Source organism: Agelaius tricolor, unplaced genomic scaffold, assembly GCF_023055355.1.
Source record: "Agelaius tricolor isolate 1412-34295 unplaced genomic scaffold, bAgeTri1.0.p SCAF_1, whole genome shotgun sequence".
NCBI lineage: Eukaryota > Metazoa > Chordata > Aves > Passeriformes > Icteridae > Agelaius > Agelaius tricolor.
The window spans coordinates 111,715,892-111,855,598 of NW_027269261.1; the positions used below are offsets into that span (position 1 = coordinate 111,715,892).

Sequence of the window (139,707 nt, forward strand, 5' to 3'; positions counted from 1 at the left end):
TCCCACCTTCTTCACCCTGGATGTTTTCCTTCCTCGTTTTGGGGGCACTGGCTCTCCCACATGCTGTGAGGTTTGTGCTGGGATGTGCTGAACCTTCACCCAGACTGCAGAGATCTTATCACAGCCACAAAGTCACATTCCTGGGCTGCCTCTCTGTGGATCCTCTCCCTGCAGAACAAGCAATCCTTCTGTTTTCCTCATAAACCCATTAAAACCCAGCGGTTCTGACAGGCTGGAGCAGCAGAACCTGCATGCACCAGCTGAGGCAGAGCCTGGAGAGGGCAAACTCTGTAACTCATAAATTAACCTGCTCCTGGGGTCACGGTGACCCTACAGCTGAACCCACCACTGTGCCTTTGGCACAGCTCCATCCAGGATCCATCAGCCTCTCCCACACATTTCCCAGGCACAGCTCAGGAGCCCTGAGCTGCTCCTGAAAGACCATTTGGGTGCAAATGCCTGTTTTTTGGAGCCCAAAGATTTTGGTGCTGGCAGCTGGCTTGTGGCCATACTGCTTTTAGCCTGGAAATCTTGTAGAAAATCATCTGCTCCTCCACACTTGCATGTCCACAGCATTGAAATCAGGGGATTACCCCCCAGTCCATGGAAGTCATCTGGTCCAGCCTCCTCACTCATTTAGGGCCACACAGAGCAGGTTGCCCAGCTCCATGTCCAGATGGATTTAAATATCTCAAAGGATGGAGGTACCTCTTGCTGGGCAACCTGTGCCAGTTCTTGGCCTCTCAGTAAAAAAACGTTTCCTGACGTTCAGAGGAATCTCCTGTGCTTCAGTGGGTGCCCATAACCCCCTGTCCTGTGATTTTTACTTTAATTGTAGAATCTTCATCTTTGAGAGTGATCTCTGGGGCTGAACCAGGTGACCTCCAAAGGTCCCTTCCCATCCCCAATCACCTTGCAGTGACTTGTAAATCCTATGAGGAGCAGCTGAGGGAGCTGGAGGGCTCAGCCTGGAGCAAAGGAGGCTCAGGAGGGACCTTGTGGCTCTGCACAACTCCCTGACAGGAGGGGACAGCCAGGGGAGGGTGGGCTCTGCTTCCAAGGAGCAGGGACAGGACAAGGGACAGAACCTCAAGCTGTGGCCAGAGGAGGTTCAGGTCGAACATGAGGCAGAACTTCTTCATGGAAGGGGTGGTCAGGCATTGCCAGGGGCTGCCCAGGAGGTGCTGGAATCTCCATCCCTGGAGGCGCCAAGGAACAGCAGGAGGGGGGCACTCAGTGCTCTGTGCTGGGGACCAGCCACAGGTTGGACTCCATGACCTCGGAGGAACGACTCTGTGAGTCTGCGACTTTACACCCCTCTCACGGATGTGTCACTGGGCTCTGCTCAGCACTCACCGCTGGGGTGACGGGATCTGGGCGGTGCCGAGCGTTTGAGCCCCGCTTTGCCCGGCCGGGCTGGGCCCGGTCCGCGGGGCCACCCCAGGGCGGGGCGCGCATGCGCAGGGCGGCCGCGGGGGCTCCCGGAGGCGGCGGTGCCGGGACTCGGCAGCGGCAGCGGGACAGGGGAGGGGAGAGCGGACACGAGGGGACACCGAGGGGACACCGAGAGCGGGCACTGAGAGCGGTGAGTGCGGGACGGGAGAGCCGACACTGAGTGCAGGGGGTGAGTGCGGCCACTGAGTGCGGGCGGTGAGCGTGGACATGGAGTGCGGGAGAGGGAGAGTGGGCACTGAGAGCGGACAGTGCGGGCGATCCCCTCCCTGCGGTCCCCTCCTCTCCCGCCGAGACACCCGAGGGTCCCCGGGGAGTTCCCGGCGCGCTCCTGCATCCCCGCCGCGCCGGGAGCATCGTTCCCTGCGGAAAGAAGCGGGATGCGGGATGGGTGCGGGGGTGGTCGGTGTGCGGTGCCTGGTGCTTGCAGACACCCCTGGGATGCGGGGGGATGCGGGATCTTTCCCTCTGTGCCGCGCACAATTGTGGTTCATCCAGCCGGGGTTGGTCCAGCGGTCAGGTGGGTGCTGGGGAAGAGCTTAAGGAGGGCAGGGATGAGCAGGGAGACGCGGATTTTGCTTTAAATTCCCCCGTTACCGCTATCTCAAGGGCTTCCTGAAGAAGAGAGGTGGGCAGCGGTTTTCCTGCGTGTTTGTTTGAAATGGCTGTGGGCGGATTTTCCTTTAACGACTTTGACACCCGGGGAGCTCTGGAGGCCATAGTTCAGCCGTGAGCTGGGAGAAGAACCAGCTCCCGGTGTTTGCCTTGGAGCTGCCGCCTGCTCCTTGCGCAGACACGAGCTGGGGCGCGTCTCCAAAGGGTCACCGAAGGATTGTTCCCTGCTGATCTTCTCCAGGACACTTCGGGGTCATGTCCCTCCCCCCTGTTTTCCTGGCTGAAAACACCACAAGCATCTCACTTTTTTTTTCTTTTTTTCTTTGTTTTTTTTTTTTTTTTTCTTTTCTTTTTTTTTTTTTCAGGAAGGGGAGGGAAATATTGTGGACAGTCTTAAAGTGTTCTGGTTTTCTTGAACACAAATATATAGATATATAAGTTCAGGTAAACATTTAACGGTTGTTTGTTTGGTGCCAGACCAATTCCTCCCTGGCATGAGCAGGGTTGGGTTTGGAGCATCCTATTAGCTGTGCCAGGGTGACACACAGGGGCACACAGGTTTTTACTGGGATGGAGAGGTGCACTTGTTGTGGGATTGTGGCTTCAGAGCTGGGAAATTATTTAAATATTGCTAGTAGGAGGATTTTTGGGTGGGATGAGGCTTGGAGCAACCTAGTCTAGTGCCTGCCCTGCCCACGGCAGGGGGTTTGGAATGAGATGAGCTTTAAGGTTCTTTCCAACCCAAAATAGTTTGGGATTCTGGGATGGTTTGCTGCAGATGAGGATGAGGAGCGTAATGCTTCCCTGGCATTGAAAAAGAGCAAAGTTACAGAAAGGTCTTGAAAAAGGATGAATCCAGCAGGTCTGAAGTCTGGTTTTGCCCTCTGCCAGGGGACAGGCAGCCATGAATTCTGAATTCTAGCAGCAGACTGTGCTCCTGCCTTGGGGTGCTGTGGTGATATGTGCTGCAAACAGTTCCTAGAAACCCACTCCAGGGCTCCTCAGGCCAAACCACACAGTTGCACATTCCCTCCCACGCAGCTGGGGAAGGTGTGGGTTAACAGCCCTGCACCCTGCAGGATTTTCTGTTTCCTGGACATTAATTGCTTTTATTTGTTTATGCTGAAGCTGCAGCCGCAGCCTGTGGCCGAGCCGAGGGCTGTGTCCCTGTGGATGCAGGGAGGGATGGCAAGGAGGGATGGCCACAAGGGAGGGATGGCCACAAGGGAGGTGCCACCACCAGGTCACGTGCATGAGCTTGCAGCTACTTGCACATCTTGAGTCAGGCACCAGCTTAATTTTTTATCTGCCAGTTTATGGGGTAACCCTTGCTCATGGGGTCAGACCAGTGGCCCTTTAAGTGCATAAACAATTAATCATTAGTAAATTTCAGATGAATAAATACCCAGGGAGGCTGCTGGAGGCTGCAGCTGTACACATGCCATACCTTATAAGCTTCATCCTTCATAGAATCATGGAATGGTTTGGGTTGGAAGGGACATTAAAGATGGTCCAGTTCCAGCTCCCTGCCATGGACTGGGACACCTTCTACTAAACCAGATTGCTCCAAGCCCTGTCCAACCTCACCTTGGACACTTCCAAGTAGTAAGGGGAAGCTTGCTCCCATCTCCTTCCCACCCTCCATGCCCCACCAAATCCTTGGGATTGGGTAGGGTTCTAAGCAAGTGAATGCAGCACAGCCTGCGTGCCTTTTGGGGAGGGAATCTGCCATCTGCCTCTTCTTTGGAGCTTTGTAGCATCACTTCTGTCACTGCAAACCTAGAACCTGGCTGGGAGAGGCCATGGGGTTAAATGGGACGAGGTCCAGGATGGGGACAAAGACTTTCAGTTCAGGGGAGAGGAGAGCTCCCAGCTCCATGGGGTTGGCTCAGGGCTGCAGTCTCTCCCTGGCAGTGCCTCCTCTGCCCGCAGCAGCCGCAGGGCTCTGCATGATTTATATACATTTTTTTCTAGTGACCAAAGCTCTAAAATCCACAGCCTAAAAAAAAAAAAGATGTTTTTTGTGCAAGAGGCTTTTGTGGATGACAGCAAAGCTGAGCAGCTTCAGCCCAGAGGTTTTTTCGGGATGATTTGAACCCACAAACAGCACATGGGCAGTTTGGTTTGGTAGCTCTGCCCGCAGATGGTTCCAGGGTTGTCCCATCAGCAGATGGATCTGAGCAGGGAGGGATTGGCTGGCTTGTTGAGGTTTCCCTGTGCTAGCAGGAGTTCCCAGTTCTGCACTGAAGGAAGATTAGTGCTAAAGGAAGTTTAGGAGGTGAAAGTGGGATGTCACTGTGACAAATCCAGGCTCCTTTTTCAGTCAGTGCAGGGGGAAAACCCCCAGGCACTTTGCTGACACAATTCCAGTTTCTGGAAAGGGTCAGTCCCAGTCCATCAGTGATCCCTGCATGGTTGAATACAGCTGGCAGGGACTGGTGGGGGTGGCAGGACCAAAACCATGCCCAGGGGTGTGCTGACAGTTGAGCAACCTGATGGTTACAGTTTGGAACTGTGTCCCAGTCTGGTTTGATTCCTGGTGTACTCATCCAGGGATTTCACAGCCACCTGAAATCCAGCCCCAAAGCATCAGGTGCTGTGTGTTGGTTGTGTGTGGGAAAAGAAAGTGCTGAGGGGATCAGGAAAGAACAAACAGCAAAGGATTAGTGAGATCAGGAAGAAAAGCTGCAGAATATTACCTTGCTCTTGAGCAAATTTTGATACAGAGGGAGTGGATTTGCCAGAGGAGGGAATCCTCAGCCAGGAGAATTTTTAAATTTTTTTTCAGGAATTATTGGCTGTGTTAGCAGCAGCATCACCGAGCTCTAAGCTGGGTTAGGCATGAGGAAACTGCAGCTGTGCTATCTCAGCAAACCAGAACTGTGCCATTCCCTAACATGGTTTGGGAGATAGCACAGTGCAGGAGTTGTTCCTGCCTGACAGTTTGTGTGTGGCCCCCCATTTGAGGGGTGCAGCAGCACAGGAATTGCCAAGCCAGCCCAGCTGATCTCTGAGAACCCAATGTTGTGAAAATCAACCCCTTCCTTGCACGTGATGCTTGGATTCTCACAATAAAGCCACCAGCCACATCCAACCATTGGTTTCCTAATTTTGGGGTTCCATTCCCCTGCTTCGCTCCCCCAAACACCACAGGCCCTCAGGGGTGCCCCCCTTGTTGGGATGCATTTGCAAGCAGCTTTGTTTTTGCTCTGTGCCCTCCGAGCACAGCGTTCCCTGTGCTGGCTCCACTGCTGTCATCCCCTGGCCCCATCCCAAAGCTCAGGCAACGCTGAGCCCATGTCAAGAGGCACTTGCTGCCCAGCAGGGCTGAGCTGGCTGCTGGCCCAGCTTGCTGCCAGGCCAGGAATTGCAGGGGAGCTGACACTGCCGTGGCTTCCGTGGGGGATCCTGCCACCTCCCACTGGCTTTCATGGCTCGTCTCCCAGCATCACGGGACGTTCGTTTCCTGAGGGATACAAGCTTGGACAAACCCTGCTTGGGCTGCACACTGTGTGTGTGTGTGTGTGTGTGTGTGTGTGTGTGTGTGGAGAAGGGGAGCATTTGAGCCATCTTCTTTTATTTGAAAGTTACCACAAGGTTATTTTCATCTTTTTTTTCCTGAAGAGGTCAGGTTGTTTTAAGTTGTGCCTTTCAGTAAATCAGATGGCACCACCTTTTACTTTCCAGAGCATCCCAACCTGTGCAGGTCCCTGTTGGAGGAGTAATTGGGCTGATGTAGATCTAACAGGGTACCTAAGTGCCTTGAGGGAAATAAAATCTTCTGTGCAATTCACTGTTAAGTAGTCCCAGCACTGCCCAGTGCATTATGAGCACGAGATCTCATTTCCACCAGGCAGATGAGGACTGATATCCCCATTTCCTAGATGGGAAAGTGTAAGCCCAGTTTAGAAAAGCCCCAAACACCTGGCCCCTCTCTGGTTGTGGGGATTTCCACTTCTTTGATGCTGGAGAGTAGATAAGTTCTTCACACCCTGCTGCCTGTCCTGGCAGGGCTGGTCCCTGGCACAAACCATCAAATCATGGAATCACAGAGTAGTTTGGGTTGGGGGGGACATTAAAGCTTACCCAGTTCAACCCCCCTGCCATGGCAGGGACACCTTCCCCTATCCCAGTTTACTCCAAGCCCTGTCCATCTTGGCCTTGGACACTTCCAGAGATCCAGGGGCAGCCACAGCTCCTTTGGGGAACCTGTGCTGGTTGTAAATCCCATGTAAATCCCAGTAACTCCCCACAGAAGGTGTCTGAGCTTTGGGTGTTCCTGCTGCAGTCTGGAGCAGTCTGGTCCCTAAATCTGTGGCAGAAGGAAGCAGGTAATACCAAGACTGCACAGGAACTGCTTCTTGAGCCAGTCCATGGTCGCTTATTTTCTCAGCTCTGGAGGAGCCTTTCCAAAACACAGGGCAAGAATAGGATGGAGGAGCTGGCACTGTGCTCCCAGGATGGTCTTTCAAAGTTTTCTCCCTCTTTAGTTTTCTCCCTCTTTAGTTTTCTCCCTCTTTCTCCCTCAAAGTTTTCTCTCTCTTTAATTAAACCAAAGAATGGTTTAATTACTGGAAGAGATGTTTATGCTCAGGGAGAACCAGCCTTCAGACAACAGGGTTTGGGATTGGGTTTATCCAGTGCCTCTGAGCTGGGTGCAGCCCTGGTGCAGCCTCTCCCAGAGCTGAACTGCTCCTTGCCATCCTGGTGCACTGGGAGCTGTGACACCAAAGTCAACCCCATGTAGGAATGGGTCACAATAAAACCCCAAAAGCTTCAAAATGACCTGGAGTCCCCCCTGGGACTTTTGCTCAACTGCCAGAAGAGAGGAATTCAGGCATTAATCACCTGCAGCTCTCCAAACCAGTCTGTTATTTTCATGCTGTCCACAACCACCACTTCTTTTTTTTTTTTCCTCTGTTTTAAATGCCATGCATTTATTAAAGACTTCCCCAAAGCAGAGTACCCCCGGTCCTCCCTGCTTTGTTTACCAGGAATTACTGCCTTTTTGGAAGCCTGTGTAAACCTCTGATGCCTGAATACCAGCCTGCAAGTAAATCTATCACATTGGTCCAGCCTCAGTCCCAGACAGTGAACTCGGGGGCCAGACTGGTGGGAAAATCGACCATACTCTGTAGGAAATTTTCTCATTCAAACCCTTCCATCAGACTGTGACCAAAAAGCAAAAGAGCTGGGAAAAAGCTCGGGTTTCCAATTACCCTCTTCAAAAGGGAGAGAAAAATTGGAACAGGATCGTTCTCCTCCTGTGCCGGGAGTTTTTATTGTGGATGTCATGATCCAGCCTGGCCATCATCCACGCCCTCCTTCTCGCCTTGCAGCTCCCTCCCTGAACAAACGATACTTGGTTGCTGTTAATTGGGAGCAGCCAAAATAACTGAATCCCCCGGAGATGGGAGTGAGGACGGAATCTCAACGAGACACCCCGCCGATGAATGTGGCTTTCAGCTGCTCCTACGCCCCCGTGAAGGGAAAAGAATAGGGGCTCTGTGAAAGTGAAACAGCCAGTGCTGACCTTGGGTTTCTGGGTTGGTGTTTTTTGTTGGTTTTTTTTCTCTTTCTCTCTCTTTTCTAACGTTAATTGCTCGTCACTTTGTCCCATCACATGATCTCTGGAAGCTGCCAACTCGTTCTCACTCACTCATATCACAAGGTTTGAAATAAGCAGGGTACCAGGTTCCTGATTTAGCATTGTTCAGTCCAGTATCAGATGTGTTTCTTGTGATTTCGGACTATTATTTTGAAAATCTCTGCCCCTCGCAGCCTGTTTAAAACTGGCATTTTCCAGCTCTGAAAGCCTGCCTGGAATAATCTGTGCTGTCAGGGAGATGTGCAGTGCCCAGGCTCTCTGAGGCGATGCTCGCTGCATGCACTGAGCTCTGGGGATGAGAGACCTTGGCAAAATCCTGGCACGAGTACGAGCGGTGCAAGCCAGAGCCAGGCTGTGCCTGGGACAGAAGCTGCCTGTCTCTCTCACACCCTTGTCAGCATGCAAAGCAGGCAGGCCATGGACTGCATCCCCATGCATTCCTATTACCAGGCTCAGCTGCCACCCTCCCATGTGTTGCCTTTGCTCTTTACATGCAGTTTTCAGCAGGTTTCTCCACAGGAGATGAGCATCTCTGCAGGTCTGTGCCCTCTTGCCCTATGCTTGCAGCTGTGCCCTCTTGGAGCTGGTTTTCAGTTCCTCTTCTGCTGGGATTCCCTCTGGCATTACTCTGTTCTCTCCAAGATGTAAGGAACTTCAGCATTGTCCTTTCTTCTTCTGCCTCACCATCCTGATCATTGAATCATAGAATCCCAGGATGGTCTGGGTTGGAAAGATCATTTTGTTCCAACTCTTCTGCTATGGGCAGGAAAAAATTCTTCCCCATGAGGGTGGTGAGGCCCTGGCACAGGTTGCCCAGAGAAGTTGTGGTTGCTCCATCCCTGGAAGTGTCCAAGTTTGAATGGGGCTTGGAGCAACCTGGGATAGGGGAAGGTGTCCCTGTCCATGGCAGGAGGTTGGAATGAGGTGATCTTTAACATCCCTTCCATCCTGAAGCACTCCACAATTCCATGATTTATGAATGAACTCCACTAGCTACAAGAAGCCAGAACAGACTGGCTGTGCATTGGAACAGGGCACAGAGTGAGTGTTGCCTCCTGTTCACACCTTGCCCTCATAGGACTGCCCCAAAGTCAAAACTTGCCTTGCCTGCCTAGATTTTGGCATGTAACTCCACAGGGATACACAACCTGCTAAATTAACTGCATGTCCAATCATAAATCAGGACCCTGCAGACCCTTAGAGAAACAAAGTCTTAACATTAACAACATTAACTGCCCAGCAAGTGTGCTCCCTTCAGCATTATACATTTGTGAAACTAAAACAGCATTTCCAGGGACCATTTTGTCTTCTGTGGCTAAGGCAGCTCCATCAAACACAGCAGACAAAGTCCCCTGTGACAAACAGAGGAAAAAACCTCCAGCCCTGAGAGATGCTAAGGGAGAAAGCCAAGGCAGTGTAGGGCAGAAAGAATTTTCTGAAAAATGAAACCTAATTATGACAGCTCCCCTCTGCTAGAATACAGAAGCAACGTGAAAATATTTTGTTTCTTATCAGACGCTTTGGGTTTCTACAGGAAGTGAGACTTGCTGCCTGCTTGAGAGTCTGCTCTGACTTTGCTCTTTGTGCTGTCTCACCCTGGGACTGCCAGGTCCCACCTCCTTGCTTTCAGAAACTCTCTCATGGTGTTTAACACTGTCCTGTCCTCTGTATCACAGCCTAGCAGGGGTCTCCCATCATGGAATCATGGACTGGTTTGGGTTGAAAGGGATCTTAAAGCTCCTCTAGTTCCAGCCCCCTGCTATGGGCAGGGACACCTTCACTAGACCAGGTACCCACACAAACTACTGGTGTCTCACCTCTGAACACAGCTGGTAGGAGAAAAATTGCAGCAGGAGAAAAATTGGCTGTTTTCCACACTCAGGCAAAATACTTATTTGGGGGGTTTTTTCTTTCTTTTTTTTTTTTTTTCTTTTTTTTTTTTTTTTTTTTTTTTGCTACCTCCATCCCGTGCAGCTCCAGTTGTGTGCATATAAGCTTAGGAGACAGATTCTGCTCCTGCAAACCTTTGTGCGTTGATTTCATAGGATTAACCACAGCCCTGCACAGTCTGGTGGTGGGGCCCCATCAGCACCAATTTCAGTTTAACATGGGCATTTGTGATGAATTCTCCTCTATTTTGTATGACACAAACACCAGCAGGGAAGAGAGCTATCTAGGTTATTGGGAAACAGGGGGTATTGGGAATTAATTTAATGCCAAGAGTTGTTCTCCACACATCAGGATCCTGCTGTGCCCTGAATCTGAATCTTGCCAGCCAGAGCTTAGCAAGTCTAGAGGTTACCAAGGAGCAGAGCAGCAGAGGAGCGCCCAGCACAGGGTTTGGCTGCTCTGAGCATCCAGGGACTTCTCTGGCAGTCCCTCAGCACTGGCTCCATGGATGCTCCCAAGGCTCTGATGCTGTACCCAAACTGCAGCCAGCTTGGATGTGAAGCCTCTCATTTCTTCAGTCCCTCTCAGTCCTAATGCTTCTTACTTGTGGAGGGATAAGGGCTGCAGATTGGGACTGTGGATTTCTCCACTTCTCCCTCTGCCATACTCACTACAGTAATCCATGGGCAAGCTCTGTGACAGGGAAGGTTGAGTTTCTTTGCAACCTCCATGATTTGTTTGGGACCCTCTTAACTCATGTGCAGACAGGCTCTTTATCCCTTAGATGAGTAATTTACATCCCAGTTTTGTCCCTGAGCATTTTGTTCTGCGGTAAGGGGTGAAAAATCACCTTCATAAATCATCAGATGCTTTCTTGCCAACTATCTGCTTCCTGCAGCCCCTTGTTGGCAGCTTGTGGCTCCTGAACACGCTCCAAGCTGAGTGCCTGAGGAAGTGGGGAGGAAGGGTAGGCTTGTGACATTGCTGTGCCCATCTGATGCAGGCTGACCTGCAGGGACAAAGCTCTGCAGTCCCCCTCTGTGCTGAATTTAGGTCAGGGAACAGATATCCCTGGGAATCTCATGCTGCCTCAGACCCTTCTCTAAGTTCCCTGGAGATCTGGTACCCCTAAATTTGACAGTATTCATAAAATCATGGAATGGTTTGGGATAGAAGGGACTTGAAAGACCATCTTGACCCAACACTCTGTCATGGGCAAGGACAGCTTCCACTATCCCAAGTTGCTCCAAGCCCCATCCAACCTGGCCTTGGACACTTCCAGAGATCCAGGGGCAGCCACAGCTTCTCTGGGCACCCCACGCCAGGGCCTCACTAACCTCACAGGGAAGAATTCCTTCCCAATATCCCATCTATCCCCACCCTCTGGCAGTGGGCAGGCATTGCCCCTTGTCCTGTCCTTCCAGGCCCTTGTCCCAAGTCCCTCTCCAGCATTCCTGGAGCCCCTTTAGGCACTGATGGGTGCTCTAATGGTTAATCCCGCCGGCCGCCGGTAAAGGCAGCATGCTGTTCTCCCCGGTGCACCACCATTAACATTTCCTTTTTCTCCCATCCCCTCAGGGCAGGAAGAGGCGTTCCCTGGTGCGGGGCTGAAGGATGACAGCCATCCTGGAGCGGCTCAGCACGCTGTCCCTGAGTGGGCAGCACCTCAGCCGGCTGCCCCGGCTGCTGGAGGACGGCCTCCCCAAGATGCCCTGCACGGTGAAGGAGTGCGAGGTGCCGCAGCTCTTCCGCGAGCCCTACATCCACAGCGGGTACCGCCCCACCGGCCAGGACTGGCGCTACTACTTCCTCAGCCTCTTCCAGAAGCACAACGAGGTGGTCAACGTGTGGACTCATCTCCTGGCGGCGCTGGCCGTGCTGCTGAGGTTCAAGACGTTTGTGGAGGCCGAGCAGTTGCTTGTGGATGCGTGGTCCTTGCCACTGCTCATCTTCGTCCTCTCTTCTGTCACCTACCTGACCTGCAGCCTCTTGGCCCACCTGCTGCAGTCCAAGTCGGAGCTGTACCACTACACCTTCTACTTTGTGGACTATGTTGGAGTCAGCATCTACCAGTATGGCAGTGCCTTGGCTCATTTCTACTACAGCTCTGACCAAGCCTGGTATGACAAGTTCTGGCTTTTCTTCCTGCCAGCAGCAGCTTTCTGCGGCTGGTTGTCCTGTGCCGGCTGCTGCTACGCCAAATACCGGTACCGACGGCCTTACCCCATCATGAGGAAGATGTGCCAGGTGATCCCAGCAGGGCTGGCTTTCATCCTGGACATCAGTCCCGTGGCTCACCGGGTGGTTGTGTGTCACCTGGGGGGCTGTGAGGAGGATGCTGCTTGGTACCACACGTACCAGATACTGTTTTTTCTTATCAGTGCTTATTTCTTTTCCTGCCCTGTCCCTGAGAAATACTTCCCTGGCTCCTGTGATATTGTTGGCCACGCCCACCAGATCTTCCACACCTTCCTGGCCATCTGCACCCTGTCACAGCTGGAGGCCATTCTTTTGGATTACAAGAACAGGCAGGAGATTTTCCTGAAGAGACACGGGCCTTTCACCGTTTATCTCTCCTGCATCTCTTTCTTTGGCTTGGTGGCCTGCAGTGCCATCACAGCTTACATCCTGCGATGCAGGATCAAGGACAGCCTGGCTAAAAAGGACTCCTGAGAGTCACGGACGTGACAGGCATGACATCACCAGAGAAAATCAAGAAAAAGGGCATAACATACTAGAGACATGACTGTCTTACTTGCCTAACACGCCGTGACTAACCAGGACCCTGGATTCAGATGGAGGGCTGGACACTTCATGCTGGATGCATTTTCACAGCAGGGATTGCCTTTTGCCATCCAGGGGGGGACATGGAGTGTTCTAAGCCAGAACAAGTCACTGAACCAAGGATGCTGAAATAGGCAGAGGTTCCTTGTTCATTCTGGTAGAGCTGTGGGTGAGACCTTGCTGAAGGTCAGGGAGGGCAGCCTGGAGGCTGTGGGACTGCAGAAGGGTGTGCCAGGGCTCACAACACCATGAGGAGCTCAGCTGGATGTGATGACCTCTCTGGGTTCGGCCGTATCTGTGTGAGAACGGTTCCTGTCAAAGGCAGTAGGAAGGTTTCAGGAAGTTTGTGTTTCTAGGGTTCGGGTATGAGGGCACATGTGGCACTGTGGCTGCTAGAATCCTTCTCCTGTTCCAGCCAGGCTCTCTCTGAGCTCCCCTTGTCAAGGGTGTCAGTGCCAGGTCACTTAGGTGGCTTTGGGAAAACATCTTTGGAGATCCTGGCTTGACCTGGGGTCCTCTGGGACAAACTGGGTCTGTGTCATCTGTCCAGGGAGTCTGACCAACCTCTAGCAATGTCCATGAAATGTGGACTAATTTGGATGGCATCTGTTTGATACAGGAAAGGCTCTGGTCCTCCAACAACACTACTGTGGTCACGGCCAAAAGGGTCTGAAGGTGAAGGAGTCTTTATTCCCCTCTTAATGGTGCTTTGTGTCCTTGATGAGCATTGTGGGAAAGCTGACTTTGGAGCTTCAGGGTTGCTGTTTTATGATAAGTGGGGCTGTGACTCTGGCAGGTTTTTATCAGTATTAGATGAAGGTAGAACAGCAAAAGTAAAGGAGAGTGATGACATTATGGTCCTGCACAACCTGGGGAAGGCTTGGCCTTGGGACTTGGTGATTCCTGTGGGGAGTAGCAAAGATAGTGGTCAGGGTCACTTAATGTCCATGGGTCACTCCTGTCCAAGGTAACAAAGGCTGGATTACCATGTCCCCCACTAGAAGAATCTATTCTGTGCTGGGCTTGGGGGAATATCAAACATGGAGCCACCAATGAGGATTAAATCCTTGCTAAAACCAAGGAATCCATGGGATCTATCCCAGCCACGGATTTGTCTCATTGAGCCCAAGGGCAGGCAAATGAATTGTGATTGCTGGTTCTGAGCAGGCAGAGTGTAGGGTTGGGGATATGGTTGGTGAGGACAAGCACTGATTTCTGCACTTCATCTGTGTTTCAGCTCTTGAGGTGTGTGTGTGTGTGTGTGCATGTTCCATGGGACTTGTTATCCAGAAGGGCTTTGCCTTGGGATTTTAAATCTGCAGAGCCTCCTAGCTGGGTTAAGATTAACCTGAAGGAAACAGTGCTGTCCTGCTGGAGGAGCAAGGTGGGCTGGACAACAGATTTGTTAATAGGTGGTGGAAAACAGACCTGTAGATTGGCACTTTGCTGGTCCTGTGTTTAGTAGGTGAATTTGGGACTCATGGCCCTACAGAAAATTAAATACAAAGGGAGAGGGAAGTAAGTTTGGTATAGGAGTATAGGAGAAGAAGTCATAGGAAAGCCTTCAGGAGGTCATCAACTCCACCCTTTCTCATCAGTCCTGGTCTGAGCTTAGAAATTAATTACTTGATTTCATAGGGTGTTTTTGATGGTACAGATGGTACAGCCATGCTGACCTAGAAGAAAATCTGCCTCAGGGGAGATGCCAAGCAGGGGTGGTCCCACTTGCACCTCGTTCAACCTCTTCCCATGCACAGAAGTTCATCTCACCACAGAGTGAGCCAGTGCCAGGAGAGGGACCTTTGGGAAACCAATCCTACTGAAAACATGTCAGTAATTTTCGGCTGGTTTTAAATCTGAGCCAACTCACTTGGACAATGCAGCTGCTGGCAGGGAAGGGCTGGATTGGAGGCCAGCAGCAGTTCCTCCTTGCATGGCAGCTGGCTGCTCAACTCGCTCAGCTGCACTGATGGACTGCTCCCTCCATGGCCTCTGGCTTTGTTTGTGGGTCTCCTCCCAGTTTGAGAAAAGGCTTCCAGTGCAAGCAGCTTTTTCTTGCAGCCTAATTTGTCTTGGTTTTGTGGTGGGTAAGGCAGCACAAGGCACTGGGTGTGGAACTGACTGGATGGTATCAGTGGGTTCCTGTGCAGAAACAAAGGTAAATCGGGCTGGTCCAGAGCTCATTTCTGAGATAAAATTAAGAAGGATTGGGCATGGCTGGTAATAGCAAACCTGCTCTGATGCTACCTGGAGTTACATTGGTACCAAAGGAAGGGATCACCCAGGTGTCCCCTTCTCTGAGGGTTTGAAAACAGATGACATGCCCTGCCCTTGTTGAAGGAGGGTGAGTACGGTAATTCTGTCTCATTCAGGGACAGGGAGAGGAGCCCCACATGGCTCTTCCAAGGTACTTCTGATCATATCTGGTACTTCTGATCATGTCTTCTCCTCCCTGGCTGAGCAGAAGTGGGCAGTGGAGCAGTGGTGTGACAGTGGAGGTGGTTTTGCACACTCCCACGTTTCCCCTCAGGTGAAGCCGAGCCCATCTCCGTGTGGCCCTGCACTCCCACCTGGAGCTGACTCCTGGTTACGATGATGGGTGGAGTGAGCTGGGATCTACAATACAGATCTGTGCTGCTGTGAGGATGTGCCCTTGTGTCACAAGGGGCTCACCAACACTGGAGCTTCCTTCATCCCTGTCTCCATCCTCTTCCTCCAGCCAGCTTCTTTCTTTCCTTCATCCTTGTGCCTTACGCACCTGGCTGCCTTCCTGGGCAGACTCCACCTGCAGTCTCAGCTGGGAAGTGGCTGTGGAAGCTTTGCCAGTGATCCAGAGGACACCAGGGCTGGATCTGGATAAATCCAAAGTGCCTCTGTGATAAATGCTCAGCTTGTCTGAGCCCCCCCAGGAGCTTCTCCTTGGGCTCACTGCTTGGAGCAGGTCTCCTCCATCCTGGTGTTCCTAAGGAGGCATGCCTGGGAAGAATGTACCAGTGGCCAGGCTTGGTGAAGAGCTGACCACCCGAGATCCCTCAGGGATCCCTGACATGACAGTCCTCTCCCTCAGGAATCTCTGGTCCTGAGGTAGTGTTCCTTCAGATCTTGCAAACCAGGACAGCTCCTTAGAATTCATCCCAATGTGCCTTGTGCTGTTTCTTTTGGGGATTAATCCTGAAGGAACCTGAGGATCAAGGGCAGCCTCTTCGCTGTCTGCTCCATGCTCCATGGTTGCTGTTAACAACAAATTCCCACTGACAGGATTTGCTCCGTGTACAGAGCAGGAGGGGAGGATGGAGACAGGTGCCTTCAATTTGTATTTATGCCTAATTTGTGTAACAAGGCAAGGACAGGTTCCTCATGTGCCTTGCAATTTACATCTTTTACTGACAAGATTATTTTTAAGCACTGTTCATTACTAAACAGAAGTACAAAAGGGTTTGTATTTTTTTCCTTTGGGAAACAGGGAAGGATATGAGTGTTCCTTATTAACCATCCCCTTCCCAACTCCCACCTGCTGACTTTGTATTGTTGAAAACATTGACAATATTTTAAGCTTTGTACTGTACTGATCTTTATTTAAAAACTTTAATGGGAAAAAAAAAATCTGTGAAAGCAAAACAATTGGTGTGGTGTGAAATTCCCAAATGCACAACTGCACAGCTACAGAAGGTTATGAGTCATTAGAAAAAAATGGGGATAATAATTACAATAATGAACAATAAGGTGTGGTTTTATATGTGCATCTCAAAGCACTTCCAAGGTTTCTTGATACCTTTTGGATTTCATTCCCTTTCCACAAGGGAAGTGCAGAACAACTGCCCTGACACTGATTAGAGAAATTTTAGTTCATCATCCACAATCACATAAGGGTTGAGTTTGGAAAAGATCTCTGGGGGCCACTTGGTCCAACCCTCAGCTCAAGCAGAGGGACTCAGAGCTGGTTGCCCAGGTCCATGTCCAGATGGATTTTGAATATCTCCAAGGATGGCAACTCCATCACCTCTCAGGACAACCTGTGCCAGTGCTCAGCCACCCTCACAGTAAAAAAGTGTTTCCTGATGTTCAGAGGAACCTCCTGTGTTCCATCCAGTGTGTGCCTGTGCCCTCTGGTCCTGGCCCTGGGGCCTGGTACAGAGCCTCGTCCTGTCCACTTTGCACCTTCCCTTCAGGGATTTATATACACCTATAAAATCCTTTAAATATTGCCTGACATGATCCTCTTCCACCAGGTACATGTTCCCTGCTCCAGCCCTTCTCCCTGCTCTCAGGGACCAGGGATTCCTGAAGGCTTATCCCATTGGTAAAGACTGAGGTGAAGAAGGCTTTTCCATGTTCTCTGTAGCCAGCTCCCACATCTTACTGAGCAATGGGCCCACAACTTTTTCCCTAGTCTCCCTTTTGTCACCCTGTAGAAACCCTTCTGGTTGTCTTTGGTATTCCCAAACAGATTCCAGTTGGACTTTGCCTTTCCTCATCTCCACACACTCAGATAGTCTCTGTATTCCTTTCTATCCACGTCCTTGCTTTCACCTTCTCTCTGCTGCTTCTGTGTTTGAGTTTTTCCAGGAGCTCCTTGTTTATCCATGCAGGCCTGCTGGCATTTTTTCCCAGCTTCCTGCTCATTAGAATGGATTGTTCTTGAGCTTGGAGATGACTCCTCCCAGGCCTCTTTATCCCAGGGGACTCTACCAAGCGGATAGGGGCCTTTGAAGAGGCCAAAATCTGAAGGCTACTGTTTGATGTTTGCCTTCCTCCCTTCCTTCAGGATACTGAGCTCCTCCAGCCAGCTCTGCTTTTGACCCTCACATTTCCAGTAAACCATGAGTCTGACGTCCAGCAAAGTACCTCTCCTTGTCAGCTCCTCCATCACTTGGAGGAGGGAGTTACCACCACTGCATTCCAGAAATCTCCTGGACTGAAAATCACAGAATCGTAGAAGGGTTTGGGTTGGAAGAGACCTTAAAGATCATCTCATTCCAACCCCTTGCCATGGCCAGAGACACCTTCTACTAGACCACGTTTCTCAGGGCTCCATCCAATTTGACCTTGAATGTTTCCATGGATAGGGCATCCACAGCTTCTCTGGACAACCAGTGCCAAGGCCTCACCAACCCCACACTAAATAATTTCTTCCTAATACCCAATCTAAATCTACTCTCTGGCTTCACTTTGAAGCCATTTCCCTTTGTCCTGTCATTACATGTTTTCTAAATGTAGTCCCTCTCCATCTTTCCTGTAGGCTCCCTTCAGGTACTGGAAGACTGCAATTAGGTTACCCCTAAGCCTTCTCTTCTCCAGGATGAACAATCCCAATTCTCTTGGCATTTCCTCTTAGGAGAGATGCTCCATCCCTCTTTTCTTGTCCTTCCAGCAGGTATCAGGGTGGCTGAAGTCCCCCATGAGGAGCAGGGCCAGTACAACATCACCCAAACTGGTTATCCCCCTTGAACCCTTCCCCTGTAAGCTGTTGGCTCATCATCCACTCGGAATTCCAGGCACTCCAGCTGCTCTCTCACTACAGGGCAGCTCCCTCTCCTCACCTTTTTGGCTTGTCTGTATCCCTCCATTGCAACACTGAGGTCGTGGGAGCCATCCTACCACATCTTCCTGATCCCAACAAGATCATGGCCCTGCAGATGCACCCACATCTCTGCCTTGTCAGTCCCCACACTGCTGGTGTTCTCTACACACACTCCAGAGACACACCCCAGCACACTGACTTCCCGGATTTAGGGATCCCAGTTTTAGGGATTTCTCCATCATGGTGTTTTGTTGATTTTCTGATCCCTTTCTGTCATATTGCTCCAGATCCTGAACTCATCAACCTTATTTGGGAGGGTTGTGTGTGATCACATGCATAATTCATCAATTTTTTTCTGAATTTCAGAACTTAAAACCTCTAGAATATAATTTATTTTTCTTTCCAATAACCAGTAATTTTAATTATTATTTCTTAATACACCATGCAGCCCAAGGCTTCTGCAGGTTGTGTTTTCACCCACCAGAGGGCGAGATACCTCCATCCCTGTCCTCCACTGCCACGAAAGCAGAGCCCGATAAAGAATTCCTTTTGCCTTTCATGAGTAGATAGCAGGGATGTGGGAAGCTAAAAAGCTCATCTTAACCTTGGCAAGTCAGACTTGTCTGTACAGAAGTTTTCAAGGATGAAGCTTAATCTATATCTTCACTTTAATTCCTCATTTCTCCTTTCTCCTGCTTTACAGTCACTATTACTAAATACCACATTCTGCTACAGCTTTTCTTCTACTTCCTCCTGTGGAATCCCAGAATGGTTTGGGTTGGAAGGGACATTAAAGATCACCTCATTCCAAACCCGTGAGCAGGGACACCTTCCATTAAACCAGGTTCCTCAACCTGGCCTTGGACACTTGGAGGGACAGTGCAGCCACAGCTTTTCTGGGCAACCTGTGCCAGGGCCTCCCCACCCTCACAGGGATGAATTCCTTCCCAATATCCCATCTAACCCTGCCCCCTGGCAGTTTAAAACCACTGCCCCTTGTCCTGTCACTGCATACCCTTGTAAATAATCCCTTTTTGGCTCTCTCAGAGCCCCTTTAGGCATTGGAAAGGACTTCCCAGAGCCTTCTTTTCTCCAGGCTGAACATGCCTAGCCTGTCATCTTTACAGGCTGTGCCACACAGCCTTGTCACAAATTTGCAGTTACTGTCCTTGTGGATGATCCTTGGCACACAGAGCTGGCTTTCCTTCTCTGAGAGAGGCCCCATTCCCTGTTAAATGCTGCCTGGATATTGCAGCTTGAAAAATCAGAGCAAGGGCTTGATCAGGGTCCTGCTCCTAAGTCTAAGTCAGCCATCACACCAGCAACTTTGCTGTCTTCCAGATTCAGCTCTTCTAGCCCTGCTTGGCCTTCAGTTCATTATTTTCCTTTGTAAGCTCATCAGCCTCATTCTTTATCTCCCACCGTCTGGCTTTTTTCTCTCTCCCACACCGTGCTCAGACAGACGGTCTGGCTGCAATTCTCCCTGCTTAACTTGTGCTTACAAAACCCTCGGATCTGCCGCCTGCCCTTGAATCACAGCCTGGCTTGCCTGGTGTAGTGGTGATAAAGAGAACAAAGCAAAGATGCACAAAAATCTTCTTTTTCATGGAGTCCTAGAAGGTTTGGGTTGGAAGGGACATTCAGGATCATCTCGTTCCAACCCTCTTGCCAAGGGCAGGGACACCTTCCACTAGACCAGGTTTCTCCCAAATCCTGTCCAACCTGGCCCTGAACGCTTCCAGGGATGAGGAATCCACATCTTTTGGGGAATCCACGACATCTATAGGCAACAAATAACTTCTGTTTTCCATGGTGATGGATTTAGCTGTTTTCTCTCTTGCAATTGGGAGTGACTTTTGCAGATCCACCTTTTCCTTCATGGTATCCTTGATGCTTCTTTTTGCCCCTTCCTCCAGAGATAAAAACCGTGTTTGAAAGAGAGGAATTATATCTGTGCTACATATGAAAAATACACTATTTCACAACTATATACATTTTTATACATGTATACATACATCATAAACCAGCACAATCACTTCTGTTAAAATATTTCAATCACTCCAGGTATGGATTTGTCCCTTCAGAGCTGCTCCTCACCCTGGGCACTGCACAGGGCAAGGAAAACTCCCCAAAAAGCAGCAGTCCAGATGCCACCACCTGTTTGGGAGGCCAAGATGTTTTAATGTAAGGGAGTTATGAGGGGCCACGAGGGAGATATGAGGGGGCTCTGAGGGGCTGTGAGGGGTGTAAAAACGCCAATAACTTGTTTTTAAAATTTTAAAAATTTAATAGTAATAAAATGGTTATAAAAATAGTAATACAATTAGAGTAATAATAATTTGGACAATTTGAATTAGGACAATATGAGACAATAAAGACAGAGTTACGGACGTCCGGGTAACTTTTTCTGGGCAGCACGATCCCGAACAAGGACACACATTAACAAAGGATTAACCCTTAAAAACAACAGCCTGTTGCATATTCATACACTTCATACATGATGCATAAATTCCATTAAAATACAGGATTCTGTCTGGTCATCGTCAACTTCTTCCTCTGAATCCTGACAGTGCCTTCGAGGCAGGAAGAAGTTCGTTTCTTCTGATAAGAGGGCAATAAATTCTTTTTCTCAGAAAGATTTAGGTGTCCTGTGGCTGCTGTCTCAGTGAGTCCTTTCTTTAAAAAAGTATCCTACATAGCATAGTTTCTATTTTAACATTTTGTTATAACCTAAAACCATATTTAACACACTACTTAAGAGAATTAATACAGCATAACTTTCTAACGCAACACATATAATATTCATTTGAATATTTGCGAAAAGCCAGTCATAAAATGCGCATTTTTCACAAGGGGAAAATCCCAAATAAAACAGGATTAAGACTTTCCACGTCTTTTTTTCCACGCCGCGGGGTCGGACTCCCCTCACAGCGCGGGGGGGGAGGGGGCGGTTCGGCCCCTCAGAGCCCTCCCCGTCGCCACGGCAACCGCGCTCCCCGCGGCGCTCAACGCGCATGCGCAGAGAGAGGCACAGCGAGAGGCGCGAAGGGCCCTGCGCATGCGCACTGAGCTCGCGGGAGGTTGCCGTAGAGACGCGTCGGGCAGGCCGGGCCCGGAGCGCCGCCGCCGCCGCCGCCGCCATGAGCTCGGGGCCGGAGCCGGGGCCGGGGCCGGGGACACGGCCGGCGGCAGGCACAGGGCCCCCGATCGTGCCCGAGCCGGGGATGCCCTTCCTCCCCGGCTGCGCCATCAAGGACCCCACGGTGAGCGCGCCCGCCCACTGTACCCCCTTCCCACGGGAGCCCCCCCCGGATCAAGGTGGGCTGGCCTGGAGGGTGCCCCCTGAGGGGTGACCCCAGAACGGGCCTCTGCACCTCCCCGCACCCGCTTCAGGTGGTACCTGGTGTCCCCTGGAGGCACTGTCTGGGAATCTGGTACTCCCTCAGACTTTGCTCTAAATCCACGGGAGTCTTGGGACCCCTAAACTCAACAATATTCATAGGATCATGGAATGGTTTGGGTTAGAAGACCTTAAAGCTCATCCCAATCCACCCCCTGCCATGGGCAGGGACACCTTCCACTATCCCAGGTTGCTCCAAGTCCCATCCACCCTTGGACACTAGCAGGGATCCAGGGGCAGCCACAGCTTCTCTGGGCACCCTGTGCCAGGGTCTCCCCACCCTCACAGGGAGCAACTCCTTTTCAATATCCCATCTAACCCTGACCTCTGGCAGTAGGAAGCCACTGCCCCTTGTCCTGTCCCTCCAGCCCTTGTCCCAAGTCCCTTCCAGCCCTCCTGGAGTTCCTTTAGGCACCAAAAGGGGTTCTAAGGTGTCCCTGGATCCTTCTCCATGTGAAAACCCCAGCTCTCCAGCCTGGCTCCAGAGCAGAGGGGCTCCAGCCCCCAGAGCATCTCCATGGTTTCCTCTGGACTCACTCCAACAGGTCCCTGCATTTGTTATGTTTTGGGCTCCCAACCTGGATGCAGCACCACAGGTGGGGTTTCACAAGAGCAGAGTATAGGGGGAGACAGTTTCTTCAGGGAACATGAACCAAGGGAACCTGCTGTTCCCTCAGATCACCCTGTAATTCTCTCCCAGACCAGGGGCCTGGTACATCCTGTATTCACCAAATATCCCCCAGAGAACTTGGTGTCCTTTAAACTCATGTCCTGGGAACTTCAAACTCACCAGAACCTGGACATGACCTTCAAAGTATCCCCAAAGAACCTGGTGAACCTGCTCTGTGAACTCATTTGATGCTCCCCAGAAGATTTAATATCCACTTAACTCTCCCCCAGGGACTTGGTGTTTCCCAAAGGCACCAAATACCTGCTGGACTCACTTCTGAGGGATCTGAACCCTCTGTACCCACCTGGTATCTCCTGATCCCACCCACAGCAGACCTGGTACCCCCATAATTCTTCCACTGTTACTGAACCTTGCAATCTGTTCCCAAGGGGCCAAGTATCCCTGAACTAACCTTCAAGGGGACTTGGTACTTTTAATCTTCACCCCAAGGAATTGCATCATGTACCCATTTTATAACCCTGAATTTGTCCTGATTTGGAGAGAGACACACACACCCCTCCTCCCCCTCATTCATGAGCCTCATTTGAAATTCCAAAAGCTGTTTCCATAACTGCAGAACTCCTGTCTGCAAACTCACCCCTGTATATTCAGTTCCCCTGAATCCATCCAATAATTCCCCTACAGTTCATGAGATAACCCAGGGGAAATCCCCAAATCACTTTACAGTCCTGAAACCTGATTCCCTCAGGAAAGCTGCTGTTTCTCTGAGTTTTTCCAAAGCAAACCATCTGAGTTTTTCCAAAGCAAAGTCCTCTGAACTGATACTGATACTGTCCTGAACCAAGTTCCTTAAATTCACCTGATACCTCCTCAACTGGATATACCCAGGAGAACCAATATTGATCAAACCTTGAGCATTCCTCCACTAGGAATTAATCCCCCAAATCATCCCAATATAATTATTTCCCAGACATAATTTATCTATTACATGAAGTCACCAGTCTCATTGGCAATCAACAGCTTCCTGATACCCCTTCCTCCAAAGCTCTGATACTTCCAAAACTGCTCTCCTGGTGTTGCCTGGAGAGCTGAATCCTCGACAGTGCAGGTGTGGAACCTGATAACCTGATGAGAGAACTGGTATCCCCCCACAGAACTGGTGTCATCACAGCTTCCAGGACCATCCCCAGGAAGTGACACACTCTCAGCTGTTCCCAGGTTCCCTGGAAAAAGCAATCTCATCCTCATCCTCCTCCTCATCCTCTGCATCTGATACCTAAATGAGGAACAACCTCTCCTTTTCTCCATCCAATGGCCCAGGCCCTAAGGACCTGATAACCCCAAATCCTCCCAACATCCTCTTGAAGAAGTGGTGCTACAGAGAACTGATGCTTCCATTTATTTATCTGATATACTAAAAAATTTCCCCCAAAAAGTCAAAAAGGGGGTTGTTTCATGCCTGGTTTGGGCTCACCAGGAATTTACAGCCTTCCTGGAGAGCATCTTTAACAGAAAACATTCCTGGCTGCATTCAGCTTTGTATATGAAAATTCATTGTCACAGAATGATGGAATGGTTTGGGTTTGAAGGGACCTTAAATGTCATCTTGTTCCAACCCTCTGCCATGGGCAGGGACATCTTCCACAAACCAGATTGCTCCAAGCCTATCCAGCCTGGCCTAAAATCAGTGACAATTGAGTTCTCCAATAGTAAATAGAGTAAATTGCTCATAACAAATAACCATCCAGCAATAAATGTTATCTCAGAATTATCATCAGATAATATTTCCTTGCAATAATTTATAACACCTTGGAAATCTGCAGTTTTCCAGTCCATAAAACTGGCATCACAATATTTGGTTTCCAAGTGAATGCTGAGAAGTTCTGAAGAAAATCTCTGTGTTCAAGTGAAGTGTTGTTACTGCTTAGTGCTCACAGGACAGGGAGACAGACACTGGGAGAGGGAATGGTGTTTGTGTGAAGTGTTACAGACTTGGCAAAAAGAAGGACTTAATTCAGTGGAATTTCTTCAGATAAACACTGCCAGCAACTGAGATTAGGAGTTTACATTCTGGGTTTTCCCTTTTAAATTTTCATTAGTCACCTAATCCTGGAAGATGTTATCTGGCATACAGGCTTTATCTGGCATACAGGCTCACTTTGGGAGAGCTTATCCACTCAGGAGCCTTATGAACCAATGAGGTGCTTTCTTTAGGCAAATGTGGGCTCTTAAAAGCCTGCACACTTCTGACAAACACTGATATTGCTCAAATTAAAGACAAACTTCCTGGTTTTCCCTTAATATTTTCCCCCACAGCATTCCCTTGGTGTTTATTTAACAGAAGGAAGTGGCAGTTCTGTGGCAGCTTATAAAATGTTCTGCTAAAATGTCTTCAGACAAATCTTGTTTTCACCTGTTTTCCTCACTGCTCTCTCCATTGCAAGATCTATAGTAGCAGTTTAAAGAGAAAACAGGGAATTATGTGGAATTCAAGTGGGGCCTTGAAGGCATAAATAAGATTAGAGGCTTAACCATGAGGGGCAAGGGAGGGGGTGCAGTTTGCATGCCTGAGGTTGGACTGACTGCAAGCCTGGGGCTGGAAAAGGAGCTGGAGCTTGTTCTCTCAGCACTAGAAATGCTTACAACTCTGTTTTACTTGGCAAAAGTCAAGAGATTTTATTATCAGGGACTCATAATTTCCCCTCCTTTCTCTGGAGCTGTAAGTGCTGAAAGCCCAGTGGGACCAGGCAGGCTCCTGCAGTGCAGGTGAGGTGCCATGTGTGCTGGAGTGTGCAGCAACTGGAGCAGTTTGGTGTCACTCCAGTGTGACCCTGCTCTTCAGTGGTGAAGAGCAAGAGTGGCTGGCAGAGATCAGCTCCTGTGCACAGCTCTGGTTGAATGCAGCCCTGGGAGAAGGACTTGGGGCTGCTGATGGATGAGAGGCTGGGAGCCAGAAACCCCCACAATGTGCTGGGGTGATGCCCCTGTGGGCAGCAGGGGAGGGGGTGATTCTGCCCCTCTGCCCCGCTCAGGTGAGACCCCACCTGCAGAGCTGCCTCCAGATCTGGGGTCCTCAGCAAAAATAGGACATGGAGCTGCTGGAGCAAAGCCAGAGGAGGCCACAGAGATGCTCCAAGGGCTGGAGCTCCTCTGCTCTCGAGGCTGGGAGAGCTGGGGGTGTTCACCTGGAGAAGAGAAGGATCCAAGGAGACCTCAGAGCCCCTTCCAGGACCTAAAGGGGCTTCATGAAAGATGGGACAAACCTTTTAGCAGGGCCTGTAGCAGTAGGACAAGGAATGATGATTTTAAACTCTAAGAGGCTTAGTTGAGATTAGATACAAGGAAGAAGTTTTTTACAAAGAGGGTGGTGAGGCCTGGCACAGGTTGCCCAGAGAAACTGTGGTTGTTTCATCCCTGCAAGTGTCCAAGTCCAGGTTGGATGGAGCTTGGAGCAACCTGGTCTAGTGGAAGGTGTCCCTGCCCATGGCAGGGGGTGAAACTGGATAATCTTTAATGTCCCTTCCAACCCAGGCTGTTCTATCAGTCTATGACTATGTAGAGAGGGGATAAAACAATCAGTGTGCTTTTGCACATTTCATAATTGCAGTTCTGTGAGCATGACATGCCTTGATTTAACTCAGCAAAGAAAATCCTGTATCATGCCCAAGGGAGGGTTAAGAAAATAAATAACAATGAAATGCACAGAGGGTGCACAAGAGTGAAGGGAGCACCATAAGGCAGCAACTGAGGTTCCATGGTACTCTGTGCTGCTGACAAATAGGGTAGGGAACAAAGAGCTGGTGAGATAAATACCAGGGCAGATAAAGTGCTGACACACTGTTCTAGGCACTGGCTATGGTGGCAGTCAGGAAATTCAGTGATTTAAGTTCTTCCAGAGCCTGTGGTAGTGCAAGGATCTGAGTTCACTCTTGTGCCTTGTACATCCACCACTCCCTGGTTTTTTCCACTGTTTTTTTCTCTCAGTACAAAATGAGATTTTAAATAACTGCAGCAGTAGTTTATAATAAAATGCTGGGGATGTGTGTGGGGTGAGACATTCTTGCTATTGCACTCTCTTACTGGGTTTTTTTTTGTGCTTCCAGTAGCTATATCTGCTAAATTCATGCAGTATTTTGATAGCTGGATTTCCTTCCAACAGAAAACATCTTTTCATCGGTGCCAGACAATGGACTTCAAAAATGGATATGCCTTTTTCCGGCTGCCAAGAGAGGGGGTTGGTGGGGACACACTCTTTGCAAATCAGCTCTCTCAAGATGAATTAGATGATTTATGCACCAAGGGAGCCACACTGACCTATGGGCAAGTCAAGAGGCCTGCACCTTCCCGCTTCACTCCAGCATTCGTGGCTTATGACAAAAAGGTATAAAGAAGCTGATTCCAGGAATATCACTGGCCAAATTCGGAGACATAAACAGTCAGCTCCAGGGTTCACGGGACTGCATACAGCAGTTTTCAGATGCCAGAGCCCTTAGTCAGAGACAGCTGAATCCCAGACTGAAAGAGGCTTTCTTTGCTCGGGAGGAGGATTATAATATGTAAACGATGTAAGACATTCCCTGCAAGTTACACTTGAGCATTTCCAGCAGATGTTGGAAAAGAGGTTTGATTAGCTCTGGAAAGCTCCAGCTTAAAAGTATTGCTCTGCAAGCCACAGCCTGGAGTTCTGTGTTTCCACAACTATATTGAGGTTGTAACTGAGCTTTAACTGGAAAAGTCAGTCTGCTGTGGGAACCCTGGTAGCCAGTTTGACCGTGGTCTATCTATTGGTGCTTGTGTTGTCACCACAGCGTGTCACAACCTGAACTGCTCCATTAGTGCTTCCCATGTTACATCTTGGTCATCATATCAGACTGGGTGCTGGCTCTGTGTCTGCTTGGAGCAGCCCTGAGCTGACCCTTGGTTTTCAGTGTCCCAGTGGCCCAAGCTCCAACCCACAGCCATGCATGGAGCAGCTGCTGCAGCGGGAGCTGCAGGGCTCGGGAGCTCAGCACGTGCAGGCTCCACACGCTGCCAGCCCTGCCAGAGCAGTCTGCAGCCAGCCAGCCCTGATCCTGGCTGTGACACAGGCTGGGGAACAGATGTGCTCTGTTAATTGCTGAGGCTGTTCCTTCAGAGCAATGTAAATGTTGCTGTTTAATCTGTCAGATCCTTCTCTGCCCCTTCCTTCAAGCCACAGGAGCAGCAGGGGCCCCAGTGCTGCTGGGGATGTCACAATCCCTTGTGGGGCACTTTGCTGACTGATAGGAATTTGCTGGCTTTATCATCTCTTAATTATCCAGGCCTCTGGGCTGGTGTAGGCTGGGCATGCAAGGCATGATTGGCCACCTGCACCTTCTTAAGGGCATTGAATAATCTTGGAGGGAATATTCCTCCTACTTCTGCCAAGCAGACAGACTGGCTGATTAGTTTCCTTGTTTCCCAAGCACAAATCAGTTTTTGCTGTCAGTGCTGAATAGATGTGACCTCAGATCATGGAAAGGGACCTCAAAGATCATCTTGTTCCAGCCTCCATGCCATACCTTCTGCTATCCCAGGTTGCTCAGAGCCTGGCCTTAAAATGATGACCCCTTTCAGATGTGGTTGAACTCTTTACTAAAATCTGTGGATAACTTCCCTAAATCAGGGCTGTAAAGCTGACAAATAAAAAGCTGTGTGTCAGTAAAGTAGATTACTGTCAGCAGCCAAGCACCTGGAAGTAGGTGAAACAGCAGGTGATCAAGAAGTAGGGAAAAGGCTGTATTTTTACACTTGTCTCAGGCACACCGAATTTGCAAAAGACACATCTTAATAAAAGCACTCCTGGTGCCTCTGCTGTCACTCACAGATTAGGCCACAGTTGTCTCTAAAGACTTTTAGAATCCAGTCCAGTAATTTCACACCACCAAAGCAAATTACAAATAAATTATTTGCCTTGATAGACTAATCATGGTGTTCAAATTATTTTTCTCTCTCCCTTTGCTGTATTGTGCCTTGGGCAGGTTTTGAAGTTCGATGCCTACTTCATGGAGGAAGTTGCTATCTCGGCAGAGGAGCATTACCGGATCCGCCAGGTGTGCATCTACTACTACCTGGAGGATGACAGCATGTGCATCATCGAGCCCAAGGTGAAGAACTCGGGTCTGCTCCAAGGGAAACTCATGAGACGCCACCGGGTGCCCAAGAACGTGCACGGGGATTATTACCACTGGAAGGATCTGAACCTGGGCATCGACCTCACCATCTACGGCCGGACCTACCGCCTGGTCAACTGCGACTCCTTCACCAAGGTGTGTGCTAGGGAGAGCACTGACAGAAACACTCCCAGATCCTGGGAATGCAGGGTTTAACTGCCTCTTAGAGTCCAGCAGTTTGCAGCTGTAGCTTTTGTCGTATGGGTGCTCGCAGTCTTTCATTGTGCTTTTTGTGGAGATTTCTTTTTTCAGGCCAAAGGGGGCTTCAGAGTATGGCATCTGCTGAGGGCAAGAAAGATGCTCAGGATTTTTGCCCCAGGACTGCTGGAAGTCCATCCTTTGTCCTCAGGGCTTATCTTTACAATACAAATTCTAAGTTCCTGTCTGGGCAGTTTAAGTGCTTGGAGTCCAGATGAAACATTGTGCATACATGAGAGGGAAATTAGTGATCCTGACTCTTTTCTGATTTAATATTCCTCTGTTAGGAACAGTGGAAAGGAATACAAGCAGTAACTCTGCACACATCCACAGCCAATGCATGATCCATGGGTTGAGAATCATGGTATGAACTGACCTTTCTAAGAAAGCTTACTCATTGCCTGCTTTTCTATTTCTGGCTATTTCTGTACCAGTAAATGAGATAATAATGATCCAATAACAAGAAATAAAAATTACCAGTATGCTGGTATCCTGCTAGATTGTCCCCAGTAAAATCTCAGCCCTGGTCAGCTACTATTCTTCCAGGCCAGGAGTTAGACTGCTCCAGGAGCCATTCCAAATATGTGAGTTACATGCAGTCTACCTGTCCTGGAGGCTGGAAGAGTTTAGATCCAGGCTTTTCCTTGTCAGTTGGCCTCAGTGCCCAGGAATGTTCCCAAGCATATATAATACATTGATATAAATGTGGCTGTGGGGCCAGCTCTGCTGGAACTGGTGACTGTTCAAGTCAGTCCACATCAAATAAAGAGCTGGTCCTCATGTTAATATTGATGGAAAACATGGAATGAGCTACATGGGTCTACATCTCAAGGCCAATAGTGTATTTCTCATTTACTGACATCTTCCAGACCAGAAAATAGTGAGTCTGAAAGTGTGAACTTGCCTTGTGAGTCTCCAGGGGGATCTCATATTCCTGTGGGAGATGTTTGTATAGGTGCTTCCTGGGCTGAATGTTTTCATGGACCACTTCCCAAAGCCAAAAAGGGAACAAGTCCCTTGACTTCAGATAATGTTTTGGGTGACTGATGCAAGTCCATGAGTAACACCCTGGATTTTGTTCATGGTCCAAGGTAAGCAAAAAATCCCTTTATAAGCAAGCAGATTGCACTTTTTCTGTGGGAAAAGTACTCTGGAAAGATGGAATGAAGCTGCCAGTGACACAGATCCTTGTGTCTGAAGGCTCTTGATGTGCCTAGTGTGGGTGACACTAGCTTCTTCTAACTATCTGACACAGCCCTAAATTATTGCAAACTCAGGCTGACTACATCTGTGTTTATACAGCAATTTAATCTTTTCCATTTATATAAAAGAGAACAACTGACAGCTATCTTCCATTTAAAGCCCTAAGGCCAAGGAAAACTGTGCTCAAGTGAAATCTGAGTTAGGATGTTCAGGACAAAACTGCTCTGATTAATTAAAGGGTAAGCAAAGATAAGAAGCAGCTTAAACAAATGTGTTTGTCATCTGTTGTATTTTGCTGTTGCTGTAGAATTCTCTGTGAGGAGTAAACTTTCAGAATTCTGACCTCACTCATCCCAGCCCACCTGTAACCTCTAGTCACCTCTTACCTTCAGAACTCCTGGCAGCACTAACACCTCAGATGACCTTCCTAGGTGTTCCTGGAGAGCCAAGGAATTGTAGTGAACCCCCCAGAGGAGCTGGTTTCAGATCCTTACACGGAGCAGCATCGGACGCCTGTGCAAAAACGCATTGTTCCCACAGGTCCCGACCCCTTCAGGCAGTTCCTGGCCTATGACACAAAGGTGAGAGAGCTGGGGATTACCCTAATTATTGTATAATTACCCACACCACACAGGTGAGGCACCTCCAGTCCTGGTCCTGGTCTGGGACCTTCACTTTAAGAAAGACATTGAGGGGCTGGAGTATATCCAGGGAAGGGGCTGGAGCACCAGGAGCAGCTGAGGGAGCTGAAAAGGGGCTCAGCTGGAGAAAAGGAGGCACAGGGAGGACCTTCAGGCTCTGCACAACTCCCTGACAGGAGGGGACAGTCAGGTGAGGGTCAGTATCTTCCTCCAGGCAACCAGAGAGAGGGCTGGAAATGGCCTCAAGTTGTGCAAGGGGAGGTTTGGGTTGAATTAGGAAGAACTTCTTCACAGAAAGGATGATTAGACATTGAAACAGGTTGTCCAGGAAGGTGGTGGAGTCCACATCCCTGGAGGTGTCAAAGGAATGACTGGAAATGGCACTCAGTGCTCGGTGCAGGGTGACAGGGTAGGGGTCAGTCAGAGGTTGGTCTCAATGATCTTCCAACCTAAAAAATTCTGTGGTTACAGTGAATATGTGCTATTGAAACCCAGGTCTTGTAAGTGTCTGCAACCTCACTTATTCTAAATTGTCTCAATCTGCTGAACAGACTCCAGATTTGCTCCTTTCTTGGCTTTAGTGAGAAACAAAACCTTTTATGCTTTTTTCTGGGCTTTGTGCCTTGTAAACAGCTCCTCTTTGGATTGCAGAGCCTGTGCTCAATATCATCCATTACTCTCTTGCTTTCTGTTGGGATGAGATAAGCCACCTGCCTCTGGAATTTAGCAGCCAGATGCAGTTCTATTAGGAATGGTCTTACTGCATCCACTCCTCTGCTCCCCCAAAATATTGATGCCAGGTGCCAGAGCAGACAATTTCAGGCAAACACAAATGCCCCTTGCTCTGAATAAAATCTCCCTGTGTCTCTCCTCTCTCTTCAGAAGGTGAACCTTGGGGAACCCTTGAGCATCTCACTGTGATGAGTTTGATTTCTGTGGCACCAAAAGATGATTCTGATCCATGTTTGACTGCTTTTTTTCCCTCCACCCCAGGTGCTTCGCTTCTATGCCATATGGGATGACACCAACTGTGCCTTTGGTGATCACCATCCCTGCATCATCCATTACTTCTTGGCAGATGACACAGTGGAGGTTCGGGAAGTGCACAAGAGAAATGATGGGAGGGACCCGTTCCCGGTACTGATGAGACGCCAGCGCTTGCCCAAAATCTTTGTGGACAAGAACCGTAAGTTCACATTGACACACCCATCTGTGCTAAGGTGTCATTATTTCTTGGTCAAAAAAAAGTTCTTCAAATGGTTACTAAATTCTTTATCTTTTGGGAAACAGTGGCAGGACAGTAGTGCCAGCATCTCCCTGTAGCTATTTATACACCTTGCTTTTATATCCATTTTCACAAGGAAATGTTAACATCTCCCTGATCAATTTATTTTTCCTTCTGCTCCCTTTTCCTTAGAGAACTTCCCAAGCTGTGTGCTGGAGATCACTGACCATGAGGTACAAGAGTGGTACTCACCCAAAGATTTTGCTATTGGCAAAACTGTCACCCTCCTCGGACGCACCTTCTTCATCTATGATTGTGACAAGTTCACCCAGGACTTCTATCGTGAAAAATATGGCATCACAGACTTCCAGCCAGTGGATGTAAATAAGAAACCACTTGAAAAGGTTCCACAGGTACTGCAATTTCTCAAAAGAAGGGAGGAAAGGAAACAGTTGATGTTAGATCTTATAGTAAAGTAGAGATTCAGCTTAGTAAGAACCTGTAGAAAACAAGTTCAGCTTAAAGAAAAAAATCTAATTGAAAAAGACAAGGCAAGAATGGTCATAATGGATATAAAAATGAAAGTCTGGCTGCACTCATACTACTGAACTCTCCCTTACTCTTCAAAACAGTGTTGCCAGGTCCAAACTACCTACTGAGGATGGTCACAGCCCTTTTTACCTCCCAAACTGAGCCCAGAAATTGTTTGGAGTTGTGGCTTAGACCACAGGCATGATGGGGATTAGGTTACCAGTGTAACCATTCGATGGCTGAGTTCCTGTGCATGGGAAGGTTTAGTTGGAACTGGATGATTTTAAGGTCCTTTTCAACCCAAACCATTCTATGGTTCTTTAATATAGCCATAACCTCTTAAATCAGAGAAATTACCTATGGCTTTCTGAGATTCAGATTTGCTTAATCCTCTTATATTTTCATTAAATACAACATATGGCCAGGCTGGTATCAACCATCTCTACTGGGCAGGATGTCACAGCTCTTCCTACCTGGTGGCAGAATATTTCCTTCCAAATCTGATGGGCTTTGCTAAGTGTTGTAAACTTTGTCTTGTTCTTAGTTGCAGCTGTTTATGATTGATGTCTCCTCTGCATGCAGGTAATTCCTCCCTACAATGGTTTTGGCATCCCTGAAGACTCTCTCCAGAACTGCCTTAGTCTATTTCCAAAGCCTCCACGGAAAGATATCATAAAGATGCTGGAGAATAATCTCAAGGTCCTGCGGTACCAGGTGGCCCTGGTAAGTGTTTTCCTTGGTGGAATAGTGCCAGGGGGATGGGAGGAGCAGCCTGCCCAGACAAAGCTGTTGGCAAACTCTCCTTTGTGCCAGTGGGAAAAGAGAGCTCCCCAAACCAACAGGACTGTCCCTGGGGAGATGCCATGGGGTTGTTGTGTGCTTGCTGTGACAATTGACAGCTCAAAAAACTAGGAAAAAAAAAAAATAAGGCCAAAAAGTACAAACCAGACCTGCTACAAACCCACAGCCATTTATGGAAAAACTCCCTCTGCCACTGCTGCATGCCAGATGGCCCTGGCTGAAGCAGCCTGCACTGGGCACTGTGCCTCTGCCCGCCTGCCACCGCTGCCACCAGCCAGTCCTTGATGTCTCTGCTGGCTAGTCCTGAATGCAGCAGCCAGCAAGGAGCTGTCCTAGCAGAGCAGCCAATGCTGTGCAGAAGCTGGAAAATCCATGAGAATTGTGTTTTCCACCCACTCCAGCACCCAGGCCCTGGCCTTTGTGCCAGCTTTGCAGCTGGTTTATGCAAGGAGCCTCTGGCACATCCAGCAGCAGCGATGGCATTTCCTGTGCTGCCTTGTGCCTGCCCTCTCCAAACACTCTGGTTTCTTTTCCCCATTGTGCAGGAGTTCCCTAAAGTCACAGATGAGGAGTTAAGATCCACTTAGCTTTAAGCTAAGCAAGTAAATCCACTGGTGTATCAGGGGAGTGACTTCCTGTGACTAAGGGCTGAAACAGCACCAGCCTCTCTCAGGCACTCAGCATAATGAAAAAATGTAATTTAAAACTGAATTTCACAGCCTCTCTGGGATGAATCATTCCATATAGGATAGAGAAAGGATTTCTCTCAGATTACTCAGGCTGTGGAAACACTGAATATATTTGGTAACTTCAACCCAGATTCTGCTTCAGTGGCTTGAGTAAAGCAAGTAACCTTTGAAATTCAGATCCTGAGTGCTGTCTGGTGCTTTGTTATGCTATGTCAGCACATCAAGTGCTTTGTTTAGTCAGCTGTAAAAAAAGCTCTGGGTGCTTATGAGTGGGTTACTAGGTACTCCTAAGCACCCCAGGCAAGGAAAACCTGGTTCAAATGTTCAAATGTTCAAACCTGTTCAAATTCTGTTCCAAACCTGCTGCCTTTCCTGTAGGAATCACCAGTGCCTGAGGACAAAAATCGTCGTTTCATCCTCTCTTATTTCCTCGCTGATGACACAATCAGCATCTATGAACCCCCAGTCAAAAACTCTGGCATTACTGGAGGCAAATACTTAAGAAGGACCAAAGTTACCAAGCCAGGATCTACTCCAGAGAATCCCATATACTATGAGCCCTCTGACTTCACCATTGGTTCTACAATTGAAGGTAAGATCCAGCCTGGATTTATAATACTCTGCTCTGTCATTTATTGCATATCTCTTCCTTCACTTGAAAGATCTGCTGCTTCTGGGTCTCCTCACATTTGTATTTCCAGATTAGCAGCTGGTGTACATTAATATAACTTTGTTACTGTCAATGTTTAAACCTTTCAATCAGTGAAATTATTGTTGCTTTAAGAACTGAAAAAAGTAGCAGAGCTGGCTCAAAGCTGAGCCCAGCCACAGAAGAGGAATCCTGCTCCCTCCTGGATGATGAAATTACTTAATTAGCTAACACTACTTCTTTAATGTTCCTCCCCTAGTGTTTGGCCACAGGTTTATTATCACTGATGCTGATGAATATGTGCTTAATTATTTGGAGAGAAATGCAAAGAGTTTCCCTGCAGCCACAGTGCAATCCATAAGGGATCATTTCCTCCCACGGAAGGTGGTGGTGGAGACTACCAGCAGGTGGGCTACAAAGAATGGGGTGGTGGGGCTAAATAAGACTAAGGTGTTCAGCCAAGAGCATTTTCAGCAGCCTCCCTGGGCTCCAGCCTCCTGCTCTGCTGGTGGTTCTGATGCTCCAAGGGGCTCTTTGGGCACATTCAGAGGGTGTGAGGTGTGTACAGTAAAATGTTCTGGCTGCTGCCAGCCCCAAAACCTCCTGGAACAGCTCTGCCTCAGCAGCACAGACAGAGAAGTGGTCACAGCACCAGCTGAGTTCAAGAGGTGTTTGGACTTCCAGCCAAAATCACAGAACCACAAAATGGCTTGGGTTGGAAGGACCTTAAAGATCAGCTCAGTCCAACCCCTGCCACGGGCAGGGACATCTTCCACTACCCCAGGTTGCTCCAAGCAACACTTCAACACTTTCATTTTGTGGAGGGACATCATTTTCAGATGGTGGACACATATTTTCCAAAAAAAAGCATCACTTCACTGTAACAGATGCTGCCAACTTGAGCTGCTTGATGGTTGCAGGCTCAGCAGGTGGTGAGAGGGGTCTTTTTTAGGGCATTTATTCCTTCTTTGCTTATCAGTCCATCAGAGCCTGGACCACATCCTCCTTTTAGCTGTCTGGACCCAGTTTGTGTGACCCAGTAACAACTCTGTTATCTCAGAACATGGTTTCAAGACAGTTATATCATGGCTCTGGTTGAAACTCAAGTTTCCCAGAGTTTCTGACTCTGTGGAGCACGCAGGGAAATGCTCTTTTTTCACTCAAGTGTCACAGCAAGGCTGCCAAAATGAGTTTTTACATTAAATCCTATTATTGTTTTCTTCTGCAGTGGCTTCCCCAAGAAGGACCTGGATGATTTAATTGTGGAAGTTCAGAAAGAACTGAAACTTCAAGAGCCCTTTGACACCAGGCAGTTTCATGAGGCATTTCATCATTGTGACACGGAGGGCTCTGGCTTCCTGGATAAAACAAGATTTTTAACTCTTTGTGACAGGTTCAACGTGCCAACCAGCACCATTCTTCTTAAAAAGGTCAGATGGAAGGGGTGCTATGCATGTGGAATTCCCCTTCTATGGCTCTTCCAAAAGATCTCTTCTAAAAACCAACCCTGACCAGCTGCTCTAGCCTTCAAAGGGGAACAAATTCAAGAAAAGGGCAAGAGAGTCCCAGTTTAGAAAAACTCCTGAGCTGTTGGACTGAGCCTGTGTCTTAGAGGAGATAATAATTGGTGTCCTCTAAGGAAAAGGGAAAAATGTTGTCCAGGTGGCCCCCCATGTTTGGCTGCACTGTAATGTGTGAAAATTCCTGCTGGTTCAGGCCTTGGATGAGTAGAAGAGGTTGTGTATTGTGATAGAGATCAGGAATCATGGCAGAGATCAGGGACAGGCTCCTGCAGAGCTTGGAGTGTCTGTGATGGCTTAAGCACAGCTGGGATTGAGTAGAGGTGACACTGAGGTGTTCAAGGAATGTGCCTTAGGAAAGCTTAGAGACATTCTGGATTCAACAGCAACTGAACTGAAGGTCTAAGAACTAAGTATTTTCCAAAAAATATTAATATTAATAACTATAATATATAAAAATGCATACTAATATAATAATATAATAATATAATACAATAATATATTGTATATGATTAATATACAATAATTTATAATATATAATATATAATATATAATAATGAAATATTATTTTTGTTATTAGATATATTTAATAATTATAATTTTTATTAAAATGGCAATAAATAATGATATTATTGTAATATATATAATATATATAATAATATAATATAACAATAAATTGTTACAAGATATAATGTATAGTAAAAATATAATAACATATAATGTAATGTAAATAATAATAATAATAATAATAATAATAATAATAATAATAATTATTATTATTATTATTATTATTATTATTATTATATCATAAGGCCCTGGTTAGCACTTGCTGGGCACTATGAGCAAACAGCAGCACATGGAGATCACACTCTTTGCATAGTCTACAAAGCACAAAACATCGAGGGAAACTGAGGGAAAAATTCCTGCAGTGAGGATGGAGGAGGAATATGACTGGCAAGGATGTTTCCTCAACATCATGTGATGGGCTGTAGATTAGTGGCCAAAAAGGGGGGTCACACTTTAGAGAAATCTGGAAACCAGAGGGAGATATTTCCCCTGCTAAAATAAAACTTTTCTAAAGCAGTCCACTGTGAGCATCACAGCCATGGTTAGGAAGGTGCATGGGCAGGGGACTTGTGTCTCTGAATGCAGGATGAATAAAGGCCCTGACAAGCACCCAGGGCTTTGCTGTATCAGAGTTCATCAGAGCTCACTCTGCCCTGAGGAATTTACAGTGGGGTGACAATCCCTGCTCCACTCTGAGAGTGGGAGAGAACATTCTCAAAATTATGTGGAGAACCTGTGACAATTGAAGCTAAACTCCCACGTTTGAGCCCCAGTCTAGGACCTATGCACTAAAAACATCCACCTCCTCTCCTGAAATCTTAATCCCAGTGTTCCCAGAGCCCTGGGAAGCGTGGCAGGGCTATAAATTAAACATATGGCAGAGCGTTCAGTGCCTGGAGAGGAGCACAGCTGCCAGTCACAGAAGCAAACCCCAGAGAATCTGTCTCCAGGTGACAAGGAGAAGAGGAATCCTTTCAAGGAATTGCGATATTAGACCTTTTCCATCTCGCTGGTGTCAGAAGGAGATTAGTTATGCAATTAAAGAAACAAAAGCCTTCTTTGTTCCCCTGAAGCACACAAAGGCTGTGGCTCTGTAACACAATGCAGGGTCAGGCACGGACACCAGAACTGGCTCATTAGTGGGGCTGTCACCAAGCTCAGTTATCTGTGTCTCCCCTTTATGCCATGTGCACACACCAAAGTGGCACCAAGGAACAGTGACTGTTCACATACATGGCCTTCACCCCACTTTTGGCAGGAATTTCTGCAAGATTTCCTGTGGCCCATCTCAGTCTGTGGCCATGCTTTGTATTTTTGTGGCTTTCTTGCCACTCTGGTGAAGCCCAGAAAGAAATAAAGATTAAACTCAAATGCTTTAACTTTTCTCCTTGCATAGATTAGAGTCATCTATAGGCATTTAAGGCTGGACTTGAACCTTTAGATCATCAAGTCCAACCTTTAGATCATGAAGTTCAATCCTTAAATGGTTGGACTTGATGATCCAAAGGTTGGACTCAATGATCTTATTGGTCTTTTCAATTCTTAATGGTTCTATGATTCCAATTTTACCTGTGATTCAGGACTACCAGGATGGGGAAATCCACATGGGGGAGTAACATCTGCTCTGTCACACAAGGAGAACTCTGGGCAGTTTCCCCTAAAAACAACCCAAATTTTGCACCTTTTTCCATCTCTTTATGATGTTTGCTGTGTGTTTTGTCCCCACAGCTGATTGACTACTGTTCCTGTGATGAAGACAAGGTAAACTACCGTGACTTCCTTCGAGCCTTCCCTAGTGATCTCTTCCCAGAAGCTGAAGGACAGTGTCAGCAGTTGAATTCTCAGCTGACTTGAATATATTGTACTTCAAAAAGGATGTTCTGGTTTTCCCCCTTGCTTCACTCTCCCCCTCCCCCTTTTACAGACCCAGCTGATTCCACCCTCATGTTAACGTTTTTTCCTTCCTAACCTCTCCCTGTCCTTTTAGCTACTCCTAAACTCAAACCCCACAACTGCTGGATGTTGAAATGAAACTTATAGGAGAGAAAAAAATAATTCTGAGAACCAAAGTCAGGTTCTTCTGTTGTTTTCTCAACTTTTTAGTGCAGTACTTTAGAGAGCTAAAGCTCTCTGGAGCCTGGAGTGAAAACCACTCCAGGTTTCTCTCAGATGGGCCTTTCACCTTCAAGTAGTGAAGACTGCCAGTTTGTTATTAAAATTGCAATAAAACTGCAGTTGCTATAAACGTGTCAAAAATTCTGTTTTAAATAGAATGGCTGGAATAGCTAAGAATTAAAATAAGGGTGAGGAGGGAAACCCACAAATTGTCATTCTAGGTCTACTCAAAGTAGGGTAATGGTGGTGAGTTTAGTTTTCGAGAGGGAACAGGGGACTGGACACAAATCTGCTGACAGCAGCTCTGCATTTTTCAACAAGAAGTTGGGGGAATGGTTTTAGGACTGAGATCCCATCTAAACCCTGTCATCTCACCAGACAGGTCTCCAAGGAGAAGGGAACATGGGAAGTTGGCATGACAATAGTTATGACACCCCTGCTCCATTACTCATCTCCCCATGAAGGTAACGAGGCAGGAGCCCTCTCACCCCAAGTGACAACTGCCAGGTGTTGCCATGGAGCACCCAGAAAAGGCAGCTGTCACACACACAGAGAACAAAGCTCTCTGGAACAAAATGTTGCTTTAATTCAGCTTTTGTGCCATGGATTCCCACTTGCCCTCAGACAGCTGAGAGTCCCCACGTGACAGCTCTCTCCTGTCTCCCCTTGTTTGGAAAGGTCACTGCTCTTCTCTTCTGGGCCTGTTTTGTGCTGCTGCTCACCCAGACCAAGGATCATTCCAGGGATCTCTGGTCCACCTCAGATTTCAAGAGACCAAAAACTTACAGATGAAATGACTTGAGCTGTAGAAAGTAAGAAACTATTTTCTGCACAGGCTATGAAACCATAACCTAACCCTCAGCCAAGTGATGTCGTGTGCCTGGGGCCAGCTGCACAAAATATACAATATAGCTCACCAAAAATATGCGCCTAAACCACATCAGATAAATCATCTCCTACAAATACCCTTATCCTCCACTCCCTCTGATGAAAGCAGCTACAAAGAATGAACTCTGGAGCAGCTGCCTGTGCTGTGGACATGGGAAATGTGGGAAGATGAATCCCAGCTGTAAGGGCTTGGGGTGACAGGAGAAGGGGGCATGGCTTTTAACTGAAAGAGGATTTAGATTGAATATTGGGAAAAAATTGTTCCCTGTGAGGGTGGTGAGGCCCTGGCACAGGGTGCCCAGAGAAGCTGTGGCTGCCCCTGGATCCCTGAAAGTGTCCAAGGCCAGGCTGGACAGGGCTTGGAGCAGCCTGGGATAGTGGAAGGTGCCCCTGCCACATGCACAGCTTAGCAATAATAAAGCATCAGTGGAAACAGCACTGGAAGAATCTATGCCTTTTATTTATTTATTTCAGAAAAATACTTCTGCTGAGTTTATCACAAAAGTCATTGAACAACGAACAACAACAAACAAAATCCGTACAAAAACTGAAGTGACAGGAAAAATGAAACAAATGGGATAAAATACCAGAGACTGTTAATCCCCCCACCCCCTCCAAAATCAGGAAATTTGCACTAAAGCATAAAAATGGAAGAACAGAATTTTTCCTCGAGTTCCTTTGCTGAAGTTTGATCAGCTGAGTTCAACATTTTTGAGGAAAAACTACACACCTCTCCCTGGCTTTTCCAACAGCCATTCTTCCCAGAAAAACCCCACACACAGCTCCAAGGAGGAGGAACAGACCTCACTGCTGGGAATAAAACCTTCTAAACCAACCTTTCATCCCCCATGAAGTTTCCTGGAAGGCTGTAAATCAAACCCAATCATCTCCACCCACTGCTGACACAACCTGGGGTCCATCTACCAAAGGCAAGAGCCTGAGGCTGCTGTAAAGCCCCAGGCACTGCAGCAAAGGCAGGATGGCTCCAAGCTCCCAGAGTCACTGGGAGGCAAGGAGGAGACATCCCAGAGCGACCACACTTCCCTCCAACTAGGAAGCTCACCAAAAACACCTTTTTGTTAAGGTAAAACACTGAGTTGAAGGTAAGGGGACCTACAGGGGAACTGGAACTTGGCTACTATTAACCCAAACATGATGAGTAAGAAGAAAGAATCCTAAATAACAACAACAACAACAACATAAAACGCAACTGTAATGCCCCATAATGTAAGAGTCACTCAAAAAACTGTATGTGAAATGCTACATCTGTTTTTCCTCCACCCCTTTCTCTTCCCAAGACCATTCTCCAACTACCTAAGACAAGAAAAGAGAACTAGTGCTGGTATTTCACAGATCTTCTAGGCTAGGACAGGAAAACACTACACTTCACCCCAAAAACCACAGGCTACTCAATTCTTGACCTCCTTAGGTTGGATAATGGACACAGACTACTAAAGCAGCCTCAAGCCCATGGGAAGAGTGCAATGAATCATGTCCCACTGGAAGTTTTGGATAATCTCCATCACCTTCTGCACTGTGGTGGACAAGAGCTCCTGTTTGGGGTTGGATCTTGGTGTTGGAGTAAAGGTTGGACTTTGACGAGTTTGGAGGCATTTTCCAACCTCACCCAACAATTCCATGATGTTTTCTGCAGATGACACAGATGGGGCATGAGAAGAGCATCCAGTAAAAGGAAGTGAGCTCGTGGCATTTCATAGGCAGAGAGGCCAAGGACAGACTGACCACTAAGGGCTTGCAATGAAAATGCTCCAAGAAAAAGCTCTTTGGGCTGAAAGGAAGGCTGGATTTGCTGAGAAATGACAAGGACACAGGAAAAACAGCAGCAGTTACTGCAGGCTTGCAGCCCAGGGATTGTGCTTGCACTACAACACAGGGATAGGAGCACCCCATGACAGCCCCTCTGATGGAGATGGGATTGCAAACCTCCAGGATGACAGTGGATATTGCCTCACAACAAAGGCTCAGCTCAAAAAAGAACAATCTGCCAGGTTTGGGTCTAACAGAAAAGTGGGGATTTCTGAGGACTATATAAGGGAGGGCTAAAAAAAAAAAAAAGCCCCATTATCTATAGGTTTAAAAAACCAAAATAATAAAAAGAACACATGGAAATGCTTCAAAAACAAATGTCCCTTTTCCTGGTAGCTCTATCAAAAAGGAAACAGAAAACACATAAATGTAGCATATGTTGTACATACGTAGTAACAAAGGAGGGTGTTCAGCTACTGCTATAGTGCACAGAGAGGCTACAACATAAGGCACTTGGGATACAAAGCATCACCAGCTACTGTACAGAGATAGGATTGTGCAAGTGGAAAAGCTGCCTGAAGCCAAGCAGGCAGGAGGAGGAATCACTCAGCAGCCGTGGTTTTGGGGGCCTCTATGTGTCACCTGCTAACAGAGTCAGCAGCTCGCTGCTGCAAGGCGCCGGCACTGCAGAAAGGCCTGGCTGAGGCTCTGGGGAGGTGCCAGCCAGCAGTCACTCCTGGAGGGCACTGGCAGGGCATGGAAGTGGATGGGAAGAGGCAGGAGAAAGGAAAAACCTCTCACACTCAGCCTTTTCCATGTCCTCCCCAACATAAAGCTCTTTCCCCCCCGATCACGCTGCAATGCGGGTCCTGTTGCTGCCTCTGAGGCAAAAAGTGTCTTATCCTCCCAGCACAGGCTAGGAGGAGCAATGGCAAGGCACCACCAGGGGCTCTGCTCCAGCCTCCTTCCCCAGATCCCCTGAAAACAGGGAGAGCCCTCTCCTGCCAGCATCTCTCACTTGACACTCAAATGTTGTGGGGATTGAGGAACAAGTGGAATTTGACCAACTGTCCTCATATCCCTGCATGTTTTCTTCCTCCAGTGCCTCCTCAACAAGGAGAGGGGGAGGAAGGACAAAAGACACCCAGAAAAATGGGGGAAAAACCCAACTCAGCTCAAAGAGGGGCAGAAAATCAACTGTCACCCATTCCTCAAAACACGACTGGTGCGAAGGACAACAGCACCAGCCTCAAGCTGGAATTGCACTTGGAGAGAGAGGAGTTCAGGTGCCCCCAGGGGCTGAGCCAGGGGCACACCAAGGATCAATCCTGGACTGCACATGGACAGCAGCCCAGCTCTGTGTCCCTCTCCTCACCCAGCCAAGGGGACACACCACGAGTCCCCTGCTCCTGCTGTGCCAAGCAGAACTAAAGCTACGGCCGACTTCACTGCACAAGAGGCACCAACAGCAAAGCCCAGCTCAGGAACTGCCCCAGAGGACAGTGTGGGGACAGAGGTGCCACTACTGCTCACCTGCCAAACCTAGCTTGGCGTGGTGCCCCAAAAAGAAGCCCAGAGAGATGGCACTGACCCACGAAACCCCAAGCAGATGCTGCTCCCCAGCAGACTCAGCGAGGGGTGAAGCTGGTGGGATCTGGCTTTCCACAAAACCTCTTGCCAGCACGTGGAGGTGGCAGTGGGCAGAAGCAAGAGGGGAAAGTGGTCTGCAGCAACAGATGGCCTCTGAGGTAGATTTGAGACAACTCCATCTGCCAACAGCTACGTGTTACAAGCCAGGCTCTTCCTAAATGCAAGCTGCTCCTTGCAGCCCCGGCCTCCTTCGCCTTCCTTCCCTGTCATCTCATTCACAGCTCAGAAAGGGATGAAGGGGCTAGGATTTTTGGAAGAAACCCTGGATTTGATAGCACCTTGGGTAGATACAAGCACTGTATCCTTTGGAAACAAAGAGTGAAGCTGGTGGCTGCCGATGGCATGGCTGGACTGGTACGGTAGGGACGAGGAAGGCTGAGGTGACAGCATGAGGGGCACAGTCCCAATGATGCAAAAACCCTTTGCAGCAACCCATTGTCACTTGGATGTGGTCACAAGCAACAAGAACACCAGGTCCAAGAGGCACAGACAAGCTGGCAAAGGGCTGAGCTGACAAGAGCCAGGCCAACACTCAGAGCAGGGCAGGCCTCAAGGATTCTCATGGAACTGAGGATGCTGCTGCCTCTTAACAAAACACTGAGAGCTGCAGAGCCCTGGGCTCAGAACAACCACGGGGCAGCCAAGAGAAACCCAGCTGGGGCAAGCAGAGGCTGGGAGGTGGACCTTCCATATGAAGAGGGAAATTCTCTCCCTTCTCTGCTGCCCAGCTCACAAAAATTCTCAAAAACAGGGTTCAGAATACCCCAGTTAACCAGAGGTCCACCAGGAGACAAAACAGGGTTGAGCTTCCTCCATCAGACCCTGGTCTCTCTTTGCAGCATCACCATCCTGCTGAGTGCTGGCCAGTTGTGCCCCATCTCACCTGAGAGCACCCCTGAGCCTCAGATCTCACAGCCCCAGCACATTCCCCCAGGAATCTGATCCCATAACACACATTTGGTGCCTTCAAGCTGTCGTGGCCCTGTCCCAGGGGCTCAGGGAAGCACCATGAAGAGAGGGGAGGAACATGCTGTAGGAGAAAAAAGGATTGTTTGGAACCATCTATGATACATTTGTAACCATTTAACCAAAATAACCAAACACTAAAATAGAAAAGGGAAAAAAAAAAAAATTGCACGCTGGTTTATGATCAGAGGAAGGCAAAACCAGGAGGGCTGGAAAAGGTTCCTATGAGGGGGATGGGAGAAGGGGAACGGGGCCTTTTTGGTTTTATTGCAAACGGTTCACGAGAGCAAGAAAGGAAGGGAGGAGAGCGAGAGACACCTTGGGAAGATGATCCCGAGCCTTTTGGGACGCCGCTCGCTCGTGAGGAGCAGGAGGAGGGGCTGCTCAGTCCTGGTATCTCGCCCTCCTCCCCAGGAGACAACCCTTGGCTTCTATGGAGACTTGAGCTTCTTGGTGCGGGGTGAGGTTCCGTTCTCTGCTTTCACCACTCCATTTTCATGGTAACCTGGGGGTGGCAACAAAGGGACATGGAGCTGGTGAGGGCTCTGGAGTGTAATCTGAGGGAGCTGGGGGTGTTTAACCTGGAGAAAAGGAGGCTTGGGAGGGACCTTCTCGCTTGACACAAGTCTCTGACAGGAGGGTGCAGCCAGGTGGGGCTTTGCTCCCAGGGAACAAGGGACAGGACAAGATGAAATGGCTTCAAGCTGCCACAAGGGAGGTTCAGGTTGGACATTAGAAGGAACTTCCTTATAGAAAGGGTGATTAAACATTGGAATGGGCTGCTCAGAGAGGTTTGGAGTCACCACCCCTGGAGGTGTCCAAGGAATGACTTAACGTGGCACTTAGTGCTCTAGTCTGGTTGACACCGTGGTGATTGGACAAAGGTTGGACTCCATGACCTCAGAGGTCTTTTCCAATCTAAACCATTCTGTGATTCTACAGAGAAAGAAACTTTGTCCCTTGCACAAGCCAAACCCTTTATTCTCTCACGATTGTCCCACAGACATGGGGAAACCCCCACGACATCAGGACACTGCTAGGGACACCCTGCACGGGCAGCACCATGCTGGGGGGATGCTGGACCCCAGGGCTGACCCCTCCACAGTGCCACCCTTCCAGCACTCACCCGAGTCCCTCTTGAGCAGCTTGGTTTGCTGCCTGGTGCCAGCGGCGGCGGCGGCGGCTCGCTTCCGACTGCTCTGCTCGTTCCAGTACTCCCTCCAGCGCCGCAGCTGGAAGTGGATGAAGCGCCACATCACCGAGGCCTGGAAGAGGCACACCAACAGCAGCACACTCATTCTGCCAGGGGTGGAGAAGAGGCAGGCTGAGAACACAGCAGCGAGGCCACCCCCAGCCCGGCCTTCCCCCCACACTGGGGGTGGTGGCCGAGGTCCCCCCACGTGGCAGATGCCATCCCTCCAGCCACCATCTCTCTTTTCTGCCACCCCTGAGCCCAGAGCAGCCACCTTCCTTTCCCTCCATCTCATAAGGCTCTCAGGTTTTGATTCATTGATTCTTTCAACTTTAGGGCAGAAATGGATGTATTGCTGGTCAGGGGTATATGTACAAATTACAAACGGGATGGGACTGCTGTGGAACGTGCCCTGAGCTGTTTTATTTTTCAGCATCAGTCTCATTCCATGGTTATGACAATGGGAAGATGCCACCAGCTCACATCTCAGGCAGCAGACTAAGAACTTAATGTTACAACTTACTTTATAAGTTTTTTGACCAATCACACAAAGCAAAAGCACATTGACAGTAGTTCTATCCAACCACTATAAGCACACGTATCTTTGGTCAAAACAATGTTTGCCCACTTCGAACACAATACCTACTTGTAAGCCTGCTAGCTTAGCTCTAATCACAGTTCTACTGTCTCTAAGCCTGCCTTTAGCAGCTTTCCCAAAACCCTCTAGTTTTGTAGATTCCCACAGGATGAACAGGATCATCTCAACCAGCACTGCCCAAAACACAAAGTGGCACAGTCAAGACACGACGTCCCTGGATGATCTAAAGGATCATCCATCATTACCACCTGGAAGGGAGGTAAGAAAGACCCTCAAATCCTCAGGTGTGCCAGCAGTCCTTGGCTTCAAAAAGCTTGAGAATGACCATGCTTGGCAAATTCTGAACTGAAACCACAGCTGCTGCAAGGGTGAGAAAGGCTCCCAGACTTGACAGACTGCAAGGGATGAGGAGCCCATTCCACTCTCTGCTTCCCACATCAACAAGCAGCAAAACATGGCCAAGCAGAAGGGAGAATGCCTTTTCCTTGACCACATCCGTGTAAATGCACTTACAGGTAAAACAGGGAAAGCCTGCAAGCATTTCTCCAACATAGGCTTGCACTTTATAACTTCACTTGATTAACACTTAATTTCCTGACTTTTCCCCTCCATTTGGGCTCTCCGTAGCCTTTAAACCCCTCCTTGCTTCCTTCACACCCCCTTCAGCTCACTAAGACCTTCCCTAAATAGAATCAGGATCAGATCATCACTGTCTGGATCCCATTTGGATGGAGCTTGGAGCAACCTGGTCCAGTGATGGTATCCATGTCCACAGTAGGCATTGGAACAAGATGATCTTCAAGGTCCCCTCCAATCCAAACCATTCTGGTATTCCATGATTTACAAAATCAAGAAAAACCCATGCTGGGATAACACACCCAAGGAAGACACAGAGGACATTCCTACCTGAAGAGAATATTGTTGAAGAGGAAGCTGAAGAAGTTCCCTCTCTCAGGGTCCAGGGCCTGGCTCTCCACACGTGGCAGCCCGAAGCCGATGACCAGGATGTACAAGGTGAGGGTGAAGAGCCTGGTGACCACAAACACCACGGCCCAGACATTAAACCTGCAGGAGGGCAAGCAGAGGTGTGGGCAGGAGCAGCCCCAGTGCTGACCCAGGAGGAGAGAGCAAGATCCAGGCTCTCCTGGGCTCCAAAGGAGGATGGGAGGCACAGGCAGCTCCCCTGCTTACAGCTTCTCGTTGTTCTCGTCCGTGAAGTAAACCAGCCTTGCCATGTGGAAGAAGAACTCGGCGAAGTACTGCAACAGCAAGAGGATCAGCCCCAGGCGGGTTAAACTGGCAGAGAAGAGGAAAAAAAAGCATCACTGGGATGGTCAGACTTCATCTTTCAACCTTCATCCTTCAACCTTCATCCTTCAAACTCAGCTGCAGCCTCAGCCCTGCTGTCCATGAGCTGCAGTGCCAGCCCAAAGCCAGACCTCTGTGCAGCAGTGGGGGTAGGACTGCAGTAGGGGAAATCTCTGTCTACAAACCACCAACAAACCATCCAAAACACTGGCAGAGCTGGGATATATCCAACACAAAACCCTATGGCTGGCAAGGCTGCTCTGCTTTCTAGCAGAGAATGGTTTGAGTGAGAAGCGACCTTAAAGATCGTCTCACTCCACCCTCCTGCCCTGGACATCTTCCACTGTCCCAGGTTGCTCCAATGCCCATCCAACCTGGCCTTGAACTTCCAGGGATGGGAAACCCTCTGGACAACCTGTGCCAAGTACCTCACCACCCTCACAGAGAAGAATTTCTTCCCAATATCCAAATATCTTCTAGTTTAAAACCATTCCCCTTGTCCTATATACCTGCCTAGGTAAAAAGTCACTCTCCACTGAAACAACCCAATTTATTCCTCCTAAGCCCCTCACCCTACCCTACTGAGGATTCCCAGGTGTCCCCCAGGGCAGAAGCAGCTGCCCAGCCCCATCCCTGGAGTGGGAGGGGATGCTGGGGCAGTGACTCACTTGAGCAGGTAGGCGCCGGCGATGTGCAGCAGGTAGAGCGCAATGCAGCGCAGCTGCCGGGGGATCTCCTCCTGGCAGGGGCAGAAAAGCCAAATCAACCTCTCAGCCCTCTCCAGCCACCCTCCCTCTCTCAAAACCTCCACCTGGCTCTCACCTTGCGGACTTTTTGGAAGTAGAGCTCGGGCAGGGCGTGCAGCCAGTAGGCCAGCTGGCACAGGTAGAAAAACTTCACCTGGTACCTGAAATGCAGGGAGGAGCCACGTGAGCCAGCCCAGGCCAAGGCAGGACCCCAAGAACCTGAGTGCCAGGGCAGCATTGGGCAATCCCTCCACTGTTTTGGAGCCATGGGATTTAGGAGAAATCATTTCAGGGCTGAAATTATTCGTTGAGCCGAGAGAGCCACACACAAAATTTATCCAGATGCTTGTGCTGTGGTCTCTGTGCTCTCAGAAAACCTCACTTTTGTTAAAAACCAAGAAGGAAGGGTCATCTCCCACTACATTTCTGCTGTGAAAAATGAACTGCAAAGAGACTTTCCCAAGGTGATGCAGGAAACAGGCAGGATGAGTAACAAAGCCCACAGGGCCTTCCTCATGAAACCCTCTGGAACACCCCTCCCCAGGCTCACAAGTGAGATATCCCCACTGCCCACGGTCTCACTGCAGCATCCTTGCTGCAGGGTGCATGCAGAGGGTGCTGTGCTGTCAGCACCCCACTCCCAGCAGGGAAAACCATGGAGAGGAAGGAAGTGGCCAGCCCCAGAACGAAATGCCCTCACAAGTGCTTACGGCAGATAAACATGCGGGTAGTTTTCCCACAGACTCCGGGGGTTTGAAATGTATCCTTCCTGAAAAAGAGAAGAGAGGCAAGGCTTCACCAAAACAAAACAGGTTATGAGAGGGTGAGCTGATGATGGTACAGTGAAAGGAGGAACTGGGGATGACACCCAAGCCTTGTCACAGCCTACAGGAAAAATCATGTTCCCTGTGAGAGCCAAGGCCGAGCTCTGCATCTGTGGGTCTCCAGCAACCCTCTAAAATTTCACCAGGCCCCTTGTTTGGGGGCTGAAAGCTGCTTGCTCAGTTGCACAGAGGGTCCCCAGTTCAGGAGAGGACATTTTGGGGTTTGGAATGCTCTGGAGGTGTAGGGGTGAGATTCCTGTAGCATGGCTCAGGCAGCCATGTGCATGGTCCAGAGGCTTCTTCCCCACTGGCATTTCCAACCCCAGCAGCACTTAAGCAACAAGAAATGCTTCTGAAGAGAAAGAGGAACAGAAAACACCAACAAAAATAACTGGATATGAATTGGATAGTTTCATTTTCCACCTCTTGCCTTAGAGAATGGGACTCCTTTCTCACTCCTGCCACATGGATGCTGCCCAAGGCTTTGCAAGGAGATGCTGGAATTGGAAATTTGTCCTGCCCAGTTACCCTCATCCATTCCCTGGCTGTCCCAAGACCCTTTTTTTCAGCTAGAGAAGGCCAGGAAAGCACAAGAGTGACCTGCTCTGCACATGTTGGGTGTTTGGGGAACACATCACATCAGTGTGGGTTATACAGGAGGTTCCAGCCCCACAGCTGCTGAGGGATGGGTCTGGCACTGGGCAAAGGGAGCCCAAAACCAGCAGCATCAACTGTTCTGCCAAAGTTTCCTTCCTCAGAGCCCTATGGGGCAGAGGCAGTGCCAGCAGATCTCTAGAAAAGCTGGCCTTGAAGGGAAAAGTAGTTCTCTAAGAAAGGCTGGCAGGATCCTCTGAGCAGTGGGGAGGCAATCTGCCCCCAAGGATCCATCCCCAGAGCCACTGCAGTCCACAGCTGGACCCCAATGGCTGCAGGTAGCAAAGCATCATCACTTCACACTGCCAAAACAGTCAGATCTCTCCCACACCACTTGCTCTTCCCTCTCCCTTCCTTCCCAAAATGACAGTTTTCCCTCTGAATTCTTTGGGTTGACACCCAAAGGAACAGCAAGCTTTCCTTGTTTTCAAAGATTCCCTCACCATCAGCTTGCCAAGGAAGGAACAATAAAGAGGGATCCCAAAATTCTGCCCATAAGCCCCATGAGCCCACAAAAGGCACCCAGAAACCTCAAGGCACTGAATGTACACAAGGAGGAAAATAAGCTGAGAAAGGCATCAGGTCCTGAAGCAGAGGATGGAGATGATGGGGCCAGGCAGGATTTCTGGGACCCAGCTCCAAAAATATTTGACAGCCCATTTACCTGTGCTTTGTACAATACAGGAGGAAAGATCTCCCAAAACTGCCTTCAGGAAAGATCCACCACAGCTGAAAACTAAACTGGCTGAAATGTGCCTGTTTTGACCCAGAAGCTGGCTGGGGACTCTGCTGCCAGTGGGATTTTGTGCTCCAGAAGCCACAGTTCCCCCTGGAAACCCAAATGCCAGGCAGCCCCGTGCCTTACCGTCACCACGACGTACAAGCACCAGATGACAGAGGTGAGGTGGAAGGCAACCAGCTGCCCTGACTCATTGAACTTGCTGTGCTTGACCTTGGAGAGATGCAGACGCCTGTTGATTTTCTGGGAAGGAGCAGAGGGAGAGAGAAACAACAAGAAAACATCAGCCACCATCAACTCTGTCTCTCCTCCTCATCCTGAGCAGCCTCCAGGGATGAAGGCTCACTCATCACCACCTCAGCCCCCAGACCGCCCCCAGAAGAGCATTTAAGTGCAGAGCCCCCCGTGGGATTTGAGGTATTTGAGGACACAGGACAGGGAATGGTGCTCACATCCAGGGCGTACTCCTGCACCACTGCGTGCAGGATGATGGCGATGAAGATGTAGAAGAGGATGGTGACCAAGTCCTTCAGCCCATAGTGATACTGGACCAGCTCCCCATCTGCAAAGACACCAGAGCAAGGGTCAGACCCCCGTGGCCCAAAGGATTTCCAGGTGAGGGCTCAGTGGGGAGCAGCTTGGATGGGGACACCAGAGAGAGGTCATGACTATGGCAGTGGCCAAAGGGCTCTCTCCAGGGGTAGCTCGTGGCAGACATTGGTGGTTTCCCCTCTTACAGGTACACACCCCAATGGAGGGGACACTGGGGACACTAAAAGCATCCCCCTGCCACTGGGGATAGCTCAGCTGTGGAGATGGGAATTTATCACCTGGAGGGATGAAGACATGGGAGGCTGAAGCAGGGATCAGGGATGCCCCACTAGGAACATCAGGGCTTGGGATAGGATTTCCACCCCCTCAGTTATGATTTAACATTTCCTTATGATCTCCCACTCCTCCCTGAAAACTGCTGGAGCGGGATTCAGATGCCTACGTGCAGATGCCCTCTGCTATTCAGGGATCTGAGGCAGCAGCACAGGGCTGGTGGATTAGATATAAGACCCACAGGGGGCTGTGCTCTTCTGGAGCAACAGGAGACCCAGCAGCACCCAAAATATCCCAGACATCTGCATTTAGGTGACTATTTTCAGCCCTGAAGCTTATGGGAAGAAGCAGAGTTGGGAAGGCTGCAGTATCATCACAAGAAGCTCAGCCCACTCCTGGCTGCTGCTCTCCCTCGCCCTGATCCAGTCTGTCCTCTCCTGATACCAGTGCTGGGAAGAGACTGCTCTGTCACCAGCCCTGCCTACCCTAAACAAAGCTTCATTCCAGATTTCTAAGATTTGAACAGGATTTATGAACACACATGGCAAAAGGATATGAAAACACTCTGTCCTTAGGAGCCCCCAGTGCTGTGCAGACCCAGAGGTTAAAATGGTGCCTGCATCCCAGAGCAAGGTAAAAGACAAAATTGCAAGGCCAAAAAAAATAATATCATATTCATGTGCTCTGCCTCCTCTCTCCAGGGCACCTCTAGCAGGAGCTGTGGGGGATGTGGGAAAGCCTTGGAAAAATTTAGATTCCTCCCAAGAAGCCGCTGCAGTAAGATCTCTCTCCCCACTAGTCCATGCCCTATATTGATACCCCAGTACCTGGTCCTGGGGAGGTGCTTCTGTGCCCCCTGGGACTTCTAATATCATGAAAGGATATATCCCAAAAAACCAGCAGCAGAAGTTGTCTGGACTGTGCCACAGGGGAGAAGGGACCACAATTTAATCTGGAAGCTGCATGATTCCTTCAGCCATAACCAAAGCCTTTAAGGGCAGAGCTTTTATCTTCCACATGTCTGCCTCTCTGCAGCTCCCCTAATCCCAACCCTGCTCTTTCTCTGGATGATTACTCAAACACTCCCAATTAACTGCAGTTTTCTGCCACCAGGCCAAGCTTTGTGCCCCAGGCATTTGGCTCATCCCGAGCCCAGGCCTTTACCCAAAGCACCTCCTGCTGTCTCCAGGCCAGTGCCCAGATCCCTGCCAGATCCAGAGGGGCTCTGAGCCAGGAAGGCAGAAACCAGCAGCCAAAATAGGAATAATAGAGGCTGAGCCTCCTGGCTGGGAGCTGGGACACCTCCTCTGGTCCATCTACTTCTGAGCTGCACCAGCTCACAGCCTCCTGGAATTTACTCCCTGTGAATCAGGGATGCTGTGCACTGTTGCAGACATCTTTTATGAAAAATCCTTTCCTTAGGATTTTTCCTCCTGAGAAGCTGAGAGGCCTCAAGAACAAAATGTAAACATTGATTATCTGCTGCTGTGGAATTCAACAGGTGGATTTTTGATTGGCCCATGTTGGATGTTTCTAATTAATGGCCAATCACAGCCCAGCTGGCTCGGACAGAGAGTCCGAGACAGAGCCTTTGTTATCATTCCTTCTTATTCTATTCTATTCTTAGCTCACCTTCTAAAGAAGCTCACTTCTAAGAACTATTCTTAGCTCACTTCTAAAGAAATCCTTTCTTCTATTCTTTTAGTATAGTTTTAATGTAATATATACAATAAAATAATAAATCAAGCCTTCTGAAACATGGAGTCAAATCCTTGTCTCTTCCCTCATCCTGAGACCCCTGTGAACAGGGTCAGTGCACCATGTCCATCTCCACACCCTCCCCTCCCTCCAGGTGCCATCCCCAAAAATCAGCAGGACAGGGGTGACATGCACAGCCCCTGCTGCTTGGCAAAGAGGTAAATCCCTCCTGCTCCTCAGGGGGACAAGAAGCTGCTCCAGGCAGGCAATCACACAGCTGGATCCTGCCTGAGCAGGCTTGGGGCAGCACCCTCATCCTGCAGGGAGCACAGAGTGGCCTGGCCATGGCAGAAAGAGGGAGGAAGCCCCCAGACTCCCTGGAAAGATTTCTTCCCAACCCTGGCTGCATGAGACATGATCAGAGTGTTCTGAGCCACTCAAACTTTGTTTCTTCCAAAAATATCTTATTTTTAACATCTCTGTCAGACTGCATTTACTGCCAGACAAGACCCTGAGCAGTTGATGAGTCCAGGGTGACCCAAGGCAGATGGGAGTGAGGATGTGGGGCAAACCAGACTCCTCCCTCTTCTTGGGAGGAATCCAAGCTTCTTTGTGGAGCAGAGGCATCTCTTACCTGCTGTAGGCACACTAACATTGTACTGAGGTAAGATGAACAGGAAGGCAGTCTTGGCTGTGACCTGTCAAAGACACAGAGGGGAGAAGAAGCAAATCAGTTGTTAAATCCATTCCTCTGAACCATTTTTTTTTTTTTGTCCCATCACAATGGGAAAGGTAAATCACCCAGGGAGATGTGCCAGCACCAGCTCCACTTGCAGAAACACAGAACCTCGCACTGGTCACCCACAAGATCCCAGGTGCATGGCCAAAAAGAGAAAAAAAAGCCTGGGATGAGGTATCAGGACATCCAAAACCCAGGGCTGTGCTGCTCACTTTTCATTTATTGAATCATAGAATCGAATCACGGAATATCCTGAGTTGGAAGGGACCAAAAAGATCATGGAAATTCCACTCCTGTCCCTGCACAGGACACCCCAAGAATCCCATCCTGTGCCTGAGAATGTTGTCAAAACCCTTCCTGAACTCTGTCAGGCTTGGGGCTGTGAACATTCCCTGAGGAGCCTGTTCAGTACCCAGCCACTCTCTAGGGTGGAAAAAACCTTTTCCTAATATTCAACCTAAACCTTTCCTGACACAGCTCCAGCCACTCCCTCTGATCCTGTCCATTGATCACCAGTGAGGTGGCCATTGACTAAATTGCTTTTAATTCAAAGGAATTTAATTTTGCTGCTCCTCCCCAGCAGCAAAGCAGGAGGCTTTGTGGGGATGGGGCAGAGCATCCACCCCACAGGACACCCCAAAACTGCATTTCTGAGACCAAAGCACCCTCAAACTGGGGCCACAGTAAAATCCAGTGCACAGACACCCAACACCAAACATGTCTGCATCCCATCCCTGGCATCAGGTCACCAGATTTTCCCTTTCACGTGGCTCCCAGACAACCCTCCAAGGCTTCACAAGCACCCATCCTCAAACAAAACCATTTCCAAAAAATCCTGTGCCTGTCAAACACTGACAGAGATGAGCTGCATTTCACACAGACATGGCTGCCACTGCTTCAGAGCTGCAGGATATTAAAATCCCAGCTGGAAATTGCTCCATAGCTTGTGGGGGAGACAGGGGGACTTTGCCAAGCGTTCCCATCCTGCCACCATCAACATTGAGCAACCAGTGCAGGCAGCCCCAGCTCAGGGACAGCAAACTCCATGGTGTGTTTTTGTGATGTTTGGGGATTTTATTACTTTTTCCACTGAGAAAAAAGAAAAAAAAAAGGAAATCCCACATGTAGTGCTCTGTTTGTGGAGGAGTAGATGCAGGAGATGGAGACCATGGGCAGAGTTTGGGGTGGGAATGGAAAAAGTGCATCGCCTGGCCTCAAGCTGGCTGAGGGAGACACTTCTGGCTCCTGCAGACCTTGCTGGATGGGAAAGCCAAGTTGCTTCATCCCAGAGCTGTAAAGCACATCCAGGACTGGAGTTTACATCCAAACCTTGCCACAGGCTGGCACAGGGCATGAAACAAAAGGCATGGAGCCAGTGGTGGCTGTGGTGCTGCAGGGATGGGCGGCCGTGTCACGGACGTGCTAAAGGCAGCAGGCACTGATGGATTTGCAGCTCCCCGAGTACCTGGCTGACATCCATTGCTATAAACAGCTGGAAACAAGACATCATCTCCAGGTAAAGCTTCCTAACCTGCTGGAGAGGACACAGGCCAGAGCTGTGAGTCCAGGAAAATGGCCCCAGAGTATCTCCAGGGTAGGAAGCAATGCCTGGACAGAGCTCAGCCCCAGCATAGGTTCCAATCCTGATCTTTTTCTTTTTCCTGATCTTCTTTCCCAGAGCACCTGGTAGAAAGGTTCCTCCATCAAGCAATGCTTTGTCCCATCTCCACACCTGCCTTTGCTTCCTGTGGGCTGCAGAACCACCAGGATCTTTGGAGCCATCCCAGCACCCCCACCTTTCCTTACAGAGGGGTAGCAGGTTGCTTCCTAAAGCCTCAGTGAAATATTTTGACAACCAAAGACAAATGTAACCTCCTAGATGGAGGCACCTGCAAGGCAAAAAACAGGTTTCCTTGGCTTGGGAAATAGGGATGAGCACCAGGGATGGCAAAACCTTTCAGAGCCTGCCTTGAGCATTTCACAAGCAGCCAGGGAAAGCAGAAGTTTGGAGTGGGAAGAGCAATGTGAGGATTATTCAGAGGCACAAGACTTGCTCTGAAACTGGATGCTGATATGGAAAAAGAAGTGCTGGGCACACTTCTGCCCTGCAGGGCAGTGAGTAGAGCCAAAGCTGCCCCTAAACTGCTACTGGCAGGGGCACAATTCATGGAATCATAGAATAATTTAGGTTGGAAAAGTCCTCTAAGATTATGGAATCCAGCTGTTCCCCCAGCACTGCCAAGCCCACCACAAAACCATGGCCACAGGTGCCACATCTGCAGAAGTTCTGAACAATTCCAGGGATGGTGACTCCATGACTTCCAGCCTGTTCCAATCCCTGACTGCCTTTCCAGCAAAGACATTTTCCTCATATGCAACCTAATCCTTCCTGGCACAACCTTTTAGAGGGTGGGGGAGAGATTTGTCTCCATGGGACACACAGAGCAGGGACCATGTAGCAAACACTGTATATTTATTTCTCATCCACTCCCTGGCCTGCATGAAGGGCACCTCTATGCAGAGGGAGATGTTCCTCATCCCAGCCTCATCCTGACTTTCATGAGGGATGTGGCACTTGGGGACATGGATTAGTGGTGGCCTTTGCAGTGCTGGGAGAATGGCTGGAGTTGATGACCTTAGAGGGTTTTCCCTACATTAATGATTTTATGGTTCTGTGTGCCTGAACCAGGTAAATTTGGGAAGCAGTTGTTCTGGGAGCTCTCTACAGCCATGAAAAAGGAACCACATCCTCAGCAATGAGTGGCTTTCTGCTGGTTAAAGCCACTAACTCATGGACCAAAGTGCAGATGGGTGATAAAGAGGCAAAACTCAATGTGTCCACCAAGACCAGAGTTTCCTGAGATGCCTGGATCAGCCAGGATAGGGATGAGGCTGTTTCTCATGGCCAGAAACCAAATCAGCACATCCACCTTGCAGCCCAGGGTGGCAGAGCAAAAGATAAAGCCAAGCAATCCCAGCACTACCACACATTTACTGTCTACCACCAGGCATTTAATCCCTGATAATGTGGTGATTGGAAAAATCCACCTCCCTCCCTAGCCTGGAGATTGCTGCCTAATACAGAGCAGCAAAGCTCTCCCCATCCTTTTTTAGATCCCAGATTGGTTTGGGTTGATAGGGACCTTAAAGATCATGTTCCAACCCCCTGCCATGGGAAGGGAGACCTTCCACAGAGCAGTGGATACTCTGAGCAGGGTGCTCAGAGCCCCACCCAGCAATTCAGAAGATGCTGTTTTTACCCTGGCCATGAAATGCTCCTCATCAAAATCCCAACTCCACTTGTTCAGATGTGCAAGTGGCTTTTAAAGAGGTGTCTAAGCACACACATCCAGGCAGTTTAGCACTTCTCCCAGAAATTACCCACTGTAACTCTCAAACACTAATATTTTCAGGAATGAGGGATAATTTTTGAGCATCCTTCCCCAGCACACTCCATAAACTCCTGGAACAGCTTGCCCAGATTGGTTGTGGACTCCCCATCCCTGGAAGTGTTCAAGGCCAGGTTGGACAGGGCCCTGAGCAATCTGGTCTAGTGGAAGTTGTCCTTCCCATGGCAGAGGGTTGGAAAGAGTTTTAAGGTCCCTTCCAACTCAAACAATTCCAAGATTCTATGAAACACATTTCTCTTCTCCAAAAACTCATCCCAGTGGGATTAGTCTTCACCACAGCCAGGAACCCCCAGGCATGCCACCCTCCCCATGGTCCTGCTTGAGTTAAAGTCATTCTAGAAGAAAGCAGCAGCTCCAAACCTCTGGTGGGGGAGGCTGGGGGAGTTTTCTGCAGTCTGAGCTGGGAAAATATTTCCAGGGCTTGAAAAACAACTCAGACTAATTACAGACAAAATGCTGTCCAAAGGCTTTTCTCACAACTTTGGGTTTCTTTTTCCCAGAGTTTATTGAAAGACAAACTTGCTCATGCACAGTATGGATTGACACAGACCCTATATGTAAACTAAAGCCCAAACTTTGGACCAAAGCCTTTCAAAGTAAACATCTGGCTTTGACAAAAAGCCCTTCCCAAGGGCGGTGCAGCCCCTCTGCCCCCACAGACAAACTCATCCCCCAGCATGACACTATTTCCACTGCCTCACCCTCCCTCCTGTTTATTCCCTTTTTAAACATAAACCTAAATACTGTGCTTTTTTACCTTTTTTCCACTCTTCCCAGCACTCAACACTTACATCCCCCACATGCCTCGGCTCCTACATCTGGCAAAGACCAGGGGAGGCAGGAATGCATTTTGTTTTCCCTCATTAACAATGGGAAGGCCTTAATTTTTAGAGTACTACAGAGGGGACTGGGAAGGGGAAAGTATATTTAGCAGGAAGCCTGGAAATAGCAGCTCATTCGTCAGCTGCCTTCTCCTGAGTGTCACAACTCTGAGCCTGGGAGCCCGTGACTCACATCCCACGATCTGCACAGAGGGAAAGCCCAGCAAGGGCATGGAACCGCTGCTAAAACAATGGTTTATAGCTTTATTTCATCACCCCAGGCATAAGACTGAGCCTCAGTGTCCCCACATTAGAGATTACAACAGCAGCCCTCATCTAATATAGAAACTTCTCCAAAATCAGCAAAGTTTTCCCCAAACCTGACCAGGCACCACCCCTGGTGGGACACAGGTTAAACCCAGCCTGGCCTTTGCTTCATTTTTCTGCAAAGCAGGGTGGAAAAAGATATGCAAAGTAATTTCTGCATGAGGATGGGAAGCACCTGTTTTGCGTTTCTATACAGATTCACTAAAAATAGTTTTACACAAAAAAAAAAAAAAAAAAAAAAAAAAAAGAAAAAGGGAGGTTTTTCTTTCTGGGCTCCAGCAGCCGCACACACTCGGCAAAATCCCTCTCTGGCATCAGGCAGCTGCACAACCAAGTGTGTTTTCACACCCTGAAGGCTTAGGGCTGGCTGGGAAATAAAAACCCTTTGTAGTGCCCAGCTCAGGACAGCTCTTTTTGGGGAAACTCCCTCCAAGCCTGGGGCTTCCCTCCCTGAGCAATGCAATGATCCCTAAAAACACACACAACACTGAAATAATCAAATTATCTGGAACAGCAATGAGCAGCCTCATGTCACCAAATCCCATCGTGACTGGCACCTGCTCCCTGCCACAGAGGAATTACCAGCTTGAAGAATCCATGTGGATGGGGAAAGGTTGTGCATCTAAAAAGATGCTCAAGGTGCATCTTATGCTGTGCTTGAGCAGTGGGAGACCCGTGGCAGCCCCACAGCATCACCCCAAGCAGGGTGCTGGAGCAAGGAAGCAGTCAGCTCCTGAGGAATGCCTGGGAAAAGGTTAAAAACCTTATTTGTGTCTTCCCAAAAAAACCTCCCCTGCAGGAAACGGCCTATTGTGAGCAGGATTCGGCCTCTTCCGCTGGGCCTGAGCTTGGCTGTGGCCACTGGCACTGGGGAAGGTGCAAGCCTGGCTGCAGGGTGGGAAGCAGGGATGACAGGAGAAGGAGGGGAAGCAACAGTGACAGGTCCTCCTCAGCATGGCAAGGGATCAGAGCTGCCACCAAAACTCACCACAGAGGTGGCACAAACAGGCATGGATGGTTTGCAGGGATGGGCAAGAGCAGAGGCTGATCTCCCCTCCAGGGGAAAACAAAGCAGAAGGAATAAATGTGATAATAAAATAAAAGTAAACTGAAATACCCACAAGGACCAAGAGCTGTCCCAAGCCCCATGCCAAGGGATGATGCTGCCAGCCACAGGGAGCACTGGAAGCCACCCTGGCATGGCAAGCTCTGTCTCCCTAGGTCTGCTGGAGAGTAGCAAACTGCTGCCTTCAGCATCCGAGGGAGATTTAATTAAAATACATTAAAAAACCACAGATACACCACAAATCCCTCCCTGCTGTCACCTCCACGGGGGGAGGTTCATCATTGTTTAGAACTGCCCTCACAGCACCGTATCAACCAAAAGCACCACAGCAGCAAGCCCAGGTACCACTTCACCAGGACCAATATGCAACAAACCCATCTGCAGGGAGAAACCCAGAGACAGAGATGCAACCTCAGCAGCATTTTCTTTTTAAAGTACGAGTACGAAACTTGCAGCCCAACTTTGCAGCATTTGCATGTGGCTTTGGAATACAGTTGGCCCTCCTGGGTCGGTTTTGAAACCCTTAAATAAATATACATACATGCACAAGGACGTCGAGAAGGGTTCGAGTGCTCTAAGAGACTCGTTCATTCAATGAGTTCGCAGTAAAAAAAAAAAAGAGGGGGATAGAAAAGCAAGGGGGTGCCAGCGGGGAGGAATTAAGGAAATGGATTTCCTCCTCCTGCGATTTGCTACAGAAGGAGCCTTTCCTCCCTCGCCAGGCCCCCCGGCCACCCCTTTCCCATCCGGATTTGCTTTGAAACGTGGCAGTGCCGAAGGGGAGGGTTCAGCGGGGGAGGCGGGGGGGTCCCGGCCGGCGGTGCCGCTGACCAGGGCCCGCTGCTCGGTGCGGGATGCCCGGAGCCAGGCACGGGGAAAGCGGGCGGACAGGGAAGGAGCCGGAGCAGCGGGAGGGACGGAGCGGCATTCCCGGCATGGCCGTGGTGGGACAGGGGCCTTGCGGGGGTCTGCGGCCACCCCGGCAGGGGGAGGAATGCCGGGGATGCCTTCCCGTGGCTCAGCGGGATGGGAAAGGCCGGGGAGCCGCTGCCCCAGGCCCGGGAGCCCCCGGCGCTCGTCCCACGGAGCGGGGATCAGCGGGCTGCGGAGAAAACACCTGGAAAAGGGCTACTGTTAAAGAAAAAAAGGGGGAAAAAAGGAAAAAAAAAATTTCTTCCATTTCCAAGAGCTGGGAATTTCAGACAAGGCTTGGCTTCTCGCTTGATGCGCCCCTCAGCGCTCGGGACATCCCGGCAGCTGCGGTGGGTTCGGGGCAGGGGTTTTGACACCCCCTGTGCTCCCCCTCCCCAGGCAGGGACCCCCGGCAGAGCTGGAGCGGGGGCAGAAGGATGTGAAGGATGTGCCACCCCTAAAGCCAGCAGCAGGCTGGGTCCCCGCGGCGATGTGGGGAACCGCTCCGGTGCCGGGTGAGCGATGGGGAATGAATGGGGCGGCACTCTGAGCCCAGACCCAGGGGTCCCGCACCCCACAGCCCCCTCCCCGGACGGGATGAGGGCACCTGGGCCGGGTGGGGACCCTCCCGAGCTGGGACAGCCCCAGGAGGGGACACCCCATGCAGACCAAGGAGGGGGTCACCTCGTCCACGGGGTGGGGACACTCGGACAGCCGGTCCCGGCGGGGGGCGATGGCGGGGGCGTCTCACCTCGAACATGAGGGCGATGAGGACGCTGAGCACCAGGCAGAAGCCGATGTCGGCGTGGTTGTGGATGAGGAACTCCTGGCTGAAGAGCGGGTGGCTCTTGGCCCGCCGGCGGAAGGCCATGGCCGGGGCCGAGCCGAGCCCAAACTTCCCCGGGCCCCGCGGAACTTCGCGGAGCGCCGCGATGGCCCCGCGCAGGCGCCGCCGCCTGAGCCCTCCCCGCGCCCGCCCGGCTCCGCTCGGCCCCGGCGGCGACCCCGCCCCGGCCCGCACCGGGACCGGACCCGGCACCGCCCCGGCCCGCACCGGGAACGGACCTGGGACCGCCCCGATCCACACCGGGACCGGACCCGGCACCGCCCCGATCCACACCGGGACCGGACCCGGCACCGCCCCAGCCCGCACCGGGAACGGACCCGGGACCGCCCCGGCCCGCAGTGGGAACGGACCCGGCACCGCCCCGGCCAGCACCGGGAACGGCACCGGCACCGGGATCGGCACTCCCCCGGCCCGCACCGGGAACGGGACCGCACCCGCCACCGCTCCGACCCGCACCGGGACCGGAGCCGGCACCGCCCCGGCCCGCACCGGACCCGGCACCGCCCCGACCCACACCGGAACAGCACCAGCACCGGCGCCGCTCCGACCCACACCAGGACCGGGCCGGCATCGGCACCGACCAGCATCGGGGCCAGCACCGGGAACCGGCACCGCCCCGACCCGCATCGGGACCGGCACCGGCGCCGCCCGCACCAGGACCTGGCCACGGAGCCGGATCTGCACCCAGCCACGGACCCGCACCCAAACCGAGACCCAGCACCCGAGCTGGACCAGACCTGGGCACAGACACGGACCTGGACCCAGCCCCAGTACCGGCACCAGACTCAGCCCAGCCCTGGACACGGACCCGGCACCGGCCCCGCCCCGGGACTTGGACCCAGCGCACGATGGAAAGCTCGGATGTGGACCCAGACCGAGAGCTGAGACCTGGCACTTGGTGTGGACACAGATATGGACCTGGACCAAGCCCCAGACCTGGATCCAGCCCTGCTCCAGCTCAGCACAGCCCTGGACCTGGCACTGAACCGGGACCCAGCACCCAGCCCAGTGCCAGACAGAGAACCCAGCTCTGGTCCCAGCTCCTGCTTGCCCCACACACACCCTAGCACTCCACAGCGGGTGGAGGCACACACTGGTTTTGGCGCCCGCCTCACATCTGTGCCCTGGTGCTGTGCACATCTGGACAGCCACCAACGCTTGAACCCGCCTGTTGTCAATGTGGGGATGCACACCTGCATCTGCACCCACCGACTGTTTGTGTGCAGCCAACCTCCCAGCTCTGCACCCACATCTGCACCCACCTACCATGCACATCTGGGCTCCCATGCACCCAGCACCCACCCCCCTGTGCACACCCTGCAACCCCCTGACACCTTGCTCTGCATCCCACAGTCCCCGTGCTGAACCCCAAATCTCCCTCATTAACCAGGGAAAGGCCGGAGGTGCCTTCTCTATCCCACCCCCTTCCCAAAACCACACCCCAGCTCGATCTGGGGGTGTAGCAGTGGGGACAGAGACCATCTGAGCAGGTCTCCATGGCAAAACAGTGGAACATTTGGTGTTATTTATTGAAGTCAATCCCTAAAATCCCCCCAAAGCTCCTCAGGGAGCTCCAAGGACATGAGAGGAGCAGACAGGGCCCTTTGGTGGCTTTGCTTAGGAAAATCAAGGTATAAACAGTGTTTTGATTTGAAAGATCTCCCTGCAAGCAAAATACGGATCATTTTGCTTCCAGAATCTTGTTCAGCTCCTCCAGCATCCCTGGATCCCCACAGATCCCTCACAGATCTGTCCTGTGTCCAGTAAGGATGGATTCACAGGAGGGAGAAAACACTGTTCCAGCACATCTGAGAGAGCTGAGCCATCTCAAACCTGGTGTTGAGAGCACAAAGCATTTTCCTCCAGCCAAATCCAGCTGGGGAAGCAGAGTCCCTGGGTTCTCATTAAGCACTCAGTCCTATTAGGCAAGTCCTGATTAGCTGGGCTCACCCTCTGCTCCCCCCCTCTGTGGTATTGTTTAGCCTTGGAGCCATGGGCACAGAGCTGCAGCCTGGGCCCTGCCTTTTACAGGAACACTGAAGGCACCAGAAAGGGATTTGCAGCAAACCAAATTTAATTAAAGGGGAAAAAAAATAACCAAAGTTTCAGCTTGGAAAAAAAAACCCAAAAAAGCAGACAAATAACAACAGCCCCAGGGCAAATAATTCTATTTTCTTTAAGGTCCAAGTATTGTGGCTCAATGTTGTTGGAAGTGAAAAGATGGTTTTTCTGGGGAAATCTTTTTTGATGAGGGGGGTGGGGAATGGAGTGGTGTTACATCATTTTGGAGCTGGAGGGAATGTTTTTCTCAAAACCAGGCACCCATGGACAATGCTCAGAAATTGGGCTGCTGGAAGGTGAGATCCCAGCAGGGCTGGGCCAAGGCTGCTGCTCCACACTGTTGGTACAACTCCATCCTGCTTTATTTTATTTCACCTTGAAAGAGGGACGAGAGTGACAAGCCAAGGGGACAGTGCCAGCAGTCAGGACAGCCACGTTCCCAAGCCCAGGCACTCGCCTGGGTATTGTTTAATTCCTTAGGGACGTAGCCTCTGTTCCTGCCTGATTGCTCCTTTCTCCAGATCACCAGAGTGGCACAGCCAGTTCTCCTGGGGAGCCCTTGGGTCACTCCCTGCATTGTCAAAATTCATGCTTGGTTCCTGCTCCCATGTTGCCCTTGAGAGCTCCTCTCACCTGTGGCATTGAGCTCTCCTGGGCTGGGGCATGACCCTCCACGTCTCTAAAGTGATGGAGAGGGTTTCCTTAAGAAGCAAAATGGAAAACAAAAAGTTCACAGGAGGCAAATGAGCAGAAATTTTCTATTCCAGAGCAGGCAAAAGCACTGGACAATCTGTCCAAGTGCAGTGGGATGGAGATATCCCCTTGCTCAAGCCCTTCAGGAGGGTGGTTCAGCCCAGACATTGGTGATGAGACCCCCAAAAGCTGGGCAGATCCTGGTCTAGCTCAGGATCATTCCTCATCTGAAAACAGTTTCATGGGAGATGCTGCAGAAGGAGCAGAGGATCTGCCCAGGTCTCCTCAAGCATTTGGGACATTTGAAGATACCATCAGCAGGTTGCCTGGAGCAGCTGGTCCATTGCCCCTCTGCCAGCTGCAGTTTTCCAGGGTTTGGACTGGCCCAGGCATCTGTGTTGCTCCACACAGAGCAGTGACCTGGGATTTGTGGGATTTGTGCACCCCAAGTCTTGATCTGAGGACAAACCAGAGTGTGGAGTAACCAGGTCACCCCCCTGGCCACAGCTCCAAGGATACAGCACCAAAATCAGGACCCAGCACCATGGTGGTGACAGCTGGAGCCACTTCTACCAAAGCCCCAGGGTCCCCTTGTGCATCCAGTGTGATCTGGGGCATCTCCCCTCACACACACCTTTGGACATGAAGGCACCATGGGATATTTACAGGTCAAAGACTCTTCTCCTGAAGAGGGCAAGACCCTGACAGTGATTTTCAAACATTCCCCATGGCCCAGTGATGCCTGGGAAGTAAAAGGAGATGCCCACAGCCATGGTCTCATTCCTCCAGGAACTCACTGTGCACTCCACCTCCAGTGTCCCAGAGCTCCCCATTTCATTCCCACTGGCTCCCAGTGCAATGCCACAGCAGCATCAGTCCTGCACCTCCCTCTCCTCTCCACTCATCATCCCTGGAGGGACTCAAAAGTCGTGTGGATGTGGCACATGGGGACGTGGGTTAGTGGTGGCCTTGGCAGCGCTGGGGAATGGTTGGACTGGATGAGCTCAGAGCTTTTCCAGCCTTAATGATTCCATAACACAGGCACTGGAGGTGTATCTGGAGCTTGAGCAGCATCTCCCTCTGGTGGCAAAGGGACAAGAAGTTTTGGGGAGAAACTCCTCCCCAGTGTGATTTTCTCAGTCTGGCAGCATTGGGGAAAATCTGGAAGTGCACCAGGTCATTGGGCCACAGAAGATGGGAAGGGTGGGGGAGGGTGTCTGAAGCTGTGATTTGCTGCTGGAGTCCTCCTACTTCAAACAGGGCTTTAGAATTCACTAAAGAATAGGTTTAGATGGGATACAGGGAAGAGATCCTTCCCTGTGAGAGTGGTGAGGCTCTGGCACAGGGTGCCCAGAGAAGCTGTGGTTGTCCCATCCTTGGAAGTGTCCAAGGCCAGGCTGGATGGAGCTTGGAGCAACCTGGAATGGTGGAAGGTGTCCCTGCCCATGGCAGGGGATTAGAATGAGATGATCTTTATGGTCCCTTCCAACCCAACCCATTCTGGGATTCTCTGATTAAATACAGGTTATTTCTACAGGCAGAGACCTGTGGCTCAGTGCTGGGACTGTACCAGCAGGCAGGACTTGGACCCTGGGTGCAACAGGGCTCTCACACAGGCTGGAAGCCCTTAAGGACAGACAATCCATATTATCCCACCTGATTTCACATTGCTCCCAAGGAGAAAGTGAAGCATGGCTCTCCTGTGACCAACTCTCGTCATCAGGGAGCAAAGCTGTGGGAACACAGCCCTCACACAAACACCCTCATCCCTACCCCAGTCCTCTGCACCCTCTGTCCCCAGATTCCCCCTTTCTCTTTTGCCATTCCTTGATCTATCCAGGATTTCCACAACCACCTCATCTGAGGTAAGAGGTAACAGCTCATGGTGTACCCCTGCACTGTGGATGTGCTCAGAGAAATCAAATCACACTTAATCACGTTTATTCCTGACTCCTGTGCACAAAAGTATTCTTTACTTTCTCAAAATTGTCTGTTTCTTTTCTGACTGGCCTGTGGGACAGTTTCATGATGGCTGAATCTTTTTCTAACACCCAGCTTTAACCTTCCCTGACACATTTTCATGCCATTCCCCCAGATCCTGTTGCCCAGGTCCCTTCTTCACCCTCCCACTGGAAATCCTGACAGGCAACTCATCCTGGGGCTGCAAGAGCCAAGAGTGGGAAGCACTCAGAGCCCTCCACACTGATTTTCACCCCCAACATGAGACAAACAGAGCCCTCCACACTGATTTTTCACACCCAGCATGCAACACAGACACAGCAAAGGCTGGTTTGGGGTATTTTCAAGCATAATTATATATTATAAAAAGTAGAAAACCAAGCTAGATAAAAATTCCTGCAATGGCCTGGCAGCACTGCTGCCTTCTCTGTGATCCACACAATGAGAAGGGCTCTGGAAAAGCCTCTGGAACTGCTCCTGCCTGCAGAGAACAGGCACAGCACAGGGGGCTGGGGTCCAGATGGAGACAGGGAGCCTTCATCCCCTTGGAATGTGGCTTCATTCCATACGCAGCACCAACTGGGTTTTCTGTGCCCCAAGGGAGCATCTGGCTGGGTCAGCCCTGAGCAGTGAATGCATCATGAAAGCTTTTTTTTAACAATTAATCACATGCCTGTGCCCTCCCTGCTGCCTTTCCTGCCCTGTGGCAGCAGCAGAGTCCTGCCCACAGCGGGACAACAGCTGGAGAGCACAGCCAGATGTGCTCCAGATGGCACCCAGGAGCTTGGTGGTGAATCCAGCTGATCACACCTCAATTGACATGTTAAGCCATGTCCTGGGCACAAACCTGTGCCCTGGGCACAAATCCATGCCCAGCCAGCTTGGTGGGAAGCACTGGCTATTTCTGAGACCAAGGTATTGATGGGTCTAGTTCCTGACACAAATAAACCTTGCCTGCACTGTGGGTTTTATGGTGGGGGTAGAACTGGTTTGAGATTTTAGGTTTAGATTTTAAGTTTAGGTGGAAGCATCCAGGTAGATGTGGAAAATAACCTGGTAACCTGGTCTAGTGGAAGGTGTCCCTGCATGTGGCAGGGGTTGCAACTGGATAAGATTTAAGGTCCCTTCCAACCCAAATAATTCTGGGCTCCTGTGATCTGCAGCTGGAAGGGGACAAGGAGGAGGCTGGAGAGAAAAGACCACTTGAGGAGGCAAGACAGTAGGACATGGCTTTTGGTAGTAATTCCAGGTTCTGAGGTTCTGGTCTGCAGCAGGAAGAGAATCTGCAACCCTCTGTGACTCCCAAAACTGGAGTTGGCAAAAGCCTCAAAATAAACCTGGTGGGGAAAAACAATCAAGCAATGCTGAGCCTTACTTGAGGCCTTACTCTGCCCAGAAAGGACATCCAAGAGTAAAACCCATAATTTTTCTGATTTAGGCACTTATTTGTCCTGAGAAAACTGCTTTGGCCAGCACTGCAGCCCCTGGAAACAGCAACCAGATCTCCACACTGGGACAGGCCAGCAGCTTGTGCAGGTACTGGTTTAAGGACACACCTCAAGTCATTGTCACAAATACACCAAAGGCAGAAGGCCCCAGCTGCCTGGCAGGTCTGTGACATAAATAAGCTCAATAAATAACCAGCCCTGGACTTTTAGGGCTTTTTAAGGCTTTTGAAGTTCTTCAAGACTGCCTCTAGAAGATGTGCTGGGAGGGAAGGTGATGTCCCAGTGATGGAGGAGCACTCTGCCCCATGGCAGGGGCACTGTGGGGACAGTCTTTGTCCCACCACCTCCTGCCATGCCCTGTTGATGAGACAGTCACCCCAGGGCTGGCCCAAGGTGACATGTACAGGGTCACTCTGGTCACCCAGACAGGTCTGTCCCCTCTCCCAGCTCCCCCAGTCCTCGCTGGGAGCATTTAGGGCCGGCCTTGGGGGTGGAGGTGAAGCACGGTGACCTCAGCTTGCTCCTCACCACAGTCCCCTGCAGGCCACAAGGGTGGGTGTCCCAAAGGTGATGGCACCCCACGAGGGCAGCCTCTGTCCCTGTGGGCTCTGAGCCCTCTTTGGGGAGACCTGTCACCCCACAGCTGCCCGTGTTGCCAAAGGAAGAGCTTCTCTGCAGACACTTGTGGGCACAAGCGCCCAGGATTGGGCTGATGCTGGGCATCCCAAGGGATAAATTCCCTCCTCTTCCTCCTCCTCCTTCTCCCAGGCAGCCTGGGGGAGGCTGAGCTTTGCTGTCCCGTTGCACCAGGGCCATGCTTATGGCTGTCCCTGTCCCAGGGGAGGTGATGCCTCCTGCACTTGCACTGAAATACACAGAGGAGCTCTCGGTGGAATCTGGGGAGAAGCCATTGGGGTGGGACGTGGATGGGGGAAAATCAGGCTCCTGCCCTGCTCCATCCTCCTGTCCCATTCCCAGAGCACCAGCACTGGCTTTGATGCCTCCTCCATTCCCCACTGCCAGTCCACAGGGATGGATGTCCCTCATGGGGAGGGAAAGGTTTGCCCCAGGCTCAGCACCAGGGGGTTTCCCCATCATCCATCCTCCAGGAAAAGCCTCTCCCACGCCGCCATCTCCAAAAGCCGCGTTGATCACGGACAGATCTCCTGTCTTCAAGGCCAGCTTCACCAGCAGCCAGTGGTGATGGTCTGTCCAGCTGTCCTCCAAACCCCCTTTGGACTGCAGCAGTGATGAGCTGGTCTCCTTTTTGGGCTCTGTCTTGGTCCCTTCCACTGGCAAGGACTCCTCATCTCCCAAAGTCCCTGAACTCTGCCCAGCTTGGGAGCTCTCTCCAGACCCCTCCTCATCCCCAGCTGCTGCAGAACTGCACATTGTCTCCAGGAATCCCTGCCAGATCTCTGTGGACTTGGGGTGGAGCAGGCTGTAGTAAATCACCAGAGCTGTGGCACCTGGAAAGGAGCAGAAAAGTGTCACTGAGGAGTCCCAGCAGCATTTTGGTCAGCTGTGGAGAAAAGGACAGATCTTGAGGCACCTCCAGATCAACAAGACCTTTGCAGAGATGCTGCTGAGAATCAGCTGTATGAGCAGCACATCTTTCCAGCATTTATGGGGATGCAAGAATCCCACTTGAGCAGATTTGGGCAAAGGAAATGCACACTCAACCCCAAATTTAATCTGGATTAATTTGCAGACTGAAAGTTGCCCAGCAGGGAAATGTGTGCTGAAGGAAACCTTCCATGTCACAGCATCCTCATCCTCTGGCCTTTAAACCAGCAAGTTTTGAAGAACAGCTTCCTACTTCTACCCTAAACTCATCCAAGACCACAGGAATTGCTCCTTTTCCATCCCATTTCTTTAACATGCTTGATCTGAGGGTCTGAGGAGTTGCACAACTTCCCTCTGCCCCCATCCCTCGGGGAAAATATGACCCTGCTTGGCACAGAGATGCTCCAAGGGCTGGAGCCCCTCTGCTCTGGAGCCAGGCTGGGAGAGCTGGGGGTGTTCACCTGAAGAACAGAAGGATCCAGGGAGAGCTCAGAGCCCCTTCCAGAGCCTAAAGGGGCTCCAGGAGAGCTGGAGAGGGACTTGGGACAGGAGTCTGGATGTTCATTTCCTGAAACTACTCTCAAAATGTGCAATCCAGGCTCTGAAATCAATGTTCTTACCTATTAAAGACCCTGACATGACAGCCCCAGTCACAGTCAGGCTGTTCCTCAGCTCTACCTGCAGGAACCGGGTGCCCAACAGCAGCAGGAGCGTGTTCTCCATCAGCATTATCTGCAAGGCAGAGGGAAGAGACTCATCACTTATATCCTTCTGATGGCTTTAGATGTGCCTCTCACAACAGAAAACACCCATTTTCTAGATTTTCATAGATTTTTAGAATCACAGAATGGTTTGGGCCAGAAGGGACCTTAAAGCTCATCTTATTGCACCCCTTGCCATGAGCAGGGACACCTTCCACTACCCCAGGTTGCTCCCATCCCCATCCAACCTGGCCTTGAGCACTTCTGTTATATTTTGCACCTAATTTATCACTTAAAACAAAGAAATTGTCAAACTGAACTTTCTGGAAGGTCTTTACCTACTTTTTACCACTGACATTGTAAGGCTGCCCCTAAAGAATCAAAGCCAGTGCAGAACACACATCCACCTTGGTGACCACGCAGCTTTGTCAGGACACAGCAAAACTCTGGATTTTGAGCAAGTGGTGATGTGAGAGATGAAAACGGAGAGTCTGAAGCTGTTGCTCATCCCCAGCAGCTTCATCCATGTGGAATACAAAACAATTCCAGGTACTCACTGCATAAAACACGACCACCCTGGTCCTGGAGGGGCCGGGCCGGACGTTGATGTAGCAGAAGATGTAGACAGCTCCCAGCAGGCAGTTGAAGAGCCTCCAGCGGCACGGCTGGGCCACGATATCTGTCTGCTGGGCCCCCAGCCAGAAGGACATGAGCAGCCAGTGCACCCCTGCAGGGAGAAAGGACTGGATTTGCAAAGCCATGCCCAGGGGAGGCTGCAAACCTGAGCATGGCAGGGCTGACATTGTGTCGCAAGCCAGGACATTCTTCTGACTGCCCTGGATTCTGAGACCATGGTATTGATGGGTTTAGTTCCTGACAGGGGGCTCAGAGACCTTGGCACGGAGTCAAAACCACCTGTGCCTTTGATTTTAACCCATGGAAACAATTATCAACTTTGTGTGAGGATTTACAAGCCACAAGGGTTTGAGTAGAATGTTAATGAATTTATCACAGGGTGAAAATGTAGAAATTTGGGGTTTTTAGAATGGGGGTTCAAGAGGCAAGATGGAGGAATCTAGGCATGTCCTGTCCTTCTCCTTCTCCTTCTTCTTCTTCTTCTTCTTCTTCTTCTTCTTCTTCTTCTTCTTCTTCTTCTTCTTCTTCTTCTTCTTCTTCTTCTTCTTCTTCTTCTTCTTCTTCTTCTTCTTCTTCTTCCCCTCCATCTTCTGCTGTGATGTTGGCACTTTTGGATTGGTTTAAAGTAGAGACAGACTGTCTAACATAGGTGATAGCTATTGGAAAATTATTGTAAATAAAGTGCACGTAGTTTTTAGTATAAAAAGATAACACTGCCCCAAGGGCGGTCAGTGTGCCTCAACCTGACCTGCTAGACAGACCTCAGCAGGTCCAAAAAATAATATGATAGATAAGAGAAAATAAACAACCTTGAAAACCAGAGCTGAGGAATCTCAGCTTCTTCTTTGGTCATGGGGCTGGGAAAAAAGACTCTTTAATACCTCGGGAGCCATTCCAGCGACACAAAACCTGAGAACATTGGGGTGGGATGTGGGGAACAGGATCTCAGGTCTTACCTGCCACAGCAAAAACCCAGAAGGAATAGAGCCTGGCAAAGAGCACCAGGGCCAGCACCCGGGTCCCCAGCATCCCTGTCCTCCAGAGCAGCAGGCACAGGATGACAGCAGCTGGTGGGCTCAGGTGTCCAGGCTTCAGCAGGAAGGTGAAGTGGCTGTAGGAGACCAAAGCCCAGGCCAGGGACAGCAGGGACAGCCCTGCACTGACACCTGTGTGGGGACAGGGGCAGTCAGGGCTCTGATGGAGGCCCAAATGCACAGCAGGGCCAACTCTCTGTGTTAAGGAGGTGTTGGTAGCACAGCACCCCCACACAAGCCAGACACCCCTTGATCCTGCCAAGTGAATCATGGAATGAAGGAATCACAGAAAGGACCTTAAAGGCTATCTAGTCCAGCCCCTTGCAATGAGCAGGGACATCTTCCACCAGACCAGGTTTCTCAGAGCCCTGTCCTGTGGTTGTGACAGTTTGGTCAGAGGCAGAAAGCCAGATAAACTTTCCCAGGAATTCTTATGGGGACTTTTAGGAAGGCTGAGAGAAAGAATTAAAACAATCTTGCAGCTGGTGTTTTGAAGAGTTGTTTTCTCATAAGATGTTTACCAAAGGGTGTCTTCTTAATTAGCCAATGGTGATGGGGTGTTGATTAAATGACCAATCAGGTCCACCTTTATCAGAACAGTGTATAAAAAGGAATGGGTTTCCAATAAACTTGGGATTAGCCTGCTGAAGGGAGTTACAGTTTATGTGTCACTTCATTCCTGACTCAACGGTCAACCTGACTTGAATGTTACCAGGGAATGAAACTGGAGCATTTCCACTGAATCCTGCTCAATCTGGTCTCTGTGTGCTCAGCATCTCCCTGTGGATACCCTCTGAGTATCCAGAGTACCCTCTGAGTATCTCCCTGTGGATACCCTCTGTCTCCATGGACAGAGCTCTGCAGCCCCAGGGCAGCTCCAGCCCAGTCACTGCCATTGGACCAGAGATGGACAATGAGCAACTGTGACCTTGCACATGCCATGACTTCCCACTGCAACCTCCCTCTTTGCACCCCTGAAAGTTCACAAAGGTGGCAAAGCAGCCACCTTTGCATTCAGCCACAGCAGATCTTTCAGCCAGGCTTTTCCCTGCTGCTTCTCATAGAGGCTTCCCAGTCCCTCTGCAGCACATCCCTCCAGGGAGAACACAGAAAACACACACCTCCCTCACCCAAACGCATCACCCCTGAGACATCCTCCTGGGAACTCACCAGGGATGAAGCCTGCTGGGTCCACGGCCACCACGACATAGGTCTGGAGCAGGAGGTGAGGCAGGGTCTGCAGCAGGGCCTCCAGGAGCCGCAGCACACAAACATCCCCGAGCTGAGCCAGCAGCTCCCCGGCACCGCCGCCCGCCTTGGCCGCCGCCCGCAGGACATCCCAGTACCTGCGAGAGCCACCGTGACGGGATGCCTGCCCTGGCTGGAGGAAATCTGGGGCTGCAGCCGGGTTGTGGGGGGTGGGTGGATAGCGGGGAGCGTCTCTCACCTCTTCCAGAGGCCGAGCTGCAGGAGGTGGAGCGCCAGGAGGCAGCAGCCGGGTGCGTGTCCGTCTGCCCGGAACCAGAGGATGCTGAGGAGCTGAGCGGCGTAGCCGGGCACCAGGCAGGCCATGGTCAGCCCGAACCAGCCCAGCTGCCCCCGGACAAGGTAGTGGATGATGGCACAGAGCCCTGGAGAAGGGCAGAGAGGCGGTGCTGAGGGATGACACAGCCACACCCGCCCCCAGCAACTGAGCGGTGCCATTCATAACCAGAGAATCCCAGAATGGTTTGGGTGGGAAGGGACCTTAAAGCTCCTCTCATTCCACCCCCTGCCATGGGCAGGGACACCTTCCACTACCCCAGGTTGCTCCAAGCCCTGCCCAACCTGGCCTTGGACACTTCCAGGGATCCAGGGGCAGCCACAGCTTCTCTGGGCACCCTGTGCCAGGGCCTCCCCACCCTCACAGGGAAGAATTTCCTCCTCATATCCAATGTAAACCTGCTTTCTGTCAGTTTAAAGCCATTCCCGCCATAACTCCATCTCCCAGCCCTTCTCCTGGGCTTATCTCCAGCTGCCGGCTCCCGGTGGCTTTGTCAGCTGAGGCGCAGCCACCGCCAGCGAGGGGCCCGGCCCCCAGCAAGGCTCTGATAAAAAGCTCGGGCTCCAAAATAAACAAACAAATAAATAAATAAGCGGGAAAAAAATTCCATTTTTCAAATATGAAAAAAAAAACAGAAAACCAAGAGGACTGTTGGGCCCGCGGGGATGCCGGGAGCAGAACCGCGCATCTCCCCAAGCGCGGGGTGCAGGGATGGACCCCCCCTCTCCCCGGTACATGGAGGTGATTCGGGATGGCCGCAAAGGCGTCACTGCCAGCATCCCATCCGCCTTTCCAGCATCCCATCCGCCTTTCCAGCATCCCATCCGCCTTCCCCCTCCCCTCCGCCGGAGCGCAGCCCCGCACGCCCCCGCGCATCCTGCGCGCATCCTGCGCGCTCACTCACGGGCGCCGCTCTCCGCCGCCAGCAGCGTCAGGCTGAGCCTGGGGACGGCCCCGCGCATCCTGGGAGCAGGACGGGGAGGAGGAGGAGGAGGAGGAGGAGGAGGAGGAGGAGGAGGAGGTGGGAGGAAAGGGAGGAGAAGGAGGAGGAGGAGGAGGAGGAAGAAGAAGAAGGAGCCGCCGGGGCCGGTCCCGCTCCGCCCGCCCTCACCGGGCACCTCCCCCAGTGTCCCCTCCCCGGGCAGTGTGACATCACGGAGCTTGCGCCACCCCCGGGGGCTTGGGGACCCAGAGACCGAGCATCCGAGACCCCTGGAGCTGCTGTGCGCTGCCACAAGCCCATCCCGTATCCCCCAAATTGTTGTGCGGTGGCACAAGCCCACCCCGATGTCCCCCGGGCTCCTGTGCGGTGTCACAAACCCACCCCGATGTCCCCCGGGCTCCTGTGCGGTGTCACAAACCCACCCCGATGTCCCCCGGGCTCCTGTGCGGTGTCACAAACCCACCCCGATGTCCCCCGGGCTCCTGTGCGGTGTCACAAACCCACCCCGATGTCCCCTGGGTTCTTCAGCACCCATTCGATTTTTCTTCAAGCCCATCCCATTGCTCTCTGTGCTGTTGTTTGCTGGCACAAGCCCACCCCGATGTGCCCCAAATTGTTGTGCACCGGGGCACGGCCCCCACGATGTCCCCCGTACGATGTCCCCGTGTCGCGGGGATGTCACTAGGTGGCAGCTGGGACATGGCGTGCACAGAGCCATCGATTGATTCCGCTGTTTTCCCGCCTCACCACAGAGATGAAACCGCTGTGAAATGGGATCCCGAGCATCGGAGCTTGCAGGAGCCCTCTGGTGTGCATTTGCTTTTTATCCCAATTTCCAGCCCTGAAAGCCTCTAGCGCTGATGCTTTTTAGAGAATAAATTCCCAGCAGGTCACTACAGGAAAAGCCACAAAAAAGGGGTTTAATTAAGGCAAAATATCACCTCTGGTTTTGGTGGTTTTTGCAGTATGCTGCAGGAAGCTCCCAGAACTTTGTGCATCAGCTGGGATGTTGGATGCACCTTTGTTCCAGGACCTTCATATATTTATTGTTGTGTTTTTAAATTTTATTGATTCTTTTTTGCAACTCTGTCAATAAAGCCCAGGCTCTGCTGTGTAACAGTAGCCACCAAACTGCTCAGAAATTTCCTTGCCTGTTTTTCCTACTCGTGGGAGCATCCCCAGGCTCTCCACGGGTCTCCAGCACTGCTTTTTACCAGGAACTTGGCATCTTTGCAGCCTCAACTCCATCTGATAGGGTCTGGGGGCCCTTTGGGTGTAAAGGACAAACCACTTTTCCTCCTGTCCCTCTGCCCTGCCCCTATTTGTGTTTCATTAATTAATGATGTTGGACTGCTGGGCCCAGCTCCAGCGAAGCATTTTAATAAAGCCAGGGGTGTAATGAGGGCTCTGGAGCCAAGTGAAGCTCAGCCTTGGCTGTCTCTGTCCTCCACAGCAGCAAATACCACGTGGCCCATTCCTAGAAAACCCAATCTTTAACATACAAAGCACAACTCAGCCTCTAATGGGCACCAAAGCCTCTTGCAGACCTGAGAGCGGGATGGGGAAGAAGCATTTTTTGCAAATTCAGCAGTGGGGATGCTGCCAGGGTCCATGCAGGCACAACGTGACCTTTCTTGTCACCCACAGAAGATGTGAATCTCCTAATCTCGCCCCCCCTGCCCTCCAACACCCCCATTCCCTCCCTGAGGAGTCTCAGCTGTCTCTGCTGTGTTCCAAGCCAGGAACAAATCCTGTGCCATCATCACCCCGGAGCTTTGCCAGGCAGAGAAGGAGGAAGCCAGGAGATATTCCCAGAGCTTTGCCAGGCAGAGAAGGAGGAAGCCAGGAGATATTCCCAGAGCTAGCCACCCTCCCCAGCTTCTCTGCCAGCTCCCAGTTGCTCTGGCTGCCTCCCAGCCACCGGTTTGGCTGCACTTTTCTCTGCTGGATTTCAGCACCCAGGAGCCTCTTTTGCTAAAAAAACTCCTCATGGCTCCAAGAAAGTGACATCCTGGAGAAGAGAAGGATCCAGGGAGTCCTCAGAGCCTCTTCCAGGGCCTAAAGGGAGAGCTGGAGAAGGATTTGGGACAAGGGATGGAGGAACAGGACACAGGGAATGGCTTCCCACTGGCAGAGGGCAGGAGTAGATGGGAATTTGGGAAGGAATTCTTGGCTGTGAGGGTGGGGAGGCTCTGGCACAGGGTGCCCAGAGAAGCTGTGGCTGCTCCTGGATCCCTGGAAGTGTCCAAGGCCAGGCTGGAGATGGGGCTTGGAGGAATCTGAACTGAACCTGGCCATGGCTCCAGTCCTTGGAGCATCTCCACAGCCTCCCCTGGACTCTCTCCAGCAGCTCCAAGTCTTTCTTGTGCTGGGGACCCCAAGACCTGGGCTTGGTGCTCCAGGTGAGCTGCCTACAGGTGACATCACACAGACCCAGCTGTTCCTCACTTGCTGAGCCATTTTTCAGCCCAGATGTTTGGTTGCACATCTGTCTGCAAACACAACACCTCAGGGAAGGGTTTACAGGAAGAGCCCTGCCCTAAAGGATTTGGGGACCAGGGCACATCTTCTGCAGATCCTTCCCTTGCCTGAGGTGATGCAGCAGAGCAGATCTGACAGATGATTGTGGATGATGCCAGGCAGTGCAGACATTAGATTTTTCCTCTGTAAAATGTACATTTTTCTTACTGTACAATGGTGATTCTTAGAGCAGCTGGTCCTGGCATCCACAAGAACATTTTCCTTCCTGGATTAGGGTGCAAATTCCAATTCCAAAGCTGTTTGTGGGAGCTGCTGTGTAAAAGTGACCACAGCACAATTATGTGTAACCACGTTGTGGGACCAAGCACGTTCGACATGTATTTGACCACAAAAAAAAAAAAAAAAAAAAAAAAAAAAAAAAGCAAAAATGAGGAAAGAAAAGCACCCAAAGGAGCAGCCCAGAGAAACAAGAAGCCTGAGGGCAGGCTGAAAGCTGCTGACAAGGCTGTGCTGGAAGCCTCCGTGAAATAGTTGTTTTGATTGGGAAAGAAAACAAAGAGATCTAAGAAAAATCCCTGCAGGGCATGAAGGGCGAGCCCAGGGAGGCTCTCGCAGGGATGAGCTCAGCCGTGCCCAGAGAACAGCACCTCCCACGGAATGGGGCCGGATTCAAGGAGGAAAGAGGGATAAAAGAGAAGTGAAGATCCCTTTGCAACAGGCACCTGAACTCATAGAAATGTCTGTAAAAAGCAGGAAGCCATTGGAGTAATCCTTGGTGAGAAAGGAGGATGCTGTGCTCAGAGAACTCTTCTGTCCATGCCAAGAAAATAAAGACAATAAAACTAAAATTGCTGGGCATGGGCTGTAATAATTTCCATAAATAGATATGGCATAACATATCTTATGTGCCATGCAGGTAACCTAGTAATGAAAATGTTTTGGTGAAAAAATGTGAAAAAAACCCCAAACCACTTTTTCCTTTTTTATTCTGAACTCTTCGATTTGTCTTTTCCTCTCTCATTTTTTCCCTACCATTCCCTAGTGCAGATCTTCTCCATGTTCTTAATTGTCCAGATTTTCCCTCCCAACAGCATTAATGATGTAGAATTAATGACAGCCCATTAACCCTCTTCCTGAATTTCCAAAGAACTGACTTCCCATTTAACATAGGTTCAGTGGGTTTTATTTTAACATTCCAGCTGATGATTATTTTACTTCTATGGTGATATATTGTTCATGTTTGTAAGGAAATATAAAACCTCTGAGAACAGATGGAAACAGATCTTGAGTCTGTTTGAGCTGCTGTGGCCAAAGGGTTGCTCAAAGGGAGGAGGCCCAGGGTGGTTTTTCTCATCTCAACACATTTCCCGAGGCAATGCTGCAATGGTTTGAAAGCCAGACCTTGGTTCCTCTTAGAACAAAGAGGATTCACTGGGTGCCCCCAGAGCTCCCCAAAGCCTCGTTGGCCACCAGAAGGCTGTGGAGGTCAAACATCCCTCATCACCCTCCAGGAACAGCACAAACCCACGCTCTGCTCCTTCATCTTCCTCCGGGTGGCTGACGCTGGTCCTGGGACTGTTCCAGCTTAGAGCTCCTCCTGCCTGGTAACAACCAAAATATTCTCATTATTCAGCCTCTCTCAAAAGGTTTTGTCCTTAAATGGGATGGAGACTTCATGTCTTTCTTGTTTATCTGTTTGCAGTTTGTTTTATAGTCTTAGCTGTGCAGTGGCTCCAGACTGTCATGAGCCAGTTCTAGAGGTGTCAAATGTTGATAAGGGAGAGGAGGTTTTGTTGGCTGCAGGAAATGGAAATACTCAAAAATTTATCCTGGAAATAATGTAATTCTTGAGGGGAAGAATAAACAACAGCATCCAAGCAAGAATAAGGAGAAGCTGGATTTTTAGTTAATTGGGAAGAAAATTGCTTTTTCTGCTATTTTTTCCGAGTAGAAAAGCTTGAGAAAACCCATGGGGTTTTTTTGTATAACTATAGTAAAAATTGTCTTATTTTCTGAATTAACAGCTTTGCCTTCCAGATCAAATTCATTGCAAGGCATTGCAAGTTATCGAGAAATTCAGGACAAATTGCTGGTCAGTTGATGCATTAATTAAAAGGGGATATAAAATTGAATTTTTTGCATCACATGCCATGATCTTAGGTGTGCTCCAGGAAAATCTTAGGACAATAGACACAATCATTACAAAAATGTGTAATAACCTCATTTAGGTAACTTCCAGGTCTTGAAGAACATTTCTCTGTGTCACTTCTGGGACTATGGAGGGACAAGGCTCTAACCAAAGTCCTGGTCTCCTTTCTCTGCAGTGACCCAGGATCCCAGCCCACCCTCTGCCATGAAAATCCTTCCTTTGCTCCTTGTTCTCCTCTTGGTGGCATTTCAGGGAGCTGCAGGTAAATTGAGGGACTGAAGAGAAGGTGTTGGTGTCTTGCAAAGGTTTCTTGTCCCCTTTGGGGTGTGACCAAGCTGCGTCCTGCAAAGAATCCTCACATAAATCATCAAAGCTCATTGGAGATTACAGATGAGAAGTGAAATTAGCAGGCAAATACTCCAAGCATCACTTTGAAAGGGGCAACCCCAAAATTACCATTCAGCACCAGTGTTTTCCCCATTAAACCCTGCAGGCTTGTACTTAAATCACTTTGCCTCTGAGTCACCCAACAAACAAATTAAATCATGACCAAGTAATCTTAAACCACACAGAAAAAAAAGAAAAAGGAATCTGGCCCCATGTTCTTCAAATATCCTTTGCTTTGGGAGCTGGGACATAAGGTGGAGAGGCACAAAATCATGATGCCTGTTGGGGGGTGCAAAGGAGACTGGAATCCCAAACCAACTCTATTATCCAGAAAAAGGGATTGTCTGGAACCCCAAACCAACCCTATTATCCAGAAAATGGGATTGTATTTTAATATCAGCCCTGAAAATGGCACAGCTACATTTGCAGGGTGCTCTGTGCACAAGCAGGAGCTGGTGGAGTTTTGATCTCTGTGGGAACAGGGTGGAAAGTGTCCTCTAGGGAAGTTAGGATGGGAAAAGACTGTGATGAACTGCAGCAGACCAGAAATGTGGGAAAAGTGTCATAGATATATCCCTGGAGGGATTTAAAAGCCATCTGGATGTGGCACCTGTGGACATGGATTAGTGGTGGGCTTGGCAGCGCTGAGTTAACAATTGGACTTGATGATCTTAAAGTTCTTTTCCAACCTAAATGAGTCTGTGATTCTATGATTTTATGTGGTTGTCTGGTGTTATTCTTGCCTGGGTCTCTGCCTGTGCCAGTTCCCAGAGGCAAAGAGTTCCTTTGGTCTGTTTTATGTCCTTATTTAACACACAGAGGACACTTGGCCTGTTATCAGTAGGACCTTCTGGGTATATTAAAGCCAGAAATTTTATCTGTATCTGGGAAGAGAAGTGTTCCTGAGAGCTCAGACTGCTCACAGCCACCTCTGCAGTGCCCCACAAACCACAAGTTTGAGATCAGGAGTGTTTTATTCGCCCTTTAAACCACTCTTTTATTACTCCCTGGCATTTTCTGGGTGTGTTTGTATCACTCTACTCACATGCTGGGAATCCAGCCCACCAGGGATGTGCTGGGTACTGTCCATGTTTAATATCCATTCCCTGTTTGCTGGAACAAGCTCCCCTCTCTCTGAATACTTTGCAATGTTCCATGGATGAGCTGGAAACTGGAATTAATTGGTTCATGTGCACTCAGTCAGGTGCATCCAGAACACTTCAGCTGCCAGGCTTGCATCTTTATTAATCGACCAAACAGGGCCAGGCAACCTCCTGCCTAATTGCTGGTCTGCTCCCTGGGGTTGTTTTGATTCCTGACAATTAGCACCTTCATGGATAAAACCTGTTCTGGGAATAGCACAGGCTGCTGCCCGTTCCCAAAAGGCAATTTGAATGTGGGTATCCTATTTTGGTAGGGAAGAAGGAATTAGAGTGTTTGCTTGGTCGTTGTGCCCACAGACCTCCTCCTCTCAGGACTGAACTGTCACGTCCTTGTCAGCTCACAGGGATTAAGCAAAATGCAAATCCCTGCTGGAAATAAAATGTCTCCCATCTTTGTTTATTTGTTCTTTTTTTAAGGTAGAAGCTTGGCAAGACCCAGGAGACCTTACATGGAGTGTGGGTATCGTGGGACCTTCTGCCACAGGGGGAAATGCCCTCGTGGCAACGATTACCTGGGCTCCTGTCGTTCTGGGTACAGTTGCTGTAGGTGGTAAGTTTAGGACTTTTCTGGGGCAAAGATGACTTCCCAAATCATCATTTGAATCCCAAGCATCAAGATTTTCCTTATAATCATAATTCTGAGGATCCTTTCCTTTGTGTAGGTTGTAGTGTGTCTAATTGTGGAGGATCTCCAGGAGTGATCGCTTTTGACATCGTTGGATTCAAGGAATTGTTGCAGCAGCCACCAAGGATCTGTCATTCTTCTTTCAATAAAATCAAGATGTGGGGAGGTTGCATGGCTGCCCTGTGTGGTGTTGTCATTAATTTCCAAAAGTAATTAATTTCCCATTTAGTCTTATTTCCATTAAGAATTTTGAACAAGAATTCTGAAATTAATCTAAACCCTGCAAAGAATGTATAGTTCACAAAAAAAATTTAAACAAGAATTCTGACATTAATTTAAACCTGCCAGGAATGTGTAGTTCACCAAAATATTTACCCCTCTTGGGCTGCTGATTGAATGAGTGTTGGCAAGTTCTCCACACATGCCTGCTAGGGAATTCTCTGTCATGACTGAGATCAATCACCATTTCCACTGGGAGCACAAAAGTCTTCTCCCATGTGGCATTTCATAGCACCTCTGCTCTGAAAGCCTGGGGTTCCCACCTCCTGATCCAGAGCTTTCAGACCTGGGAACAGTATATTGTTTTATTATGAGGACTACAGTCACACTGAGCAGGACAAATTGGTAATCTGAAGTGTGATTTTACCCTTGCCATTTCTGTCGGCCATAAATTTGGATTGAATCTGCAAAATTTATATTGGCTGCAGTTGCAAATCAGAAGATCAGAGTTAGACCTGTGACATTGCTTGAAGCAATTATAGAAACTTGTGTGAGAGGCCAACCCCACTGTGCCTCTGATCACCTCTCTTCCAATAAATTCAGCCTGAACTGCCCTGACCACAGCAGAAAACCCAGAAGGTGCAGCTTGCTCAGAGAGCTCCTGTCCCTGCAGGAGCATCCTGTCTCAGTCAGGAGCATCCTTGTGCTGACAAGGAATCCTTGGTGCCCAGAGAAGCTGTGGCTGCCCCACCTCTGGAAGTGTCCAAGGCCAGGTTGGATGGGACTTGGAACAACCTGGGGTACTGGAAGGTGTCCCTGCCCATGGAAGGGAGTTGGAATGAGATGATCTTAAAGGTCCCTTCCGATCCAAACCATTCTGTGTTTCTGTGAAGGAAGGAGCAGTAGTGGCTGAGTTTTAATAGAAGCAAGCAACTCAAGTGCAAAGGACTGACTGGAAACCCTGAGCTGCCCATTTGTTGCAAAGCACTTGCCCACCCTCACAGAATCACAGAATTGTTAGGGTTGGAAGGCACCTCTGGAGATCATCCAATCACCCCTCTGCCAAGGCAGGGTCACCTGGAGCCTGTGGCACAGGAACACATCCAGGTGGGTTTGGAATGTCTCCAAAGAGGAAACTCCACACCCTCCCTGGGCAGCTGTTCAGTGCTCTGCCACTCTCAACATAAAGGAGTTCCTCCTCCAGTAGAAGTGGAGTTTCTTGTGTTTCAGTTTATGGCCACTGCTCTTCATCCTGCAGCTGGGCACCACTGAATAGGGTCAGTCACCATCCTCTGACACCCTTGGAGATGTTTATGTGGATTGTTGAGATCCCCTCTCAGTATTCCCCAGACTGAACAGGCCCAGCTCCCTCACTCTCTGGGTCTGTTCAAAGCAGGTATTTCTGCAAAAGACTCTGGCACCATTGAAACCACAGCCTTGTGCAGGGCAGGAAGCTGGGCCAACAGCCTCCTCCAAGGGATCTCCCTGGATGGAAACCTCAGGAAGTTGCCAAGTGGAGTCAAACCAGCAATTTACAGTTGATGTCCTAAGAGATTTTTGCACAATCCACACTAGGTGAATGTTTCACAAACTGGAATGGCACAAGATTTTTGCTCAAGGACTGAGGACTTTGCAGGGAGGGTTCGGCCCCTGTAATTTTAGATTCATCTGCCTGTAGGCAGCATCATGCACAATCCAGTCCCATCATGCACAATCCAGTCCCATCATGCTTTAACTCACCACCACAGAGATCTGTCCTTGCCTTTATGGATGGGGAATGGCTTCAAGAGCCAGTTTAGGGTGAAACAGGCTGAAACCCCCAGGGATCCATGCTGCACATCTCCTCCCTGCTTCTTATCTCAATCCCATCTCCCCAGCACTCTACACATTCAAACTCATAGAATCAGAGAATCATAAAATGGTTTGGGTTGGAAGAGACCTTAAAATCATATAGAACCAACCCCTCACCATGATCAGGGACACCTTCCACTATCCCAGATTGCTCCAAGCCCTGTCAAGCCTGGCCTTGGACACTTCCAAGGATTAGCTGATGTCTGTGCTAAAGAGCAACAGCACAGAGATGCAGCTAATTGCCCCCTTAATGAAGCCCTGTAAGGAACCTGACTACTGGACATAGCTGCTCCCACTCCCTTCTCTCTTGGGGTTTTGATGCCAAGACAGCTCAGCAGATATTAAAAAAGAATTGAGGCATGGCCTTTTCCCTTTTTCTGGCTGCAGCTGTAGGATCAGGATTTCCTTCAGTGGTGAAGGAAATAAGAAGCTGCCCTGAGTGCTCTGACTACCATGGCAGAGTAGTAGCAGTGATCCCCCTGGGTACAGATCTGCAGATAGTTTGTACAATGTCCCTCACTGGAGAATGACAAAACAATGAAATATGGTGAGTTGTTTGGATCAAAGGTATATTCATGTATTGTCCAGAGAAGCTGTGGCTGCCCCATATCAGAAATAAGGTAGTTTCAATGAAGGAAGGAATGATGAGGATGACTCTATTTAATTAGAAGGTCAATTAATTATTATATTATATTATATTATATTATATTATATTATTATATTATATTACACTATATTATATTACACTATGTTACATTATATTCAAATTGAATTTGTTAAGTATTTAACTGCACTCAACTGCACAGGATCTCATGACTGTCAGCTGACAGTCCCGACACACACATACTTGGATTTAATTGCTTAGTGAATTAAAACACTCACACTAGAATTTAATTACCAATTTTTTTTTAGGTAAACAATTTTCTACAATGTATTTTACCTGTGAACAACACAGGCGCAGCAAATGAGATAAGGATTTTTTTTTTTTCTCTGATGTTCAGAGAATATGAATCTCAGAATATTTTTGAGAAGTTGTGCTCTGCTTTTCTCTGTGAAGAGAAATGTGGTGATAGCCCCATCCCTGGAAGTGTTCAGACACGTTGGATGGGGCTTGGAGAACCTATTGGAAGGCATCCCTGCCCATGGCAGCTGGCTGGAAACTCCTGGTCCCTTCCAAACCAAATCATTGTGTGGTTCCATGATTCAGGTGAGCGCTCATGAGTGTGTTTTTAACATCCATCCCCACACACGTAGCATGTTGGAACTCAGGACATCCCTCTGGCTGTCCAGGACGGCCAAGACCCCTGCCAGGGGGCTCAGAGACCCTGGCACAGAGCCCAGAAATGCCTGTGGTTTTGATTATGGCCCATGGAGCAAATTACCAACCTTAGATGAAGATCTGCAAGCCATGACAAATTAAGTAGAATGATAGCAAATTTATCACAAGGTGAAAAAGTAGATTTTGGGGTTTTTAGAATGGGGATTCAGGGGGGCAAGATGGAGGGATCTGGGTGTGTCCAGCCTTTCTTCTTCTTCTTCTTCTTCTTCTTCTTCTTCTTCTTCTTGGCCTCCATCTTCTGCTATAATGTTGGCACTTTTGGCTTGGTTTAGAGTAGAAGCTCACTGTCTAACATAGGTGATAGGTATTGGGAAGTGATTGTAAATATTGTACACGTAATTTTTAGTATAAAGACATAACACCACCCTGGGAGCAGGCAGAGTGCCTCTGACTGTTGTGCTGAGCAGACCTCGGCAGGACAGGAGAAAGAATTTTATAGATAAGATACAATAAATGACCTTGAAGACCAAGAAATGAAGATCCCTGACTCTTTCTTCAAGCGCCCTGCTGGGAAAAGAGACTTTCCAACTTTTCTCAGGGTCACTCTGACCAGCTAGAGACCCCGACAGTAGCCCTTGATGAAACTGCAGCAAGGCTGAAAATGTTTAGGAAGATGCTCCATCAAACAGCAAAGGGTTACACACAGCAAACTCCAGCAAACAAAGCCACAATTAAAGCTTGTCCTTCCTAGGACTGTGGATGTCATCCCAAGTGGCGTCTTCCCAGTTATTTTCAAGTGAAGCATAGAGAGCTCGCTGCCCGCGGGGGGAGGAGGACAGAGCTCCTTTGTGTGGTGAAAGCTGAGTGTTTGCCAAGGCCCAACGAACAGGGATGCTCTGTGTGTGCGTCCCCAGAGCTGTCCAGCAAACCACAGCACTGAGCAACCCTTATGCAAGGCAGGATGACACAAGATCCTGAGCTGGAAGCCTGGGAATCCTTCTCAGGTGTCAGATGAGGAAAGCTCTGCTTGTTTTTCTCTGTCAGGGCAAGGGACAGAAAAAGAAGATTTGGGGCTGGACATTGGGAGGACTCAGCCATCCCAAGGGATATTGTGACAAGTGGAGAGACCAAACTGCTGCTACTGGTGCCAGGAATCTCTGAATCCCGGGCTGCTGAGTGCATCCTCCCACCAGTGACTGGTCAGATCCCCTCTGCTCGGTTCTGTCCCCGTGCAGGTGCTGCACGACCCGCAGGAAGGGACCCTCCCACTCACCTCTGCCTCCTTTCTCTTCCCCGCAGGGCTGCGGCTCTGCTGGCGACTCCCAGGCATGCGGATCCTGCCCGTCCTCTGTGCTCTGCTCCTCCTGATGCTCCAGGGAGTGACAGGTAGGAAATGTGGAGGGTTTGTCCTCTGTCGGTGTTTTTTTAGGGAGGATTTGTCACCTGAGCTGATGAGTCACGGGTGAGTTCTCCTGGTGGCTGTGCCATCCCTGCCGGGGTCCCTCTGACCCCACACCTTTAAGGAAAGACTCCAGCTGCAGGTTCTGCTGCTGGGATCAGAGCTGGGGCATTGTATTAAAGCTCTTATCCTTCTAAATCTGGGATTTGACCCCTCTCCATGCCTCCTGACCCTTGCATTTCTGAGTCAGCAGCACTGGGAACAGCAGCCCTGCTGGAGAGGAGGAGGAGGAGGAGGAGCAGGGAGGAAGGGAAATCCTTCTTCTACCCTTGGAGTTCTCCCTTGCTCCAGGAAGGAGGCAGCAGGCACGATGGAGACCTCTCACAGAGCCTGCTTAGGGGTGTGGTGACTGCTCCCATCCAAGTGGCACAAACTCACCTGGATTTCTGCTGCAGGCACCTGCTCAGCAGCTGTGGCAGGGGACAAGCAGAGCTGGGCTGACGCTGACTGTGCAGGGACCAGGGGCAGTGCTCAGCATCTCGGCTGAAAGTCTCCTTGTGACCGTGTTCACAGGGGTCTTAGGATGAGGGAAGAGATGAGGATCTGACTCCATGTTTCAGAAGGCTTGATTTATTATTTTATGATATATATTATATTAAAACTATACTAAAAGAATAGAAGAAAGGATTTCATCAGAAGGCTAGCTAAGAATAGAAAAAGAAAGAATGATAACAAAGGTTTGTGGCTCGGACTCTCTGTCACAGCTCACTGTGATTGGCCATTAATTAGAAACAACGGCGTGAGACCAATCACAGATCCACCTGCTGCATTCCACAGCAGCAGATAATCATTGTTTACATTTTGTTCCTGAGGCCTCTCAGCTTCTCAGGAGGAAAAATCCTAAGGAATGGATTTTTCATAAAAGATGTCAGTGACATCTCCTCTCTCCGTGCCCTGCAGGGCTGTCCCCGGTTGGAGCATCAGCGCAGGAGTGCGAGCGCCGCGGGGGATTCTGCTCCCACCGCTCCTGCCCGCCGGGGATCGGCCGCATCGGCCTCTGCTCCGAGCGGGAATTCTGCTGTCGGATGTGAGTTCAGGGCTGCCCGCAGGGCTCAGGCTGCTGCTGCTGTTGGGGTTCGGGGTGAGGCTGTTGGGGGAAAACCGGGGATTCTGCAGCCCGAGGGTACAGGGCACTGCTGAGCCTCACTGCTGCCCTGGTGGGACAGGCACTGCCAGACCTTTCCATCCCACAGGCGCTGGTATCCCTGATGGGCTCCTGGATCCCCGAGCAGGACACCAGCCCGTCGGGACGATGCTGCTCGGAGCAACCGCGCACAGCCATTCCCTGGATCCCATGGGAATCCCATCCCTCAACGTCCCCAATATAAGTGGTGGTCATTGCCACTGCCAAGATGTGTATCCTGGGTGTGCATCTCTTTCCTCTGTGTGTAGGGAAGGGCAGAGAGGATGGGGTGAATTCCTGGCAGACATGGACACACAAACACTGTCCCACCGTCCACCCTCTCTCCGTGGTGGCCTCAGCCACACCAGCATCTCCACCCGTGGTGGGAGGGGGGACACAGGTGACACTCACAGGGACCCCAATGCCAGTCTTGTGGCTCAGCAAGGGGACCCCAGCACCTCTCACACAGGGTGGAGGGGTGGCTGCGATCACCCTAATTTCAGTGGGGACCTGCTGGTTGTCCACTGGCTCCCAAGCTGGGTCAGGAGTCCTTGTGGGGCTGTTCCATGGGACACACACTGGCCTGGTGTCCTTGGGTCCATCCCCAGCTGTGAGGCACCAGGGGTGTTGTGGGGTCCAGGGGTATCTGGGGGGTGGGAGAAATCATTCTGTTCCACAGGAAATAGGGACTGATGGCTGTGCCATGGGGCTTCTCAGGAACTTGGGATTGAGTTGGGGGTCAGTGCTGGGAGGGTTTCAAGGCCTGGGGGCTCAGTTAGGAGCCCAGGTGGGTCATTGTGGATGATTGGTGTGCAGATCCAGGATGCTCAGCTCAGGGGTGCCATGGGGGTGGCCCCAGCACTGCCATGGGGCAGTGACCACGGGGATGCTGGGGACACCCAGGGCTCCCCTCCATGGAGCAGGGCAGCCAGGGGTGGGAGCAGCCTCTGCTGGGGTTTTGGGCATTGCTGTGGGTACAGGGTCAGATCAGGGTGCCAGACGTGGGTCCAAGTCTGGGTCTGGATCAGCAAGGCCAAGCTGCAGCTCTGATGGGGTCAAGCACAAGACTCCCAGGTCAGAGCAGCTTCCCATGGAGGGCTGGCCCCAGCCATGGCCTCCCTGCAGTGGGGATTACAGAAGTCACTTCCACACCATAAGCAGCAATCCCTGGCTGTGCTGGCTCTGGGCTGGTCCTGAGTCTGGTTCCAAACCTCTGGGAGCAAAGATATTCCAAGGACCCAGCAGTGGACACCTAGTCCTACTTCTACAGATTGATGCTCGAGGAATGTCCCCATCATGCATCAAGGCCAGGTTGGATGGGGCTTGGAGCATCCTGGGATAGTGGAAGTGGTTGGAATGAGATGAATTCTAAAGTTCCTTCCAACCCAAACCATTCCATGATTCCGTGCATCTCTCTGAGAGATGACACCAGCCCCTGTGTCCCTGATGTATCCAACCTCAATTTCCATTCTCCTCTCCAGGATCCAGCTCCAGGAGCTTTGGTGTCTCTGAGCAATGGACCAGCACCCTGGAGACACGGCACAAACTGTTTGTACAAAAAAGGGTTACAAATAAAGTTCACTAGGAATGTAGGACAGGTAATAAGAAGGATGTAGGGCATGGCCAGGAAGCAGCCATGGATACATTGCTTCTTTCTCTCTCATGATCTTTCCTCCACAAGCCACCTTGATCTTTATCTTTCTGAAATATCACAGAATTCCTATAAATCCAAAAACTCTCCTGATCAAGCCCACACCTCTAAGGCCTGATAAGGCCCTATGCACCTTCCTTCACTAATCTCCCACAGATTGCCCATTTTTATACAGCGTTTTGCTGCTGTTGAACCACATTTGTGGATTTTGTACCGAGTAGGGCAGTATCAGAAGCAGTGGATTCAGACAGAATGAGCTGAGGTGTGGTCTCCCCTGAGTGCATTTCCTCTTTGCACTGCTTGACAATTTGAGTAGATATCAGAAAGGCATCCTTAGGCTTATCACTTCCTGGCAGGTGGAATGCAAGTCACGTTGGCAAGGATGAAGCTGTTCTTGTGATGCTAAAAGAGAAGGAAAGCAACATTTTTTGAATGTTTCTGTGTGTCACAAAGCACCAGCTCCCTAAGCAAACTGAGAGGACAGGAAGAGAGAGATATTTTATCAGAGAATCTCAGAATACTTTGAGGAAGAAGGGGCTTTTAAGGTCATCCAGTTCCAACCCCCACTATGACCAGGGACACCTTCCACTATCCCAGGTTGCTCCAAGCCCTGTCTAACCTGGCCTTGGACATTTCCAGGGATGAGGCAGCAAACTCTGGGCAACCTATGCCAAGGCCTCACTACCCTCACAGGAGAGACTGGTTGGGACAGGCTCCTACTTCTGCCTGCACCCACCAGGCTGTTTTGTCCATCCCAGGCAGTTCATGCCATGCCACCACAGCCTGGGTGCCTCTGTGCCATGGGTGTCACAAGAGGTGTTGCATGGGGACAACAGTGACATTGATTGCAACAGCCCCAGGAGGCCCCTCAGCCTCTGCTGTTGCATCAGAGAGGGAAAAGGAGAAGCCCCAGCATCCTCAGCATATGGATGGGTGGCTTTCTGATTGGCCAAGGGGAGATGTATCAGCAAAAATCAGTGAATGTCCCTATGGTTAGCAACAATATAAAATCAGAGTGTTTTGGCCAAAAAAGTGCTCCTTGAACCCAAGGGCCACTGGACACAGTGATTCTTGTTGGGATTGTGGCTGCCTTAACACCCAGATCTTCATCAGGTAGGTGACTGTGGGGTCTCCTGGAAAAGGATCAGATGAGGTAATGGATTTCCCACAGACTGAAACATCATTAAATGCTCCTGAGGTTGTCAGGGAGGCACAAAACTAATAATTGTTCTTAAGAGGAGAGTAGAGGTAACATCATCTGTTGTAGCTGGAGGCAGCCCCTCTGCAGTTTGGTGAACCACAGAGCCCAGGCTCCTGCCCCAGCTGGGGTCCTGCCTGTCCCCATTGCCTTGGTGTCCCCTCTGCAGCTCTGTGCAGACCCAGGAGAGGCAGCAGCCATGAAGATCCTGTTCCTGCTCTTCCCCCTGATCCTCCTGTTGGTCCAGGGTGCTTCAGGTGAGAGGCAAAGTGGGGAGATGAGGAGAGGTGTGATCCTCCATTACTGGGGTTTTCCATGTCCTGGGAAGTGACCACTTTAGTGGGAGTGATGCAAAGGTAAGGGGGGATTGAGGAGAAAGGTATTTCTCCAGTGATAGCTCTATAGGACACAGACTTGGGGTGGAAGGAGCCCATGGAAATAGAATACTGGCTTCTTTGGTGGGTCAGGAAGGGGTTTGGTTTCAGGCTTCCACACTGAACCCAGCTGTTCCTCTTGGGGTGTCTCTGAATATTCTTTTGCCCTGTGTGTGATCTTTGCTGTGGGGAGGTTGGAGGTGATTCCATCCACTGGCCAGAAATGCACAAACACCACCAGCTTTTTGCAACCACACACTGCCATTACAGATGACTGCTTTAATTGTTCTGTATGTTTCTTTCCCCATGGAAACCCAAAATTCAGCTGGATGCAGGCAAAGAGGGGGATTCTGCACTTATGGGAGATGCAACTTCCCTGCGAGACCCATTGGAAGATGCACACTGTACAGTGTGTGCTGCAAGAGATAAGGTCTGGAATCCTGCCTGAGGACAGAGTTCCCTCTTTTGTCCACAATGAAATATGTAGCAAATTTATTTCCTGTGAATGTCTGCGACATAATCTGTTTATCTAGTCCTTGTGGGAGAGATGCCAAAGAAGGGAGGGAAAAGCCTTTGTGGGTTTTGGAGCTGCCCTGGGAGTCAGACTGCAGCAGCCCCAGGTCAGCCAGGGCCTCCCCAACTCACCAAAGCCACCAAAGCAGGAAACATTCCCTGTCCTTGGGCAGCACTGAGGACATGATCCCAAACTTGCTGCATCTGCACAGGCCTGGAGCCAGGGCTGCCAGCACTGAGATAGCCCAGGTGCAACCTGGCTGCACTAAGGACTGCACCTCACCTGCCCTGAGCCTGACTCTGCTGCACCTCACCCTGGGCATTGCAGGGCAGGGGACACAGTGGCAGGGAAAGATACACCAGCTGATGTGCTTGTCTCTTTTCTTCTTACAGTCCCTGGGGCTGAGACCCTGAAATTCCCAAGCAGGACATGGCCCTCGCTTCTGGCTGCTGGACCCATGTGCTGATGTCCCCATGTGCTGATGTCCCCATGTGCTGATGTCCCCTGGCCTCGGTGGCTGTGCCGTGCCCAGCTGGGCTGGCAGCAGCAGTGGCAGCTGCTCCTGCTGGGTGCTGCTGGGCTGGAGCCCTGTGGTGCCAGCCCCGGTGTCTTTGGGGCAGGGGCTGCTTTTCCCGGCTTGAATAAAGACGAGCACTTTGGCATTGCAGGCCTGGGCCGTGTCTGTGTGTCCTGCTGCTGCAGGGCTGCTGTGCCTGCTGCCCCTGGGGCTGCCACTGCCTTGGTGGCAGCAGAAGGCCCTGGGCATGGAGCTGGGGCTGAGCAGTGCCTGTGTCCCTGGGGATGCTCCTGCCTGGCCGTGCTTTGGGGACGCTGAGCCTGGCCCTGTCTGCTGGGCCAGGCTGGCTGGGCTGCCTGTGCTGGGGCTGCCCTGCAGATGCTCCCTCTGGGGAATTGGGATCCTTATCCTGATCCTGCTCCTTATGGGTGTCCCTTGTCCCTGGCAGCCTCAGCTCCATGTGCAGAGCTGTGTTGGGGGCTGTGTCCCTTTAGTGGCCATGGCCATGGTGACCCACAGGAGCTGTCCCTGCTGCTCATCCTTGTCCTGTTCCTGTGACACAGCCCTCCCTGCTGTGGCTGTGCTGCTCCACACCCCGTGCCACCAGGCAGGAGGAGCAGGTCATGTAGCTCCTGTAGCTCATGAGTTAGGGTGACCTCTGAAATGGCTCCAAATTAGCATGGCCAGAAAATGTCCAAAATTGTACACACAGGTAATAAATGTGTTGTCTTTTCTCTGCCCATCTCAGGCAGTCTGGGGTGACAACACTGCTCCATCAAAATCAGTGACTGCAAAGCAAACCTCAGGCATTAGGATTTGAGTGGATCAATACCTGTGTGTGTCCATGTCCACATGCCCATGGGAGCAACTTATGTCCCTGCCTGTTGCAGTGAAGACTTTCACTCCCAAGAGTCATAGACTCAGAGAATTTACTACTAAAGTTTGCATTATGTTTTTGACATAATGTAATGTGTTATAATGGGCTTTTTATTACTAATGTTTGGAAAGCCCTTAGAGATCGTTGGGTCCTACTGTTCCCCCAGCACTAACACATGTCCCAAGTGCCACATCTACATGGCTGTGAAATTCTACCAGCGATGGTTACTCCTTCAGTGCCCTGGGCAGCCTGACCCAATGGTTGACCTCCCTTTCTTCCAAGAAATTGTTCCTAATATCCAGTCTAAGCCTTCCCTAGTGCTAATTGAGCCATTTCCTCTGATGGTCTCAGCTGTGACTTTAGAGAAGACACTAACCCCTAAAAGGCTTTCTGTGCCATTGCCTTCCAGAAGTGGATATTTTGGTGAGGGATGTTCAGATCATCCCTGCCTGCCATGGCCCTTCCTCTCCCTGTGCTCACCTGTCCTGGCACTGACCCTGCAGCTGTCACCACAAGCTCCCCTCACCTCTGCAGTGCAGATCTGTTCCATCCCATCCCAGCCCGGTGCCACTGTGCCGCGGATGTCACAAGAGGTGTTGCATGGGGACAACGGTGCCATTGATTGCAACAGCCCCAGGAGGCCCCTCAGCCTCTGGCCCTGCAGCAGGGAGGGAGCAGGGCCAGCCCCAGCACCCCCACAGCCATGGGGCACTCCTGGCTTGGCCCAGGCCACTTGTGCCAGCAGCAACTGGGGCCTGTCCCACCCACCAGCACTGCTATAAACCCAGCGTGCTTGGGGCACTGCAGCATTGCCTGGCCCCAAGGCCATCTGCACACAGCCATTCCTCTTGGCTTTGCGGCTCCCTCAACACCAAGATCTTTGTCAGGAAGGTGAATGCATGGTCTCTCTCTGGAATCCTGCTCACTCAGGGTCTCAGCTCAAATCCCAGCACCACAGAGTCTCTAAAAAGACAAAATGTTGGAAGCATCCAGGTGGAATATTTGGCCATCAGAGATGGCTCGGTGCAGTGGGTCTAATGCTGGCCAAATGCCCATGCATCCACTAGAATTATTTACTCATTTTCTGCTGCTAAAACGTAAAAGGGTATAAAGAAAGATTTATTAACAGAATTAAAAGAAATAATAATAAGAAATCAGAATAACTCCTCAGAACACTTCTCCTCCCCCCACAACCTCTTTTCTTTCCCACTGACATTGTAATGAGACAAAACCTGGGACTTTCAGGCAGTTTACCACCTCTAAAATAGTCTATCTTCAGTTCTCTTAGGGAGAGGAGTATGTCTTGCCATGCTATGGAGAGCTTTACACAAGAAACAGTTCTCTTGTGGCTTCAATGTCACAGTGAATCAGCCACTCAGAAAAGGAAAATCTGTTTGCAGTGTGAAAGTCCCTCCCAATGCCCTGCAGCTGTCCCACAGCTGATTTCATGGGCCGTGTCAATTTATTGGGGTGATATTTTAAGGATGACCATTTCTAGCATAGAAGCAAAAGTTCTCTTCATCCACCTCTGGGAAAACAGATGTTTTCTTCTTTTATTCCTAGGGCAAAACTTCTTATCTCTCTCTGTTCATTGGATCATAGCTACTGCAACATCTGCTGCTGCAACATCTTCAACACTGGTGCTTCTGCTCATGGCTGTAGTTAGAACGGTACATCCATCCGCCGATGCATGCCATGAATTACAGGGAACAAACTAAGTCTGATATATCAATTATATTTTCACCATAGAGAATTTCAGCCCAGAAACTAAGGCATCTCCTCAATCCCCTCCCATCTAGAATTCGACGCCTTCCTCACTGACCTCCATGTCTCATGTTGTTCTCTCAACGTGTCTTCACCTTTCCTTTTCCTGATTCAGCAGAGAACCAGTGTTTGTAGGCTCATTTGTTCTCAAGCTTTATCAATTCAAACAGTTTTTATAGAGTTCTTCAGCGCTGAAAGGTTGATCCCATCCAGGCTCCATCAGGGAAATCGCTCACAGTGCCTCTCGCTCTTGGTCACGAGATCTCTGCCAACACTGTGTGAGCCGTGCTGGCCACTAGCTCTACTCAGCTTTTCTTCATGCAAAATGTCAAAACCAAGAAAAGCTGCTGCTGCCAGTTTTGTCCCTCTGTCTGCAGCATGACTGGCTAAAAGCAGTGTTCCAGATTGCAAGGCAAGATGTATTCTATTCCCATTTGTATGGCAGCTGTCTTTTGTCAAGTGGGCAGTTTTCCTTATCTCTCTCTGAGTGATCACAATCACTACTCCATCAGGAGGGGACCTCTGCTGATAACAGGCTATTGAATGTCACTGCATGACTGATAAGAACTACAGCATCCCATTGGGAGATGCTCCACCCAGAAGGAGGAGCCAAACATTGCTACCCAGCTATAATCTTGAGATTTTGGAATACCAGCACACTTCTCCACTGGAATTCCCAGAGGAACAGCAGCTTCCTCTTTTTCCCCTGGATTGTCAGAGGAAGACTACACCCTTTTCTACAGGATCCTTGTTCCAGCAGAACCACACCTGATACTCCAGGAGGACTGCAGCCACATTTCCAATTGGACTGCTACCAACACCCTGACCAACAGGGTGTCAGGTTGTGTTCTGACTCTGTCAGTGTTGTTCTAGTGTACTGCATTGTTATTTTTTATCCTTTTATTTTCTTCCCTATTAAAAAACTGTTATTTCCTGCTCCCATAACTTTTGTTGCCTGAGAGCCCCTTAATTTAAAATTTATAGCTATTTGGGGGGGGTGTTCATTTTCTCCATTTCAGGGGAGGCTCTTGCCTTCCTTAGCAGGCAGCTGTCTTCCCAAACCAAGACAAGCAGCTAAAAAAAGTTCATTGTGAGCCATGCTGAGGCAGCCACGGCTATTTGCCCTTGTCCTGGTTGTGCTGATTTCAGCCACACAGTCCTGTCCACGTGGCTGCTCCCAGCCCAGAATGACAGCGGCCACGTGGCCAGTCCTGGCTCTGGCTGCTCCTGGCCTCGGGGCCACCCCAGAGCCGATGGCAGCCAGTGCTGGTCCTGGCTGCATGGTTGCTCACAGTGCTGGTATAACCTATTGTATTTGCTGGGATCCCCAGTGAAGGAAGGAATGATGAATCTGACTCCATGTTCTCAGAAGGCTAATTTATTACTTTATGATACTATGATATATTAAAGAATACTAAATTATACTATACTAAAGAATACAGAAAAGATACTTACACAATGCTAAAAAGATAATAATGAAAACTCGTGACTCTTTCCAGAGTCCTGACACAGTTTGGCCCTGATTGGCCAATGAGTGAAAACAACTCACCAAAATCCAATGAAACAATCACCTCTGGGTAAACAATCTCCAAACACATTCCACATGTGAGCATAACACAGGAGAAGCAAATGAGATAAGAATTGTTTTCCTTTCTCTGAGGCTTCTCAGCTTCCCAGGAAAAAAATCTTGGGTGAAGGGATTTTTCCAGAGAATGCGAATGCCACAATAGCTCCCAGCGGGCAGGGCCCGGCAGTGCTGCTGGAAAAAAGGACCTGGGGGCTCCGCCAGTGTGAAAAATGCGTATTTTATGATTGGCTTTTCACAAATATTAAAATGAATATTATATGTGTTATGTCAGAAAGTTATGCTGTATTAATTTTCTTAAGTAATGTGTTAAATATAGTCTTAGGTTATAACGTAATGTTAAAATAGAAACTATGCTATCTAAGATATTTTTTAAAGAAAGGACTCGCAGCGAGATAGCAGCCACAGGACACCTAAATCTTTCAGAGAAAGAGAATTTATTGCTTTCTTATCAGGAAAAACGAACTTCTTCATGCTTTGCTCAGCCATGAAAACACCATCAGGATTCAGAGGAAGAAGCTGACACTGACCAGACAGAATCCTGTATTTGAATGGAATTTATGCATCATGTATGAGATGTATGAATATGCAACAGGCTGTTGTTTTTAAGTGTCAGTCCTCTGTTAACGTGTGTCCTTTTTTGGGCTTATTTTGACCAGAAAAAGGTACCCGGACATCTGTAACTCTTTGTTTTTATGGTCTCCTATTGTCCTAATTCAAATTGTCCAAATTACTATTACTCTAATTCTATTACTATTTTTATAACTATTTTATTACTGTTAAACTTTTAAAATTTTAAAAACAAGTGACTGGCGTTTTTCACAGCCGGGAAAGAGGCCTGGCCCCGCTGGGAAGGGGCCTGAGCTGCCCCATCAGGACAGGGCCTGGCGAGCTCCCTGATGAGGGGCTCAGCAGCTGTTCACCACCCCCGAGAGGGCAGAAATCTCAGCCTGTTCACCACCCCTCAGAGGGCAAAAATCTCAGCCATGCCATGTCCTGCTGTGGGCTGAGCTGGCCTGGCCACACAGGGCCTGCTGGGCCTGGCCAGTTTCCCGTTCAAAGGCCGGAAGCCAAAAGACCTTTCCAGCGCTTGGTTCATTTTCAAATGTGTCTCCAAGGAGGCGTGTTCAACTCTTTTAAGTGGTTGAATGGGGTGTCAATCTTCAGAACTAACCAGCTCATTGGCTCTGCCGGCTCCCCACAGGGAACCACCCCCGCGGCCTGTGGACCGCACCCCAACTGAAAACCAGACTTCGTTAAACTGCGACACTGGAAAGAGAATAAGAGCCTTCAGGTGAGTCTAAGAGACCAGAACTTGTGGGAAGTGGACCTGAAGTTTCCTAAGTACAGGAGAGACTGGAATGGTGCCTTGATGGTGCAGGAAGGAGACAAGATCTTTGCTGGGGGAATGGGGACTTTCCCTAGGAAAGGAAGGAGATTCTATTCCCACAGCAGTAGGGAGATTTCCCATGATTTCAGGCTTTCAGTAATTCCATAAGCAATTTTATCTCCCTCTCCCCAGTTTCACTGGTCATTTATTTGGTTTGAATTGGCAACTGTTGGTCTCAGGTCTGTGCTCTAAGGAAAGGTCTTTGGAAGAGCTCTGAGAAAGGTCATGGGAATGAATCCTCTTAGGTCACTGATTTCCTATAGACCAAGACATAGCGTAATACCCCAGGTACTGAAGGGTGGCACAGACCTAAGAATTGTTCTAAAGACAAAGGCAGAGGAACCATCATCAACTGTGGCTGGAAGCAGCCACAGTTTGGTGAACCAGAGCCCAGGTTTCTGCACCACCCAGGGTCCTGCATGTCCCCATTGTCTCGGTGTCCCCTCTGCAGCTCTGTGAAGACCCAGGAGAGGCAGCAGCCATGAAGATCCTGTTCCTGCTCTTCCCCCTGCTCCTCCTGTTGGTCCGGGGTGCTTCAGGTGAGATGGGAAGAGGGGAAATGGGGGAAAGTGTGAGCCTGTACCAATGGTAATTCAGTGTCCCTGGAAGTGACTGAGTTTGTAGGAGTAATGAGAAGGTAATGGGGTATCGAGGTCAAAGCTGGTTTTTGAGTGAGTTCCCAGCTGAACACTGATGTAGGGTGGAGAGACCCCATGGGAAAAAAACCTGGCTTGTTCTGTGGGTTAAGAAGGGGTTTGGTTTTGAGGCTCCAAGCCTGCACCCAGCTATTCCTCTTTAGGAGTGTCTTGCCCTGCACAGGGATGGCAGAGAGCCCCAGGAGGTGTTTGGACAGGGGGTTTCTTGGGGCACAAAGGTGACACTTCTTATCCAGTGGTTCATCAGACTGAGTGTCCCAAATCCTCACAACCCCAAGGGATGATCCCTGCAAGGGGTGGACAAGGACTATTCATCAGAGGCCCCATGAATCATGGCACAGGAAGGACTGCAAGCACACCCTGCTCTGCCAGATTACTGCTGTAATTATTCTCTGTGTGTCTTTCCCCATGGAAACAGGGAGTAGAATTCAATGCAATCAGAGAGGAGGATTTTGTTCTTCTGTAAGATGTCGTCCCCCTCTAAGAACTATTGGAAGATGTTCAGACATGGCCGTGTGCTGCAAAAGGTAAGATCTGGATTTCCTGGCTGAGTTTTCTCTTTTTCCCACAGAAAAATCTTTTTAATATTTCTTTCTTGACAATTCATGATAAATATTCTCCTGCATTTATGTTTTGAGAGAGATGTTCAAAAAGGAATGGAGAAGTCTTTTCTTTGAGGGTTTGGAGCTCCCCTGGGTGGGGCTGAAGGGGACAAAGTACAGCCAAGGCCTCCCCACTCACCAAAGCCAACAAAGCGGGAAACATTCCCAGTCCTTGGGCAGCACTGAGGACATGATCCCAAACTTGCTGTATCTGCACAGGCCTGGAGCCAGGGCTGCCAGCACTGAGATAGCCCAGGTGCAACCTGGCTGCACTAAGGACTGCACCTCACCTGCCCTGAGCCTGACTCTGCTGCACCTCACCCTGGGCATTGCAGGGCAGGGGACACAGTGGCAGGGAAAGTTTCACCAGGTGATGTGCTTCTCTGTTTTCTCCTTACAGTAAGTGGAGTTAAAACCCTGAAATTGCTGAGAAGGACATCCCATTCGCTTCTGGCTCCTGAAAATCAACTCCTGATGTCCCCATGTGCTGATGTCCCCATGTGCTGATGTCCCCTGGCCTTGGTGGCTGTGCCGTGCCCAGCTGGGCTGGCAGCAGCAGTGGCAGCTGCTCCTGCTGGGTGCTGCTGGGCTGGAGCCCTGTGGTGCCAGCCCCGGTGTCTTTGGGGCAGGGGCTGCTTTTCCTGCCTTGAATAAAGACAAGCACTTTGGCATTGCAGGCCTGGGCTGTGTCTGTGTGTCCTGCTGCTGCAGGGCTGCTGTGCCTGCTGCCCCTGGGGCTGCCACTGCCTTGGTGGCAGCAGAAGGCCCTGGGCATGGAGCTGGGGCTGAGCAGCGCCTGTGTCCCTGGGGATGCTCCTGCCTGGCCGTGCTTTGGGGACGCTGAGCCTGGCCCTGCCTGCTGGGCCGGGCTGGCTGGGCTGCCTGTGCTGGGGCTGCCCTGCAGATGCTCCCTCTGGGGAATTGGGATCCCTGTGCTGCTCCTGCCAGTCCCACATGTCCCTTGTCCCTGACAACCATGGCTCCATGTGCAGAGCTGTGTTGGGGGCTGTGTCCCTTGAGTGGACATGGCCATGGCACCCCACAGGAGCTGTCCCTGCTGCTCATCCTTGTCCTGTTCTAGCACCACAGCTCTCCTTGCTATAGCTGTGCTGCTCCACACCCCATTCCAGCCTCTGGCCCAGGTGCAGGAGGAAGCTGTTCACATCTTGGGCTAGGTGACCTGTGAAAAGGTACTATTGCTGTGGAAAGGACCACATTTGTTTTCCCATGGGAGTATGCAGAATGTCCTGGCCTCTCTGCCCATCTCAGGCAGTCTGGGGTGACAATTCTCTGTTCCATGAAAGGCAGGGGCCTCTTCCTGTCTGCAGAGCAAAGCTCAGATTCTGGCATTTGAATGCTTCACTACATGTGTGAGTCTATGTACTTGTGGGTATAAGAGTAACTGGGGACCCTGCCTGGCTCAGGAACAGCTTTCTCTCCCAGGAATCAGAGAGTCATAGAATTAGTGATGTTGGAAAGGCCCTTCAAGCTCATTGAGTGCAGCCATTGCTCCAGCACTGCCAAGTCCACCACTAAATCAAGTCCCTAAATGCCACATCCAGATGACTTTGAAATACTCCAGAGTTGGTAATTCCACCACTGCCCTGGAAAGCCTGTCCCAATGCTGATTACTGATTCTGCAAAGAAACTCTTCCTAATAGCCAATCGAATCCTTCCCTGCTGCTGATTGTGGATATTTCCTCTGGTCAATTGTTACCTGTGAGAAGAGACCAACACCAAAAACTTTCTGTTGACATTGTTCTCTAGAACTGGATAGTTTGGTGAGAGATCTTCATATCAAGCCTGCCTGCTGTGGCCTTTCCTTCCCCTGTGCAAAACCTGAAATTATATTTTGTCCTTCTCTACAAACAATGCAGACAAGGCTGTTGAGGTGAAATGAGAGTTAAATCTGTTCTCTCACCATACAAAGCTGAGCACATTTGAAGTATTCAGACTGATCTTCCACATGCCACTATGAGTATTTATAGAACTGATAAAATGAGAAGACAGAAAGAAGCAAACCATTTCCTCATTTCTACTCTTCCCAGCATGAACCACTCTGCCTTGTCCATCCCATCCCTCTCCTGCCCAGCCCGGTGCCGCTGTGCCGCGGGTGTCACAAGAGGTGTTGCATGGGGACAATGGTGCCATTGATTGCAACAGCCCCAGGAGGCCCCTCAGCCTCTGGCCCTGCAGCAGGGAGGGAGCAGGGCCAGCCCCAGCACCCCCACAGCCATGGGGCACTCCCGGCTTGGCCCAGGCCACTTGTGCCAGCAGCAACTGGGGCCTGTCCCACCCACCAGCACTGCTATAAACCCGGCGTGCTTGGGGCACTGCACCATTGCCTGGCCCCAAGGCCATCTGCACACAGCCATTGCTCTTGGCTTTGCTGCTGCCTCAACACCAAAGCCTTTCTCAGGGAGGTGAGTGTGGGGTCTTTCCCTGGAATTCTGCCCACTCTGGGTCTCAGCTCAAAGCCCAACAGAGCAGAATCTCCTAAAGGACAAACTGCAGGACCTACCTAGGTGTAAATTTGGCCATCAGAAATTTTACTTGGAAAGAGAACAAAAGCCTTCCTGTGAGTCTAAGAATATGTGGAAGGTGAAACTGAGGTTTCCTAAGTACAGGATTGTCTGGAACAGTGCCTTGATGCTGCAGGAGGAACCCAGGACCTTTGCTGGGGGAATGAGGCTTTTCCCTTGGAAAGTCAGGAGAATCTTTTCCCTCAGCAGTACAGAGCTTTCCCATCATTTCAGGCTTTCAGTAATTTCACACTTTGATTTCTGTTCCCATTTCTGGGTACAAGTCACTTCCCAGGTCTCTGGCTGCTCCCTGGGTTGGGGCTGGGGAATGTCCTTGCTGGGAGACCTGGGAATGCTCAGGAGGTGAGGATGAACACTGCCAAGCTGAGCTGGGAGGATTTCCCTGATCCCATGGCAGCAGAGGGGATTGGTCAGGGTGTTTGGGGCATGTGTTTAATTCATGAAGCCTGAGGGAGTAAAAGCGCTCCAGTTCTGTAACTTTCTATGACAATATTTTTCTCTGATTTTCTCACATTTCACTGCCTGGTGCTTTGGTTTAATTGGCAACACTTGCCCCTTGGTCTCCAGTCTGTTTTTAGGGGAAGGTCTATGGAGGATAAAATAGACTGGAGAAAATATTTTAAATGCATCTACTTGTGTAAATGCTTTCCAAGGGAGTGAGGCACTCTAAAATGCTCCCAAGATTGGCAGGATGGCACGAAACACAGAGTTCTTTTCAAGAGGAAAGTAGAGGAAATATCATCATCTGTGGTTTGCAAGCAGCCCCTCTGAAGTTTGGTGAACCTGAGCCCAGGCTCCTGCCTCACTCAGGGTCCTGCTGGTCCCCATTGCCTTGGTGTCCCCTCTGCAGCTCTGTGAAGACCCAGGAGAGGCAGCAGCCATGAAGATCCTGTTCCTACTCTTCCCCCTGATCCTCCTGTTGGTCCAGGGTGCTTCAGGTGAGAGAGGAAGAGGAGAAATGATGGAAAGTGTGAGCCTGCCCCAGGGGGAATTCAGTGTCCCTGGAAATGACCGTGTTTGTGGGAGTGATGAGAAGGTATCGGGGTCAGAGGAGTTTCTCGACATTCCAACTGGACACCGTGCTTGGATGGAGGGATCCCAGGGAAATAGACAGGGATGTGGGATGTGAGCAGTCCCTCCCTGCCAGCAGCAGTGCAAGCACAGCCTGCACTCCTGGATTATTGCTGTAATAGCTGTGTGTGCTTTTCTTCATGGAAACAGGGAATGCAGCTCAATGCAGGCGCCGAGGGGGATTCTGCAGCTTTGACGGCTGCATGTCCCAGACAAAACCCATTGGAAGATGTTCATCAGTCAGTCTGTGCTGCAAAAGGTAAGGACCCGATCCCTGCCGGAGGAAAGACATTCCTCTGGCTTTTCCAGAGTGATCTCTGACAAATTTCATTCTAACATAGAATTAGTGGAAGGAACCTAAAAGAGAATGTACAAGTTATTGAGAGGTTTGGAACTGCCCTGAGTGAGGCTGCATCTGCAGCCCCAGATCAGCCAAGGCCTCCCCACTCAACAAAGACACCAAGGACTGAAGACTTCACAGTCCATGGGCAGCACTGAGGACAGGATCCAGGTCTGGCTGCATCTGCAGAGCCCTGGAGCCAGGGCTGCCAGCACTGAGATAGCCCAGGGCCAACCTGGCTGCACTAAGGACTGCACCTCACCTGCCCTGAGCCTGACTCTGCTGCACCTCACCCTGTCATTGCAGGGAAGGGGACACAGTGACAGGGAAAGTTACACCAGGTGATGTGATTGTCTGTTTGCTTCTTACAGTCGCTGGGTTTGAAATCCTGAAATTGCCAAGCAGGACATTCCCCTCGTTTCTGGCTCCTGAAAGTCAACTCCTGATGTCCCCATGTGCTGATGTCCCCATGTGCTGATGTCCCCATGTGCTGATGTCCCCTGGCCTCGGTGGCTGTGCATGCCCAGCTGGGCTGGCAGCAGCAGTGGCAGCTGCTCCTGCTGGGTGCTGCTGGGCTGGAGCCCTGTGGTGCCAGCCCCGGTGTCTTTGGGGCAGGGGCTGCTTTTCCCGGCTTGAATAAAGACGAGCACTTTGGCATTGCAGGCCTGGGCCGTGTCTGTGTGTCCTGCTGCTGCAGGGCTTGGTTGGGAGCAGCTGGGGACCCTGCCTGCTTCACTGGAGACTTTCCCTCTCAAGAATCAGACCCATAACATTTCTGATATTTGAAAAACCCTCTAAGAATATTGAGTCCAAGCATTCCCCCAGGAACTCCAACCCCAACACTACACCATGAGCACAAGTGCCACATCCACAGGGTTTTTAAATTCCCTGCAGGAATGGTGACACCACCACTGCCCTGGGCAGCATGTCCGAAACAACCATCACCGTTTCTGCAAGGAAATCATTCCTAATACCCAGTCTAATCCTTCCCTGGCGCCATTTGAGACCATGTCCTCTGGTCCTGTCAATTGTTATCTGGGAGAAGAGACTGACCCCAAAACTGTCTGCACTGCCATTGCTTTCCAGAACTGGAGGATTTGCTGAGGGATGTTCAGATCATCCCTGCCTGCCTTGGCTTTTCCTTCTGCTGTGCTCACCTGTCCTGCACTGACTCTGGGGCTGTTCCCTCAAGCTCCCTTTCCCTCTGCACTGAAGTGCTGCTCCCCCAGCCCAGGGGCTCCTTGGCCCAGAACATCTGGAGCCAGACTCTGATGGAGTTGTGGAAAACGAGCTCAGGGCTTACCGAGGGCACACGGAGGGAAGAAAAGGGCAAGAGGGAGTCCAGGCAATTTTATTTTCCCCATCTCATTTCCAACCTCCGAAAAGAGCTGTTGGTGTGAAATGATTGGCAAACCTTTCCCCTCACTGTACAAAGCTGAGCACAATTGCAACATTCAGTCAGATTTTCCACATCCCACTCTGAGTATAGAACAGATAAAATGGGAGACCACAAGGAGGGAAACCATTTCCTCATTTCTACTCTTCCCATCCCCAACCCAACTGTCCTGTCCATCCCATCCCTCTCCTGCCCAGCCCGGTGCTGCTGTGCCGCGGGTGTCACAAGAGGTGTTGCTTGGGGACAACGGTGCCATTGATTGCAACAGCCCCAGGAGGCCCCTCAGCCTCTGGCCCTGCAGCAGGGAGGGAGCAGGGCCAGCCCCAGCACCCCCACAGCCATGGGGCACTCCCGGCTTGGCCCAGGCCACTTGTGCCAGCAGCAACTGGGGCCTGTCCCACCCACCAGCACTGCTATAAACCCAGCCTGCTTGGGGCACTGCAGCATTGCCTGGCCCCAAGGCCATCTGCACACAGCCATTGCTCTTGGCTTTGCTGCTCCCTGAACCCCAAAGCCTTTGTCAGGTAGGTTAGTGTGGGGTCTCTCTCTGGAATCCTGCCCACTCAGGTTCCTGCCTGTCCCCATTATCTTGGTGTCCCCTTTGCAGCTCTGTGAAGGCCCAGGAGAAGCAGCAGCCATGAAGGTCCTGTTCCTGCTCCTCCCTTTGATTCTCCTGTTGGTCCAGGGTGCTGCAGGTGAGAAGGGAAGAAGGGAAATTGGCAAAGTGTTTGCCTGTGACAGGGGGACTTCTGTGTCCCTGGAAATGACTGTTTGCGGGAATGATGAGAAGGCAACTGGGGATTGCGGTGAAAGACTTTCTTGAATGAGTTTTCAGATGGACACTGATTTGGGGTGGAGAGAGCCCATGGAAACAGCATCCTGGCTTGGTCTGTGGGTCAGGGATATGGAATGGGAGGTATCCCTGCCTCCCAGCTCTGCTGATCCAGGCAGAGGTGGGAATGCAGCTGGTAGACAGCCTGGCTCTTCCTCAACCTCACGTTGGTCCTTTCTACTCTCTGCTCTGCTCTGCCTCCAGTTTAGGGGGACAGGGACCTTCCAGGTGAGACACATTGCAATTGGAGATGTGGCTGTGGGGGGATTGGATCTGAGCCCTTCTCTTGGCCTGAAATGCACCAGCAGCAGGGAGCATCAGCCTGTCTATAACCACAGCCTGACCTCTCAGATTATTCCTTTAATTGCTTCCTGTATCTTTCCCCATGGGAACAGGCAATGCATTTATGTGCATGCGAGTACAGAGGGGATACTGCTTCAAGGGTTCTTGCCCTCGTGGTACACGTTATGTGGGAAGATGTTCACCAGGTCGTCTGTGCTGCAGAAGGTAAGGCCCAGATCTTTGGGTGAAGTAGTATTTTCCTGTTTTTCCCTCAGAAATATCTGTTACTAACTCCTTTCTTGACAATGTGGGAATCCTTAAAATCAGAGGGGTTTGGGAAAGCTATAAAAGGCAGTCCTCAGGAACAGTAGAACTAAAATTTAGAGCTAAGAAATCGCCATAAGAGTTCTCAGCTGAAAATGATATCAGAATTAGTAAGGAGAGATAAAACAATGGTCTGTGTATTAACACTTGGCTGGAATAACTTCCTAAGCTTCAGAAAAGTGTATCGAGGAAGATATTAGGAAGTTCTAAGCTTAATAATGCATCTCTGTGCATTGTGTTTTAAGGATTACAAACTGGTATTGTATTCAAAATAAGCCAGCATTGTTTTAACCAAAGATACATGTGCTTATAATGGTTGGAAAAATCTACTGTCAATCTGCTTTTGCTCTGTGTGATTGGTCAAAAAACTTTTAAGTGAGTTGTAATATTGAGTTATTTGGCTGCTGCCGAGGACATGAGCTGCTGACAACTTCCCATTGTTATGACCATGCAATGAGACTGATGCTGGAAAATCAACAGCTCAAGACTCATGCCTCAGCAGTCCCATCCTGCTCATGATTTTGTACATAAACCTGACACTGACAATGGACACCTCATGATAAATACTCTGCAGCATTTATGCTTTGAGAGAGATGCTCAAGGAGGGAGGGAAAAGCCCTTGAAGGTTTGATCTCCCCTCACAGGGCAGCAGCAGGCCCAGGCCAGCCAGGGCCTCCCCACTCTCCCCCAGTGCCCAGGGCCTCATTCAGGCTCTGCAGAGCACTCACCAAAGCCACCGAAGCGAGAAAGATTCCCTGTCCTTGGGCAGCACTGAGGACATGATCCAGGTCTGGCTGCATCTGCAGAGCCCTGGAGCCAGGGCTGCCAGCACTGAGATAGCCCAGGTGCAACCTGGCTGCAGTAAGGACTGCACCTCACCTCCCCTGAGCCTGACTCTGCTGCACCTCACCCTGGGCATTGCAGGGCAGGGGACACAGTGGCAGGGAAAGTTACACCAGCTGATGTGCTTGTTTCCTTTCTTCCTACAGAATCCGGGGATAAGACCCTGAAATTCTTCAGATGGACCTCCTCTGTTCTTCTGGCTACTGGATCCATGTGCTGATGTCCCCATGTGCTGATGTCCCCATGTGCTGATGTCCCCTGGCCTCGGTGGCTGTGCCGTGCCCAGCTGGGCTGGCAGCAGCAGTGGCAGCTGCTCCTGCTGGGTGCTGCTGGGCTGGAGCCCTGTGGTGCCAGCCCCGGTGTCTTTGGGGCAGGGGCTGCTTTTCCCGGCTTGAATAAAGACGAGCACTTGGGCATTGCAGGCCTGGGCCGTGTCTGTGTGTCCTGCTGCTGCAGGGCTTGGTTGGGAGCAGCTGCCTGCTTCACTGGAGACTTTCCCTCTCAAGAATCAGACCCATAACATTTCTGAGATTTGAAAAGACCTCTAAGAATACTGAGTCCAAGCATTCCCCAACACTAAACCATGATCACAAGCGTTTCAATTCCCTGCAGGAATGGTGACACCACCACTGCCCTGGGCAGCATGTCCGAAACAACCATCACCGTTTCTGCAAGGAAATTATTCCTAATACCCAGTCTAATCATTTCCTGGTGCTATTTGAGACCATGTCCTCTGGTCCTGTCAATTGTTACCTGGGAGAAGAGACTGACCCCAAAACTGTCTGCACTGCCATTGCTTTCCATTGCTTTCCAGAACCGGAGGATTTGCTGAGGGATGTTCAGATCATCCCTGCCTGCCTTGGCTTTTCCTTCAGCTGTGCTCACCTGTCCTGCACTGACTCTGGGGCTGTTCCCTCAAGCTCCCTTTCCCTCTGCACTGAAATGCTGCTCCCCCAGCCCAGGGGCTCCTTGGCCCAGAACATTTGGAGCCAGACTGATGGAGGTGCGGAAAACGAGCTCAGGGTTTACCGAGGGCACACGGGGGGAAGAAAAGGGCAAGAGGGAGGGCAGGAAATTTTATTTTCTCCACCTCACTTCCAACATCCCCAAAAGTGCTATTGGTATGAAATGATTGGCAAACCTTTCCCCTCACTGTACAAAGCTGAGCACAATTGCAATATTCAGTCAGATTTTCCACATGCCACTGAGTATACAACTGATAAAACCAGAGAGGTCAAGGAGGGAAACCATTTCCTCATTTCTACTCTTCCCAGACCCAACCCACCTCTCCTGTCCATCCCATCCCTCTCCTGCCCAGCCCGGTGCCGCTGTGCCGTGGGTGTCACAAGAGGTGTTGCATGGGGACAACGGTGCCATTGATTGCAACAGCCCCAGGAGGCCCCTCAGCCTCTGGCCCTGCAGCAGGGAGGGAGCAGGGCCAGCCCCAGCAGCCCCACAGCCACGGGGCACTCCCGGCTTGGCCCAGGCCACTTGTGCCAGCAGCAACTGGGGCCTGTCCCACCCACCAGCACTGCTATAAACCCAGCGTGCTTGGGGCACTGCACCATTGCCTGGCCCCAAGGCCATCTGCACTCAGCCATTCCTGTCACAGTTTGAGCACCAAGATCCTCATCAGGTAGGTGGCTGTGGGGTCACTTGAGAACAGCTGGCCATTACAGCTCTCTCCTCCTGGCTCTCTGTTATTTACAAACTGTTGCAGGTGTCCATGTGGACGCTGGAGGCCATTTGAGCTTTTTACGAAAGAGCACAAATTTTCTCTGAGTCAATTTATTATCAGAGTCCAGAATATGCTGGAAGTAAACCTGGCTTTCCTGCCTTCATCTGGGACTGGAAATGTGTCTTGGGGCTGCAGGGAGGTCCCTGAGGCTTCTTTTTTGGAGGCTTCTTTTCTGGAGACTTTGCTGGATAAAGTAGGGAGATGCAATTCAAGCAGCAGTACAGAGATTTTCCATTCTTTCCAGCTTCTATTAACATGGAAGGATCTTTTGTCCTCAATCAAACTATGATTCTGTGATGTAGCTGAACCTGCTCATTTTAAAGGGGGTTGGAACTAAAGTAGCCATAAGGGGTCCCTTCATCCCAAACCGTTCTTTGATTCTACTGACCATAGCGATGGGCAGGAACCTCCTTTCCAAAGTCGTGCACATCTCCAGGGACATGTATTTCCCTCAACTCCACAACCCAGGTCAGTTCCCAACTCTTCTTTGACGGTTGGCATTGTGTTGAATGGTGACACGAGCACCACCTGACAGACAAACTCTGCTTTGTCTCTTGGGGAAGGAGAGGCAGAATTGTGACAATAAAAGCAGCAGCAACACGTTTCATGTGGTAGCTGCATTTGAAAATCTTTCTTGTTCCACCCTTGGCTCTAGCTGAGCAGAAACATGTACTTTTGCTCAAGACAGAAGTGTTGGATGCAAAAGTTCTGAGAGAGCACATCTTCCAAGGGTTAATATTCTGCTTGTTTTCCACAAGCCTTTGAATTCTGATTTGGGTACTAGTGGAAGAATCAGGCATTACTTGTCCCACATGTCCCTTCAGAGAATTTGCAGAGAATTCATAGAGAATAAGGTGATGGAAATTGCCCAACAGTCCAGCATTTCCCCAGCTGCTCCCAGGAAATCCTAAAGCACCTGAGATTCATTGTTTGCAACAGGCCACTTTGCATGGTCCCTCTGCAATTTAGAACATTTCTGTGTGCTGTAATGTCCAGGACCTTTGGTGTGTCCACTCTGCAACCCCGTGAAGTCCTGTGAGAAGCATCAGCCATGAGGATCCTGTTCCTGATCTTCCCCTTGTTCCTCCTGTTAGTCCAGGGTGCTGCAGGTAAGAAGGGAAGAGGGAGAAGTGCAGGCACACACTCCTCTCCCAGGCTGTTGTTTTAACTCTTTCCCTGTGCATGATTTTCCCTGGCCGCAGGAACACGTGCCAAGTGCATCCGACGAGGAGGATTCTGTGCTATGGGGGGCTGTCCATTCCCCTTTAAATATGTGGGAGTTTGTTCAAAACTGAGTCACTGCTGCAAATTGTAAGTTCTGGAAATGGTTTTTTCCTGCTCATGGATGAAGTTATTATTGTCTTTTGACCTGCTGCTACGTCACACCTTAATGCATTCATGCTCAGAGGCAAATGCCAAGGAAGGAAAGGAAAAGTCTTTTGGGGTTTGGACCTGCCCTGAGTAGGGCTGAAGTAGCCCCAGGTACACCAGTTGTACCCTACACTCCTTTAGCCCCACAAAGTTTACTCACTGGCAATGCAGAGAGCTCAGCTCCGTTGCCCAAAGGAGAAGGCTGTTTCTGGAATAGTGAGAGGATCCTCCTCCTGATATCTGTAACAGCTGGAGTTGGCCTCTGTAGCCTGAGTGTTCTTTCCCTGTGCTTGTTTTCATACAGGGGGAGGGGATAAAGAGGGGCAAGAAAAGTTGCAGCAGGTAATGTGCTTGTTTCCTCTCTTCTTACAGTATTTAGGGTTGAGAACCTATCCCTAAGGACAACATGGCCCTCGCTTCTGGCTCCTGAAAATCACCTCCTGATGTCCCCTGGCCTCGGTGGCTGTGCCGTGCCCAGCTGGGCTGGCAGCAGCAGTGGCAGCTGCTCCTGCTGGGTGCTGCTGGGCTGGAGCCCTGTGGTGCCAGCCCCGGTGTCTTTGGGGCAGGGGCTGCTTTTCCCGGCTTGAATAAAGACGAGCACTTTGGCATTGCAGGCCTGGGCCGTGTCTGTGTGTCCTGCTGCTGCAGGGCTTGGTTGGGAGCAGCTGGGGACCCTGCCTGCTTCACTGGAGACTTTCCATCTCAAGAATCAGACCCATAATATTTCTGATATTTGAAAAGACCTCTAAGAATATTGAGTCCAAGCATTCCCCCAGGAACTCCAACCCCAACACTAAACCATGATCACAAGTGCCACATCCACACAGCGTTTCAATTCCCTGCAGGAATGGTGACTCCACCACTGCCCTGGGCAGCATGTCCGAAACAACCATCACTGTTTCTGCAAGGAAATTTTTCCTAATACCCAGTCTAATCCTTTCCTGGTGCTATTTGAGACCATGTCCTCTGGTCCTGTCAATTGTTACCTGGGAGAAGAGACTGACCCCAAAACTGTCTGCACTGCCATTGCTTTCCAGAACTGGAGGATTTGCTGAGGGATGTTCAGATCATCCCTGCCTGCCTTGGCTTTTCCTTCTGCTGTGTTCACCTGTCCTGCACTGACTCTGGGGCTGTTCCCTCAAGCTCCCTTTCCCTCTGCACTGAAGTGCTGCTCCCCCAGCCCAGGGGCTCCTTGGCCCAGAACATTTGGAGCCAGACTGATGGAGTTGTGGAAAATGAGCTCAGGGCTTACCGAGGCCACACGGGGGGAAGAAAAGGGCAAGAGGGAGGGCAGGAAATTTTATTTTCCCCATCTCATTTCCAAACTCCCCAAAAGAGCTGTTGGTGTGAAATGATTGGCAAACCTTTCCCCTCACTGTACAAGGCTGAGCACAATTGCAATATTCACTCAGATTTTCCACATGCCACTGAGTATACAACTGATAAAACCAGAGAGTCAAGGAGGGAAACCATTTCCTCATTTCTCCTCTTCCCAACCCCAACCCACCTCTTCCGTCCATCCCATCCCTCTCCTGCCCAGCCCGGTGCCGCTGTGCCGCGGGTGTCACAAGAGGTGTTGCATGGGGACAACGGTGCCATTGATTGCAACAGCCCCAGGAGGCCCCTCAGCCTCTGGCCCTGCAGCAGGGAGGGAGCAGGGCCAGCCCCAGCACCCCCACAGCCATGGGGCACTCCCGGCTTGGCCCAGGCCACTTGTGCCAGCAGCAACTGGGGCCTGTCCCACCCACCAGCACTGCTATAAACCCAGCGTGCTTGGGGCACTGCACCATTGCCTGGCCCCAAGGCCATCTGCACTCAGCCATTCCTGTCACAGTTTGAGCACCAAGATCCTCATCAGGTAGGTGGCTGTGGCTTCACTTGAGAACAGCTGGCCATTACAGCTCTCTCCTCCTGGCTCTCTGTTATTTACAAACTGTTGCAGGTGTCCATGTGGACGCTGGAGGCCATTTGAGCTTTTTACGAAAGAGCACAAATTTTCTCTATGAGTCAATTTATTATCAGAGTCCAGAATATGCTGGAAGTAAACCTGGCTTTCCTGCCTTCATCTGGGACTGGAAATGTGTCTTGGGGCTGCAGGGAGGTCCCTGAGGCTTCTTTTTTGGAGGCTTCTTTTCTGGAGACTTTGCTGGATAAAGTAGGGAGATGCAATTCAAGCAGCAGTACAGAGATTTTCCATTCTTTCCAGCTTCTATTAACATGGAAGGATCTTTTGTCCTCAATCAAACTATGATTCTGTGATGTAGCTGAACCTGCTCATTTTAAAGGGGGTTGGAACTAAAGTAGCCATAAGGGGTCCCTTCATCCCAAACCGTTCTTTGATTCTACTGACCATAGCGATGGGCAGGAACCTCCTTCACAGAGTTCTGGACATCTCCAGGGACATGTATTTCCCTCAACTCCACAACCCAGGTCAGTTCCCAACTCTTCTTTGACGGTTGGCATTGTGTTGAATGGTGACACGAGCACTACCTGACAGACAAACTCTGCTTTGTCTCTTGGGGAAGGAGAGGCAGAATTGTGACAATAAAAGCAGCCGCAACACGTTTCATGTGGTAGCTGCATTTGAAAATCTTTCTTGTTCCACCCTTGGCTCTAGCTGAGCAGAAACATGTACTTTTGCTCAAGACAGAAGTGTTGGATGCAAAAGTTCTGAGGGAGCACATCTTCCAAGGGTTAATATTCTGCTTGTTTTCCACAAGCCTTTGAATTCTGATTTGGGTACTAGTGGAAGAATCAGGCATTACTTGTCCCACATGTCCCTTCAGAGAATTTGCAGAGAATTCATAGAGAATAAGGTGATGGAAATTGCCCAACAGTCCAGCATTTCCCCAGCTGCTCCCAGGAAATCCTAAAGCACCTGAGATTCATTGTTTGCAACAGGCCACTTTGCATGGTCCCTCTGCAATTTAGAACATTTCTGTGTGCTGTAATGTCCAGGACCTTTGGTGTGTCCACTCTGCAACCCCGTGAAGTCCTGTGAGAAGCATCAGCCATGAGGATCCTGTTCCTGCTCTTCCCCTTGTTCCTCCTGTTAGTCCAGGGTGCTGCAGGTAAGAAGGGAAGAGGGAGAAGTGCAGGCACACACTCCTCTCCCAGGCTGTTGTTTTAACTCTTTCCCTGTGCATGATTTTCCCTTGCAGCAGGAAAACATGACAAGTGCATCCGACGAGGAGGATTCTGTGCTGTGGGGGGCTGTCGATTCCCCTATAAATACGTGGGAGTTTGTTCAACACTGAGTCACTGCTGCAAATTGTAAGTTCTGGAAATGGTGTTTTCCTGCTCATGGATGAAGTTATTATTGTCTTTTGACCTGCTGCTACGTCACACCTTAATGCGTTCATGCTCAGAGGCAAAAGCCAAGGAAGGAAAGGAAAAGTCTTTTGGGGTTTGGACCTGCCCTGAGTAGGGCTGAAGAAGCCCCAGGTACACCAGTTGTACCCTACACTCCTTTAGCCCCACAAAGTTTACTCACTGGCAATGCAGAGAGCTCAGCTCCGTTGCCCAAAGGAGAAGGCTGTTCCTGGAATAGTGAGAGGATCCTCCTCCTGATATCTGTAACAGCTGGAGTTGGCCTCTGTAGCCTGAGTGTTCTTTCCCTGTGCTTGTTTTCATTGCAGGGGGAGGGGATAAAGAGGGGCAAGAAAAGTTACAGCAGGTAATGTGCTTGTTTCCTCTCTTCTTACAGTATTTGGGGTTGAGACCCTGTCCCTAAGGACGACATGGCCCTCGCTTCTGGCTCCTGAAAATCACCTCCTGATGTCCCCTGGCCTCAGTGGCTCTGCCGTGCCCAGCTGGGCTGGCAGCAGCAGTGGCAGCTGCTCCTGCTGGGTGCTGCTGGGCTGGAGCCCTGTGGTGCCAGCCCCGGTACCTTTGGGGCAGGGGCTGCTTTTCCTTGCTTGAATAAAGATGAGCACTTTGGCATTGCAGGTCTGGGCCGTGTCTGTGTGTCCTGCTGCTGCAGGGCTTGGTTGGGAGCAGCTGGGGACCCTGCCTGCTTCACTGGAGACTTTCTCTCTCAAGAATCAGACCCATAACATTTATGATATTTGAAAAGACCTCTAAGAATATTGAGTCCAACCATTCTCCCAGGAACTCCAACCCCAATACTAAACCATGAGCACAAGTGCCACATCCATACAGCGTTTCAATTCCCTGCAGGAATGGTGACTCCACCACTGCCCTGGGCAGCATGTCCGAAACAACCATCACCCTTTCTGCAAGGAAATTTTTCCTAATACCCAGTCAAATCATTTCCTGGTGGTATTTGAGACCATTTCCTCTGGTCCTGTCAATTGTTACCTGGGAGAAGAGACTGACCCCAAAACTGTCTGCACTGCCATTGCTTTCCAGAACTGGAGGATTTGGTGAGGGATGTTCAGATCATCCCTGCCTGCCTTGGCTTTTCCTTCTGCTGTGCTCACCTGTCCTGCACTGACTCTGGGGCTGTTCCCTCAAGCTCCCTTTCCCTCTGCACTGAAGTGCTGCTCCCCCAGCCCAGGGGCTCCTTGGCCCAGAACATCTGGAGCCAGACTCTGATGGAGGTGTGGAAAACGAGCTCAGGGCTTACCAAGGGGACACAGGGGGAAGAAAAGGGAAAGAGGGAGTGCAGGAAATTTTATTTTCTCCATCTCATTTCCAAACTCCCCAAAGGAGCTGTTGGTGTGAAATGATTGGCAAACCTTTCCCCTCACTGTACAAAGCTGAGCACGATTGCAACATTCAGTCAGATTTTACACGTGCCACTGAGTATCCAACTGATAAAACCAGACAGGTCAAGGAGGGAAACCATTTCCTCATTTCTCCTCTTCCCAACAGCAACCCAACTGTCCTGTCCATCCCATCCCTCTCCTGCCCAGCCCGGTGCCGCTGTGCCGCGGGTGTCACAAGAGGTGTTGCATGGGGACAACGGTGCCATTGATTGCAACAGCCCCAGGAGGCCCCTCAGCCTCTGGCCCTGCAGCAGGGAGGGAGCAGGGCCAGCCCCAGCACCCCCACAGCCATGGGGCACTCCCGGCTTGGCCCAGGCCACTTGTGCCAGCAGCAACTGGGGCCTGTCCCACCCACCAGCACTGCTATAAACCCAGCCTGCTTGGGGCACTGCAGCATTGCCTGGCCCCAAGGCCATCTGCACACAGCCATTGCTCTTGGCTTTGCTGCTGCCTCAACACCCAGACCTTCTCCAGGCAGGTGAGTGTGGGGTCTCTCTCTGGAATCCTGCCCACTCAGGGTCCTGCTTGTCCCCATTACCTTGGTCTTCCTTTGCAGCCTTGTGCAGACCCAGGAGGAGCAGCAGCCATGAAGATCCTGTTCCTGCTCTTCCCTCTGATTCTCCTGTTGGTCCAGGGTGCTGCAGGTGAGATGGGAAGAGGGGAAATGGGGGAAAGTGTGAGCACCCAGCAGTGGGAATTCAGTGTCCCTGGAAGTGACTGTGTTTGTGGGAATGATGAGAAGGTAACAGGGGACTGGGGTCAAAGGTGTTTCCTGAGTGCGTTTCCATGTGGACACTGATTTGGGGTGGAGAGAGCCCATGGAAACTGCATCCTGGCTTATTTTGTGGGTCAGGGAGGTGGAATGTGACAAATGCCGACCTGCCAGCTCTGCTGATCCAGGCAGAGGTGGGAATGCAGCTGGAAGACATCCAGGCTCTTTCTTAACCTCACACTGGTCCTTTCTACTCTCTGCTCTGCTGTGCCTCCAGTTTAGGGGGACAGGGACCTTCCAGGTGAGACACATTGCAATTGGAGATGTGGCTGTGGGGGGATTGGATCTGAGCCCTTCTCTTGGCCTGAAATGCACCAGCAGCAGGGAGCATCAGCCTGTCTATAACCACAGCCTGACCTCTTAGATTATTACTTTAATTGTTTTGTGTGTGTCTTCCCCGATGGAAACAGGAAATGCGCTTGTGTGCAGGCGACAAGGGGGATTCTGCTCCAGGCGTTCTTGTCCCTTTGGTACCCGTTTTGTTGGAAGATGTGCAGGAGAATATGTGTGCTGCAGAAGGTAAGGGCCAGTCCTTGGCTGAAGAAAGCTTTTTCTCCTTTTTTTTTTCCTCAGAAATATCTGTTACCTGTGCCTTACTTGACAACACATGATAAATATTCCTCTGCATTTATGCGTTGAGAGAGATGCTGAAGAAGGGAGGGAATAGTCCTTGTGGGTTTGATCTCCCGTCACTGGGAGAGAAGCCCCAGGATGGAGGTGCCCCAGGTCAGCCACAGCCTTCACATTCTCCCTCAGTGCCCAGGGCCTCATTCAGGCTCTGCAGAGGACTCACCAAAGCCACCAAAGCGAGAAAGATTCCCAGTCCTTGGGCAGCACTGAGGACATGATCCAGGTCTGGCTGCATCTGCAGAGCCCTGGAGCCAGGGCTGCCAGCACTGAGATAGCCCAGGAGCAACCTGGCTGCACTAAGGACTGCACCTCACCTGCCCTGAGCCTGACTCTGCTGCACCTCACCCTGGGCATTGTAGGGCAGGGGACACAGTGGCAGGGGATACAGTGGCAGGGAAAGTTTCACCAGCTGATGTGCTTGTCTCTTTTCTTCCTACAGTCCCAGGGGTTGAAACCCTGAAAATTCCCAAGCAGGACATGGCCCTCGCTTCTGGCTGCTGGACCCATGTGCTGATGTCCCCATGTCCTGATGTCCCCATCTGCTGATGTCCCCATCTGCTGATGTCCCCTGGCCTCGGTGGCTGTGCCATGCCCAGCTGGGCTGGCAGCAGCAGTGGCAGCTGCTCCTGCTGGGTGCTGCTGGGCTGGAGCCCTGTGGTGCCAGCCCCGGTGTCTTTGGGGCAGGGGCTGCTTTTCCTGGCTTGAATAAAGACGAGCACTTTGGCATTGCAGGCCTGGGCCATGTCTGTGTGTCCTGCTGCTGCAGGGCTGCTGTGCCTGCTGCCCCTGGGGCTGCCACTGCCTTGGTGGCAGCAGAAGGCCCTGGGCATGGAGCTGGGGCTGAGCAGCGCCTGTGTCCCTGGGGATGCTCCTGCCTGGCCGTGCTTTGGGGATGCTGAGCCTGGCCCTGCCTGCTGGGCCAGGCTGGCTGGGCTGCCTGTGCTGGGGCTGCCCTGCAGATGCTCCCTCTGGGGGAACAGGAACCTTGTCCTGGTGTTTATAGGCCCAGATATCAATCTGTTCACAGCAACCTACACCCATGCCAGAAATACATGGACTGGGAACTGTGGACATAGTGGCAAGGCCTCACCCTAAAATATCCACAGATTTGTTCCAAGGTCCAAGCCCCTGTCCCAGCTGAAAAACCTGCAGAAGGAGCCATTCCTTAAAGAAATGTCAGTGAAGCCCTGAAGAGCCTCAGGGAGCATGGCATAGCCACCAGGACAACTCGCATGGTACTCATGATCTAGATGGAGATAAATGCCTGAACTAAAAGATTTGCTCTGCTTTCTTTCATTTGCATTATTTCTATATGGAATATTCAGTATCCATAGCACAGCTTCACTGTAGCATCACTTAAGTCCTCCATTTCCCATACATTCAATTCATTATTATCTTGTTTGATGCTGTCTGCAGCATCGCGGGAGAAAGACCACAAAGGCCAGGCTGGAGTCACCAGTAGCCCAAGAGTTCCTTTTCTGTTTCTCCCTCTGCACCAGAGAAAAGGAGGCTTTGGAATCCTCTTGTGACACCTCTGACAAGGATTCCCAACCCAGAGCCTTGTGTCACCCTGCCTTGTGTAAGGACCCTGCAGTGCTGTGGTTTTCTGGACACAGGCAGGGACACAGGGACACATCCTGGGACACACACACAGACCCTGCTCACTGGAAGCCAACATCAATCTTCTCCTGAGGCACAGAGTGGAACCTTTTCTGAGTCCCTTCAAGAAACCTCCCAGTAAAGCCACCATCAGTGATGTGTTCAGGTGGTGCCTCTGTTTCTGCTGAGCATCCAGAATCCCTCTACAACATTTTTTATGATTGTTACCTCGTCACTGTGACTTCACATCTCAGGGTTGTGAAGCAGAAAATGCCAACATGTTCTGCTTGCAAATCCCCAGCACCTTGCCCCTTTTAGTTTGGGGGGACCAGATTGCTCTGCCAAACCCCTGGAGAAGGAGCTGCCACCCTGGGCACATGGCACAGACCCTCCCGCCTGGTAAGGACTGTCACTTCGCCCAGTGGCATGGCTGGCATCAAATAAACTGGATTCACAAGTAATGGCAGCATACAGCTTATATTTCTTCACCTTGGTTGGCGTTAGGAGGCATAATTTTGTCGGATCCCCTGGTTTACAGAACTTATCTATCCTGGTGTTGCTCTCATTCTATCTGAACAGTCACTAGAGACAACCCTACTTATCCCTCTGACATGTCAGGTGCACATACCTGTTATGTATTGAGATGTTCTTGAAGTTTCCCTATTTTTTTTCTTTCATAGTCTGTGAATATTTACCTATCCCACACTGGCTGGTTGTTCAATTAGAGTAGGAAAGACAAAGGAGAGGAGAGAAGGAAATGTTTTCACATGGACATAGTTTAAATCAGATATATTTTTGGATGGAATCCTTCTCTGTGAGGGAGATGAGGCAGTGGCACAGGCTGCCCAGAGAAGCTGTGGCTGCTCCTGGATCCCTAAAGTGTCCAAGGCCAGGCTGGATGGTCCTTGGACCAACCTGGGATAGTGGGGAAGGTCTCCCTGTTCGTGGTGGGGGGTAAAATGAGATGCTCTTTCAGGTCCCTTCTAACCCCAACCATTTGAGAGTTGATCCTGTGAGCGCATGCAAGAAGGATTCTGTTCCCCCAGGGCTGCACTGGTTCCTGTGCCTGCACCCCCCAGTTCCTGTGCCCATCCCAAGGATTTCCCTGCTGGCCCCAGAGCCCGGTGCCGCTGTGCCGCGGGTGTCACAAGAGGTGTTGCATGGGGACAACGGTGCCATTGATTGCAACAGCCCCAGGAGGCCCCTCAGCCTCTGGCCCTGCAGCAGGGAGGGAGCAGGGCCAGCCCCAGCACCCCCACAGCCATGGGGCACTCCCGGCTTGGCCCAGGCCACTTGTGCCAGCCCCACCCCCTGTAAATGGGGAAAAACCGGCGTGCTTGGAGCACAGGGACACTCCGTGCATTGGACTCTTAATACAAGAGATTCCAGCTTGGTTTGTTACAGACAGACCTTGGTGTGCTCTGAACCAACACCTTTCTCAGGTACGTCACTGGGCAGTCACTGCCAGCCCACCAAGACCCTTCCCTGCCCTCTTGTTCCTCCCTGGGTCAGTGCTGCACAGGGATGGGGAGTGGGCTGGCTGGAAATCTGGGAATGCTCTGGAGTTGAGGATGGATACTTGCCAGCTGAGCTGGGAAGACTTTCCTGACTGCAGGGGATTTTGCAGGGTGTTTGTGCAGGAAGCTTTGGGCTGGCTTGGGCAATGGACAACATTTGATAAGACTTGATTTAACTTGGCCTCTCCAGGCACAGAGATTCCCCTAAATCCTTGACCCTGCTTTGGTTCTTGGTGTGTTCCCTCTGCAGCCCCGAGAAGACCCAGGACAGGCATCAGCCATGCGGATCCTCTACCTGCTTTTCCCCTTGTTCCTCCTGCTGGTGAACAGCGCTGCAGGTGAGAGGCACAGAGGGGAGATGGCTGAGGTGGGAACCCCCACCTGAGGGGTTTTCCAGGTCCTGGTAAGTGACCACAATTCTCAGGTATTTATGACATTTGGGATGGATTTTCTGTGAGGAAGGTCTGGGCAGCTGAGCTCCAGCACAGCAACTCCTGTACATCCTGCTGATCTTTCCCTCTGTCTTTCCCCACATGCACACGTTACTGTAGAAAAATGAGATCTTGACTGAAGAGTTTAAAATGTTGGTTTTGGTGCTCAGTTTCCATAGTAGACTGGGACTCAGACCCAGCAGCAGCTGCTCTGGAGCCAGACATATTTTTGACATTTATACCACACTCACTTTGCCTTTTTTCCCTGAGCAGGATCCTCCTTGGAGCCAACAAACAGGGCAGAATGTCAGCGAGTAAATGGGTACTGTGGCTTTGTGAAGTGCAGGTTCCCCTTTGTCATTATAGGAAGATGCTCCACGTTCTTCTTTTGCTGCAAAAAGTAAGTTTTGGAATTACAAAAGCTGCTGTAGTGGAAGAAGGTGTTTAAAGGCCCCTTGAGTAGCTAAAGGCTTGGTGCCCCTGAGGACTGAAGGCAGAAAGAAGGGGAGGGAAGGCAAGGTGCTTGGAGCTGCCCTGAGAGAGGCAGCAAAAGCTCCAGATCAGCCAGGGCCTCCCCACTCTCCCCCAATCCCAGAGGGCTCATTCATGTTCTGCAGGGGACTCACCAAAGCCACCAAAGCGGGAAACATTCCTAGTCCTTGGGCAGCACTGAGGACATGATCCAGGTCTGGCTGCATCTGCACAGGCCTGGAGCCAGGGCTGCCAGCACTGAGATAGCCCAGGTGCATCCTGGCTGCACTAAGGACTGCACCTCACCTGCCCTGAGCCTGACTCTGCTGCACCTCACCCTGGGCATTGCAGGGCAGGGGAGAGAGTGGCGAGAAATGTTATACCTGGTGATGTGCTTGTCTCTTTTATTCTTACAGTCGCTGGGGATGAAACCCTGAAATTCCCAAGCAGGACATGGCCCTCGCTTCTGGCTCCTGAAAATCACCTCCTGATGTCCCCATGTGCTGATGTCCCCATGTGCTGATGTCCCCTGGCCTCGGTGGCTGTGCCGTGCCCAGCTGGGCTGGCAGCAGCAGTGGCAGCTGCTCCTGCTGGGTGCTGCTGGGCTGGAGCCCTGTGGTGCCAGCCCCGGTGTCTTTGGGGCAGGGGCTGCTTTTCCCGGCTTGAATAAAAACGAGCACTTTGGCATTGCAGGCCTGGGCCGTGTCTGTGTGTCCTGCTGCTGCAGGGCTTGGTTGGGAGCAGCTGGGGACCCTGCCTGCTTCACTGGAGATTTTCCCTCTTAAGAATCAGACCCATAACATTTCTGATATTGGAACAGACCTCTAAGAATAGTGAATCCAAGCATTCCCCCAGGAACTCCAACCCCAACACTAAACCATGGGCACAAGCACCATATCCACACAGCGTTTCAATTCCCTGCAGGAATGGTGACACCACCACTGCCCTGGGCAGCATGTCCCAAAAAGCCATTACCATTTCCTAAAGGAAATTATTCCTAATACCCAGTCTAATCATTTCCTAGTGCTATTACAGACCATTTCCTCTGGTCCTGTCAATTGTTACCTGGGAGAAGAGACTGACCCCAAAACTGTCTGCACTGACATTGCTTTCCAGACCTGGAGGATTTGCTGAAGGATGTTCAGATCATCCCTGCTTACCTTGGCTTTTCCTTCAGCTGTGCTCACCTGGCCTGACACTGACTCTGGGGCTGTTCCCTCAAGCTCCCTTTCCCTCTGCACTGAAGTGCTGCTCCCCCAGCCCAGGGGTTCCTTGGCCCAGAACATTTGGATCCAGACTGATGGAGGTGTGGAAAACGAGCTCAGGGCTTACCAAGGGCACATTGGGGGAAATAAAGGGCAAGAGGGAGTGCAGGAAATGTTTTCTCCATCTCATTTCCAAACTCCCCAAAAGAGCTGTGGAGGTTAAATGAGTGGCAAAGCTTTCCCCTCACTGTACAAGGCTGAGCACAATTGCAACATTCAGTCTGATTTTCCACATGCCACTGTGAGCATGGAAGAGATAAAATGGGAGACCACAAGGAGGGAAAGCATTTCCTCATTTCTACTCTTCCCAACACCAACCCACCTCTCCTGTCCATCCCATCCCTCTCCTGCCCAGCCCGGTGCCGCTGTGCCGCGGGTGTCACAAGAGGTGTTGCATGGGGACAACGGTGCCATTGATTGCAACAGCCCCAGGAGGCCCCTCAGCCTCTGGCCCTGCAGCAGGGAGGGAGCAGGGCCAGCCCCAGCATCCCCACAGCCATGGGGCACTCCCGGCTTGGCCCAGGCCACTTGTGCCAGCAGCAACTGGGGCCTGTCCCACCCACCAGCACTGCTATAAACCCAGCGTGCTTGGGGCACTGCAGCATTGCCTGGCCCCAAGGCCATCTGCACACAGCCATTCCTCTTGGCTTTGCTGCTGCCTCAACACCCAGACCTTCTCCAGGCAGGTGAGTGTGGGGTCTTTCCCTGGAATTCTGCCCACTCAGGGTCTCAGCTCAAAGCCCAACAGAGCTGCATCTCCTGAAGCACAAACTGCTGGAAGTATCCAGGTGTAAAACTTGGTCATCAGAGATGCCTGGGAAACAGAATAAAAGTCTTAATAGAAGACTATGAGTCCAGAACATGTGGGAAGATAAATTTTGGTTTCCTAAGTCAGGAGAGACTTGTTGGAGCCCTTGCTGCAAGAGGCAGATGAGAGCATTGTTGGGAGAATGGGGAGTTCCTTATCAAAACAGGGAAGGCACTTTTCCCAAATCAGTACCGAGATTTCCCATCATTTCAGGCTTTCTGTAGCTGCAAAGGTTGATTTCTGTTCCCATTTCTGGGCATTTCCCTGCCCTCTGGCTGCTCCCTGGGTCAGTGCTGCCCAGGGCAGGCACCGCAATTTTGGGGCTGGGGAAATTCCTTGCCAGGAATCTTGAGAATGCTCTGGAATTGGGGATGGGCATTGCCAAGATGAGCTGGGAGAATATTCTTGATCCCAGGGAAGCAGAGGGGATTTGTCAGGGTGTTTTGGGAATGTGTTTGACACATAAAGCCCAAAGCAGGGACAGCCCTGTATTGCCATAACTTTCAATGGCAATTTTATCTCTGCATTTCCCAAATTTCGCTTGCCATTTATTTTGATTTTGTCAGCAACAGTGGGTGCCAGTTCTGCTGTCTGTGCCCTGGGAAAAGGTTTTAGAAGACTTGTAAGGAAGGTAATTGATTCAGTGTAGGTTATTGATTTCTCAGAGACTGAGACAGTGGAATACTCCCAAAGTTTGAAGGCAGTCACACCCCTGAGAATTGTTTTTAAAAAGAAAGGTAGAGGAACAATGATGAGATGTGGTTGGAGGCAACCACTCTGCCCTTTGCTGAGCTGCAGGCTCCTGCCCCACTCAGGGTCCTGCATGTCCCCATTGCCTCGGTGTCCCCTCTGCAGCCCTGTGAAGACCCAGAAGAGGCAGCAGCCATGAAGATCCTGTTCCTGCTCTTCCCCCTGATCCTCCTGTTGGTCCAGGGTGCTACAGGTGAGAGGGGAAGAGGGGAAATGAGGGAAAGTGTGAGCAGCCACCAAGGTAATTCAATATCCCTGGAAGTGACTGTGTTTGTGGAGGTGATGAGAAGGAAACAAGGGATTGAGATCAAAGGGGTTTTTCAAGTCAGTTTACAGCTAGGCACCAGTTTGGGTTGGAGAGAGCCCATGGAGACAGAATCCTGGCTTGTTCTGTGGGTTGAGAAGGGGTTTGGTTTCAGGCTCCAAGCCTGCACCCAGCTGTTCCATTTTGGGACTCTCTGGATGTTCTCTTGCCCTGCACAGGGATGGCAGAGGGCCCCATGGGGTGTTTGGATGGGGGAGGTTTCCTGGGGTACGGAGGTGACACTTCTTACCCAGGGCTTCATCCACTGAGTGTCCCAAAACCTCATTGCCTCAAGGGATGATCCCTGTAAGGGCTGGAAAAGGACTTTCCATCAGAGGTCACACAAATCATGGCACAGGCAAGACAGGGATGTGAGGAGTGCCTTCCTGCCTGGGAGCTGTGCGGGTGCAGGCAGAGGTGGGAGCACAGCTGGAGCCAGCATGGCTCTTCCTAAACCTCACACTGGTCCTTTCCACCCTCTGTTCCACTGTGTCTCCAGTTTAGGGTCACAGGAACCTTCCAGGTGAGACACATTGCAATTGGAGATGTGACTGTGGGGCTTGGAGCTGAGCCCTTGGCCTGAAATGCATGGGGAGCATCAGCCTGACTATAACAACACTGCTCTCCCTGATTGTTGCTTCAATGGTTCCATGTGTGCCTTTCCTTGTGGAAATAGGAAGTGAACTCCGATGCAAACAGCGAAGAGGATACTGTTCCTTTGGGAGATGTGTCCCCCCTGCAAGGCCCATTGGTAGATGTACAGGACAGACCATCTGCTGCAGAGGGTAAGCTCTGCAATCCTGGCAGGGGAAAGTTTCCTTCTTTTTCCCTAGAAAGATCTGTTACAAATTTCCTTCTTGCCAACAGCTGAAAATACCCTCCTGCAATTATGCTTTGTGAAAGATGCCAAAAAAAAAAAAAAGAGAAAAGTCCTTGATGGGTTTGGAGCTGCTCTAAATGAGGACTCCACAGGCCCATGTCAGCCAGAGCTTCCCCATTCACCAAAGCCACCAAAGAGGGAAACATTCCCAGTCCTTGGGCAGCACTGAGGACATGATCCAGGTCTGGCTGCATCTGCACAGGCCTGGAGCCAGGGCTGCCAGCACTGAGATAGCCCAGGGCCAACCTGGCTGCAGTAAGGACTGCACCTCACCTGCCCTGAGCCTGACTCTGCTGCACCTCACCCTGGGCATTGCAGGGCAGGGGACACAGTGGCAGGGAAAGTTACACCAGCTGATGTGCTTGTCTCTTTTCTTTTTACAGACTTTGGGGTTGAGACCCTGAAATGACAAGGCCCTTGCTTCTGGCTGCTGGACCCATGTGCTTATGTCCCCATGTGCTGATGTCCCCATGTGCTGATGTCCCCTAGCCTCGGTGGCTGTGCCGTGCCCAGCTGGGCTGGCAGCAGCAGTGGCAGCTGCTCCTGCTGGGTGCTGCTGGGCTGGAGCCCTGTGGTGCCAGCCCCGGTGTCTTTGGGGCAGGGGCTGCTTTTCCTGCCTTGAATAAAGACGAGCACTTTGGCATTGCAGGCCTGGGCCGTGTCTGTGTGTCCTGCTGCTGCAGGGCTGCTGTGCCTGCTGCCCCTGGGGCTGCCACTGCCTTGGTGGCAGCAGAAGGCCCTGGGCATGGAGCTGGGGCTGAGCAGCGCCTGTGTCCCTGGGGATGCTCCTGCCTGGCCGTGCTTTGGGGACGCTGAGCCTGGCCCTGCCTGCTGGGCCGGGCTGGCTGGGCTGCCTGTGCTGGGGCTGCCCTGCAGATGCTCCCTCTGGGGAACTGGGATCCCTGTGCTGCTCCTGCAAGTCCCACATGTCCCTGGTGTCTTCACCCACCAGTTCCTGTGCCTATCCCAAGGATTTCCCTGGTGGCCCCACAGCCCGGTGCCGCTGTGCCGCGGGTGTCACAAGAGGTGTTGCATGGGGACAACGGTGCCATTGATTGCAACAGCCCCAGGAGGCCCCTCAGCCTCTGGCCCTGCAGCAGGGAGGGAGCAGGGCCAGCCCCAGCACCCCCACAGCCATGGGGCACTCCCGGCTTGGCCCAGGCCACTTGTGCCAGCAGCAACTGGGGCCTGTCCCACCCACCAGCACTGCTATAAACCCAGCCTGCTTGGGGCACTGCAGCATTGCCTGGCCCCAAGGCCATCTGCACTCAGCCATTGCTCTTGGCTTTGCTGCTGCCTCAACACCCAGACCTTCTCCAGGCAGGTGAGTGTGGGGTCTTTCCCTGGAATTCTGCCCATTCAGGGTCTCAGCTCAAAGCCCAACAGAGCAGCATCTCCTAAAGGAAAAATTATTGGAAGTGTCTAGGGGCAAACTTCGGCCAGCAGAGATTTTTTGGGAAAAACAACAAAAGCCTTCCTGTGAGTCTAAGAACATGTGGAAGGTGAAACAGAAGTTTCCTAAGTACAGGATAGTCTGGAACAGTGCCCTGATGCTGCAGGAGGGACCCAGGACCTTCTTTCCTGTGGGAATGAGGCTTCCCTTGGAAAGTCAGGAGAGTCTTTTCCTGTAGTGCCCAGCAGTACAGAGCTTACCCATCATTTCAGGCTTTCAGTAGCTGCAAAGGTTGATTTCTGTTCCCATTTCTGGGCATTTCACTGCCCTCTGACTCCTCCCTGGGTCAGTGCTGTACAGGAGAGGGGCAGCAAGTGTGGGGCTGGGGAATATCCTTGCTGGGAATTTTGAGAATGCTCTGGAATTGGGGATAGGCACTGCCAAGCTGAGCTGGGAGGAATTTCTTGAGCTCTGTGAAGCTGAGTTGGTTGGGCAGGGTGTTTGGGGCACGTGTTTGATCCATGAAACCTGAAGAACTGAAAGAGAGCTTGTCCCATAACATTGGGTAGCAATTTTTCCTCTGTTATCCCCCACATTTCACTGGCCATGTATATTCAATGCATGGGAAACAATTGGCCCCTGGTGTGGTGCCCCTTCTTGGAGGAAAGATCTTTGGAAACCTTCCAGGACATGAATTTAAAAAATCAATTGTGGTAATCAATTTCCAAAAGGCATGAAACGTGAAACATGAAACACTCCCAAAGACATGAAACAGACATGAAACACACTCAAAGTTTGGAGAGTGGCACAAAACTAAGAATTGTGTTTAAAGAGAAATGGAGAGGAAATATCATCTGCTGTAGTTGGGAAGCAGCCCCTCTGCAGTTTGGTGAACCACAGAGCCCAGGCTCCTGCCCCACTCAGGGTCCTGCCTGTCCCCATTGCCTTGGTGTCCCCTCTGCAGCCCTGTGAAGACCCAGGAGAGGCAGCAGCCATGAAGATCCTGTTCCTGCTCTTCCCCCTGATCCTCCTGTTGGTCCAGGGTGCTGCAGGTGAGAGGGGAAGAGGGGAAATGAGGGAAAGTGTGAGCACCCAGCAGTGGGAATTGAGTGTCCCTGGATGAGACCGTGATTGTGGGAGTGTTGAGAAGATAATGGAGGACTGAGGTCAAAGGGGTTTCTCCAATGTGTTTCCAATTGAATAGCAATTTGGGTGGAAGAAATGCCATGGAGACAGAATCCTGCCTTGTTCTGTGGGTCAGGAAGATTTCAGACCCCAAGCCTGCATCCAGAACTTCCTTTCTGGGAGTCTCTTACCCTTCTCAGCGAAGGCTGAGAGCCACAGAATTTTTTGAGTGGAGACATTACCTGGGGCTCAAACGTGACACTAATTATCCATCAGCTGAGTGAATTATTATTATTGTTATTAAAATTATTAATATTGTTATTATGATTTTTGCTGCTGTAATTGGTTTGTGTGTGCTTTTGTCCATGGAAACAGGAAATATAATTACATGCAGGCGCAGAGGTGGATTCTGCAGCTTTGGGCGTTGTAACTACCCTATGAGAGCTGTTGGGAGATGCTCAAGAGTCGAAGTATGCTGCATTAGGTAAGGACCAAATCTCTGCCTGAAGGAAGAGTTTCCTCCTTTTTCCCCAGAGGGATCTGTTACTAATTTCTTTCTGGCCAGCCTCTGATAAAATATCTTCTGCTTTTATAATAAGTCAAAGAGGCCCAAAAGAGAAGGGAAAAGCCCTTGTGTTGTTTTGAGCTTCCATGAGTAGGGCTGAAACAGGCCCAGGTCAGCCAGGGCTCCCCCATTCACCAAAGCCACCAAAGAGTGAAGCCTTCACTGTCCTGTGGCAGCACTGAGGACATGATAAAGGGTTTGCTGAATCTGTGCAGGGCTGCCAGCACTGAGATAGGCCAGGTGCAACCTGGCTGCACTAAGGACTGCACCTCACCTCCCCTGAGCCTGACTCTGCTGCACCTCACCCTGGGCATTGCAGGGCAGGGGACACAGTGGCAGGGAAGGTTACACCAGCTGATGTGCTTGTCTGTTTGCTTCTTACAGTCGCTTTGGATGAAATCCTGAAGCAGGACTTGGCCCTCGCTTCCGGCTGCAGGGCCCATGAGGTGATGTCCCCATGCGCTGATGTCCCCATCTGCTGATGTCCCCATGTGCTGATGTCCCCTGGCCTCGGTGGCTGTGCCGTGCCCAGCTGGGCTGGCAGCAGCAGTGGCAGCTGCTCCTGCTGGGTGCTGCTGGGCTGGAGCCCTGTGGTGCCAGCCCCGGTGTCTTTGGGGCAGGGGCTGCTTTTCCCGGCTTGAATAAAGACGAGCACTTTGGCATTGCAGGCCTGGGCCGTGTCTGTGTGTCCTGCTGCTGCAGGGCTGCTGTGCCTGCTGCCCCTGGGGCTGCCACTGCCTTGGTGGCAGCAGAAGGCCCTGGGCATGGAGCTGGGGCTGAGCAGCGCCTGTGTCCCTGGGGATGCTCCTGCCTGGCCGTGCTTTGGGGACGCTGAGCCTGGCCCTGCCTGCTGGGCCGGGCTGGCTGGGCTGCCTGTGCTGGGGCTGCCCTGCAGATGCTCCCTCTGGGGAAACAGGAACCTTGTCCTGGTGTTTATAGGCCCAGATATCAATCTGTTCTCCAGACACAACTTCTATGTCAGAAATACATGGACTGGGAACTGTGGACATAGTGGCAAAGCCTCATCCATAAAATAGCCTAAGCTTTATCCCAAGGTCCCAGCTCCAGTCCCAGCTGCAAAAACTGCAGCAGGAACCATTCCTTAAAGTGATGTGGTGTGGGGGATGTCATTGAGGACAACATAGACCTACAGACAATGCACACGTGATTCATGAGCTTGATAGGGGTAAAATAATTACCTGAATCAAAAGGTTTGATTTGTCCTCTTTCATCTGTATTATATCCATATAGAATACTCAGTATCCACAGCACATTTTCACGGTAGACTCACTCAACTCCTCCATCTTTCTATACTTTTGATGATAGAAATGATTATTCCTCCTGCTGCTCCTTGCAGCATCAGGACGGGAAGAGCACAAAGGCCAGGCTGGAGTCAGCAGTAGCCCAAAAGTTCTTTTCCCACTTTCTCCTCCTGTACCAGAGAAAAGGAGGCTTTGGTTTCCTCTTCTGACGCATAAGACAAGGATTCCCAACCCAGCACTATACGTCATCGCACCTTGTGTAAGGACCCTGTGGTGCTGTGGTTTGCAGGACACATGCAGGGACACAGGGACACATGCAGGGACACAGGGACACATCCTGGGACACACGGACACACACACAGACCCTGCTCAATGGAAACCAGCACCAACCTGCTGCTCTGGCACAGAGTGGAACCTTTTCTGAGTCCTTTCAAGAAACCCTCCCAGTGAACCCACCATCAGTGATGTGTGCAGGTGGTGCCTCTGCTTCTGCTGAGCATCCAGAATCCATCACCCACAGTTTTTATCATTGTCACCTTGTCACTTTGACTTCAAATCTCAGGATTGTTCATGAGAAAATGCCAAGATGTTCCACTTGCAAATCCCCAGCACCTTGCCCCTTGTAGTTTGGGGGACCAGATTGTTCTTCCAATCACCTGGAGAAGCAGCTGCCAACTTGGGCACATGTCACAGACCCTCCTGCATGGCAAGGACTGTCACTTCTCCCAGTGGCATGGCTGACATCAAACACACTGGATTCACAAATGATGGCTGCATCCAGCTTGTATTTCTTCACCTTGGTTGGCATTAGAAGGAGGCACAGTTTAGTTGGATCCCCTGGTTTACAGAACTTGTCATCTATCCTGGTGTTGCTCTCATTTTATCTGAACAGTCACTAGAGACAACCCTGCTTATCCCCCTCACATGGCAGGTGCACATATCTGTTATCTAATCAGATGTTCTTGCAGTGTCCAAAGTTATTTTCCATGTTTTGTGAGTTTTTGCACATCCCACGCCTACTGGTTCTTCAATCGGAGGAGGAGAGACATAGGAAAAGGACGGGAGAAGAGGGAATGGTTTCACAAAGACAGGAAGCAGGGTTAGATGGGATGTTGGGAAGAAATTCTTCCCTGTGAGGGTGGACAGTCCCAGGCACAAATTGCCCAGAGAAGCTGTGGCTGCCCCTGGACGCCTGGAATTGTCCAGGGCCATTTTAGACAAGGCCTGGAACATCCTGGGATAGTGGAAGGGGTCCCTGCCCAAGGTGGGGGTGGAATGAGATGCTCTTTCTGGTCCCTTCTAACCCAAAACCATTGAAGAGTTGATCCTGTGAGCCCATGCAAGAAGGATTCTGTTCCCCCAGGGCTGCACTGGTTCCTGTGCCTGCACCCCCCAGTTCCTGTGCCCATCCCAAGGATTTCCCTGCTGGCCCCAGAGCCCGGTGCCGCTGTGCCGCGGGTGTCACAAGAGGTGTTGCATGGGGACAACGGTGCCATTGATTGCAACAGCCCCAGGAGGCCCCTCAGCCTCTGGCCCTGCAGCAGGGAGGGAGCAGGGCCAGCCCCAGCACCCCCACAGCCATGGGGCACTCCCGGCTTGGCCCAGGCCACTTGTGCCAGCAGCAACTGGGGCCTGTCCCACCCACCAGCACTGCTATAAACCCAGCGTGCTTGGGGCACAGTGACACTCCCTGAGCTGGACTCTTCACACAAGAGGTTCCAGCTTGGTTTGTTACAGACAGACCTTGGTGTGCTCTGAACCAACACCTTTCTCAGGTACGTCACTGGGCAGTCACTGCCAGCCCACCAAGACCCTTCCCTGCCCTCTTGCTCCTCCCTGGGTCAGTTCTGCACTGGGATGGGGAGTGGGCTGGCTGGGAATCCTGGGAATGCTCTGGAGTTGAGGATGGATACTTGCCAGCTGAGCTGGGAAGACTTTCCTGACTGCAGGGGATTTTGCAGGGTGTTTGTGCAGGAAGCTTTGGGCTGGCTTGGACAATGATCAACATTTGATAAGACTTGATTTAACTTGGCCTCTCCAGGCACAGAGATTCCCCTAAATCCTTGACCCTGCTTTGGTTCTTGGTGTGTTCCCTCTGTAGCCCCCAAGAAGAGCCAGGACAGGCATCAGCCATGCGGATCCTCTACCTGCTCTTCCCCTTCTTCCTCCTGCTGGTGAACAGTGCTGTAGGTGAGAGGCACAGAGGGGAGATGGCTGAGGTGGGAACCCCCACCTGAGGGGTTTTCCTGGTCCTGGTAATCGGCCAAAATTCTCAGGTATTTATAATGTTTGGGATGGATTTTCTGTGAGGAAGGTCTGGGCAGCTGAGGATCCAGCACAGCAACTCCTCTAGCTCCTGCTGATCTTTCCCTCTGACTTTCTCCATACAGACATGTTGCCGTAGAAAAAATGAACTCTAAATGGAGAGTTTAAAATGTTGGATTTGGTGCTCAGTTTCCATACTAGACTGGGACTCAGAGCCAGCAGCAGCTGCTCTGGAACCAAACACATTTTTGACGTTTATGCCACGCTCACTTTGCCCTCTTTCACTGAGCAGGATCCTCCTTGGAGCCAACAAACAAGAAACAGTGTGAGAGAGAAAATGGATACTGTGGATTTTTGAAATGCCAGTTTCCCTTTGTCATCAAAGGAAAATGTTCCAGGTTCTTCTATTGCTGCAAAAAGTAAGTTTTGGAATGACAAAAGTTGCTGTCATGGCAGAAGGTGTTTAAGGGCCCCAAGAAGCTAAAGGCTCAGGGACCTTCAGGATTGAAGTCTGAGCTGAGAGGAGGGATGGGAAAGGGCTTGGAGCTGCCCTGAGAGGGGAAGCAACAGCCCCAGGTCAGCCAGGGCCTCCCCACTCACCAAAGACACCAAGGACTGAAATATTCCCTGTTCTCAGGCAGCACTGAGGACAGGATCCTGGTCTGGCTGCATCTGCAGAGCCCTGGAGCCAGGGCTGCCAGCACTGAGATAGGTCAGGTGCAACCTGGCTGCAGTAAGGACTGCACCTCACCTGCCCTGAGCCTGACTCTGCTGCACCTCACCCTGGGCATTGCAGGGCAGGGGACACAGTGGCAGGGAATGTTATACCTGGTGATGTGCTTGTTTCCTCTCTTCTTGCAGTCTCTGGGGCTGAGACCCTGAAATTCCCAAGCAGAACAAGCCCCTCGCTTCTGGCTGCTGGACCCATGTGCTGATGTCCCCATGTGCTGATGTCCCCATGTGCTGATGTTCCCTGGCCTCGGTGGCTGTGCCGTGCCCAGCTGGGCTGGCAGCAGCAGTGGCAGCTGCTCCTGCTGGGTGCTGCTGGGCTGGAGCCCTGTGGTGCCAGCCCCGGTGTCTTTGGGGCAGGGGCTGCTTTTCCCGGCTTGAATAAAGACGAGCACTTTGGCATTGCAGGCCTGGGCCGTGTCTGTGTGTCCTGCTGCTGCAGGGCTTGGTTGGGAGCAGCTGGGGACCCTGCCTGCTTTACTGGAGACTTTCCCTCTCAAGAATCAGACCCATAACATTTCTGATGTTTGAAAAGGCCTCTAAGAATATTGAGTCCAACCATTCTCCCAGGAATTCCAACCCCAATACTAAACCATGAGCTCAAGTGCCATATCCACACAGCTTTTAAATTCCCTGCAGGAATGTTGATACCACCCCTTCCCTGTGCATCATGTTCTAAACAACCATCACCCTTTCTGCCAAGAAATTATTCCTAATACGCAATCAAATCCTTCCGTGGTGCTATTTCAAACCATTTCTTCTGGACGGGTCAATTGTTACCCGGGGGAAGAGACTGACTCCAATACTGTCTGCACCACTATTGCTTTCCAGATCTGGAGGATTCGGTGAGGGATGTTCAGTCCATCCTGGTGCCATGGTTTAGGGCAAATTTGGGAGAAAAACTCCAAAACGGGTCTCCTCTAGGCAGCAAACCCAGATGGCCGCTCCCCGCAATGGGTTTGGGAAAGATTCCTTGGAGAGAAGTTCCTTGGAAAGAACCTGTTTATTTAACAGGCAAACCACCCCACAGCACACAAAATGAGCAATACTGGATGGCACCACTCTACCACCGCTCTGATAAAGATGACAAATTCAGAAAGTCTCTCCTGGGGGTGGTCACTCTGTTATCAGTCCCCCCGGTGCTCGGGTAGCTGGGGCAGCCACAAGGTGCAAACTCTCAGTGTTTCCCAGGTCCCAGTCCAGAGCAGGTTTGAGTGGTTCCAGAAATGGGAAAGGAAAAACAGTCCAGGGAAAAATTCGGACAGTTTAGCTGAACTAAGGAATGAGCAGAAGGAAAAAGCAATAACAATGCAGTAGCAAAGCAAAAGCAAGAGCAAGAGAAAGAGCAAAAGCCAAGCAAAAAGCAAAAGCAGCACTATGTACTGGCCTGTCTGTGTGTCCAGCCAGCCGTGGGGGAGTGGCTGATAAGAAACCAAAACAAAACTTTCACTCTTCAGAACCAGGCTTGAAGGGCACAGAACATAATATCCAGCATAAACAGAACACACAAATGGGGATTCAAGCATCATAACATCACCCTAGGACTGCTGCCTTCCTTGGCTTTTCCTTCAGCTGTGCTCACCTGTCCTGCACTGACTCTGGGGCTGTTCCCTCAAGCTCCCTTTCCCTCTGCACTGAAGTGCTGCTCCCCCAGCTCAGGGGCTCCTTGGCCCAGAACATCTGGAGCCAGACTGATGGAGGTGTGGAAAACAAGCTCAGGGCTTACCAAGGGCACACGGGGGGAAGAAAAGGGAAAGAGGGAGTGCAGGAAATTTTATTTTCTCCATCTCATTTCCAAACTCCCCAAGAGAACTGTGGAGTGAAATGAATGGGAAACCTTTGCTCTCACTGTACAAAGCTGAGTACAATTGCAATATTCACTCAGATCTTCCACATCCCACTCTGAGTATGGAAGAGATAGAATGAGAGACCACAAGGAGGGAAACCATTTCCTCATTTCTACTCTTCCCAGACCCAACCCACCTCTCCTGTCCATCCCATCCCTCTCCTGCCCAGCCCGGTGCCGCTGTGCCGCGGGTGTCACAAGAGGTGTTGCATGGGGACAACGGTGCCATTGATTGCAACAGCCCCAGGAGGCCCCTCAGCCTCTGGCCCTGCAGCAGGGAGGGAGCAGGGCCAGCCCCAGCACCCCCACAGCCATGGGGCACTCCCGGCTTGGCCCAGGCCACTTGTGCCAGCAGCAACTGGGGCCTGTCCCACCCACCAGCACTGCTATAAACCCAGCCTGCTTGGGGCACTGCAGCATTGCCTGGCCCCAAGGCCATCTGCACACAGCCATTGCTCTTGGCTTTGCTGCTGCCTCAACATCAGAGCCTTTCTCAGGGAGGTGAGTGTGGAGTCTCTCCCTGGAATCCTGCCCACTCAGGGTCCTGCTTGTCCCCATTACCTTGGTGTCCCCTCTGCAGCTCTGTGAAGACCCCAGAGGAGCAGCAGCCATGAGGATCCTCTTCCTGCTCTTCCCCCTGGTTCTCCTGTTGGTCCAGGGTGCTGCAGGTGAGAAGGGCAGAAGGGAAAAGGTGGAAAGATTAAACACCACGCAGTGGGAATTCAGTGTCCCTGGAAGTGACTGTGTTTGTGGGAATGATGAGAAGGTAACAGGGGGCTGGGGTCAAAGGTGTTTTCTTGAGTGAGTTTCTAATGGACACTGATTTGGGTCCATCAGAAACACCAGCTCTGCTGATCCAGGCAGAGGTAGGAATGCAGCTGGCAGACAGCCTGGCTCTTCCTCAACCTCACGTTGGTCCTTTCTACTCTCTGCTCTGCTGTGCCTCCAGTTTAGGGGGACAGGGACCTTCCAGGTGAGACACATTGCAATTGGAGATGTGGCTGTGGGGGGATTGGATCTGAACCCTTGAGGAAGCTGAGCCTTCCTCTTGGCCTGAAATGCGTAGCACCAGGAGCATCAGCCTGTCTATACCCACAGTCTGACCTCTCAGATTATTACTTTAATTGTTCTGTGTGTGTCTTTCCCATGGGAACAGGCAATGCAGAGAAATGCAGGTTAAAACGGGGATTCTGCCTCAAGCATTATTGCCCTACTGGTACACATCGTGCAGGATCATGTGCTCCAGGCTTGTTGTGCTGCAGAAGGTAAGGCCCAGATCCTTGGCCTAAGAAAGATTTTCCTCCTTTTTCCTCAGAAAGATCTGTTACCAATGCCTTTCTTGACAACTCATGATAAATATTTTCCTGCATTTATGCTCTGAGAGAGATGCTGAAGAAGGGAGAGAATAATCCTTGTGGGTTTGATCTCCCCTCACAGGGCGGCAGCAGGCCCAGGCCAGCCAGGGCCTCCCCACTCTCCCCCAGTCCCCATGGCCTCATTCAGGCTCTGCAGAGGCCTGACCTCCAAAGCCAGCAAAGAGTGAAGCCTTGACAATCCTTGGGCAGCACCGGGGACATGACCCAAGTTTTGCTTAAACTGAACAACCCTGGAGCCAGGGCTGCCAGCACTGAGATAGCCCAGGTGCAACCTGGCTGCACTAAGGACTGCACCTCACCTCCCCTGAGCCTGACTCTGCTGCACCTCACCCTGGGCATTGCAGGGCAGGGGACACAGTGGCAGGGAAAGTTACACCAAGTGATGTGCTTGTCTGTTTGCTTCTTACAGTATTTGGCGTCGAGAACCTGAAGTTCCCAAGCAGGACATGGCCCTCGCTTCTGGCTCCTGAGAAGTACCTCCTGAAGTCCCCATGTGCTGATGTCCCCATGTCCTGATGTTCCCTGGCCTCGGTGGCTGTGCCGTGCCCAGCTGGGCTGGCAGCAGCAGTGGCAGCTGCTCCTGCTGGGTGCTGCTGGGCTGGAGCCCTGTGGTGCCAGCCCCGGTGTCTTTGGGGCAGGGGCTGCTTTTCCCAGCTTGAATAAAGACGAGCACTTTGGCATTGCAGGCCTGGGCCGTGTCTGTGTGTCCTGCTGCTGCAGGGCTGCTGTGCCTGCTGCCCCTGGGGCTGCCACTGCCTTGGTGGCAGCAGAAGGCCCTGGGCATGGAGCTGGGGCTGAGCAGCGCCTGTGTCCCTGGGGATGCTCCTGCCTGGCCGTGCTTTGGGGACGCTGAGCCTGGCCCTGCCTGCTGGGCCGGGCTGGCTGGGCTGCCTGTGCTGGGGCTGCCCTGCAGATGCTCACTCCTGTGAAGCAGAATCCATGTCCTGCTTTTTATAGGCCCAGACTTCTTTATTTTCTCAGGCCCCTTCTTTCCTGTCACAACCTGACAATCACAGGTTGGTGATTGTCCTTTCTCATGGGGGAGGCTCAGCACAAGTGAGGATGAGCTCAAGGGAGGCACAGTCCTGCTGCTGGTGGGAAATGAGCTCCCTGGGTTTTCTGCAGGGATGTTCCATATGTGCACATGTAGCAGGGCATGGCTCCTCCTGGGAATCTCAAGCTACACATCTGTGTTTGTATGTTCATTGTGCACACCCTGAGAATCCCCTCCATTGTCTGGGCACACCTGAGACTGGCTGGAGCCCAGGCTGGGCCTTGCCCCACTCTGAGTCTACCTGGGCTCTGAAAAGCTCTGGGAGCTGTTGAAGTGTCCCTGAGATCCCAGGTATGGCTCTGGGCTGGGAAAGGCAGCAGATCCAGCCCAGAGTTGTCCCCATGTCCCTGGGCTGCCAATTGTTCCCTGTCTCCAACATCCAGGGGAAGTTTTCTGGTGGAAGTTTGGTGATGTTTATAGCGCTTTATTGAGACACACTGAGGACCTCCCCTCAGCAGACTTCAGCAGGGATTCTCCAACATGTCTGATGCCTCTATCCCTGCACAAGGCAGTGTAGTAAACCCCATGGACCTAGGTAAAGCCCCATGGAGGACTGAACAATAGGAACTGCTGAGACAGCAACATAAGTTCCTGTCTCTCTGACCCCCGCCCCATAGCTTATCTCTGTAACCCTATAGGCCATGTTACTTAACCCTTACTATTTAAGTCTGGATCCCCCTTAACCCTATAAAAGGGGCCTACTTTAGCCCATTCGACTGAAGAAGAGCTGTCGCTGGACCCTTCACAGATTCCCCCAGTAAAACAATCGCTGTGGAATGCCAGGAACTCCTCCTCTCTCGCCGTCTGCTGCAGCCTCAGCCAAGGGCAACCTACCTTGCAAGCAAGAGCTGAGATGCTAAGAGAGCTTGCAGTCACTAAAGAGCTGATAATCACCCAGCTTGATAAGGGGGTTAGCCTGCAGCATCGGCCTCGAGCTAGCCTAGACTTTGGGCACCCTGTCCCCCTGAGGACTGGGCTCCTGGGCTATCTTGCACTGCTTGGTAATAAGGCCAGAACAGAGGCTTTATTATAAGGCAAGACTCTGAGGGTGGAGCAGGATTTCCCTTCCTCCCTTTTTCTCCTCCTCCCCAGCAGGGCTCCTGTGCACAGTGCTGTGGACTCAGAAAGACATGGGGTAAGGAGCCATGGTGATAGGGGCAAAGCCTCATCTCTAAAATAGCCACAGCTTTGTTCGAAGGTCCCAGCTCCAGTCCCATCTGCGAAACCTGCAGCAGGAGCCATTCCTTAAAGGTATGGGGCAGTGAGGAGCCTCTGCACAGCCAGGAGAACTCACATGTGACTCATGATCTCAGTAGAGGAAAAAAAATACTTGTATCAAAAGGTTTGACTTCTGTCTTTTTTCATCTTCATTCTGTTTATAGGAAAATTCAACATCCACGGCACAGTTTCACTGCAGTATCACTTAAATCCTCTATTTTTTCATCCATTTAATTCATTTCTGTTGTGCCTGCTGCTCTCTGGAACATATATGTGAGGAGAGCACATAGGACAGGCTGAAGTCTCTTGAGTACTCAAGATGTCCAGCCCAAAAGTTCCTTTCTCTGTTTCCCCTCTGCACTAAAGAAAAGGAGGTTTTGGGTTCCTCTTCTGACACCTCTGAGAAGGATTCCAAGCCCAAGGTCTTGTGTCATCCTGCCTTGTTTAAGAACTCCTTGTGGTTCTGTGGTGTGCTGGATACATCCAGGGACACAGACTCAGACCCTGCTCATTGGAAACCAGCACCAACCTGCTGCTCTGGCACAGAGCAGAACCTTTTCCACTTATCTTCAGAAAAAACCTTCCCAGTAAACCATCAGTAATCTGGGCAGTTGGACCCTCTGTTTCTGCTGAGGATGCAGAATCCATTTCCTGTGTTTTTCTTAATTGTCACCTTGTCACTGTGACTTCATACCTCACGGTTATGCAGGGAAAAATGTTGAGGCACTGTTGACGCACCAGGTTCCAAATCCCCAGAAACTCAGGCTCTGCAATCTGGGGGCAACCAGATTGCTCAGCCAAACTCCTGGAGAGGGAGCTGATAACTTGGGCACATGGCACAGACTCCTCCTGCCTGGCAAGGACTGTCACAAGAACTGGGCTGGTGCTGGCACCCACCGGTTCCTGTGCCCATCCCAAGCATTTCCCTGCCGGCCCCACAGTCCGGTGCCGCTGTGCCGCGGGTGTCACAAGAGGTGTTGCATGGGGACAACGGTGCCATTGATTGCAACAGCCCCAGGAGGCCCCTCAGCCTCTGGCCCTGCAGCAGGGAGGGAGCAGGGCCAGCCCCAAAACCCAATAATTGTCTCTGCAGGGCTGGGTCTGCACTCACAGGAATGCTGAGACCACTGGCCTTAGGAAGTGAAGGATGTGGCAACACCAATCTGAGCTGCCAGAGAGGAGAAGACACCTGGCTTTTGCCCTGATGGGAGATATTTAATGGACTTTTTCACATTGTAGCCTAAGTGACCAGTTGGAGAGATCACCTCCTGGAGAGTCAGCCTGGGACACTTGTTTCCCTTGAAGGCATGCTGAGATCTGCTGGGTCTGCAGGATCAGGCTCATCCAGAAGGGATGAAGAAAGGACAGAGGCTGTGGGCTGGAAGAGGATTTGGTGCTGTGGGCCTGGGAGACGGGGGAGAACTGAGCAGAGAGTGCACTGCAGACCTCAGCTCAAGGACTGATGAGGAAGATGGAGACCCCAGTCCATTGTGGTGGGAACTCCAGGATATCTGGGATGGGTTGGGTGGGAACCGAGGCCAGGCGCAGCAGAGAGCCCCCAACACAGCTATGCACACAAAGCCATGGTTGTTGGGGACAAGGGACACCCATAAGCATCAGAACCAGGATAAGGATCCTGCTCCCCGGAAGGAGCATCTATAGGGCAGCCCCAGCACAGGCAGCCCAGCCAGCCTGGCCCAGCAGGCAGGGCCAGGCTCGGCGTCCCCAAAGCACGGCCGGGCAGGAGCATCCCCAGGGACACAGGCGCTGCTCAGCCCCAGCTCCATGCCCAGGGCCTTCTGCTGCCACCAAGGCAGTGGCAGCCCCAGGGGCAGCAGGCACAGCAGCCCTGCAGCAGCAGGACACACAGACACGGCCCAGGCCTGCAATGCCAAAGTGCTCGTCTTTATTCAAGCCGGGAAAAGCAGTCCCTGCCCCAAAGACACCAGGGCTGGCACCACAGGGCTCCAGCCCAGCAGCACCCAGCAGGAGCAGCTGCCACTGCTGCTGCCAGCCCAGCTGGGCACGGCACAGCCACTGAGGCCAGGGGACATCAGGACATGGGGACATCAGCAGATGGGGACATCAGTAATGGGGACATCAGCACATGGGGACATCAGCATATGGGTCCAGCAGCCAGAAGCAAGGGCCAAGTCCTGCTTCAGGATTTCATCCAAAGCGACTGTAAGAATAAACAGACAAGCACATCACTTGGTGTAACTTTCTCTGCCACTGTGTCCCCTGCCCTGCAATGCCCAGGGTGAGGTGCAGCAGAGTCAGGCTCAGGGGAGGTGAGGTGCAGTCCTTAGTGCAGCCAGGTTGCACCTGGGCTATCTCAGTGCTGGCAGCCCTGGCTCCAGGCCTGTGCAGATGCAGTAAGTTTGGAACCATGTCCTCAGTGCTGGCCATGGACAGGGGAAATTTCTCACTTAGGTGGGTTTGTTGAGTCCTCTGCAGAGCCTGAATGACACCCTGGGGACTGGGGGAGAGTGTGAAGGCCCTGGCTGACCTGGGGCTCCTGCAGTCTCAGTGAGAGGAGATCAAACCTTCAAGAACTATTCTCTCCTTTTGTGCTTCTCTCTCAGAGCATAAATGCAGGAGAATATTTATCATGGGCTGTCAAGAAAAACATTGATAACAGATCTTTCTGAGATAAAAAGAGGAAAATCTTTCTTCAGCCAAGGACTGGCCCTTACCTTCTGCAGCACACAAGATTTAGAGAACATCTTCCTGCATGATGCGTACCAGGAGGGCAAGAACGTCGGGAGCAGAAACCCCCTCGTCGCCTGCACACAATTGAACTGCCTGTTCCCATGGGGAAAGATACAGGGAACAATTAAAATAATACACTGAGAGATCAGGCTGTGGTTATAGACAGGCTGATGCTCCCTGCTGCTGGTGCATTTCAGGCCAAGAGAAGGGCTCAGATCCAATCCCCCCACAGCCACATCTCCAATTGCAATGTGTCTCACCTGGAAGGTCCCTGTCCCCCTAAACTGGAGGCACAGCAAAGCAGAGAGTAGAAAGGACCAGTGTGAGGTTAAGAAAGAGCCTGGATGTCTTCCAGCTCCATTCCCACTTCTGCCCGGATCAGCAGAGCTGGCAGGTCGGCATTTGTCACATTCCACCTCCCTGACCCACAAAATAAGCCAGGATTGTGTTTCCATGGGCTCTCTCCACCCCAAATCAGTGCCAATCTGGAAACTCACTCAGGAAACACCTTTGACCTCAGTCCCCTGTTACCTTCTCATCATTCCCGCAAACACAGTCACTCAAGGGACACTGAATTCCCACTGCTGGGTGCTCACACTTTCCCTCATTTCCCCTCTTCCCCTCTCACCTGCAGCACCCTGGACCAACAGGAGAATCAGAGGGAAGAGCAGGAACAGGATCTTCATGGCTGCTGCTCCTCCTGGGTCTGCACAAGGCTGCAAAGGAAGACCAAGGTAATGGGGACAAGCAGGACCCTGAGTGACCAGAATTCAGGAAAGAGACCCCACACTCACCTGCCTGGAGAAGGTCTGGGTGTTGAGGCAGCAGCAAAGCCAAGAGCAATGGCTGTGTGCAGACGGCCTTGGGGCCAGGCAATGGTGCAGTGCCCCAAGCAGGCTGGGTTTATAGCAGTGCTGGTGGGTGGGACAGGCCCCAGTTGCTGCTGGCACAAGTGGCCTGGGCCAAGCCGGGAGTGCCCCATGGCTGTGGGGGTGCTGGGGCTGGCCCTGCTCCCTCCCTGCTGCAGGGCCAGAGGCTGAGGGGCCTCCTGGGGCTGTTGCAATCAATGGCACCGTTGTCCCCATGCAACACCTCTTGTGACACCCGCGGCACAGCGGCACCGGGCTGGGCAGGAGAGGGATGGGATGGACAGGAGAGGTGGGTTGGTGTTGGGAAGAGTAGAAATGAGGAAATGGTTTCCCTCCTTGTGGTCTCTCATTTTATCTGTTCTATACTCAGAGTGGGATGTGGAAGATCTGAGTGAATATTGCAATTGTGCTCAGCTTTGTACAGTGAGAGCAAAGGTTTCCCATTCATTTCACACCAACAGCTCTTTTGGGGAGTTTGGAAATGAGATGAAGAAAATAAAATTTCCTGCACTCCCTCTTGCCCTTTATTTCCCTCCATGTGCCCTTGGTAAGCCCTGAGCTCGTTTTCCACACCTCCATCAGTCTGGCTCCAGATGTTCTGGGCCAAGGAGCCCCATGGCTGAGGGAGCAGCATTTCAGTGCAGAGGGAAAGGGAGCTTGAGGGAACAGCCCCAGAGTCAGTGCCAGTCCAGGTGAGCACAGCAGAAGGAAAAGCCAAGGCAGGCAGGTGTGCTAGGATGATGTTATGATGCTTGAATCCCCATTTGTGTGTTCTGTTTATGCTGGATATTATGTTTGTTCCTTCAGGACTGGCTCTGAAGAGTGAAAGTTTTGTTTTGGTTTCTTATCAGCTGCTCCCCCACAGCTGGCAGGACACACAGACAGGTCAGTACGTAGTGCTGCTTTTGCTTTTTGCTTGGCTTTTTGCTTTGCTCTTGCTCTTGCTTCTGCTTTGCTACTGCATTGTTATTGCTTTTTCCTTCTGCTCATTCCTTAGTTCAGCTAAACTGTCCAAACTTTTCCCTGGACTGTTTTTCCTTTCCCGTTTCTGGAGCCACTCAAACCTGCTCTGGACTGGGACCTGGGAAACACCGAGAGTTTGCACCTTATGGCTGCCCAAGCTACCCCAGCACGGGAGGGACTGATAACAGAGTGACCACCCCCAGGAGAGACTTTCTGAATTTGTCATCTTTTTCAGAGTGGTGATAGAGTGGTGCCATCCGGTATTGCTCATTTTGTGTGCTGTGGGGGGTGTGCCTGTTAAATAAACAGGTTCTTTCCATTTGTCGCAGAGGAATCTTTCCCAAACCCTTTGGTGGGAGTGGCCATGTGAGTTTGGTTATGGAGGGGCCCCCTTAGGAGATTCTCCCCCAAAATTTGCCCTAAACCAGAACAGTAGGGATGGACTGAAAATCCCTCACCAAATCCTCCAGGTCTGGAAAGCAATGGTGGTGCAGACATTTTTGGGGTCAGTCTCTTCCCCGGGTAACAATTGACCAGACCAGAAGAAATGGTTTGAAATAGCACCATGGAAGGATTTGACTGCGTATTAGGAATAATTTCCTTGCAGAAACAGTGATGGTTGCTTGGGACATGCTGCACAGGGGAGTGTTGGTGTCACCATTCCTGCAGTGGCTATGAGGATGTGGCACTTGAGCTCATGGTTCAGTGTTGGGGTTGGAGTTCCTGGGGGAATGGTTGGACTCAATATTCTTAGAGGTCTATTCCAAAATCAGAAAT

At 50.9% G+C, this 139,707-nt stretch overlaps 6 protein-coding genes across 9 annotated transcripts; 4 read left to right on the forward strand and 2 right to left on the reverse strand.

Moving 5' to 3' along the window:
• The first annotated feature begins 1,429 nt into the window (after window positions 1-1,429).
• PAQR8 (progestin and adipoQ receptor family member 8) lies at window positions 1,430-20,756 on the forward strand. Of its 2 annotated transcripts, none has more exons than XM_071447478.1 (2): window positions 1,430-1,585; window positions 11,144-20,756. In XM_071447478.1, the coding sequence occupies exon 2, from the start codon at window positions 11,180-11,182 to the stop codon at window positions 12,236-12,238; it is 1,059 nt and encodes a 352-aa protein (XP_071303579.1). In that variant the 5' UTR covers window positions 1,430-1,585; window positions 11,144-11,179; the 3' UTR covers window positions 12,239-20,756. The 2 variants fall into 2 exon arrangements, with proteins under 2 accessions (XP_071303579.1, XP_071303587.1); XM_071447486.1 differs by having other exon boundaries at window positions 1,454-1,624.
• A 173-nt stretch (window positions 20,757-20,929) lies between these two features.
• EFHC1 (EF-hand domain containing 1) lies at window positions 20,930-38,426 on the forward strand. Of its 2 annotated transcripts, XM_071447495.1 has the most exons (11): window positions 20,930-21,133; window positions 26,061-26,282; window positions 27,901-28,188; window positions 29,925-30,074; window positions 31,128-31,320; window positions 31,552-31,772; window positions 32,473-32,613; window positions 33,759-33,972; window positions 34,289-34,436; window positions 35,258-35,459; window positions 37,845-38,426. In XM_071447495.1, the coding sequence occupies exons 1-11, from the start codon at window positions 21,011-21,013 to the stop codon at window positions 37,968-37,970; spliced, it is 2,028 nt and encodes a 675-aa protein (XP_071303596.1). In that variant the 5' UTR covers window positions 20,930-21,010; the 3' UTR covers window positions 37,971-38,426. The 2 variants fall into 2 exon arrangements, with proteins under 2 accessions (XP_071303596.1, XP_071303603.1); XM_071447502.1 differs by lacking the exon at window positions 26,061-26,282.
• Window positions 38,427-39,558: 1,132 nt separating this feature from the next.
• Window positions 39,559-60,331, reverse strand: TRAM2 (translocation associated membrane protein 2). The gene is made up of 11 exons (XM_071447534.1): window positions 60,113-60,331; window positions 52,721-52,784; window positions 50,016-50,125; window positions 49,690-49,806; window positions 48,057-48,115; window positions 47,423-47,507; window positions 47,269-47,339; window positions 46,484-46,588; window positions 46,199-46,357; window positions 44,629-44,801; window positions 39,559-44,007 (listed from the first exon to the last, which is right to left on the reverse strand). The coding sequence occupies exons 1-11, from the start codon at window positions 60,230-60,232 to the stop codon at window positions 43,934-43,936; spliced, it is 1,137 nt and encodes a 378-aa protein (XP_071303635.1). The 5' UTR covers window positions 60,233-60,331; the 3' UTR covers window positions 39,559-43,933.
• Window positions 60,332-65,249: 4,918 nt separating this feature from the next.
• On the reverse strand, window positions 65,250-72,968 carry XKR5 (XK related 5). 2 transcript variants are annotated; one of them, XM_071447522.1, is made up of 7 exons: window positions 72,754-72,968; window positions 71,754-71,937; window positions 71,477-71,652; window positions 70,229-70,438; window positions 69,194-69,363; window positions 68,556-68,667; window positions 65,250-67,838 (listed from the first exon to the last, which is right to left on the reverse strand). In XM_071447522.1, the coding sequence occupies exons 1-7, from the start codon at window positions 72,809-72,811 to the stop codon at window positions 66,787-66,789; spliced, it is 1,962 nt and encodes a 653-aa protein (XP_071303623.1). In that variant the 5' UTR covers window positions 72,812-72,968; the 3' UTR covers window positions 65,250-66,786. The 2 variants fall into 2 exon arrangements, with proteins under 2 accessions (XP_071303623.1, XP_071303615.1); XM_071447514.1 differs by lacking the exon at window positions 72,754-72,968 and having other exon boundaries at window positions 71,754-72,700.
• A 3,787-nt stretch (window positions 72,969-76,755) lies between these two features.
• LOC139599863 (gallinacin-5-like) lies at window positions 76,756-85,748 on the forward strand. The gene is made up of 5 exons (XM_071447547.1): window positions 76,756-76,877; window positions 77,598-77,684; window positions 84,246-84,332; window positions 85,306-85,432; window positions 85,599-85,748. The coding sequence occupies exons 2-5, from the start codon at window positions 77,627-77,629 to the stop codon at window positions 85,612-85,614; spliced, it is 288 nt and encodes a 95-aa protein (XP_071303648.1). The 5' UTR covers window positions 76,756-76,877; window positions 77,598-77,626; the 3' UTR covers window positions 85,615-85,748.
• A 469-nt stretch (window positions 85,749-86,217) lies between these two features.
• On the forward strand, window positions 86,218-89,926 carry LOC139599872 (spheniscin-1-like). The gene is made up of 3 exons (XM_071447560.1): window positions 86,218-88,646; window positions 89,077-89,181; window positions 89,658-89,926. Exons 1-2 carry the CDS (start codon window positions 88,577-88,579, stop codon window positions 89,178-89,180), a joined length of 174 nt encoding a protein of 57 aa, XP_071303661.1. The 5' UTR covers window positions 86,218-88,576; the 3' UTR covers window position 89,181; window positions 89,658-89,926.
• The last annotated feature ends 49,781 nt before the right edge of the window (window positions 89,927-139,707 follow it).

Excerpts from the sequence above, each read along its gene's own strand:
- PAQR8 (XM_071447478.1), top strand. The coding sequence starts at position 11,180 with ATGACAGCCATCCTGGAGCGGCTCAGCACGCTGTCCCTGAGTGGGCAG.
- EFHC1 (XM_071447495.1), top strand. The coding sequence starts at position 21,011 with ATGAGCTCGGGGCCGGAGCCGGGGCCGGGGCCGGGGACACGGCCGGCG. Across the intron at positions 30,075-31,127 it reads TCCTGGCCTATGACACAAAG|GTGCTTCGCTTCTATGCCAT; the intron begins GTGAGAGAGCTG and ends CCTCCACCCCAG. Across the intron at positions 31,321-31,551 it reads AATCTTTGTGGACAAGAACC|AGAACTTCCCAAGCTGTGTG; the intron begins GTAAGTTCACAT and ends CCTTTTCCTTAG.
- TRAM2 (XM_071447534.1), bottom strand. The coding sequence starts at position 60,232 with ATGGCCTTCCGCCGGCGGGCCAAGAGCCACCCGCTCTTCAGCCAGGAG. Across the intron at positions 46,358-46,483 it reads GACGAGAACAACGAGAAGCT|GTTTAATGTCTGGGCCGTGG; the intron begins GTAAGCAGGGGA and ends GCCCTCCTGCAG. Across the intron at positions 44,008-44,628 it reads GCTGCTCAAGAGGGACTCGG|GTTACCATGAAAATGGAGTG; the intron begins GTGAGTGCTGGA and ends TGCCACCCCCAG.
- XKR5 (XM_071447514.1), bottom strand. The coding sequence starts at position 72,010 with ATGGCACCGCTCAGTTGCTGGGGGCGGGTGTGGCTGTGTCATCCCTCA. Across the intron at positions 71,653-71,753 it reads CAGCTCGGCCTCTGGAAGAG|GTACTGGGATGTCCTGCGGG; the intron begins GTGAGAGACGCT and ends TGGCTCTCGCAG. Across the intron at positions 68,668-69,193 it reads GGGTGGTCGTGTTTTATGCA|ATAATGCTGATGGAGAACAC; the intron begins GTGAGTACCTGG and ends TCTGCCTTGCAG.
- LOC139599863 (XM_071447547.1), top strand. The coding sequence starts at position 77,627 with ATGAAAATCCTTCCTTTGCTCCTTGTTCTCCTCTTGGTGGCATTTCAG. Across the intron at positions 77,685-84,245 it reads GGCATTTCAGGGAGCTGCAG|GGCTGCGGCTCTGCTGGCGA; the intron begins GTAAATTGAGGG and ends TCTTCCCCGCAG. Across the intron at positions 84,333-85,305 it reads GATGCTCCAGGGAGTGACAG|GGCTGTCCCCGGTTGGAGCA; the intron begins GTAGGAAATGTG and ends CGTGCCCTGCAG.
- LOC139599872 (XM_071447560.1), top strand. The coding sequence starts at position 88,577 with ATGAAGATCCTGTTCCTGCTCTTCCCCCTGATCCTCCTGTTGGTCCAG. Across the intron at positions 88,647-89,076 it reads TGCTTCAGGTGAGAGGCAAA|CTGGATGCAGGCAAAGAGGG; the intron begins GTGGGGAGATGA and ends CCCAAAATTCAG.